The sequence below is a fragment of the Balaenoptera musculus genome, chromosome 7, assembly GCF_009873245.2.
Source record: "Balaenoptera musculus isolate JJ_BM4_2016_0621 chromosome 7, mBalMus1.pri.v3, whole genome shotgun sequence".
NCBI classification, from domain to species: Eukaryota; Metazoa; Chordata; class Mammalia; order Artiodactyla; family Balaenopteridae; genus Balaenoptera; species Balaenoptera musculus.
The window spans coordinates 98,037,281-98,181,459 of record NC_045791.1 but is presented as its reverse complement, the minus strand read 5'-3'; the positions used below and the strand labels follow the sequence as shown (position 1 = coordinate 98,181,459).

Below are 144,179 nucleotides of genomic sequence, written 5' to 3'. Positions count from 1 at the left end.
AGAGAGTATGAAAAGGAAAATAAACAGAATGGAGAGACAGCTGGACTGTGGATGCCCGAGTTCCTTCTGAACTTTGTACAGGGAGACCTCACATGTTCTCTTCTCTTCCTTTGGAAGCACGGACAGATGGACATGGCCCTACCTCATGGCCAGATGGGAACCCCAGCTTGCTTTTTGAAAATCCATGGGCATTTTTCTCTCTGGTCCTGAAACTGATACACTAATATCAAGAAGGATAGCCTTCTTTTCACTTCCTTTCTGTCTTGATTATCACTCTCTATGCTTTAATCTCTTCTAATTTCCTTCTTCTCTCTGTTTTTCATAGCTCTGTTCTTGGCCCTCCATCCCATTCTCACCAAAGTAAATGGGAAAAGAATTCTCAGGAGGGGAAAGAAAGTATAACTTTCTCATCACAAAAATAAAATTTTGGTGTTTATCCTTAGAGATTATGTTAAATAACATATGTGTTTTCACTCATTCAATAACTATCAAACTCAGAGCAACAGTCAGCTCTACCCACCACCAGTCCCTCCCATCAGGAAGCTTACACAGCCCTCTTAGATAGCCTGATCCACCAGAGGGCAGACAACAGAAGCAAGAAGAACTACAATCCTGCAGCCTGTGGAACAAAAACCACATTCACAGAAAGATAAACAAGATGAAAAGGCAGAGGGCTATGTACCAGATGAAGGAACAATATAAAACCCCAGAAAAACAACTAAATGAAGTGGAGATAGGCAACCTTCCAGAAAAAGAATTCAGAGTAATGATAGTGAAGATGATCCAGGACCTCAGAAAAAGAATGGAGGCAAAGATCGAGAAGATGCAAGAAATGTTTAACAAAGACCTCAAAGAATTGAAGAACAAACAAACAGAGATGAACAATGCAATAACTGAAATGAAAACTACACTAGAAGGAATCAATAGCAGAATAACTGACGCAGAAGAACGGATAAGTGACCTGGAAGACAGAATGGTGGAATTCACTGCTGCGGAACAGAATAAAGAAAAAAGAATGAAAAGAAATGAAGACAGCCTAAGAGACCTCTGGGACAACATTAAACACAACAACATTTGCATTATGGGGTCCCAGAAGGAGAAGAGAGAGAGAAAGGACCAGAGAAAATATTTGAAGAGATTATAGTTGAACACTTCCCTAACATGGGAAAAGAAATGGCCACCCAAGTCCAGGAAGCACAGCAAGTCCCATACAGGATAAACCCAAGGAGAAACACGCCAAGACACATAGTAATCAAATTGGCAAAAATTAAAGACAAAGAAAAATTATTGAAAGCAGCAAGGGAAAAACAACAAATAACATACAAGGGAACTCCCACAAGGTTAACAGCTGATTTCTCAGCAGAAACTCTACAAGCCAGAAAGGAGTGGCATGATATACTTAAAGGGATGAAAGGGAAGAACCTACAACCAAGATTACTCTACCCAGCAAGGATCTCATTTAGATTCGATGGAGAAATCAAAAGCTTTACAGACAAGCAAAAGCTAAGAGAATTCAGCACCACCAAACCAGCTCTACAACAAATGCTAAAGAAACTTCTCTAAGTGGGAAACACAGGACAAGAAAAGGACCTACAAAAACAAACTCAAAACAATTAAGAAAATGGTCATAGGAACATACATATTGATAATTACCTTAAACGTGAATGGATTAAATGCTCCAACCAAAAGACAAAGGCTTGCTGAATGGATACAAAAACAAGACCCATATATATGCTGTCTACAAGACACCCACTTCAGACCTAGGGACACATACAGACTGAAAGTGAGGGGATAGAAAAAGATATTCCATGCAAATGGAAATCAAAAGGAAGCTGGAGTAGCAATACTCATATCAGATAAACTAGACTTTAAAATAAAGAATGTTGCAAGAGAAAAGGAAGGACACTACGTAATGATCAAGGGATCAATCCAAGAAGAAGATATAACAATTATAAATATATATGCACCCAACATAGGAGCACCTCAATACATAAAGCAACTGCCAACAGCTATAAAAGAGAAAATCGACAGTAACACAGTAATAGTGGGGGACTTTAACACCTCACTTACACCAATGGACAGATCATCCAAAATGAAAATAAATAAGGAAACAGAAGCTTTAAATGACACAATAGACCAGATAGATTTAATTGATATTTATAGGACATTCCATCCAAAAACAGCAGATTACACTTTCTTCTCAAGTGCGCACGGAACATTCTCCAGGATAGATCACATCTTGGGTCACAAATCAAGCCTCAGTAAATTTAATAAAATTGAAATCATATCAAGCATCTTTTCTGACCACAATGCTATGAGATTAGAAATGAATTACAGGGGAAAAAATCGTAAAAAACACAAACACATGGAGGCTAAACAATACCTTACTAAATAACCAAGAGATCACTGAAGAAATCAAAGAGGAAATCAAAAAATACCTAGAGACAAATGACAATGAAAACACGATGATCCAAAACCTATGGGATGCAGCAAAAGCAGTTCTAAGAGGGAAGTTTATAGCTATAAAAGCCTACCTCAAGAAACAAGAAAAATCTCAAATAAACAATCTAACCTTACACCTAAAGGAACTAGAGAAAGAAGAAGAAACAAAACCCAAAGTTAGCAAAAGGAAAGAAATCATAAAGATCAGAGCAGAAATAAATGAAATAGAAACAAAGAGAACAATAGCAAAGATCAATAAAACTAAAAGCTGGTTCTTTGGGAAGATAAACAAAATTGATAAACCATTAGCCAGACTCATCAAGAAAAAGAGGGAGAGGATTCAAATCAATAAAATTAGAAATGAAAAAGGAGAAGTTACAACAGACACCACAGAAATACAAAGCATCCTAAGACACTATTACAGGCAACTCTATGCCAATAAAATGGACAACCTGGAAGAAATGGACAACTTCTTAGAAAGGTATAACCTTCCAAGACTGAACCAGGAAGAAATAGAAAATATGAACAGACCAATCACAAGTAATGAAATTGAAACTGTGATTAAAACTCTTCCAACAAACAAGTCCAGGACCAGATGGCTTCACAGGTGAATTCTATCAAACATTTAGAGAAGAGCTAACACCCATCCTTCTCAAACTCTTCCAAAAAATTGTGGAGGAAGGAACACTCCCAAACTCATTCTATGAGGCCACCATCACCCTGATACCAAAAGCAGACAAAGATGTTACAAAAAAAGAAAATTACAGACCAATATCACTGATGAATATAGATGCAAAAATCCTCAACAAAATACTAGCAAACAGAATCCAACAACACATTAAAAGAATCATACACCATGATCAAGTGGGATTTATCCCAGGGATGCAAGGATTCTTCAATATACACAAATCAATCAATGTGGTAAACCATATTAACAAGTTGAAGAAGAAAAACCATATGATCATCTCAACAGATGCAGAAAAAGCTTTTGACAAAATTCAACACCCATTTATGATAAAAACTCTCCAGAAAGTGGGCATAGAGGGAACGTACCTCAACATAATAAAGGCCATATATGACAAACCCACAGCAAACATCATTCTCAATGGTGAAAAACTGAAAGCATTTCCTCTAAGATCAGGAACAAGACAAGGTTGTCCACTCTCATCACTATTATTCAACATAGTTTTGGAAGTCCTAGCCATGGCAATCAGAGAAGAAAAAGAAATAAAAGGAATACAAATTGAAAATGAAGAAGTAAAACTGTCACTGTTTGCAGATGACATGATACTATACATAGAGAATGCTAAAGATGCCACCAGAAAACTACTAGAGGTAATCAATGAATTTGGTAAAGTTGCAGGATACAAAATTAATGCACAGAAATCTCTAGCATTCCTATACACTAATGATGAAATGTCTGAAAGAGAAATTAAGGAAACACTTCCATTTACCATTGCAACAAAAAGAATAAAATACCTAGGAATAAACCTACCTAGGGGGACAAAAGACCTGTATGCAGAAAACTATAAGACACTGATGAAAGAATTAAAGATGATACCAACAGATGGAGAGATACACCATGTTCTTGGATTGGAAGAATCAACTTTGTGAAAATGACTATGCTACCCAAAGCAATCTACAGATTCAATGCAATCCCTATCAAATTACCAATGGCATTTTTTACGGAACTAGAAGAAAAAATCTTAAAATTTGTATGGATACACAAAAGACCCCGAATAGTCAAAGCAGTCTTGAGGGAAAAAAATGGAGCTGGAGGAATCAGACTCCCTGACTTCAGACTATACTACAAAGCTACAGTCATCAAGACAATATGGTACTGGCACAAAAACAGAAACATAGATCAATGGAACAAGATAGAAAACCCAGAGATAAATCCACGCACCAATGGTCAACTAATCTACAAAAAAGGAGGCAAGGATATACAATGGAGAAAAGACAGTCTCTTCAATAAGTGGCGCTGGGAAAACTGGACAGCTACATGTAAAAGAATGAAATTAGAACACTCTCTAACACCATACACAAAAATAAACTGAAAATGGATTTGAGACCTAAATGTAAGACCGGACACTAAAAAACTCTTAGAGGAAAACATAGGAAGAACACTCTTTGACATAAATCACAGCAAGATCTTTTTTGATCCACCTCCTAGAGTAATGGAAATAAAAACAAAAATAAACAAATGGGACCTAATGAAACTTAAAAGCTTTTGCACAGCAAAGGAAATCATAAACAAGATGAAAAGACAACCCTCAGAATAGGAGAAAATATTTGCAAACGAATCAACAGACAAAGGATTAATCTCCAAAATATATAAACAGCTCATGCAGCTCAATATTAAAGAAACAAACAACCCAATCCAAAAATGGGCAGAAGACCTAAATAGACATTTCTCCAAAGAAGATATACAGATGGCCTACAGACACATGAAAGAATGCTCAACATCATTAATCATTAGAGAAATGCAAATCAAAACTACAATGAGATATCATCTCACACTGGTCAGAATGGCCATCATCAAAAAATCTAGAAACAATAAATGCTGGAGAGGGTGTGGAGGAAAGGGAACACTCTTGCACTGTTGGTGGGAATGTAAATTGATATAGCCACTATGGAGAACAGTATGGAGGTTCCTTAAAAAACTACAAATAGAACTACCATACGACCCAGCAATCCCACTACTGGGCATATACCCTGAGAAAACCATAGGTCAAAAAGAGTCATGTACCAAAATGTTCATTGCAGCTCTATTTACAATAGCCAGGACATGGAAGCAACCTAAATGTCCATCAATAGATGAATGGATAAAGAAGATGTGGCACATATATACAATGGAATATTACTCAGCCATAAAAAGAAATGAAATGGAGGTATTTGTAATGAGGTGGATGGAGTTAGAGTCTGTCATACAGAGTGAAGTAAGTCAGAAAGAGAAAAACAAATACAGTATGCTAACACATATATATGGAATCTAACGAAAAAAAAAAAAAGGCCATGAAGAACCTAGTGGCAAGACGGGAATAAAGACACAGACCTACTAGAGAATGGACTTGAGGATATGGGGAGGGGGTGGGGTGAGATGTGACAGGGTAAGAGAGTGTCATGGACATATATACACTACCAAATGTAAAATAGATAACTAGTGGGAAGCAGCCACATAGCACAGGGAGATCAGCTCGGTGCTTTGTGACCACCTAGAGGGGTGGGATGGGGAGGGTGGGAGGGAGGGAGATGCAAGAGGGAAGAGAAATGGGAACATATTGTATATGTATAACTGATTCACTTTGTTATAAAGCAGAAGCTAACACACCATTGTAAGGCAATTATACTTCAATAAAGATGTTTAAAAAAAAAAAAAAAAGATTCTAAAGTATATAAACTTCCATTTCTTAAAGCCCCATCAAATTCAAAGATTTAGACAAAGAAAGGGAAAGATACGTACACATCATAAGAGCTTATTGGCTTAGTGGGAGCCGTGAGCTTCTCCCAGTACACAGAAAAATTAAAGTAAAATTATGTTAAAGTAAAATTAAATTAAAGTGCATAACTCACATTCATGAAAGTGGACTAAGTGATCATTCTCCTCATAAAGTCAAGGAATCTTTGACATTATAACATAAATAAACTTAGCACATACCCTTAAGATTACAAACAAGAATCCAGATATATTCCTGGCCTAAATCTCTGTTGGTAATAATATAAATTACAACAAAAGGAGACTTTCAAAGTACCATGGACTCAAAGGGCCTTCTGGGTGGAAACAGTCCTGGACTATGTTTTAACCCCCAAGGATTCATTGTTACCAAAAGTGCGGGTCTGGCTGCTCGCCACTCAAAAGCCCTTAAAGAGGCAAGGTTGGTGGAATGGAAAGTTTGCTTTATTTTGGATGCCAGCAACCCCAGAGTCGGGGTTGGAGGGCGGACTCCTGTCCAAAGGCCAACTGCCCCCCCCCCCCGCCGCAGTGACAACCAGTGGGGAAGAGCTTTTACAGGCAGAGGGAGGGGGCTACGTGCAGAAACAGCATGGTCAGCTCTGACCGTCATCTTGAAATTGGTCATCAGTGGTCTGACCAGCGTCATCTTGATTGTTTTAAGTACAATTCATCTTCACTTCCAGGGTTGGTTTGTCCCATTTTCTTGAGGCCAATTCTTGGAATTGTGGCAGCTTATGTCATGGCTACAGTCTGGTCATCATGTAGTTAACTTCTTCCACCTGATGGGGATTTCAGTATCTACAAGACAGCTCACAGGATACGGCTCAGAATATTATCTATAGGCCTTGAGAAGGAACTAAAGGTCCTTGACTATGCTTCATGACTAAACTATTATTATTTGGTCTCCTTTGTTTCTGCATTTTCTCACTTCTCTGATTAAACTTATTCTTTGGTTAAAGTTTTTCCACAGACAAAAGGCAGGTGGAGGACAAGGTGGGGGGTGGGGCGGGGTTGGGGGAAAGGACCATAGGGTCCTGCTCCGTTTCATCATCACTGCCTCAGATAGTTTTAAAATCCCTCAAATACCGGAATTCCCAAGAACGCAGAAAAGGGGGAGGAAAACAATATAGGAAGAAGCATGGAAGCCAGCTGAGAGTAGTTCTTAATGACTTAAAGAAGGAGGAGACAGGATGATGGGGGGAAAGACACCCCAGCCTCATTACAGGACATAACCTACACAGAAGAGTCGTGTCTTCTTACCAGGTTTAGAAATCAACTGGTGGTTTAAAAACTTGCCAGAGAATCATCAAGTCTCCATTCAAGGTACGTGGGGGTCATATCCGGGCACCACCATCAGAATCCAGGGTGAGCTGGGGACCCATTCTTCTAGACCCTTCGGAAAAAGCCACTCAATAGCTTGTCCCCACCTGCTGAGGGCATGTTGCCACCCTGACCCAGACATGAGGGTGAACTTCAGGGGCACCAGGCCAAATGCAGAGAAGAAAGGAGCTGAATGAAGGGTAAGCAACACTGATAAACACCTATGGTCAAGTGAAACAGCTTTGGTTTTTCAACATATGATCACCGGTAGGAAAGAATTAGATTCAGGCTGAGTTGAGGGTAAGTAGTGTACTTAGCATCGTGCTAGAGAAAGCATGGATTCCTGCAATGCACCTGAAGAACCCAATGCATGGGTCCTTCTTTGAAAGGACCCTTTCCTCCTCTGGATTTCTATAGTACTTTGGTGAAAAGCCTTCTTAAGACATCCATTACATTCTTCCCTGTTTTGTGTTTATTTGTATACTTTTCTTTCCCTTTTCTTATTAGATTGTAAATTCCCTAAGTACAGAAACCAGCTCTCTTCTTCTTGTTTACACCCACTCTCCGGGGGGCTGCCTCCACCAGGACCTCATTGACCGCGGATGCAGCCGGTGTGATGGCGGCCTGAGCACACCTCTGCTGTGAGAATAGACCCCTGCGGAGAGCCCACATTGCAGATGTCCCGTGACACTGAAATGCACCTTCTTGAGCCTGAGGCATTGCTGCTTCTCTGAGAGAAGTGAAAATAAATTGTCTAAATTCAAGAAGACATTTCAGTGACACAGAGAGCAGGTGAAGACAGCCCTTGTGGCAATATAAATAGCAGACAACGAAGGATGGAGATGGCGTTTTGAAGGAGAAAGGCAAAGTCACCGTGCCCTCAGGGCTCATTAGTGGAAATAACACTTCCAGGAAAATAACATCCTTTAAAGATGTTTAGAAGTTTCCTAGGTGATCATGAAATTTCTGGTAGCAGTATGAAGTTTCCAGAATATACAGAGCATGCCATCCGAGAGCAACTTGATTGGCAATTAGGACAACACAGAATCTTGGGGCTGGTCTCCCCTTCTTCAGCCGACAGTTAAAAAAATCAGTGACATGGCGGGGGCTTGATGTTACCTAATGGGCTAAAGCCCTTGATGGCGATAACTAATAATATTGGTGTATGCAGGATTTAATCTTTAACTTGATTTCCTGTGGTGACTAGATGATGAGCAGGGAGACTGATCATTTATTCTCTGATAGATCCTTTCTGCGGGTGTATGAACAATGCAGCAAAGCAGGAGGAGTCACAGATTCTACCCTCCTGTGTTCTCCCTCCACCACCACCCCAACTGCAGCCGTGGTGAGGCCAGCAGCCTTCACGTACAGGTGGTGCTCTTGGTAAGACATGCAGGGAACTGTGTTGGCCAACTGCGTCTTACCTTTACTGTGCAGAGATTATGTCCAAAGCCCACAAAGCATGGCAAAGACATTCAAAACACATGAAGTCAAGAGTCAAGCAGACCCGGTTTGATGCCTAGCTCTTCCCCTTACCAGCCTCGTGCAAGTTTCTTAACCTTTCTGAGCCTCAGTCTTACTTATCTGTAAAATGGCAATAATGCTAATAACTCTCTCATGATTGTTGTGAAAATTAAATGAGATTAGGCTTGGTGGAGTGTCTAGTTGCTGATGAGTACTGACAGAAACAATATTAACATTATGTTTATTAATCTCTGAAAAGGCCTTGTAAGTGAACCATCTTTCTTCACAGAGAATGAGCCATTTTGCAGTCATCACTCCAGCCAGGGAAAGAAGAAGGGGCCCTTACTGATGGTGGAAAACCACAGAACAGCTGGGCACATGTACAGATTTCTACCTTCAAGCTTAGAAGACAATTCTTTGATCAAGGCTAGTTAGCACTTTGCAGGAAGCCTTTAAGATCCTACAGAGGAGACACTCCTTAAGCATTTCACATCATTGTATGTTTATGGTTCCAGAGTAACCAAGATCTTTGAAGACTGGTCTTCCATCAGTCATGTTCTTTCCACTGCTCGTGGAGAAAGATCTCTTGGTTTGGTTCTGGGATGTGACCATAAAAATAGGGATGGCAGACACAAAGCAGTGAAGTAATACCCTGCAAGCTGAGTGGGATTTACAAACTTTGCACCATTATTAATGAAAAAGGGGTGGAGTGACAGTGGCCATTCATTAGGAAACTCTTGGCTTTTCCCATCCCTGATGAATGGAGTTATACAGCCAAGATTGCCAAGGATACTCTGAAGAGGACGACATGAGGGGTGGGCATTTTTTGAGGCTGATAGACCTCAAAAGAGAGAAGGCATGAATTTAGTCACTTCAGGTGATTGACAGGTGCACATCAGCATGTATACACTAGCTTGGCCAGCAGAGTCTCAGTGCCTGGGCCTGACCTAGGCACCAGCCTCATTTGACAGGGCGTCATGGACCAAAGTACAATAGTGCTAGATGATAGGGTTCATGACCAAGAGGAAGTGGAAGAATTTTTTGTAAAAAGAGGAATGAAAAAGTTTGCCAGATGCTCAACAGGAATCTCCCTAAAACAAAAAGTCAAAAAATCATTTTTCTCAGCTATATATCTGCTATGATCTTACCATCTTCATTTAGATACCAATTGGTTGACTTTTAAAAAAATGGAGAAATCAGAGTCACAAAGTTATAGAACACCTTCCTGTGTACGACCTGCCTTCATTTCTCTTAAAATTGGGCAAATAATTGCCAAACGCCAATGGGGAGTCCAGGGCTGGTCAGAATCACCTGGAGAACATTTATAAATTACAGATGCTGTGAGCTTACCCCACACAGACTGACCTAGGACTCCAGTGGGCCCCCACTGTTTTAAGCATCCCTGATGATTGTGATGGGTAACCAACTTTGGCAACCGCTGGAATAGGCCATTTCCTTGCCCAGCTTTACAGAGCCTGCACCGGAACGTCATGTCCTCATTATCGGTTGTCCTTGGAACTCGTCATCAGGAAGTTGTCCAGCAAGTTCCAAGAAGATAACGTGACGCCAGTAGCCCATTCCTTCTACTTATCCAGGGGTTTTCCTGCTCCTCTGCTGCAAAAAGTCCCTCCTGCCAAAGCGCTAACGCTTTCCACTTAAATTGGTCTTTATCTTGAGCTGTATCTGAACCTCCCTGCTCTCAAAGTGGAATCCAACTTACCCCTTCTCACGCTGAAGACTTTACCTGTTGAGAGTCTTGTAAATGCGACATGAGTTTGTCCTTGAAACATAGTGGCTAAAATATGACAGTCCAGCAAAAAAATCATGGAAAAATAATCACTCTGACAGGTGCCCAGTAAAAGTCCTAATGTACCCATGGATTTTTTGCTTAAAAAAATATAAAAAGATTGTTTTATTTCAGTTCAGTGTGCGTGTGTGTGTGTTGTAGGGGCGGAGAGATTTTGAGTCAGATTTAAGCAAAGCAATAAATTAGTCATGTATTCCAAAGGGGAAAAACAATCTGACCCGGTACTTGGAAACTGGGGGAAAGACAAGTTTCTCTTTTATCACTTAGGAAAGATGCCAGGGGTGGGGAGGCAGCAGAGGTGAGGAGGGTGGGAGAGTAGTTTTTCTTTTTTAATCACGGTTTGTAAATGGTATAACATGTATTGCCGTGATTAAACCTCCCTAAATCGTATTTTAGAGAAAAAAAATCCTTTAACCTCCAGTCTTCCTTTGTGAGGAAGAAAGATGTCATGGAAACCATGCTTGTGCCGAAAGCAAGAGATGGTGAAAATGATAGGACTGTTTCCATGACTCCAAAAGGAGATGTTGATCTCCATACAGAGACGGTTATCAAGCCTCAGGAACGGTCCCTTGGCTGAGATGCCCTCGACCACTCTGTCCCAGTTACTCTCTGTCAATATTCTACCCAACCTTTAAAGTCAAATTCAAATTTGCCAGCTTTGGGACTTCCCTGGTGGCGCAGTGGATAAGACTCCACGCTCCCAAGGCAGGGGGCCCGGCTTCAATCCCTGCTCAGGGAACTAGATCCCACATGCATGCAACAACTAAGAGTTCACATGCCACAACTAAGGAGCCCGCCTGCCACAACTAAGACCCAGCACAACCAAATAAATAAAAATAAACATTTTTTTTAAATTGCCAGCTTCCCCAGAAGCGTCCTCCCACTTCGGTTAGAGGAGGTCTTCCTTCCCCTGAACGTTAGTTCTTCAGACCTTGAGTTGGAGCAATGGTTCTCAACGGGGGGGGGGGGGGGGGGGGGGGTGACTTTGTGTCTCAGGGGACTTGTGACAATGTCTGGATTCATTTTTTTAATTCAAGTATAGTTAATTCACAATGTTGTGTTAGTTTCTAGTGTACAGCCAAGTGATTCAGTTATACATATATGTAGTCTTTTTCATATTCTCTCCCATTATAGGTTATTACAAGATGGTGATAATAGTTCCCTGTGCTATACAGTAGGTCCTTGTTGGTTATCTAGTTTATATATAGTAGTGTGTATCTGTTAATCCCAAACTCCTAATTTATCCTTCCCCCCACCTTTCCCCTTTGGTAACCATAAGTTTGTTTTCTATGTCGGTGAGTCTGTTTCTGTTTTGTAAATAAGTTCATTTGTATCATGTTTTAGATTCCACATTAAGTGATATCATACGATATTTGCCTTTCTCTGTCTGATTTACTTCACTTATTATGAAAATGTCTAGGTCCATCCATGTTGCTGCAAATGGCATTATTTCATTCTTCTTATGGCTGAGTAGTATTCCACTCTATATATGTACCACATCTTCTTTATCCATTCATCTGTCGATGGACACTTAGGTTGCTTTCATGTCATGGCTATTGTAAATAGTGCTTCTATGAGAAAACTCTAATTCAAAAAGAAACATGCACCCCAACGGACATATTTTTGATGGTCACGGCCAGGAGGGAGGTGCTACTGGCAACTAGTGGGGAGAGGCCAGGGGGCTGCGAAACATCCTACAATGCACAGGACAGCCCCACAGCAAACGACTTTCAGCCCCAAACATCAGCAGTGCTGAGGCCGAGAAAGCCTCCCTGCTTGAGGGTGACTTGTGTGCTGGCCCAGCAGCGGCATCTGACACAGCTGAGCTCTCCTTCCTCTTGCCCTTTCTCCTACTTGGCTTCGAGGACATCACACTTTTTGTTTTTGGGTTTCCTCCAACCTCGCTGGTCCCTCCTTAACTCCCCAACTTCTAAACACTGGTGTGTGCAAGGCTCGGTCATTGGACTTCATCCCTCCACCATTCTCACTTCAGTCTATGCCTTTAAATATCTTCAGACCTACCGAGACCTGAACTTGCATCTCAGTACAGACTCTGAATTCCAGGTTCGTGGATGTTAAACATCTCCACATGGACGTCTCCAGGGCATCTCAAACTCAGCACATCCAAAAGTGAGCTCCTGATCTTTCCCCAAAAACACCTGTTCCTCCAACTAACCTCAGTTCATGGAAATTTCATCTGCTCAGTTGCTCAGGAAAATAACCTCACAGTCATCTCTGAGTCCTCTCTTTCTCTCAAACACTCCTTCAATCTACCATCAAATCCTACGGACTCAAAATATATCCAAAATCAATTATCACCCTGGCCCAAGCCACCATCATGTCTCGACCTAGAGCATCACACTCGTCTCCTAGCTGGTCTCCCTGCTCCTACGTCTGTCCCCTTCTCAATTCGGGAGCCAGGGTGATCCTTTTAAAATATGAATCAGATCGTGTCACTTCTATATTCAGAATCTTCAATGGCTCCTATCCATGCCAAGATAAAAGCCAAAGTTCGTATAATTCTTACATGTTTTCACATGAACCATCTGCTACAAAATCCCCTCTCTACCCCCAGCAGCATCTCTCTGACTCATATCCTACTGCTCTTCCTCCTTCCCTCTGCAACCACACTGGCCAGCCAAACACATGTCCACTTCAGGACCTTTGCCTTTGCTGTGCCCTCTGCCTAGAATGCTCTTCCCCTAAAATCCCCACGGTTTGCCCCATCAATCTTTCAGGTCTTATCGAAATGTCACCGTCTCAGAGAGGTCACATGATTTAAAATTGTAGCCCTCCACCTCCCCTCGTCAGTTTTAATACTTTTCCCATAGTGCATATCATCATATTTTTCTTATCTAACTTGTCTAATCCTCCCAATAGGAAGCAAGCTCTCCACAGGCTGGGGATTTTTTTCATTGCTGTCTGCACAGCACCCAGAGTAGTGCTGTCTGCAGTAAATGCCCAGTGGGACAAAGGAATGAATCCCCAGTTAAGACTTCAAGATTCTCTGGGAACGTGAGATGCTTTGCATCACCCCACCCAGCATCTTGCCCATGTCTCCTTTTGCTTCTCCCTGACATTGATCCCTCGTATAGACAGGCACTGTACAAGGAGCTCTTGTACACATTCGTAATTTCATTTACTTTATTAGGAACTCGACCCATTTCTAATTGAATATTCAATCTGAATGCTTAAAACGTCGAAAGGTATCTTCGCCACAGTGAAGGCTTCATCGTGCCTTCTAACCATTTTATCAATCTACCAGGAGTCTGGCTGAGACTACAGATCATGCCTCAGAGGAGAGGCTGAGAGCGGAGTTCCTGCACCATCTTGTGGACCGACTCGGAACTGCACCTCCTGAACCGGTCCTCCTGTGTCCCAGCGTGTGTGAAATGCTGCTTCTGTTTACTGCTCTCCTCTCCGCCCCCAAAGCAATAAAACTCCTCCTCTCCTCACCTTCCTGACGTCCCAAACTCCTCCATGACTGGGAGTGTTTTAGAATGGTGATCTCACTCTTTCAGGAAAAAAATCAATTTCCTCCTGGCCCAAAAAGGAGAGAACTGAGGGTGCTTGAGGTTTTGACTTCTCCCAAAGTGTCCTTCTACTTAGAAGCTTCACCCAATTCTAGTCCTTAAGTCAGGAAACACTGCAGGTAATGTCAGTGTGTCATACCCAAAGCTGCTCTCCTACGAGGCATGCTTTCCTTGTCATCGTGGAAGGCCATCTCAGCCCCAGTTTCCAAAATTCAGCACCCACCAGCCTGTTGGGAGTTCTATAATACGCTTTTATTTCACTATCAGAACTCAGGCTTTAGATGTAAATCAACCTGGGAGAAGTGCAGCTTGATTTCCAATCATACCAACTTAAATGTCCAATAGACAACCTACAGGCAGGTATTAAAGAGTGAGGACAGAGAAGGAAGGTCACTTGTCACCCAGAAGACAAAGTCTAAAGGTAGACACCAAGGGGCAGAGCCTGTGACAAAGAAAGGTCAACAGAGCCCCCAAATTCAACTTCACACACCCTACTCTTTGCTTCATGTTCAGTCTACCTACACACAGAGTGATCTCACTACTTCCAACCTTTGTATTTGGGACTAGGCAGGGGAAAAGGGGCAGATCAATCTTCATTTCTGAAAATTTGACATTAAAATAATTTATAAAGCCATTCTAGTACTCTCAAGAGCCACAAACTACAAATTAACTACAGGCACCAAAGTCTGAGAAAAGGTTAGGGACACAGATGGGTGGTTTGTAATTAGCACATGAGTTGCTTGAAAGGAGCTGGCACTTCTGAAACATGAGAAGCTTCTCGAATCACTTTAGCCAAGATGCAGGGGTTTGTTTGTTTCTGTGAGGTCTGTAAAGAAAACGAAAGAGTGTGGAGTCCTAAGTACGTGTAAACTGTAAGGAGAAGGCAAGAGAATATACATTTATGGACAGCCTATTTATGGCAAGGCTCTATACATATTACACACTTATTTATCTAAATTAATAACTCTCTTTAGAGGCCAGCTATGTGACCTTGGGCTAGTAAGGTAACCTCTCCAAGCCTCATTTTCCTCATCTGTAAAATGATGCTGATGCCGTGGAAAACTGTGATGATTCCTTAAAGCCTTAAGCACAGAATTACCCTATGGTCCCACAGTGCTACTTCTGGGGGTACACCCCAAAGAAATGAAAGCAGGAACTCAGATATTTCTACACCAATATTCAAAGCAGCATTAGTCACCATAAACAAAAGGTGGGAACAACCCAAATACCCATAAACAGATGAATGAATAAACAAAATGTGGTCTATACAGACAGTGGATCCAGCTTTTTGAAGGAATGAAATTCTGACACATGTTACAACATGGATGAACCTTGAAAGTTGAACTACACTGAGCAAAAAAAGGCAAACACTAAAGGACAAATATTGTACTATTACAATATTTGTAATTTCCTAATTTGTAAATTAGTCTATTTAAATGAGGTACCTAGAATAGGCAAATTCAACCCATAGAGACAAAAAGTTGAACAGTGTTTACTAGGAGGGGAGGAGGGAGAAATGGGGAATTAGTATTAACGGGCACAGTTTCAGCTTGGGATAATGAAAAACTTCTGTAAATGGAAGGTGGTAATAGTTGCACAACGCTGTGAATGTGTGAATTGCACACTTAAAAATGGTTAAAATGGTAAATTTAATATATATTTTACCACAATAGTAAATAGATAGAAAGATAGAAAGCAAGAAGATGGTTCTGAGTTACTATTCAAAGTCATGTCTTTCTTAGTCCCCAAAAATCAATGTTCTTTCTTATATTGTCTAATTCCAAATGGGTTGGATTATGGATTTGTTAAATTTTATTCTGTGCAAATAAAAGTTTATTCTGTGTTGAATACATGTTGTGAATTAATTGGGGTGGTTTCATTAATTACTGAAGCACAAAAAGAAAAAACATCCCAATGAATTTTTCCAAGTACACAATACACGAATCTTCCAGCTTTCCTCCTGAGCTGGACCAGTCATCTCCCCTGGGAGACCCCAGCAGGGCACCGATTTCTCTTCTATAGTTCGATGAGAAAAGTCTCCATGATGTATATATATATATTTTTTTTATTTGGCTGCGTTGGGTCTTCGTTGCAGTGCACGGGCTCCTCATTGCGGTGGCTTCTCTTGCTGAAGAGCAGGGGCTCTAGGCGCGTGGGCTTCAGTAGTTGCAGCACATGGGCTCAGTAGCTGCGGTGCATAGCTCAGTAGTTGTGGCTCGCGGGTTTAGTTGCTCCACGGCATGTGGGATCTTCCCGGACCAGGGCTCGAACCTGTGTCCCCTGCATTGGCAGGTGGATTCTTAACCACTGAGCCACCAGGGAAGCCCCCATGATGTACTTTTTTTCCATGTACAATGTAGAAGAATGACTTTTTTTCCTCCAATTTTAATTGAGATGGAACATCCAAGACCAAGAAAATGTCATGCATTCGATGATGAGTAAGCTGGACATTATGGGAATGACACTTACAGGACACAGCTATTTGCCAAAAATATGACCTATGGGATTTAAGGACCATGTCATGCTGCTCCGCTTGATGATTTTTACTTGGATAAGACGAAAGTACCAATTTGGTTTTCTTTTGAGGGGAAAAATGTCCAGCATATACTAGGGTATGTGGGGTGGGGGGAATGGAAGTGTGCATGCCCACGTGTTCAGAGCCATGGGGAAGGAGGGAAAGGCGCTCCCCAACTCAGAGAACTCTGGCACTTACAAGAGGAAATAACCTACCTTCCTAGTGAGCCAAAACAAGCAAGAGATAAGGGATAAAATGTCCAGGTTATGCTTTTCCCTGGAAGGAAAGTAAGCCAAGAGGACTATCACTTTGAAGACAAGTTATAGAATATGAATCTCTCCACCTAGGGTACTCACCATATTTTCTCATCTCTTTCAAATCCTGCAGAAGTGCATAGTCAAGACAGAAAATAGAAAAGGCCATAAAATGGAGATGCAAATGGCTCTCCAGATGTGAGCCCATCTTAGGAGAAATTGCACTTGTGAGGACAGATAAAAACGTGAAACAGGAAGTAAAGTGGTGGAGCTTAACTGTTAAAGCTCAATTGAGAAACATCAATTGAGCACCCACATAGAAGAAATTGAGCTAGATTTCATGAAATAAAGAATAAACATGATCCCCAACAATCCAGTCTCATAAGCAGAAAATTATCTTGATTTGAATAGTTAATTAAATAAGTAGTATAGAAAGTTCTAGATGGAAAGTTGAATATGTTTAACTCCTTCCCACGCCTGAGTTCATATTAAAATGGTAGCCAGAAAATTTAAGTGGACATAAACCCAACAACAGTAAAGAAAATTAAAGAGAGGAGGCGGTTAATGAAAATTCAACACATGTCTGGAAGACAGAGGATGGCTGAAGGCATGTTAAAATGAAAATAAGAGGAAATCACAGCCTGGAGTCTGTGTGGAAGGGAATACATTCCAGAAAAAAAGCTTTCTATTCTGCTAAACCCTGGTGAGTTTCAGAACTCAGAAACAACAGGAATGATGAATACAGTGAAATGAAGTTGTGAACAAGAAGCAGCTGCATTGCCCCACTGCACTCACTTTAAACACCTGGAAGTCAGACAGCATCCACACCCACCCAATTCTCCAGTCTAACCATCAGAGAGTTCTCCTCAAAACAAATCAAATGGCCCCACTGGAAACATCTCTGCATTCTGGCATTGAGGATGCTCTCAAACTCCAAAGCCCTCCAGTTGACAGGTCCTGCCCACATACAGGACATTTTTATTGCCTCACACTTTAATTTGAATGAACGCAAGTATGACCAGCCATTCAGCATAGAGACCTTTATTTTTTTTAATGACTCCAACAAATTTAAAGAAAAATGAGTTATAGATGAGAACTCAAAAAAAGAAAATTCTAATCAGTAATTGCACCATAAAATAAAAATAGTATGCTAAGGAAAGTAAGGAAAATTGTGACAAAAATAAGAACTATTGAAAATTTTTAAATGACTACAAACAGAAAAATTCACCACAAGAATTGGAAAATAAAACCAAGATGACTTCCCCAAAATCAGGTCCAAAACACAAGCGATAAAAAAAGATGACAGAAAAGATAACAGACCTCGAAGACCAATCAATGGATCCAATATCAGACTAACAAGACTTCTAGAAAAAGAGAAACAGAACACAGGAGAAGAAGAAATTATCAAAGAAATGATACAAGACAGTGAGAAGTCAGAGGTGGGACTGATCACTAAGGGTTCAGCTAGTAAGGAAAGATGTCACAAAGGAGGGGAGTTTTCAGCTCAACCTGGAAGGATGTGAAGGCTTCTGGCTAATGGGGAGAAGTAGAGATTGCCAGTTACAAAGCCCTGTGAGTAAGTTTAGACCAGGAAAGACCATGGTTTGTGCCCATGGAAAATGCACAGATTCAGATTCAACAACCATTTCTCTAGCATCAGCATCTCCAGGTACTGGTCTAAGCCCATTATACTGTAGCCAGTGGAATCATCACAACCAGTTCACAGCTTTCATTTATGGATCAGGGCACTTAGCCTGGGAGAGAGAAGTGATGTACAGTCAGCCCTTCATATCCATGGGTCCCACATCCACAGATTCAACCAACTACCAACGGAAAATATTCGAAAAAAAATTCCAGAAAGCTCCAAAGGTGAAAACTTGAATCTGCTATGTGCCAGCAACTGTATTAGGTATTATAAGTAATCGAGAGATGACGAAGTATACAGGAGGATGTGTGTAGGTTATATGAAAATTCCACGCCATTTTATACAAGGGACTTGAACATCTGTGGATTTTGATATCTGAAGGGCTCTTGGAACCAATTCCCAAAGATACTGAGGGACAACTGTATCACACAGCTGGTTGGTGTTAGAGTAGAATTCACCCACGATATCCTCAGGCCCCAAGTCCATCATTCCTTCATTCAACTGGGGCTGACACATGCTACAACATGGATGAAACTTGAAAACATTATGCTAAGTAAAAGAAGCCAGTCCCAAAACACCACATACTGTATGATTATATTTATAGAAAATGTCCAGAATAGGGAAATCCATACAGACAGAAAGTACAGTACTAGTGTTTGCCTAGGCCTGGGAATATACGGTAATGGAAGGTCACTGCTAATGGATATGTAGTTTCTTTTTGGGGTGATGGAAATATTCTTAAAATTAGATTGTGGCAATGTTTGCACTACTCTGTGAATATATTAAAAAGCATGAATTTTATACTTGAGATGGGTAAATTGCATGGTATGTGAATTATATCTCAATAAGACTTTCTTTTTAAGGCATGATTAGATTTATGTTTTGGAAAGATCAACCTGGTAGCAGCATGGGAAAAATCAGGAATATAGAAAATGAACACAGAAAGACCAGTGAGTAGGCTATTTTCACAATCAAGGTGGGTGTTGATGACAGACTGCACTACAGTGGTGGTGGTAGAGGTGGAGACACGGACCATTCAAGAGAGATTTAGAAGGCATGATACACAGGAGTTGGTGCCTGGTTAGCTACTGGAAATAAGTGCAAGGAAGGAGTCCAAGATGGCACCCAGGTCGTAGCTAGATGGATTAAATGATTGCATTCACTAAGACAGAGCATGCTGAAAGGACCAAGCTTGCTTTTACAGACAGGATTATTATGCATTTAATTTAGAGGTGCTTTGGGACATCTAAGTAGAGATGTTCGGCAAACAGAGACACTGGATTGGCACTCAGAGAAGACAGAGCTGGAGACAGCAATGTGTGGGTTACCAGCGTGTTTTGGCTATGAAGCTTTGGGCTTGGATGAGATCACCTGGGGAGAGAAGAGGGCTTGGGGCTGAGCCTGATGAACCCTTTCTGTTTAAAGGGCTGGCTAGAGGAGGATACACCCACACAGGAGAAGCCAAAGAAAGACCTAGAAATGTAAGGGGAATGGTGCCAGAGGGGTGTTGTGCTTCACAGAGTCTGTATTTGTCAACAGTACTTTTTTTATTCATTCGTTTTATCCCCATTCTCCTTTTTGTTTGCTTGTGCTCTTATAATGTGCATCGCTTTGTGGAGTGAGCATGTTACACATCTCACGCTGGGCTTTTCACTCTGCATATTCACAAGCTCCATTTTGTCCATAGCTTCTATCTGCCTCTGTTGCTCAATTAAATATTTTTAAATAGAGGAATTTAAATAACTGCATAATAGTCCATCATAGGATTGTTCCTTCATTTTAATCTACGTCCCTGGTGTTGGGTACAAGATTTCTTCCTTGCGCCTTGTTACTCCTCAGTCTGCAGACAAGACCTAGTTTGTGTGCATCTCTGCTGTGTGACCATGTCCAGTTTACTCAATGTCTCTGAGTCTCAATTTTTCTCAACCTAAGGATTGTATATTACATGGAACACTGGTGTGTGAAATACCCAAACAAAAGGTGAAGGGATTGCTGTGGACAAAGCTCCCAGTGGCAGCAAAGATTCTATATTCTACATAGCTCTGCACTTTCTGGTGTGAGGAGCTCAGTCCACAGTTCATATGAGGCACATCTCCTTGGCAACTTTTGCGAACAAATACGTAAAGTGGGACAGAGAGGAGAGGTCTAGGGTTGCATAGGAGCACAGTACCCTGTCACTTGGTGAGGTGCGAGATGCACTTACATCTCACCAGCGCTCTGCTCAACAGCAGGACTGGCAAACCACTCCATTATTGCCGAAACCTGAGGAAGGGCCATGGGAAGATGACGTTGCAGTCACGTGAGTGTCAGGAGAAGCCACGGAAACAAACTCACCCACCGCCACCACCATTTCCCCAAGCAGAGGTGGGTATAGTGGGGAGGTCTGTGCTGACCATGGACCCAGAGAAGGCTGCCCTTAGTACCCAAGGACATGCCAGCTCTCTTTCATCCCACAGAATCTCCCCATCAAGGTGAAAGAGCCCCATGGAAAGTCTGGGTGGAGGTGGGAGGGATCCTGCTGGGGCTACAGTAGGTGTCTGTGTCCCCATATCGAAAAGCTCTGGGTGAAGTCGCCAGGGGAGAGGCTGCAGATGTCTGAGGTCCCCCTGAGGGAGCCAGCATCTGAAGCCACCAGGGTTTAGAGAACCAACTAGACTTTTAGCACTGATGCCAGACACCACAGCTCGTGCTAACAGAGAAGGAAATCCCAGATGGTCCACAGTGCAAGTTCTGACTCCCCTCCTTGAGAAAGTATTTTAAAGTCCAGGATGGGGGCAGGAGGGAGCAAAAGAAGCCCCCAGAGTGGCTGTAAACAGGCATGAGGCATCTTTATGAGGTTAGGGAAATGCTCTATAACTGGATTGTGGTGATGGTTGCCCAACTCTATAAATTGACTAAATATCACTGAATTACACACTTAAAGTGGGTGAATTTTATGGTATATAAAGTATACCTCAATAAAGTTTAAAAAAAAAAAAGAAAAAGGAAACCAATGGATGAAAAATTTAAATGGAAAACGTGGCTATAATTATCAAATTCAAACCAAAATAGAAATTACTAGAATGACTTGTGTCAGGAACAGGATAACTAGGATGTCCGCTCTAAACCGAAGTTAACAAAACTCCATTCTAAGGATATAGCAGTCTTCCTGTTTTCATATAGTCGATGTGTTCATTTATACCTCGTCTACATAAAGCGTCTGGCGCAGTGCAGGGCACACAGTAAGCCATCAGCTGAGTGGTTGTCATTTCACTGACTGCTCAGGAAAGATGTCAGTGCCACTCCTGGACAGCGGGGCAGGCCTGGAGAAGCAAGGGTGGGAGACTACGTGGGCAGAATACGGTTAGCATCTTGGGTCAACAAGGCAGGGATGAGAGGTTTGGAGCTATTACAGCCAGTCAACAGGTCAGGACCAGCAGGAGAGCTCGGAAAGGCCTGGCGGCATTAACCAAGAGAGTCTGGAGTCTAGGAGACTGGGGTCCACCAAACTAGTTTGCAATGTGTGTCAGACTGACCCAGTGCCTACTCAGCTCTGTCACTTACTCATTTAACTGCTGTAAGTCTCAGCTTCCTCATCCGTAAAGCAAGATGAATAAGGACACCCATTTTTTGTGGCTCTGTCATGGGGATTAACACACATCAAATACTTGGCTAATTCTCAGTGTTAACTATAATAATAATAATTATTACATTATTATTATTATTCCAGAACCCACAAGCATGAGAATTGTTAGTGTCTCACAGAGCATGGCTGTTCAAGAGGTTTTTCCAATAAAACTGAAATTATTTTTTCTGTATCTTTAAAGCAAAAAAAAAAAGACAGGACTTGGGGGGAAATAGAGAGACCGATCATAAAACTCAAAAAGCAATTCTTGTTACCAACACTGCAATCCCAGAACCATCCTTTTCTTCACGTATCCATAATCAGTTTCAACATCAAGGGCGTGGAGATGACCAGCGGTCGTGGGTGTCTTGCTATGGTGAGTCTGCATCCATCATCCTCTCTGCCTCTGGAAATAGCCTTTCCTGCTGCCCAGAGTGCCCTGAGTCTGAGAGAGAGAGGCTCTGTGTCTACGCCACTTTGGGAAGACGGGAAGTGGCAGCTGGCGAACATTCAGCATGCGTGTTGGACAGTGTCACAGGGCTCCTGATTCACGGGAGAACAGGTGGTAGACGGTGGCAGACAGCAACATCAGTTATCCCCACACAGCCCCTGCTGCTTCCCGTAAACGCTGCGGAGGAGGAAAGGCAAGATACACGACGGCAAGGCTGCCTAAGTTCTACAGAAAATACCTGCATGAGCCTCTGCTTCATTAATGGAACTGGATTCGGTTTTATGTTACTCATTACTAGTGTGTTCCTGGGAAACGGCAGAACAAAACAATTCCACAAAGGACTCAAAAGGCATATGAAATTATGATTTGTAATCAGGGAAAAAAGAAGGGAGAGAGAGAGGGAGGGAGGGAGGAAATATATGACCAAAAAAAACCTAACCCGACACGGTGTCCATGGCGGCTCACAGGGATGGGCCTGCCAGGGTCACGCTGCTCATCATTTTTCCCCTTGTTCCCTGCATGTTAGCCTGAATTAAAGGCTAACTGATGAAAGCAAAACTGTAGCAAACTTATTCAGGATCTTTTAGGAGAAAGTCATATTACACTAGACTAGGAGGATACAAAGAATCACTAAAGGACTCACATCCTCTGGAATTGAAATTTACCGGAGGAGTTAGGATATAAATTCAAAACAAAATACCAATTGGATAGCTTGCAAAAATTCTAAGGTTTGATCTAGCCAGTCCACTATCAGGGAGCTATCCTATAGATGAGTTTCCACTTAGGCACAAAAATGTTAGTAAGGGCTGTCTGTTGTCACACTGATCCTAGTAGTAAAATTTGCAACAACCTAAATGCCCAGCAATAGAGGAATGATTAAATACATTCTACAATACATCCATGCTATGGAATACTATGAAGCCATTACAAGATCACATTATTAATTAATTAGGTAAACCTATACATACTGACCTAGGAAGATGCCTAGTGTACCCTCAATGAAAAAAAGGCAAGTTCCAGAATATACACCATGGTCCATTTATGTTCTGTACTAGTTTGCTAGGGTTGCTAAAACAAACACCACAGACTGGGGGGGCTTAAACAACTAAAATCTACTTTCTCGCAATTCCAGAGGCTGGACATCTGAGGTCAAGGTGTTGGCAGGGTTGTTTCTTCTAAAGCCTCTCTCCTTGGCTTGTCTCAAGTTCTTCCCTCTGTGTGTGTCTGTGTCCTAATCTCTCCTTATAAGGACACCAACCATATTGGATTAAGGCCCACTCTAAGGGTCTCATTTTAATTTAATTACCTCATTAAAGGCCCAGTCTCCAGTCACATTCTGAGGTACTGGGCGTTAGGGCTTCAACACATGAACTGGGAAGAGAGATATAATTCAGCCTTTAATACGCTCTTTAAAAACTGTGTGTGTAGATGGAGAATTTTTATTTTCAGTTTATATTTCTGAATTGCTAGAAATTTTATAATGAGCATAAATTCATCTATTATGTTAAATCAGCAATTCTTTAAAAACTATTATGATATTTTTGCAATGTTTTATGTCTGGAATTACTTTCAAATGAAACTTTTTTTAAAAAGTGTATCACAGTAGGGATGGAGCCACAGGCCTGGTCTTTAAAGGACTGGCAATAACCATCCCACAGGGGTGGCCACTGGCCTGGGGGCAGAGAGGAAACAAGCCAAGAATACACTAGTGCCATAAAACAGAATCAGAATATCAGCCAAAGACAAAACCAAAGAGCAGAGGAGAACTTTTGCCTTTCAGGAAAAACATAGGAGGAAAGTACCACCTCTCTGATCTTCCATTTCTTGTGGGAGCTGCTTTTAAAGATGAGCAAACTACCTACACTTATTTAAATGGATGATCTGAAAAACAATATACCACCTGAACTGATACTGATAAAGTTCTACATTAGAGGGGAAGGAGAAGAATGTAACAAATCTATTGGATATACATGAAGGGTTTAGAAAAGGTCTGCTTGGAGGACAAAAGTTCCACAGTATTTGGTTATGGCAAAATTCAAAGTAATGAAACAGTAAATAAGAGGAAAAAAATCAAACTAAGTACATGAAAATAAAGGTATTCAGAACGGGGAAGGAACTACCAAAGGAAAAAATGTTTAATGTAAGAGTAGAAGACTGGGGCAGGTACTCACATATCACATTATAAAGACAGAACAAACAGAACAAGACTGATAAGCAAGAGTAAAACTGAAGAAAGTTTTCAAAAAATCTACAAATTCAGCTATGGGCTGAATTGTGTCTCCACCACCGCCCCCCCCCCCAAAAAAAGATATGTTGCAGTCCTAGCTCCTAAATCTCAGAATGGGACCTTATTTGGAGATACTCATTGATGATGGTCCGGTTCAAATGAGGTCATTAGGATGGGCCTTAACCCAATCATGACCAAGTCCTTATAAAAAGGGGAAATTTAGACACAGGGATATTTGCAAAGGGAAGATGAAGACATGGAGAGAATGCCATGTGAAGACAGAGAATTGGAGAGATGCATCTACCCACCAAGGAATACCAAAGATCATGCAAACCTCCAAAAAGCAAAGAGGAGGCAAGGAAGGATTCTCCTATAGGTCTCAGAGGGAGCCCGGCCCAGCCGATACCTCGGTTTCGGGTTTCTAGCCCCCAGAAACGTGAGAGAATAGATTCCTCTTGTTTAAATCACCCAATCTGTGGTACTATTTTATGACAGCCCTAGGAAACTAATATAAATAAGGTTAGAAAATATAAGGGTTTCTGGTTATTTCTTTACCAAAACATGAGACAACATCAAGACTTTTTTTTTCTTAAAAATTATTAATTTTGCCAGAGTAAGAAAAATAAAAAAGCTTTAAACTAGTTGTTCTTATAAGCTTGGATTTTTATGACAGCAGTAAGGAATGCCATTGTAAAAAGCTCTTAATAAAGTATGGAGAGAAAAAGAAGTCAGCCACACTTCCTAAACCAACACCATGTTAGCACATTTTCTTCCAGGTTCTTCTCTATGCTAAATACACACACCACACACACACACACACACACACACACACATATTTATACATGCATACAAACACACAGATTTATGACCGGAAGAGCCTGAATTTTTATTCCCACTTTCTTCCCCCCCAAATGATGCATAATATGAAATAATCTTCATGATAGTTGCAGCGACACTTTTCTTGCCTATATAACCAATCAAATGAATTAAATGAATGTTATATAATATCAGCTGTTTGGGTATTACTGTAAACAACGTCACAATGAAGGTCGTTGTGCAGGAACTCTCAATCCACACCTCGGGTATTTTCTTAGACTCCTAGAAGTGGAATTAATGGACAAAAAACATAACATTTTCAGCCTCTGCTGCATCTTGCTTTCCAAAGATGAGCTACTACTGATCAAGTGAACAGAGTTAAATCAGATTCCGGTGGAGACTTGTGACCGTGGCTGTAGAACAGCTGTCTTTCCTCCATTTGTGGGCACTTTTTTCTTTTTACTCCCTGAGGTTTTGCCACACTCCTCTTGAGGCAGAAGTCACTGGAACCCAGACAGGTAGGTAAGCGATACTGTTGTCAGCACTGCAGCTGAGCAGAGGGCTATTTTTTGCAGCGCAGGCCAAGCACGTAGCAGAGGAGGGGACCGTGCCCCGGGCTCGCCTGGGGTTGGGGGGGGGGGGGAGGAGTCGGGAGGCCCAAGCGGAGGCTGGGCGGCTTGGGACCAAGAGGCCCAGCTCTCAGCACCCACACAGGGGGCTTCCAGGGTACACACTGCTGGGCTGTTAGGGCTGGTATTCTGTACATCAGCACCTTCTCGCCCTTCTTCCTTTCCAGCCCAGCCTGAACCACCACCAAATGGGAGAAGTTGCCCCTGAATGAATCCCACCAAAGCGAACAGTATTCAAAGGCATCAGTAAAGAAGGGCACTAATGCGGAAGGGTTTGCTGAAGAGTGTTTTGAGAAGCCTTAACTGACTAGAAAGATGCACGTAACATTAAATGTGGACACATATCCGTCGTTATAATTTTAACACTTTAATCCGCTCAGAAAAGTTAAGGAACACCTACTCGGTCCCATGTCAAGGCCCTGGGGTGAAAGGTGGTTTCTAAACAGACGTGCCCTTGTAGCCTGCGTGCCTGCACGTGGGCCGATGAGAAGGGAATCTGAGGAGTGCTGGAGGGGAATCAGATAGACGGTAACGTATTTTCATTACTTAAAATCAGGCAATACAGGTACATAGCCTGCTGTTTTTACACGGCTATGTCCGAAGAATCTTTCCATGACAACAGAGACCTACCTACCTCATCCTAAAATTACAGGTGTATTTGATATGGCAGAAATATTAACCTACCTATGTTTAATAATCTGAGCAAAGTTAATGAGAGAAATTAGGCACAATAATCTTTTTAAACTGATTCAAACCAAACACTGAAGCTGCCATATGTTTTGTTACAGTTACAAGACTACATACAAAGACCTACTTTTATAGAAGTTCACGTTAGTATAAAGGTACATACACCCGGTCTTGTCAGAAACCAACATGAACAGCAGCTGAAGGCAGGGAGGGGTCGGTTACGGAGACAGGACGCTTCCTCCCATGACGCCAGGACTCCGCGCGGGCATGAAATTTGGATGTTTCATTGCTGCCACCTTGCCTTTGCCCCACAGATTTTAATGCCAAATTCTGATTTCATCTCTATTCAAGACTTCAAGCTACGTGAATGTTCTACGCGCGGAAAACCTCTTAACACCACTGACTTGGCGGACAGCACCGCTCTTGCCGTCAAAGCCCAAGGGAGCAGAGGGAGGGAGGGACGCAGGGCGCTCGGGGCAAGTGAGGACAGAATGCTAGCAAAGCAGGTACATCAAGAACAGAGCTTCTCCAGTCAAGTCTCCCTTCAAATGGACTGCTAGGCCGAGAAAGACAATTCTCCTAACTCCTTTTCCAATGAGTATTTCAGGAATGTCAAATTAAGTTTGACTTTTATGGAGAGAGCTTTTCTTTCTTTGGAAAAACAAAATATTGAGTTTTAATATCAGAAACTTTAGAGATCATGGATATCAAATCCATTACTTAAAAACAAAGTAGTGGGCTTCCCTGGTGGCGCACTGGTTGAGAATGTGCCTGCCAATGCAGGGGACAGGGGTTCGAGCCCTGGTCTGGGAAGATCCCACATGTCATGGAGCAACTAGGCCCGTGAGCCACAACTACTGAGCCTGCGCGTCTGGAGCCTGTGCTCCGCAACAAGAGAGGCCGCGATAGTGAGGGGCCCGCGCACCGCGATGAAGAGTGGCCCCCGCTCGCCGCAACTGGAGAAAGCCCTCGCACAGAAACGAAGACCCAACACAGCCAAAAATTAAATAAATAAATAAATAAATAATTCCTATTAAAACTGTGAGAAAATTATTAAAAACAAAAAACAAAGTAGTATTAAAAAGTAGCTAACGCTTAGTTTTGTTCTGTTTTAAGAACTTTCTAATGAAGTTTAAGCTAAGAAATACCAGCAGGGGGAGTGGGGATTGGGGGAGGGAGGTGACCACCAATCTACCTGATGTAAACTGCTAGACACTTACAGGAGAGATTCAAGAACTCTTCGTGTAGCTTACTTCTGGAAAACAACAGTTCTCAGAAGACATCCTTTTAGAATCGATAGTCTCTTTTCAGATGTGTGTATTAATTAGATTTAGCCATTTACTGTGAAATTCCTGAAAGTTTCCCTCCAAGTATCTTCTGGTTAAACCAGTATTTTTCTTGTAATCAAATCACAGTTTTTGGGTGTTTTTTTTTTTCCTCCGAATCAACCAACTTTTTCTTTTTTGAAAGGATAACATTAAAACGTACTATTTTTCAAGTCACTGAAGATGGTTTGGATTAAAAAGTAATTGGAAAGGGGATTCTACTTATTTAATTTCATATTCTGCTGTGGCATCTGAAACCTGGCATCTGGTATTTTAGGAATGAAAGGAACTATAAAAAAAAAAAAGAAAAATGGGACTATGTACAGATTAAGCCAGTCTTATTAGATGTTTCTGAAAAGAAACAACTTTTATTCTGAATCAGTGATAAGCTACATATTCATCTGCCACTATTTCAAGTCACAGTTATACTGATAGCTCTCCTTTGAAGTGCTGAATGGTTTTTTCTAAATACTTTCCAAACGTCATTTGAAAGCAAGTAATTATTCTAAAGATAAAGCATCAGAAACAAATTCTGTCCACCCAAGCTGACTTTAATGTTTAGATCACAACATTTTAGAGAGGTTCCATTTAATTTTTCCCTATTTTTACTTCTTCTTGGCAGTTTTTCAAAACTCTGTGAAAATTTAAACTATGACAAGAAAAGCGTTCAAAACATAATACAAATATATACAAGAATACAAGAAAAGTTTAAAACAAAAAACACCATATTACAGTATCTCCAAACACGATGTGTTCATGATATGGCCAAAAACTACAGGGGTTCCAGGTCCTCAACACTCCCACTATCCTACGCAGACCTACATTCATACCTTTTCACATATGTGTATTTTTGTTTTGTTTTGCCTTTTTGGTGCCTAAAGTAACTGAGAATCAAGAAAATAACTAATATGACATGAAAAACATGGTACCTATGATTTTTTTATATCCTAGTCTAAACACATCTTAATTGGTGCAACATTACTCTTAATAATAGCCAAACAACAGACAAGCAATACATATGAAAAGACATACTATATATAATATTTTTAGAATCACAAATAATTTCCACACTGACATTAAAAAACCTGAAAATTATACCTTAACTCACCTCATTATAAAGTTAAATTCTCATGTATCATAGTAAGAATGCCATTACTAGAAGCATTCTAAATTATTTCATTTTCTAGTGTAGAAAGGTTATGGTAGAAAAGATAAGGTGCTTTTTTAATAAGCTGCCAACAGACACTGACAGTGGCTGACACACATACCCAGTGCAAACTATCCAAGAAAATAATCCTAATTTGGAAATGAGACATATCATTAAACGGCTAGACTAAAAGTAGAGTGGGATAGAATAATTTTCCGTGACTAACAGGTCATAAACTCACAGACAACTCAATGTACATGCAGTCCATGAAATAAAGAATAACTTTCCATCCTTTTTTTTTTTTTTTTTATAATTCTACCTTAACTTTTAAAATTGTTCCCAATTCTAAAAGTTTAGTCTCCTAGTTTCCACAGCTAACTAGAAGACTCTGGATATTCTGATGGTAAGCTACTAGAGATTAATGATCCACTGGTGCTACCCTTGCTGTGTTTTCTTCTTTACTATGAAACCATAACCCTCTATTGCTATTTTGTTTCATGCAGGACCAACCAAACTTAATTTTTTTTCTAAGAAAAAATAAATATATAAAGAAGACACTGTCAGGCATATATTCACAAGGTCTCAATTTCTTAAAACATAAGTATGGGTATATTTATTTCTCTCAAATGCATACAAGACAATAATTACACAGCAACAAATCTTTTGTTCAACAATGATTTGATTCATAAGCATTTGAATGAAATTTACATAATTTCACATCCATACCCTTGCATGTTTAAATACTGTAAGTAAAAAAGCCCCCCAAATAACCAATTCTTGTATTTCCTATTTATCCCTCTATACATCCAAACTTTAAAAAGTTACAAACTGAACATTATACAGAACATACAAATCATGTTTAAAAACTTGAGGTTTTAAAATCACTGTTCCCCGAAGATGATTCAAAAACGTCCTCACGCTGACCAGTGCAGTCCTAGGTGGTAAAGTAACTTGGAGGAGGGGAAGAAAGAAGAGACAGACACAAGTTTGCTGTCTTAATATTTTACTAATCCTGTTAGTTAAAAATGGTGATGTCATGAGAAATAACAGTTTAGGTTTAATATGAGGAATGGAGTCTGCCTCACAGCTTGAGACATGCATTTCAAGTATTTTCCTATTTGATCTGAGCTCCCTGCAGCAAACTGATGCTGAAAGAGAATAATTATTTTCTTCCATACATTCGCTCAATGTCCGCCTGGTAATGTGTTTTAAGCTCTTTGCGTTTCAGCTTGAAGGCATCTGTCACCAGACCAGTTTCAGGGGTCCACGGTTCAGGGCTCAAACGAATTTTTACTGGAATTTCAAACTTTTCCAGACTTGCTGAGACGGTGGAAAAAAATGTAAATGCAAGGTCATGAAAAATATACAATTAAAATTCTTGGCAAATAATTTAACTTCCTCAGCCTTTGAGCACTCATCAAAATGCAAAGCCAACAGCTCATAAATCTCACTTCTAAACAATGTATCCCTCAGAAATACGAGAAGTAAGAAACAGATTAGGTATGAGAATTACAACAGCAAAAAACTGCTGAGAAAATCTACATGTCCATCAATAGAAGGAGTTGGATAAATTATGATACAGGCATAAAATGTACACAATTCAGTGACTAAAAATGAGTTAGATCTATCTGGTATAGGTATATAAAGATACCTGCAATATACTGTTAGGTTTAAAAGAAGTTTTGTTTTTTAACACTAGATAAACTTATATGCAACTAGATGTGTGCGACAAGGATACACACCAAAATAAACCGCATACCTCTAGGGGGCTAGGATCCAGGATTAAGGAAAAGGAAATGCCACTTTTTACCTTACACCTATTTGTTTTCTTTGAATTTATTTTAAAAAGTCACTTTAGAAACTAAGAAATAACAAAGTTTCCACAGAATCTTGTCACTGAGCCACGATATTCGCCACGAGCTCTGAGGAAGGACGTCTGCTCACTACCGTGCTCCGCCCGCACTGCCTGATACCAAGCAGGTCCTCCACAGTGGAAAAATGAAGGGGGGCGGGGTGGGGGGAAGACAGGGAAAAGAGATGTAGTTTTGAAGAAACACCTTTCCTTAAAAAGACTGATTTACTTTTCCAGCATTCATTTAACAAATATTTACCAGGAAAAAAATACTGTATAAAGTGCTTTACTAAACATTCTTTTAAAAAACAAAAATGAATAGTTTCTGCTCTCAACTGGTATACTATCGGGAAACAGGTAAACACCTAGCCATAATAATGTATATACCTTAAAAGAACTGAATTAAAAGGTATAAGTGCCTTGGGAACAAAAATGATATATTAACTCTAACCTGTAAAAAGAAACAGAAATAACAAAGTTTTATTCTTCAAAGATGAAAAATATGTCAGGAGTGGTTTCTAAGAGGAAAAACCACTATGAGAAAAAGCAGTAAGGCGGGGACCACAGTTCTTAAGGGACAGGAGTCTGACACGACGGAGATGTGGGGAGACTCACAGGCAAGCACTGGAAGCCCACGTTCAGCTGTTAAGTGCTCGGTCGGCACCGCACTCTACGACCTGACTCAACATGACGTTAGTTTAGGTACAGTGATATCATCTAGACCAGGTTTTAGAAAAATGAACACAGCTACAACCAAACGACCAGGTGAAGAAATGGGGACTCTAGGTATAATTATGAGTATTTCTTCCCTATTTTGTTGTGAATCTGCTTGTATATAAGTTAAGCAAATATTTTTGCTTTCTTCCCTCCTATTCTCTTATCATAATATATTAATAAGTTCACTTTATATCACAGTATTTAAGTTACAGGATATCAAAGGAGAAGAGTAAAAAAAAATCAGTCAAGGGGTCTGCATCCACTTCTGGGGAAAAGGTTAAAGTATCTTCAGTTGCACGCAGAACAGGTGTATAATGTTAGGTGACAGTCTGACTTTGTTACTGTCTTTACTTGGAAATTAACTATGGTGTAAGGAAATGTATCTGGGTGCCAAGCTGACACTGGGTGGGCTGTGATAGTTTTATGCAGCATCTGGGCTAGGCTAGAGTTCCCAGTTACTCAATTAAACACTAATCTAGGTGTTGCTTTGCAAGTGGTTTTGTAGATATGACTAAGTCAGCTGAAAGGCCTTGAGAGCAGAGCCGAGGCACCCCAAACAGGCAGCAGTTCTGCCTGTGGACAGGGGCTTTGGCTCGTGCCCAGGAGTTCCACTCCACCTTTTTTTTTTTTTTAACAGTCTGCCCTACAGATTTCCAAGTTTGTCTAGCCAGCCCCCAATAATCATGTAAACCAATTCCCTACAATAAGTTTCTTAATATATTTAACTTACTGATTCTGTTTCTGGTGTAAACCTAATATAGATTTTGCTTAAAAATGAAGCTGGATCCCTTCTTCACATCATATATAAAAATTAACCCAAAATGGATTAAGGATCCAAATATAAGGGCTAAAACTATAAAACTCTTAGAAGAAAACAAAGGGCTATTTCTTTGTAACTTGGATTAGGCAACGGTTTCTCAGATGTGACACCAAAAGCACAAGCAACAAAAGAAAAAAATAAACTATCTTATAAAAATTAAAACTGTGGTGCTTCAAAGGATACCATCAAGAAAAGTAAAAACACAACCCACAGGATGGGAGAAAATATTTACAAACCACGTATCTGATAATGGATTTACATCTAGAATATATAAAGACTCCTACAACTCAATAATAAAAAGACAACCTCACTTAAAACACGGGCAAAGAATCTGAACAGCGATTTCTCCAGAGAAGACATACAATGGCCATAAGTACATGAAAATATGCTCAACATCATAAACCACCATCTGAAATACAAATCAGAGCCACAGTGAGAGGCCACTTCACACCAACCAGGATGGCTAAAATTGAAAGGATGAACAATAATGAGTGCTGGGAAGGATGTGGGGAAACTGGAACCCTCATACAACATTCGTGGGAATGTAAAATGGTGCCACCATTTTTTAAAATAGTCTGGAAAATATTTAGAAAAATATGCTCTGGAAAATAGCCTGGTAGTTCCTCAAAAGGTTCAACATAAAGTTAGCAGAGGCCCAGCAATTCTCCTCCTAGTTATCTACACAACAGAAATAAATAAGTATATCCACACAAAAGCTTGCGTACAAATGTTCACAACAACATTATTCATTAACAGCCAAAAGTGGAAACAACCCAGGTGTCAACTGATGAATGGATAACCAAATATTACTTGGCAATAAAAGGGAATGAAGTGTTGATACACGCTACAAGAAAACTTGGATGAACACTACATGCTAAGTGAAAGAAACCAGTCACAAAACCCTATATATTATATGGTTCTACTTATACAAAATCTTCAGAACAGGCAAATCTATAGAAACAGAAAGATTAGTGGTTCCCAAGGACTAGGAGGTCTGAGGTATGGTGGGGAGTGACAGCTAATAGACACGTTATTTCTTTCTGAGGTGATGACAATGTGCTAAAGCTGATTACAGTAATTGTACAACTCTGCGAATATACTAAAAAACTATGTAATTGTATATACTAAATGGGCAAGTTGTTTGGTATGTGAATTATAATATATCTCAGAGCTGTTAACATATACATAAAATTTAAAAATAAAGCAAGAAGGCATATAAATTTTAAATTATGCTTAGTTATTGTTTCAGTATTCTACCTTACTTAGAAATTATGTAGGTTTCTAATTTCATATCCATTAATTAACTCAATTTAGCATCAGACCAAGGATTTCAAGTTACCTAGAAAAGTTGGAAACTATTTTCAAGCTGACATACTACAAAACACAATTACTGTTGTGAAGGGTCAAAATGATTTCGTCTGATTAAATGCAATTTACATTTTTCATAATCTTGAATAACATATCTAAGGAGAATAAAAATGCATACTTGTATTACACATGACACTGATGACTCAGAAGGTACAGCTGTTTTTATGAAACCAACAACATTAAACGAAGTCTCTCTGCACTCACCCCTCAACAAACACACACACACACACACACACACACACACGGTGGTAGTTCAACCGACTACCAGCACACTAACAGTGTAGCAAAGAGTCCTGGATGGTTCACTGTGGGCTGGGGTGTCCAGGAAGCTAAGCAGGGCCTTGGAAACAGCTGAGAAGAGTGGAGAAAGGGCCAACCCAGAAAACAGAAGCTGCCGAGAAGAGGACATTCTGGGACATGCCCATCAGTGGTGGGCGTGGATGATTTGTGTGTCCCTAAAGGGGCTTCAGTGGGGGACTGATAAGTGCGTTCTTCTCCCTACTAATGGTGGGAAAATATGACTGGTTTCTGAGCAGGAAATGTAACCTAAGCCCTTGTAGCAAAAACAGGATAAGCAAGCTTAAGTAGCCTCTTCCCACCTCAGTTCTCGGAATCAGCCCAACACTCTCTCACCTGAAACAGCAGCTTCCGAGAGCGCTTTGAGCACCTCATTCTCCATTTCGCAGCTGTTACACAGCTCCTCCCAGGTCCCTCGAAGTCCCCTCTTTCGTGCTAGTTCCGTTAGCTCCTTTTGATTCGGCACAACAAATCCAATGACATAAGAATGATAACTGAAATGAAGGGCAACTTGGTTAAGGCACCACACGGCGTACACCGCGTTAACTGCGGTTAACTGGCTACACTGACATTCAGCGATCAGCTCTTCACCATCCCAAGCAACACACACGAGGGCGTATCTGGTACCGCCACGCTTGCTGTCTGATTCATAACGTGCTGCGGTGCTCTGGCAGAATTCACTGCTAAATAAACCTGAACCTGACATTTCATGATAAATTTCAACTATGTATATGTATAACTGCTATGAATTATGCTTTTAAAAAAGAAAATTACAAAATCAGAAAATTCATCCTCAAAAAATCAGTAATTCACATCAACAGATTAAACAAAACTGAAAGCTAATGTAGATATGAAACTGTTTCTAAAAAAATTTGGCAACAAGTCAAAGTAATGTGATTATACATATTTTTTCTTTTGTTATCATGGGAATTTGTGTTCTAGAGGAACTCTGAGTGTATGCTCGCTGAAGGCAGCAACCTGAAGAAACGGCAGCAGCACCAGGAGAAGGTCAGTTCTGGTTAATATCACATATGAAAATCCAGAACTGTAGCGTCACTAAAGAAAACACTTCATGACTAACAAAGGGCAGGATCATTTATAAATCAATGTAGTAAATCTTTAAAGTGGGCTGTACCTCAAAGTCTATTTCTAAATTGGTTCTCTTAACACCAGATTTTATCTTTTCATAATAAGCATTATGTCAACTGCTGTAGTAAGGGTCCCAGGCTGGCCACAAAATATCCGATCATTAACCCTGGAGAATGATTGCCACATGCAATACTGGTATGAAAAAGTGTAATCAGGGTGCCCATCTGAAATTCCAACACATTTCCCAAGACTGCATTTCTGGGATTTTAACTTTAAACTCTCCTTCCCAGCTGCCTCTATATCATCATGGGCTCGAGATGCTATGTATTAAGCCACAGCTTAACGTGGCTTAAGGGGGAACGGAAGCCCACACCTGGCTAGGGTCCCAAGCAGGCTCAAACTGACAGGGGGCAGTAAGAACTGAGCAGAGCATTGCTCTGACCCCACCCCCGATGTCCTTCTTCACTTGCCTCTCCTCTGGACTGGTTGTGGGACGCCTCCCTGTGCGGAGGGACAGGTGGCTAGGGGTACCAAGGCAGCAGGAAGGAGGGTTTTATTTCCTTCCCCTTCCTATCACACAGAACACTGCACTGAGATGGAAAACAGAAAACAGGGACAGAGGAAGAGAAGGAGAGCAGCATCACAAGGAAAGAATCAGCTAGTGGCTGTAATGAGAACAGGCCGCTCCCAGAGACAGTGGATAAGAAGGAAGAGTTCTTGGTATAATTTTACAAAGAAGGCCGGCATAGAAAGGAAATGCCAACAGCACACCAAACGTTTTAAGTAAAAGTAGCATAAATTCTACTTTCTTACCTGTTTGCATATGCACAAATGTTATCTATTAGTGAGAGATTCTTCAAAGCTGCCTCTACTTTCCCGAGAGAAACATATTCTCCTGCCTGTAGTTTTACAAGGTCCTTTTTACGATCTGCGCAAAAACAAGGCCGGGAGGGGGGCACATTGGAGGACAATATTATTATACCTTTAATACATAGAAATATTGGCCATTCCCTAAGTAATCTGCTATCAATTAAGTTCACTATAGTAGTTATGCTAAAATTAAAAACACATATAAAATTAGGCCCTTATTTTTGTACTACTAAATATATTCTTTTAAAGAATTAGCTTCTGATTAAGGGACCCCATCATCAGGGCTTCAGGCATGTTCTGCTGAACAGATTATGTTCCTGGTATACATTAATACCAGAAAGGTCAAAAATATACTCAATGCCATCTGAAAGCTCACATTCTATCTGAAGAGAAGCAGGACGAAAAAACATCACTTTAATACGATACGGTAGTACTAGGTGTTAGGACTCTCCAACCTGCTGATTTTCAAAGAATTCCCGCAAGTGAGGCCTGAGCTGAGTCTTGAGGGAAGACTGAGCAGTAGCCAAGGGAAGAGAACACTGGCAAAGAAGAGAGACGTGCCAGCTTGAATTACTGCAGCATACAGGAGGAGGAAAGGTTTTCAGCAGGAAAGCAGCCAGTGACATGGGGGTTTAGTTATCACGTGGTGGCAGCGAGGGGGTGCATTCAGCAGGGGCGAGCACAGCAACAGAAAGGAATTTCTCGCAATAGGGTGACAGAAGGTGCAGGCCTGACCTACGATCACAGAAAGAGGGACAGACAGAAAAGAATGATCTTGAGGCATATTTTTATAAGGTAAAGCAGTGGGATATGGATTAGATGTGGGGAGCTGACTGAAGAGGTTCTCATCTCCTGCCAGTGTCTAGATGGCACGACTGGGATAGAAGTGCCATTAACTGAGAGAAAGCACCTAAGAGGAGAAGCAAGGAAGGTATTTTCACCCACAGGTCCTAGTACTGAGCTGCCAGGCCTTTCTTAGCTCTCACAGGCAAGTGAAGGACATGGTTCTGACAGGAAAAGAGCCCTAATAACCTCTAGATAGCAAAGAATTCACAAAAATGAATATTCCCTATTAAGAACGGGACTCTTTAAGGATTATCTAGTAGTAATTAAAAATACCACTGCTGCTGAACAGACCTTGAGACCTCATAATATGTCAAGCCTTATAAATTCCACAGAGTCCCTATTGTACATTTTTATATTCCAGGGATAATGCAGAGACCATACCAACACTACATAAAGATGAATTCTTACACTATTAAACAGCTTCTCTAAATATATAGTCTCTCTTTTGAAAAGCTATTTTGGAAACATCCACTTAAAGAAGAAGAGCATTAGTTCGCTTACCAATAATCTTCAAACAGCCATCAGGGTCAAACTCTCCAATATCTCCAGTACACAGCCACCTCTGTCCATTTTCATCTTCAAAAAAATCAGCTTTTGTTTTCGCTTCATTTTTGTAGTATCCCATTGTCACATTTTGGCCACCAATAATAATTTCACCCCTAGGATGTGGTTTATCAGTATTAAAGTATCCACCTAACAAACACAGAATAATTTAGAGTTAATTCAACATCGTTGAATGCATGCGTGCATGCCTGCGTGCATCGTGTGAATATTTGAAACTATTAGTTTCTAAATAGGGACATCTGATTTTGATCCAATCAGGGTTTCCCAAAGGAAACACGGCAGGCACTACGAACAAAATTCATCAACATAAAACTAGTTGCAAATTTTCAGCTGCTTAACCCTAAGCACTTCTGCTTTCAAACTACTATTCCAAGAAAAAAATTAAACTCGAAAATCCAACATCTATTGTATAAAATAATTACATATGGACAACACAGGTCAATTCCTTTAAGGATTCTGTAGAGATTCTTAAATATCATACTAATAACTGATAAAAGTGTTAAATCGTGCATTTTGAGAATAAATCTCTGTATAAAATCAAATTACTATACATTTAGAAGATTTATTCCTTACAGATAATTTCAGAATGGTTCCAAGTTTAAGCTTATTAAACATTTTCACTAGTTCTGCTAAAAGATAGCTGAAAAATGACACCCAAGCCTTAGAATCTCTTTGCATAAAAGGTGCACCCAAACAAATCATAGATAATATGTACATGTTAATAGGGTCATATAAAATTTTTTAAAAGTAACTAGTATTTAAATGGCATGAGCAATAGATTTTCATGTAATTATAGTAAAAATTTCCTTCTGATAATTTTGGGTTGAAGCCCTCGGAGAAGAGAAAGAAAAAAGAAAAAACAGGTAAAAATCTTCAGTTTCACAGAATGAATGATATGATTTTGTTCCTACAAAAATATGATCATTTGTAATTTATGGGCATTATTTATTTAGCACATTTCTCAAGTTTTTCCCATAATTCTTATTTGCATTTATGTAATAAAATAAGCAAATAAAAACAATTATAATTCTTCGAAATCATCTTTGAAATAAGCAAAATAAATGCATTCATATAGCTCTAGATAAAATATTTCTATTATAAAGGACAAAAGTGAGCACTTGTGGGTGATTTTACACTCTAAAGTAAGGAAGGAAATGAAGCACAATTCTAAAGTTTAATATTATACAAATTAATGCTCTGTGGTTAAAAGAGGTTATTACCTTCCTCCCAGTTCTTTAATTTGATTTCACAGCAAACTAACGGTGCTCCCACTCTGCCAGTATTGTAGTCCCACACTAAAATGCAAATAAAAAAAAGTATTTGATTACAGTAGTTAATAAATTGCTTCATTTTTTTAAACTACAAAAAACTAGTGATTTATCCCAAACCTTAGATATCCCCAGAGAACCCTTAAATGCAGAAGTAGCATGCTGGTGAAGCAAGCTGTGTAGCCCATACTGAAGTGTTTTGGTTTTTTTTTTTTTATCCGAACTGGTTATAGACATTTAAAAATCAAGACATTTTACAAAAGAGTATGGAATCTCCAAGAACAGTGGGCCCACATTTCCAGCACAGCAACAACTGTAGCCCCTATCAGACGGTGCAGGCCTGCTCCAGTTTCCCCAGATCCCTTACCATCACATTTTCTTACACCAGGGCCCACTTCACTCATTTAAGTAGCTGCCTGGCTGATGAGTTTGTCTTCTCTATCTTAAAGGATAAAGGAACACAATGGTTTACACCTATTCCACTTTCTTACTAGACTTAACAGCTCTGCAGTACAAACAACCTCTCCCATCTTCTCCCATGTACCACTATTTCAAACTGAGATCTCTGAAGCTTCCCTCACATCAGCTTATACTATCACACCCTATTTTTTCATAAACTCATATAATAAGAGTTCAGAGATCACGCTGGAGATTAAGATTGTTAACTTTCAAGGATCTGGGAAAGAACCCACCACTATTACGAACTACTACTGCATTATGTTTCCTCTTCAAAAAGCATTCAAATATCAGAAATGAAAGGTTGATATTTAATAATTTACAGACTTATTTCCAACATAAACCGTAACTGATTAATCACCCATCCAATGGAAACCTTAAAAATGGAAGAAATTAAGGCTCTTCAGGAACCGTATATGCATGTTTTTAAGATTGCTTGTCTATTTTGTGCAAAACAAGACTTAGAAGCAGCTTCCAAAAATACATAAAATACAGAGAACGTAACTGAAAACTGGAAAATACAGAAGTAATGCAGGATAAACCTGGCATAATAATGGTGCACAAAAGAGCTCAAGGTAAATAAGGGAAAATGAAAAGTGAAGAGGTTTAGTGTCTATCAGTATCTAGAAAACACAAAGGAGAAGCATAGTTTTATCTAGGACTGGAGAACAAAGTAACTTTCTTCCACAAAAGGGCATATGAGGCACTAGGGGAGTCATCTGGGCACCGCTCAGGTAATGGACTGCCCCCTCAACCTCGTCACCATGATAAACTCCGGAAATCAGATTCTCTAGACCGGAATCTAGTTCCTCGTTGCACTTAACACAGACCACCCACCCCAATAAATATTTCTCAATTTGAGCCTTAATAAACATACCTAAACAACCAGAAAATACACATTAATTTTTCTACATAAAAAGAAATTTAAAAACTGATATAAGATGATAAATGTACACAATACAGCCAATGCTTGTGACGAAAACTTCTTTTCTAGAAAGCTAAGGAGTTTTTAATACTACATATCATAGTTTTAACGCGAAAACTCCTCTAGATGAATTATTGACAATTAGATACACCTAATACATTCTAAAAACTGATATCAATAATCACACTACTTAGGATTTACACAAATATTTTAACTGCTCTTCTATATATCTGCAAAAAACAATCCATACTAAAAAGTGCCTGGAGTTGCACCCCAGCCTCTGTTGGACACACCACTTTGTAGATAACACTAACCTTCTGTAATTGTTCCAGCCCCACAAGATTCAGTGAGTCCATATCCCTGACCGACAGGACAGCAAAAACAGATGTTCATGAATCTCTGTGTGGTTGCAGAAAGTGGAGCACCTCCACACAAGAGAAGCCGAATATTTCCACCTAGCAAGCTTCGAACTTTCCGGAAAATAAACCTTAAAAAAAAAAAAAAAAAAAATCAATCAGATAATCACAGAATTTTAAAGCTGAATGGGATTTTCCAAATCATTTAGACTAATCTTCCAATTCTGATACACAGGCACACCATGAAGATATTTAGAGTTCAGTTCCAGAGCACCACAATAGAGTGAATATTGCAATAAAGTAAGTCACATGACTTTTTTGGTCTCCAGGCGCATACAAAAATTATGTTTATACTATACTATAGTCTATTAAGTTTACAATAGCATTACGTCTAAAAAGCAATGTACGTACCTTAATTAAAAAATACTTTATGTTAACAAATGCTAACCATCTGACAATACAGGGTTGCCACAAACCTTCCACTTGTAAAAACACAGTAACTGTGAAACGCAATAAAGCAAAGTGCAATAAAACGAGGTACACCTATATGAGATGTTGAGATTAAGTATCCTATCCAAGGCCACAAAGTCAATTTAAGAGACTCTCTTGACCCACTACTTAAATCTAAATGTTTATTCAACCAAGAACATGTGATTTTCTCTTGAGAACTTCAAGTAATATTTGAATTCAAAATTGTCATGTTTAATTTTATATAGTAATGGAAAACCCTTGCTTATGGCCAGAGCAATTAGTTTTATATCATTATATAATACATATTATATTAATACTGAATAATCCTATTGTATCTTCATAAAATTGAGTATGAAAAGTAAATTATTATTTTGCTTTCGCTTACTTCATTAGAAATGTATACGTATTTGTATACAGCAATTTAAGTCTTTAAAATTTCACTAATTCAAGTTGAAGTATCTGGTAAACTAAAAAAAGAAACAATTCAAACATCTAATTGAAATGTTTCTGAAAATACACTAACTAAAAAGATTGCTTACCACCTAGATGAAAAAGGGGGAAGGGTTTTGTTTTGTATTTTAATAACTTTGAAAAAAGACCAAGAGGCAATCATTAAAAAAAAAAAAAAAAAAATATATATATATATATATATATATGTAAATAGGCTTTACAAAGCAATTCTGTATCTCACTGGAGATATAAGTAAAAAGCAGGAAAAAAAATTATAAAGTTTTAAATAATGTGAAATACATCTGAAAACTATATTAACATTCCCATAAAAAATAATTTGAATGTCATACTTTTATTTTCTAATTTCTAAACTATTTTATAGTTAAATCTACTTATTCTATTAGTGCCATGGCGGGGAGGGGGGGACAAGTGTGTGGTAAAACTCATTTAACACTTTAAACACAAAACATTTAATCATATTTGGTTGCCATTTTATATTCATACTGAAATAAATATAAAAGCAAAGAGAAACTACTTCTCAAAATAATTAAAATCATATAAGTGTCCACAGAAGACATAAGCACACATTTAACACAGTAAAATTTTTAGTGAAAATTTTTTTCAAATAACATTGCAATCTTTTTTAATTGCTCATATTCTTATGCAAGATGGATTTTTTTTAGAGTCCCTTTGACTTTTTAAGATAATTTTTTCTTATAACTATCTCAATTAATTGGACTATTAATGTGAATAAAATGATCAAATTATCAAGGAGAGGGAGAGCCTTTACTTACCTATCACACAGCGGAGTACCATGCCCTTTTGAAATCTGTTCCATTTTGTAATTATAGGCGAGAATAAACAGAGTGCGTTGAAAATTACTCATTTCATTCACTTTATTCATGACATTTTTGTAGATCCGATCCATGATTTCCTAGATGTATAAAAATGGGTTAAAACAGTCAATAATGCTATCAGCTACCTTATTTAAAATCTTAACATCAGATTACTATTTCCATCAATAGAGGCATTTTAAAAGATACATTCTGTCAAGAATAAACTTTTAAAATAGAGTCATAATTTGTTTAAAAATGAGATTTCTGTAATTTTTAATAGATGCTCATGAGTAGTAAAAAAAAAGAAAAGGGGGGGGCAGGGAGATATTAAAAACCTTAGGGCAGTAATATGCCATTATTGATTCTTTATACTGCTTTGCTCTTATTTATTCTGAACTACAAACTAAACTCACTAAATAAAAGAACAACTATATAAAATTAAGAGAATTTTAAAAACCATTCTATCTTATAAAGATATAAAGTACTACATTCTTTGCTCACAAAAAGACCGTGGGGTTATTTTGGTTGTTTGTTTGATTTTTAATGCTGCACCCATGAAAAATTTCCTTGTCTGCACTGTGTTTTGCTTGCTATGCCTATTCCTATGACATATACTTTAATGACTTGAAATAGTTTCTCTCTACAATTTTAAATTATATTTAATATTTATGTGAACCAAAAATTTAAAGAAATATAGTACTAAGGAAACTACATACCTAATGAAACTCCAAAATTACTGGTCATTTATATTTGACTTTGGAATAACTACGTAATTATGCTTGAATGTGAACACTCAGTATCCAATTATAATTCCCAACACTTTCAAACAAAATCAGAAAGCCTCGTAAAATTTACATTAAGGGAGCAGAAAATCATTGCTATCCCATTTCTACTGCTCTTATTCCCAGGCCCCTCCCTATGCCTGGTATTAAATTAAGATGCACAGTGCTGCTAGGGTAATTCAAAGTTGCACCAACTTCTCTGTCCCTTTTTTTTGGTGTCTAGGCCAGACTTTCCCCAAGGACTCGGGAGATATGATTTGCTTAGAAGGAGGTGCTATCAAACTTTTTCTCCTATCTCCTGCTGGGCTTCAGGTTTCTACCAATAGCAAACAGATATCACAAAAATGATTTGAGCAAGAAGCTATTTAGGGAAAGGCACTGATAATATCATATCGAAGCTGAAACTAAGTTGATTGTTTAATAAGTAAGAAAAAAAAAGATAAACAAGATCAAATAAATACTGTAGAGCTCAAGGTAACATAGATAATGAATAAGGAATAAATCCTACATAAACTACCTTGTCAACAATATCTTTTCCACTAGCATTTACTTTCTGTAGATGCTTTTTTAGCAGGCAATATTGATTAATGGTCAATTCTTACCGGGACAGCTGCCATCAGTGTTGGTTTCAATATGGATGTATCTCCTTTGCTTCCTTTTTTTATTTTTGAAGACTACAGAGAGAAAAAGTTATCTATATAAAGTGATCCTTATTTTAAAAATTCAATGAAACTCTTAAAAAAACACATTACAAATTCATCATTTTAATTCACTTATATTCTAAATAGCACTTAAAAGGCAAGTTCCTTTAGAATGATTAACTGTCAGCCTTACAATATACTGTCATACTGAATGAAAATTGTGTTAAAGATAATTATGATTTTTTAGTATCTCAAATCACAGAATTTAATTTACCTGATCTGCTAAAGTCTGTGGTGAAGAGTAGCCAATGCAGCATCCATGAGAAAGACAAACAAGCTCGGCACTTAATTCTAACACATGGGCCAGAGGCAGATATCCGATGTAAACATCTTTCTCCCTAAAAGCAAAGGGAGATACAGGAAGCAACAGTCAGGTGCTGTTTCTGTGAAAATGGGAGCGAGCTTTACCCTCAGGGCTCATCTGGGTTCTCTGTGTGTGCACACGCGCATGCGTGTGTGTGTGTGTGTGTGTGTGTGTGTGTGTGTGTGTGTGAAGAGAGAGAGACAGAGAGACAGAGACAGACACTGGGGGTGTCAGGGAAAAGAACTATAGTACAGCTCAACCTAAAGCTGAGGAGGCAGACACTCCAAGGAAGTGGCTCCTGTTTCCGGGTCCTCCTGGAAGGCACTCACTAACTGTGAGTGCTGCAGAAGCAAAGCGCCAGGACAGAAGAAATATGGGCTTGGAGGGGGGAAAAAGAAAATGAGGGTTCTTTTGAAGGACAGAAGAAATTCCCCCAAGGAGGAAATGGTCTTTAAAGCTAATGGGCTATCAAACAGGAGAGTTCAAATAGGATCCACAACCGTCTGCCAGGAATCTCAGGATGAGATTCTTGTTCTGAGAGTTAAATTATACCTTACGTAATAAAATGTATATGTATACATATCCATATATTTCAAGAACTGCTCCCATTCCCAGAAGGAATTAGTTGCTCTTAGTTTTTTTTCTGAAAGTTATGCACACACAAGAAAAATTTCTCTCTCCATTCCTAAATTCAATTCCACAGTAACATGTGTGTGTATAATTTCTGTGCATAAAGGCAACAAAAATATCCAACCACTGCACTAGATCAGTCATCACAATATTGATTCCATCTCTGGGAATGCTAGCTTACCACCCCTAAAATTCGCTCCCGTCTGGTTTCCTCCATTGGTCTCTTTCCCATCCCAGTATACCCACTCTCCCCCAATACTATTGGAATGTGCCTTAAAAAGAAAAATCAGAGACTGAATACAGAAGCTCAATAAGCATTTATTGGATATATTATTTGTTCACTTGAATTATAATATTTAGGTATAAAAATGACTATGAAGGTAACAACAGCAACTGATTAAAATAATTTAAGACATTTAAGTCAGTTAAAGTTTGCACTTTTAAAGTAACAAGTAAATATTAACAATGATGTCTATCAACTATACTTTAAAACCCCCAACTATAACTATTTTGTAATTTTAATGTCCTTTTCTTGAAGAAATACCTACTGTAAACACTCTGAAGGACTAATTTAACCGTATACTAATAAATGACACAAACATTAATGTAACAACAGACAGAAATACTGGACTACCCCAAATTTATTTACTATGACATACCCCAGTTCCGGAATCCTTTCCGCCATCCCAGTTATACCAGCAATAAGGTTACTATGGGAGATCATGACCCCCTTTGGAAGTCCTGTGGATCCACTTGTGTACATGATTACTGCAATATCTGAGGGCACTGGTTTGCTATGAGGTTTGTTTTCTGTATTGGAGAAGAAAAAACACACATACTTCTAAGAAATTTAGCTGTATCACCAACTTTTTCATAATCATCTATTTGTCTAACTGAGTTAACAACTATTAACTGGGTTCATACAAGCGCAACAAAACAGATCAAGTCCCCGCACATAAGAGACATATGCTATTGGGACAGACATAAACAAATCTATGTTAGAAGAGCTATGAAGAAAAATAAAGCAGGGCAAGGGGAGAAGATGTTAGCAAAAGTGGCAGGAAATGAAGATGAAGTAGCCGCCAGCACCATATCATGCAGCCTCAGAGGCCATGCGAAGGACTTTGGATTTCACTCTGGGTGGAAAGCAATGTTACTTTGAACAGAGGCTTGTCATCACCTGTGACAAGGACCACCTTAGCTACTGTGTGGCTACCTAACTTAAAAAGGAAAGGAAGGAGGTATAGGGAGACAAAAGGCTATTCCAGCAACTCAACTAAGAAATAAGGGTGGTTAGACTAGGGTACCTAGACATTTGCTAAAAAATGTTCTCTGCTTCAGAGCGGTGAAGTTAACATGGCGATACTCGGAATCCTGGATTAAAAGACAATGTCCCTCATTTGCACAAGCCTAAGAACAGCAGCCAACATCCTACAGAGGTGACACAGTAAGAAAGACTAAGAGAAGTAGGTCACGGATAGCACTGGTGATCTGCCGGAATTAATCTTGGAACTACCCTCAATGTGGTCTTCTTGAATAAATGAGGAAAACATTTTAAACATGTTCCCAAGTGAACTCTTTCTCTCCTACGTGTCAAGATATATTTCTTGACAATTGTTATTATTCAAGTTCTTGCTTCCTGATCCGCCATTCACTCCTTCATCCCATGGCACCGTTCTCCTCTGCCACCAGCACTTAGAAGCTGCTCTCTCTGAAGCGACACTGGCTAAGAAGTCCAGTGGTGCTTCTGCAATCCCTGCATCGTCGGCCTCCTGCAGTGCACCTGGTCCTGCTGAAGACTCCTGCCTCACTGAGGGGCTCCTTTCACTCGGCTCCCACGAACCACACGCTGCGTGTCTTCTTCCTCCTTCTCTGACCAATTCTTGGTGGCCTTTGGAGGTACCATTCTCTGGGGGTGACCTCACCTACTCCCACAGCTTTAATTAAAATCTGTTTCTAGCTTCTAAATCCTTTAACTCCAAATTAAACTCCAGCGTACTAGACTTATATAGGCCACTCCCCACTACAAAGCTACATTTGAATGTCTCACCAGCACGTAAATTCAACATGTCCAAAATTAACCTCAGCATAACCCCATTCCCAAGCTGAGTGAATGTTTACATCTAATTCATCACTATGTTTCCAACTATAAAGGAAGTACAGTCCCACCATCCTAACAGCTTTTGTGATATCCTTAAACATCAATATATTCTCTAACATTTTCTGACACTTATTTGAGAGTGGGAATTTCCAGTTTCCATGCCTGGGTGTGCTAGTTGGAGGACAGAAAGATGTCCCCTTCTGGAAACAACACAGCTGGAGCAGAAAGTAAAAGGAGGGATGCAGGTTTAGACACTTTACGTATCTGTTAATACTTACAGATAATTCACATAGAGCAAGTTTAATGGCATTATTTGTTTAGACAAATAATGGCATTATTTGTTATTTGGTTTAAAGACTAACTTTAAACCAAAGAGAAAAAGGGAAACGGGAAAACTGTATAATGTAAAAAGTATTTTAAATTAACTTCAAATAGATACTACTTTTAGAACATTTTAATAAATAAATGTTCATGTTTCTCCTTAAGCTTTTTTTTCTAAAGGGTAGATGAGAGTATACCTAGGGTGACCTTTCTTCCCAAAGTGATGGCCTAGGAAACTAGTTTGTCACCTGATCTAACTTTAGAATCAAATATCTGGAGCACTTCTGGAGAACACGGTCACTGCAGAACATACATGAGGAACTGGGAAACTGCCACATACCCGCGCTGGCCTTGGCTCCCAGCGCCTGCACTGCTGCCATGGTGTGCACGATGACGCCCTTGGGGAACTCAGACCAGGCCGGCGGCTTACCGTCCACGGTGATGATGTGCCGCAGGCATGGGACTAGAGAAACTATATCCTGGGAAAACACAAGCATTCGTTGTAGTCTTCATTACTCTTCATTGAATAGCTTGGCAAATAGTCCAGGACACAAGAAAAGCCGCTTACCACATTCAGCAAATTGTTAATTTCTTGCCTCAAAAAAGCAAGGGTGGGGTGTACTGGTATGAATACCCCTTTTTTCAGATGGAGAACTACTGGTCTGAAATATAAGTTACTGTTTTATTACATTATATTTACTGTGTGTACCCTTGTTCTTTGGTAAAATCTTAATCAATAAAGTCAGTTCCTGACAAAAATGGGCATGTAAACACACACTGCCTGAACTACAGGGTAGCCGAACATTCCTCATGCTTTTAAGAGGCAAATAAAGATACAGGGGGAGAGGAAGGGAATTCTCTTATAAACTTGGATTAAAAAAAAAAAAACAGATATTATTGTTTTCACAGAGTTGTCTAGAGACGAAAGAAACCCTTCTCCTGTAGTTTTGTAAAGTCTTTTTCTTCCCTTTAAAAAATTCTGAAACTTGTAATGACTCAAATGCTTCAGAACCAAGTGAATTACTAGTTTAAAAATAACCCTTACAAATTACAAATTTATTGAAAACAGACTAGAAAATAGATGAGCACAATAAAGTTGTAATCCCTTCACCTTTGACATGGACACATTAACAATTAATTTGTAGCTCTCTATGCTACTTATACACAAATATATATGAAATCCACTTTTTCTTTTCTAAAGGAGAAGAATAAAGTATGATAGTCCCACAAAGTTTACAGAGATATTTTAAAGATCATAAAAGAACTAAGTATCAATAATGAGCTCATGACACTGACAATTCTAAAGTATGGAACAGTTATTAGAAAACTAGTTCTCACCTTCAACTTTGTTTGTAAGAGTTCTTTACTAGTAATGATGTTTGTCACCTCTGTTTCATTTAATCCATGAACAATCGCTGGACCCCCTAGAGTAGCATACAACGTAACAACTACAGGGAAAAGAAGGGCAAGTCAAACATTTCGACATTACATGGAAATACTAAAAGGAATTAAATAAAGCCTCTGACCGTGGATGGAGCATACTAAACCCTAAATTGTTAGATCCACAGTCTGTGATCTAATCATGCTGTTTTTCTAAATTATTTTAATATATTAACTAACATTATGCCTACTCACCCTTCTGTAACTTCCTTCCAAAATTGCAATATTTTAAAATTTAAAAATTTTTAATTTTATTTTGTTTTACCTATAGATGCTATTCTGAGACTGTCATGTTGAAAGGAATTACATTTGACTTCTAAAATGTCACAGTCTTAGTTGTTAACTACTTGATACTAAAATAAGAAAAATATACCAATAAGATAACACACTGAATGTCATATTTAAGATATTACTTGTTAAGAATATAGCATGAACAAGTGGTAATACTGCTTATGCTAAAGTAGAAAAATCTAAAGAAAGACATTCTTAGAAATGTCAAAATTAAATAATGATGAGGAGGAAGAGAATTTTTATTTGCTTTCTCCTTAATTCAAAAAAGTTAGACTTAAAATCACTTTAAGAGATAATTAAAGCTTCTTAAAAGAAACATACTGCAAACCCAAACCTGTGACAACAAAAAGGTATGCCAGTTTAAAAACAAACAAACAAAAAAAAAACAGCGGAGGCATTTACAGCAAGAAATCTGATAAAAGTATCTTTTCTGTTTCATCTGAAGGATAAGCAATGTCCGTATTTTGCATCATATTTGGCACCAAGACCTCTGAACTAAGCCTCCAGGACTACCTCACAGACTGAAGCATCACAACTTCCACAGGTTGTGTTATAGTTACAACATAAAAATTATCATTTAACAGAGCAGCTAGCTTTGAGTATTGGAAGTGTTTCAGAGGCCAGCTGTTACTGACAGAAGTGGCATTAACAAGATGACACTAACGTCAAAAGAAAATTCTGAGAGGGGGTAGCAGAGCAATGACCCACAGGTATAGATCCAGCTCCCCAGACCCAGAAAGTCCCCTCTGAACAGGTTCAAGTCCCCTTACTACACTGTGTAATTTGTTCCACGGCTGGTTCCTTTTCCAAAAGAGACCAATAATTCTAAGTGGTAACAAAGAGTTATCCACTGATTGGATACAAGGTAAAAATTAACATCAGAATTTTAATCTCTTGGGAGTAAATATTTATAATAAAAAGTGAGTATCATCTCTCCCACAACATTAGGTCCACGCTTTGAGCAGATAAGAAAGTCCACGTACGCTGAAAATTATACATGAAGCAGGCCTGTGCAGCAATCATCCATTCAGCCCTGGTTTCACAGAAGATGGCAATGTTGGTCTTTGGTTTCTGACCCAATATCTGTAAGCCATTTCCGAAATTAAACGCTCTAACGAAGACATCTTCAAAGGACAGCCAATTATAGTTCCCAAGAATAACCTGATAAAACAGAAAGCATACAAATAGTTTTCAAATTAACCAAGATATTAATTTCTAGAAAGAAGCCAGGATGTATTCCAAATTTTGACAAACCAGAAAGTTGTGTTTGTATATAAACTACTTTGTTCTAATGAAAAGCTGGAAAGTGAGTTTCAAGTGAAAAGTCTATTTTGAAATTAGCTATTTTGTGACATCTTCTATGACAACTCAAATCTTTTGCTAAATCTTTAACTGTAATTTGGGGGTGGGGGGTTGTTTTTCTTTTAAAAAATTATTCAAAGTTTGAGAGGATCTTAAATGTCAACTTTCTGGCCAAAAGCACATATATTAATAATTCATTTATAGACTTCATTTACTTAAACAAGGTAGATGTTAGTTTATAATTTAGCCTAGTGTCAAGTACTACTGATACCAACATTTTACTTTCCCTCTACTTATGAATTCCTGGATTTCAATATCAGACAGTATAACATGATTCACAAACAGAAACTGGCAGACCCAAGCTAACAGAAATGCTTATGGCCATTCAGTTGGAACTGCTGTAACTAACTTTGGATAAGCAAAGTAAACAAGTTTCTATTTATACGACCAGGTGGGGAGTTGTTATACTATTTTCCAGAGTCCCTCTGTTGAATGCCCGCTGGCGTGGCAGGGCTTTCGACTTTTATTTGTGCAGGTGACATCAAGGCTCACATCAGTAACAACCCCCTCTTAACTACCTTTAGGAATTTTCTCCAACTTATATCAGACCGTAAATCCCCAATTATATACAGATTAGACAGAAAGCTGTTCTTGCTGCAAAAATATACAGACAGTTCCAAACATGGCTGTGTCACTAACATACATCTCTCATGCCTTAAAACCATCTAAACATATTCATTTTCAAAAATGCTTATAATATTTAAGAGATTTCTAGAAACAGAGGTTGGATGAAGATACAAGTGGAAAAAGTTAAATACTGCCCTCTAGTGCCCTATTCCAAACTGGACTTGAGAAGTAAATTTTCATTTTGTTGGATAAAGCAGCTGAAATTAAAATGTTCATTTAACTTTAGTGGGTCCCAAACCCTCACCCTGCTCTGCACCCCCATGAAATGCTCAGCACGCGGAGCTCCAACGGCTTCAAAAGGAGCTCTGTGGCGGTGAGAAGGCAGATGAGAATTTGGCCGAAACATGTAGGAACTGGATTAACCATTATTAAGAATTTCACACTCCAAAGATAGGCGTGAGCTACCTCCTAGATTCTAGAATCTGAATGAGTTTTGTAAATTTCAGAGAATATATGTGTTCTGAAAAAGCATTAGCTATATAACCCAAATACGTAAACCCAAATAAATGATGGTGCAAAGAAATCAAGTCACGAGTTTAATTCAAGTGTAAACAAAATCTGAATTTAATTCTTTAAACCACTGAATTTTCTAGGAGTGATCTTTCCCATAAAGATTACATTTAAGGGACCCTACCTACCGCATAATTTTATCTGACTTGTGCTAGAAAAGGTTTCAAATACTAACTTTGTCCCTATGGTTAGCCCAACCTGAGACTAAGCTCATGCATCTATCCCCTGCCTATACTGTAGAGCACTGCTGGAAAACACCAACCAGGTGTTTTAAATCCAGGATCACAGATCTCACCACCCAGCCATCCTATTATGCTTCCCTGCTACATTCATCTTCTCACCCTCTGAAATGGCTGTCTGAAACCTTCTCTCTACTCAAATATCCTCTACCCTTTCTCTCCCTTCTCCACTTCCATCTCACGATACTATCTCACACTCCACTGAGAAACCAGAAATTACACAGAAACTCCCTTAGCTTCCTACCACCAAGTTTAATAACCTACATACACCTGTACCCATACCCTTTGCAGTCCCTCACGGTATCACAGTGGCTGGAGTGTCCCTGACAAAAGCTCGACTCACTAGGACTTTGCTTTGAAGAGCTTCCCAAGTTTCCACCTCTAGTCCTGACCACCCATACTTGGACATCCAACCTACTTTTTCACCTGATTGTGCAACTAAGATGTCTACAGATATTCCCCCAATGCAACCACTTCCCTCCACCTGCACCTGTCATGTAGTCCATCTCTCCCCTGAACTAACGAATGCTGACTGGCCAACTTCCATTCTTATCCCCCTTTAGCCCCTTCTCCTTACCGTAGTGAGTTTTTGAAAAACATAAATCAGCTTACTCCTCTGCAAGTGTTCTCCCTTTCCAGTAGGAATGGAGTTGGAAAACCTTACCTTGCCCTACAAAGCCTTAAGGGTCCTAGACTTTGCCAGTGTCTCTGTGCCCATCTCAAAACCTCTGTCCTGACTCACTTCCTATAAATACAACTTTGTCTTTTCTGTCCTTAAAACAGGCAGCGCAGGACCCAAGATGAGGCAAAACAGGTGCTCAGGGCACGAAATTTAAGGAGGCACTCAGTCTCAGGGTCTGAATGCCGTCATGAACTTTGCTCCCTAAGTGCCTCACCCAGCTGGGCTCATTCCTGTTTTAGAGCCACTGCACAATCCTGTACCACTGCAAAGAAGGTTCGTTACCCAGATCTTCACAAAGCTGGCTCCTCTGTGTCCTTCAGGCCTCCACTTAGCCATAACTTACTCAGAGAGGCTATCACTGATCTCCAATCAGCTTTCTTTCTTCACAATAGTTATTAAATCTGTTACCTTTTTATTGTCTCTCTTCCTCCCATACAAATACAAGATCCAGAAAAGAGTAATCTGTGTGTCTTGTTCATTATTGTCTCCTAGTGCCTAGGATGGTACTAGCATATAGTAGGCACTCAGCGATTATTCGCTAAATGTGTGGAACGGACTGGTGTAACGAAACAACTTCAATTCACTCTGGGCCTCGGAGTCTTCAACCTCTCCTCCAGCAGCCTCATTTGTTTAAAAGATGCCTTTTTTTTAAAGGTCCATATCCACGTGATCATTTAACTCCCTTGGCTTCTTTTGTTGTCATCACCATTCAATCGCATACATCCTTTGCCACCGCCTCTTAAATATTCCTACCTGTGGCCCATGAGACATAGATATGTTTGACTGTCCTAAGAGTGAGGAAAACGCATGACTAGGGTGGCTACGTGAACGACGACCGTGGAGTCTGAGCCGTTTCCTCATCTGTAAACCTGGCTGGGGGCTAAACGATCCCTACAGTCACTTTCCTCTCTCACGTTCAATTGCCTGGATTTTCATTCTGTGACAGGTGTGACATACACATATGTAAATATCAATGCTGTCACTCAGACTATCACTGCCTGGGACACAGGAACTTAATAATTTACCTTTGTTCAGGAACCTATGAAATTAGATACCTTGATTACGCTGATGAGGAAGGCCTCTTATCTCAAAAGAAAACTATAAAAATAAAATGGAGATAAGATACAGAACATTCTGTAAAACAAAATCACACAATACTTAACCAGTCAGGGCCCTGAAGAATGAGATATTCTATAAAGGTTAAGTTTTCAGGTAGCTGAGTTTAACCTCTATCAACACTAGAACTTTCACTTTAACCATTCAGAACAGAGATATCTCAAAAGTATATACTTTCCTACTGTCGACAAAGTACATCTGGCTTCATTTAACCTTTCCCTCTGCAAATGAAGATCTTTACAAACAAATTATTGTGAGGGAGCCAGAGAGAGTGAAAATATTCAAGAGATCTGGACAGTTGGTAATAACCATGACGACGATGAGGGAAGCTAACCTTTACTAGTGTTTACTACGTGCTAGGTATGCTGTAAGTAACTCTCACAATAACTCTAAGACAATTACTATTATTATCCCTATTTTACAGATGAGAATACTGAGGCACAGACAGAATAAACATAACTTGCTCAAATCCCACAGCTATTAAGTGACAGACTAGGATATGAACCCAGGCAGATTCATTCCAGAATCTAAGTACTAAATCACAACACTCCAACTGCACTATAGAAAGGAGTTGAGATGTCGCTGGGCAAGTGAGTAAGGTGGCCTGATTAACAGCTGTAAAATATCATTTCAACTGCTGTGTTTGAGTGGATTATAGTAGAAGCAAGAGTGGAAGCAGAAGACCTGATTTAAAAAAAAAAAAAAAAAAAGGGAGGGGGGTGGAGGGAGCTGTAAGGGGGAAATAAAAAAAATCAGACTCCTGGTTTTTGACTTGAGCCATCTGGTACACAGCGGTGCCTTTAACAAACAGGGATGACAGGGAGAGGAGCAAGTATGGAAAGGAAAACCAAGCGTTCTGGCTGGGGAGAGTATTAATATAATAACCAACCACAAATTCTGGCCAAGAGATGGGCCATTATTTTTTATATAAATTATGTAAATATCCTAGTAAGTCAAAAAATAAATGTCATACACATATGCAAATAGGATAAAAACATGACTCAAGAGAGAAATAACACAAAAGTAGGCAATGAGGAAGAGGAAAAGAAAGCTAAGTCAACTCCTAAGAACAGAAATGAGTATTTCTAGTATCTTTTTCCATCAATTTAGAAGGAATGTCAGTCACAGTGAAACTTCTCTTTCTAAGCACTATGACTGCATAATTCCTTCTAGTTTCTTCTCTCTAAGGTGTGTAAAATATGTAAGAAAAAAACCTAAAGTATCTCTGGAAGTTAGATCACTAAATGTTTGAGCTGGTCTTGTGTCTTCTGTTTCACTGCAGTTATTTTTATTCTTTGCAACTTTGTTCTATTTCAGGTACATGTATTTTTAAAACGTTCTGGAAACTGATCATTTCATTGTTAATTCATTTCAAAAGACATCAGCACAAGCACTTGCTGCTGGGAAGGCTGGAATCAGGAGCTACTGACACACGTTCCACACGCTTCACTCTGCCACAGTTTTATAAAACCATATGAGACTTAAAATGACAGCAGGATACAGTCCTGGAAAAGCTGGCCAAGCCTCGAGAACACAGCCGCCTCTGTTTCTTCGCCATTTGTTCTTCTGTTTGTGCCCCTCGGGAAACTTGTCTTGGTGAAGCTGATGGCCGCACTATCCTGGGCATAATTACAGCGGAACCATCACATCTTCCACTTACCTTCCCTTGGAAGCTCAAACCAGACTTTTAGGATAAGATGGAAACAAAGCTTCAGAGTTCATTCATTTGAAATAAGGCTTTGAGTATCTTTGTTTCAACCATGCCAGATACACTCTAGGGTTAATCCCCAAAGCTCAGTCCCCCAAAACAGGGAGAAAATTTTTAGATATTGCTAATCACTAGCTTTATTTTCCAAGAGAAGATTATCTTCATTTATGGAAACTATTAAATGAAGATACACTCCATCAAGATTACGTATGTGTTCCACTCTTAGTAAGCACTCTGAGCAGAGGCCACACTGCCTAAGCAACTCCACTTCTACATCTAAGGGCAGGTTGTGAAAGGTCCCCTTTTCACCATCCTTCCATAGCAGCAGCTGCTGCTGCAATACAGTGGGCGTTAAATAAGAAACCAAGGGCGGGGCAGCCTAGTTTAATACACAGTGGAGATACCCCCTATTCAGTCTACAGACCACTGCTACAGTTGCAATGCAGACCAACAGAAACTGAAGTCTTAGCTAACCAGTGGTATAGCACACTTTCTCCAGTAAGGCTAACAGAAAATATTTGCTTTGTTTGTGATACACAAAACGTACTTTCCCAATGAGTCTAATTTCAAACAGGAAAAAATATGTGTTTTCTACATCAGAGTTTATATTAAAGACTTCTGAAAAAAGTTTGATGAATCACAAATGCGAAGTTAATGGCAAATGTCAATGGTAGGCAAACCCCCTGACAGTGATGTAGTATAGACAGAAAAGGGTGCTAACTGAAAACGGTTTCTCTCACCTTCTAACTTTTCTACTAGAGTTCAAATATTTCTTTGTTGAATAAACAATGAATACAAAGGCACCATGGTCAAGACAGGGAGGAAAGAGCCACATACATTCTCTCTCTCTCTCTCTCTCTCTCTCTCTCTCGCTCACTCACTCACACACACACACACACACACACACACACCCCCCATGCACGGGGCATAAGAACTTTGTGTTGGGATTTCCCTGGTCGTGCAGTGGTTAAGACTCTGTGCTCCCAATGCAGGGGGCCCACGTTTGATCCCTGGTCGGGGAACTAGATCCCACAGGCATGGCACAACTAAGAGTTCACATGCCACAACTAAGGAGCCAGTGAGCCAGAACTATGGAGCCCATGTGCCGCAACTAAGACCCAGCACAACCTAATTAATTAATTTAAAAAAAAAAGAAGAAGAAGAAGAACTTTGCTTGTGTCCACTGCATTATCTGGCCACATTTAAGGAACAACTATGATAGCTCTAGGATTTTATTTTGTCCTAATTATACTGATACCTGAATTAAGAAAGAATTTCATATTCACCATATTTTTCTCCTTTTTATATACTTGGGAACCAGTCTGCTGCTGTGAGTACTGGATGAGTGAAGTGCTAGCTCCATAAAATACATGTGGTGTGTGTATCCTGCACTCACTACCCTGCAGTGTGTGCAGGATACTAGAGAAAAAACAAGCTTCCTGCTAAAACAGGATTTCTGTTATATATGCTTACATTAAAAGTAAGAGAACCCAATCTTTGAATTCAAATAGCAGTAGGAATTGTCAAAGGACAAAAATGAATGTTTATTTTAGATACAAAAAGCACAGAAAAGAAGGCAGAGGAGTGGAAAGCTTTAGCACTTAAAAAATGTAGTGTTTTCAGTACCTTTTATAACTACCAGATCTCGCAAAGACAGAATCAAGGATGGTACACCATAAAAAATAGCAACTAAATATGACAAAAATCAGACACCATTATGATAAAGTGTTTTGCCTATGATAATCTATAGGCTAGAGAAGAGTAATCAAACATGCTTAACTACATGACTTCAATTTCTCAAAATAGAGTGACCATAGGATTTATCCAAATCACTCTGGCGACTGTAGGGGGCACTATTAATGCCAGAACAACAAGTATAAGTCAGGATGGTTCCAGGCACAACAAGATAAAACATCACTCCATTTGAAGGTTAGGAACACATAACAGATTCTGTTGTCTAGAGTTAAAGTAATGTTTTTTTAATTTCTAGGCGTTACTGATACTAACTTGCGTGCCATCTCCTTTACGTTTAGAAGATGAGGACTGGAATTTGTGTGGTAAGTGGCAAAATCAATGGACCATTAAGTTAAACAACATCATTCTCACTCTCCTCCCCACATTCTGCAGTAACAGGAGGAAATCTGAGCCTTTCATTCCATAGCTGTGCTTATCTGGACTCTCCTCCAAGATCTGAGAGCTCCTTCATGATTAACAGAAAAAAGACAGCTGGAGTCAGGATGTAGTTGGAAAAAGAGGGTAAGGGAAAAACAACTTTGCCTACACAGGTATTAAACCTATAACTTAACCAAATTATCAACTAACTACAGATCATCTTACTGCCTCTAAAAAAACTTTATCTTCCATTTTCACCTACCAGAGCTTCAAGAACCGTTTATAAGAAACTCACATACCCAAGTTCATAAACAGCATTTTCATGACATTTCTATACTTACTACCCTTCACAGGGCTGCACTACTCCACGATGTAAGTCTTCAGATTCATTCATACACTTTTGCCCAGTGAATTCCCAAGATGATAACAAAAGCTGGAGCATTTACACTAGATACCACAAACTGTTCCACACACACACTTGTAGAACGTACACACACACACACACACACACATACACTCTCATTCTCTCTCACTCCCTTTCTCTATTAATCGTCTCAACAGCTCTGAGCTGGGGTTAGTTTAAGGAGTATGGAGCTAGACAGCCTAGGTGCCGGTCCCAGCCTCACCACCTGCTAGCTGTAATGCCCCTGGGTAAGTTCCCTAACCTATCTGTGCCTCCGCGCCGCCATCTGTAAAGGAGGATATCCCGATCACACTAACCCGTAGGGCTACTGTAAGTCTTAAATAAGCTGATATGTGTGAAGCTCTTAAAACAGCCTGGCTCATAAGAAATGCTAATAAACGTCAGCAATGATCATTACCTCCATGTTAAAGAAACTGAGGCAAATTTGTTACGTAGCTTTTCCGAAGTCACACACAGCTAGTAAGTGGCAAAGCCGAGATTCGAACCCATAGTCTGTATCTGGAGTCCAGGCTCTTAACCACTGTTACACTGCCTCTAAGGAGGTCTTATCCTCTGTTTCAAATCAATAATGGCAAGTTCTATATCTGTGAAAAGAAATTCTTAGAAAACCAAAGCACTTGCCACAAACCAAAGTACCAAATCATTAAGTATCCAATGGAACCTACGTTGTAATCAGAAAAAGCAGGTCACACCCCAAAACCCAGAGCAATCTCGAGCTCACAGGTGCTTCTGGAAGTACCAGGGAATATAGTTTCAAACCCCAAACTGCCCTAGACATTCTATTCCAAGTCCTGGTAGCCATTCAGGCTCAGAAGTGCCCCACACCAGTGAGTGATCTCAATGTCTTTGTGAAAATGCGGAACAAATCCATGCCGGGGGTGCAGAAGGAGAAAAAAGCGCAGTCTAGTCCCCTTCTACCTCGTTTCTCCCGCCACATGAGCAAATTCCAATAGAAGCAGGCCATGCTTGTCCCCTGCCACCATTTCTAAGCGTACATTTTATTCAGAGCGAAGTCAAAGGCAATAGAAAACCACATTACCTTTTTAAAAATTTTTCCGTTTGGTTGCACTTCATCTTCCTCATTTAAAATTTCACGTGTTCCCAAGAGTCTTTTGTCCTTGAATTTGTTTTTTGCGTGCATAAAAACTTTATCTAGTGTGTCACATCCCGGGTATAATACTGAGGCCAAACCATCCAAGCTGTTAACAGATCTGTACGCAGACTCAGGTTTTGAATTTACAGGCTTTGCTTTAATTTGGTTTGATTTTTCTTGTCTTGACTCAGACAAAAAATAATATGGAATGTATGTTAAAATAGTATAAAGTGATATTACAAAATGTATGAAATATAAAAGAATGGGGTTGATGGTATGTTTTAGCTTCATAGTAGATGGCTTTGAAGATACGTGGTTATTCATAGTGCTCAAAAAGTAGAATTAACAGATTTCCGTAAGAATCTAGAAGGAAAGGAAAGAAAGTAATTAGTCAAAGATCATTCTTAAATAACTTTAAAGAAAAAGTCTTCATATCAGATAGGCACACGATTTTTTTTCCAATAAGCAGCAGCTAGTATACTGGCCGCCAGCAATGTCCTGTCCACTCCTGATATTTACAGGATACACATTTATGCCATATCTATTAACAATGGGATTTCTACAGAAAAGTTTCCACATCATTCTGTAAACAGGTGGCTTTTCCAACCTAACCCCAAGTAACCACAAATACTTCCCAGTGGCGAAGAGGAAGCAAGCCAGAAGACCTACAAGAGAATGGAGACCAACAATGCACCCATTTCCGTTCTTCAGTGTCTCATTACATTAGAGATGGCAAACACTTAGCACATATGCCACATTCTCCTCTCTCCTGACCCCTGCAACCACTGCTAAATCATCACTGCTTTCTTTCCCAGGGAGCCCCCTTCTCCCACTCTAGGCAGCAACAAGCAATTGGAGTTAGCAAGCAATATGAAATTCACTTCCCACAGTGATTCTAGATATTTTTCAATGTAGGCAGGTTAAATTGTGAAGCAAGAAGACAACAGACTTTGGACATTTTATATGTTGCATTTATCAGATTTATTGAGACTCTCCTATGTGTCAGACAGTGTTCTAAGTACAGAGACTATAATAGTGAAGGAAACAATCTAAGTCTCTCCTCCCATGGAACCTATACATTCCTTGGGAGAGGTAGACAAATATCATCAGATGGTGAGAAACCCTAAGAGGGAAAAATGAACCCAGTAAGGGAAATACTAGGTGACCAGGCAAGGCTAAAGAGGCGCTCTAGTATGTGGGTGGTCCACGAGAGCCTCCCTGGCCAGTGATATTTGAGCTGAGACTTAAAGGAAGAGGGAGAGTGGGGAGGAAGAACACGAGGCAGAGGACACGGGCTTTGTTCGCTAGGTAGGTGATAATATCATTTTTGAAGAAACAAAACTGAAGCTAACTACTAACTGATTACTCCACCCAGCTCTAAATCCAGGATTACGATTTCTAGCATTCTTCATCTCCATGTTGTAGAAATTCTGTTCTGGCCAAGAGATCTGACGAATCCCTTCTTTCACCCAGTCTCCACTCAGGGCAGAAGATCTACGGCAGACGCAGCAGACCAAGACTACTGGGCACCGTGATTCGTAAGGTGGATGCAGGGAGAGACACTCCAGAGACCGGTGGCTACAGCCAAGCCCAGGACCCCACTCACAGAGCAGAGGACAAGCTGCTGCCCCTGGCCCTGGCCCTGGAGCAATGGCACAGAGGTTCTCCCCAGGCCAGAGAAGCAGGCTGTAAGAACACAGAACCACTCAGCAATCCCTAAGAGGACTGACCTTAGCTGGAACAGAGAACAGAGAAGTTCAAGCCTAATGGCACTATGGAAAACAATGGAGACTTCAGTGGTGAGCAACTAAGATGAGGCTGGTAGTTCCACAACAGAAACAAGCAGAAGAACAGATCCAGAGAAGTTCAATGGAATCATGGAAAGAGACAGCTAGGAAGAGCCCTCCTAGAGTCAGTGCAGCTCAAAGACTGGCCTCAAACACAACCCCTACAAAAACCATCTAATTTAACTGTATCACACTGTGGGGCAACTTACAGCCCAGGGCACTGTGCAAAACAATAAAGCAATCGACTAGCTATCAGTGGAGAATATTTGCTGGGTGCGGTGCCAACACAGAGGCGGATGAGGGAGAGAGACCGTTAAAGGGAGCCCTACAAGAACCGTGCTGTCACCCCCTGAAGAAGGTACTTCAAAGTAACTGTGCGTGTTCCCAAGGCTGTGCCCTTGAAGGAGCTCCATCAGAGGAGGCACACTGCAGAAAAAGTAAACTTCACCAAAACCGGTCAGCCAAGCCAGCAAACAAGCAAGCAAACAACACAACAAGAAAGTGCGGAAACGGGGAAGGCGGCATCAGTATTCATAACTGCTACAAAAATATCTAAAATGTCCAGTCTACAACAAAAAATTATGAGGCATGCAAACAAACAGGAAAGTATGACCCACACACAGGGAGAAAAGCAGGCAACAGAAATCCTCCTTGAGAGGACCCAAACGTCAGACTTAGCAGACAACGCATCAAAGCAGATATTGTAAGTATGTTCAGAGAACTAAAGGAAACCATTCTTAAAAAATTAAAAGTCAAACTCTGCAACTTTACAAGAAAAGGGACACCTGCGAATTTGCTCATGCACAGCTGGTGAGAAGCCAGGACTCCCAACTGATCTCTGGGCTCTGTTCACCATTCCAAGCTCTTTTCTTCAACAACGTATTGTGTAGTACCCTGAAGAAGGAGTCCAAAGAATCTAGATTTCTGCCAGAAAGGGCATGGGGAGCCACTGAAGGTTTCTGTACAGAGAAGTGGCACAACGAAAACAATGGCCCTAATACTTTCAGGACATCAGAACTGCAAAGAATAGAGATGTACCTTAATAACCCAGGAGAATGATGTTATCTCACTAAGTACTCTGAAATTTAATTCTGCATGTTTGTATTTTGAATTTAAAAATAACTGTGATTTAAAAAACTATCTGTATCCACCAATGATATGACTGCAGTATAGAAAATCCAAAGGAATCCACTGAAAAACTAATGGAACAAACAAAGAGTTCAGCAAAGGTTGCAGGATATAAGATGAATATACAAAAATAAATTGTATTTCTATACACTAGCAATGAATAATGGGAAAATGAAGAAAACAATTATATTTACAACACTTTCAAAAATACTGAGGATTAGATATAACAAGAAGTGCAAACTTTGTACTATGAAAACCACAAAACATTGTTTAAAGATATTAAAGACCTAAATAGAAAACATCCTGTTTATGGATTTTAAAACTTAATATTGTTAAAATAGCAACATTCCCCAAACTGATGTACAGATTCAACACGATGCTTATCAAAATCTCTGCTGACTTTTATAGAGAGTTTTGTTAAGCTGATCCTAAAATTCACACGGAAATTCGAAGTAGCCAGAACAGCCAAAACTTTTGAAAAGGAACAAAGTTGAAGTGCTCACACATCTCAATTTCAAAGCTTAATACAAAGCAATATTAATCAAGACAGTGTGGTACTAGAAAAAGTACATATGTATAGATTAACAGAATAAAATTGAGAGTCCAGAAATAAACTTTTCTATTATGGACAACTGATTTTCAACAAGATGGCAAAAAAACTCAATAGGGAAAGAACAGTCTTTTCAACAAATGGTGCTGGAACATCTGGACATCTACACATAAAACAACGAAGATGAACCCCTTTCTTATACCATACAAAAAAATTAACTTAAAATGGATCACAGGCCTAAATATAAGAACTAAAACTATGAAACTTTAATAAGTACTAATCATTGAGTATAAAGTGTTTCAAGAAGAGTACAGTAAAAGGTAGAGGTTAGTTCTGGCTTCTTCTGAGACATCCTCTTGAACCAAACAGCTATTTATTATGATCTTAAAAGTCTGGGGATAGGGAGGGCAGAGGAATGGAGATTTTGAATAGATGATACCACATAGCTTGAACAAGCACCAAAATCAGCAGGTGTTCAGGAAATAATCAGCCACCCAGTAGAGCAGGGTAGGGATGAGGAGATGAGAGATGAGGGCAGGGTATTAAAGGTCCCAAATTTTAAAGGTCAAATTGTTGTGGGCTTTGATGCTGAGGAAGAAATTTAGTTTGCATTCCAATGTACATGAACACACAGCATTAGAAAATAACTTTATGCAGAGGCTAACCTGAAGGCAGCAGAAACTGGAGGGAAGGAAATCACATAAGAGGTAACAAGTAATCATTTACTCCTAGGTCACAAGCTATGGTGGGTGTGACAAGGAGCGAGCAGCTAGGATTCCTGGCTCCTAACTGCCCAGAGGCAGGATTGGGTGGCAAGGGTAGCAGCTGTTCCTCCAGCCTTTCCAACAACTGAAATCTTTCTGCTTAACATAGTGAGGGTGGTACTGTACCTGAATCGTGAACAGAATAAAGTTGCAAATTAGAGCAGAAGCAGTGAAAGGAGGGAAAACAGCTGGGGTGCCTTCAACTGAGACAGAAACGCACACAGTGAAGAGGTTGCTCAGTGGCTGGATGATTGGTGGAAAGAAGATGAATACAAGTCTTGAAAATAATGGGTTTAAGATGTCTGTGTGTCATCCAAACACACAAACTGTGAAAGTTAAGAAGGGTCAGAGCTGCCCAAAAAGAACACACAGGAAACCTCCAAGATAAGTTCAAGGACAGAAAACTTTGGAGGGAAACTAATGCCAAGACTGAGAGGAGGAAAATCCCACGGAAAAGGCCAATAAAGTAGGAGAACTTGGAAAGGGCAGTGTCATGAAAGTCAAGGGAGGGGAGAGTCAATGGTGTCAAGAGTAGCCTAGATGTACCAGTCACATGCAATTAAGACATTTAACTTTTCTAAAATGTTTTAGATAAACTAGGTAAAGTAACAAAACTTTGGTCAATTGCATCTTATTTGCTCAATGGCTACAGAAAATGTAGACTAGTGTCAACTGAAAGAAAGCACATCCAAAAAGTCGAGTGTTATGTTTTATTCCACAGACATACTGAGAGCTTAAGCCCAGGAGACAGGCTCTCAGCTAGCTCTGAAAGACTATTCCAAAGAGGTAAGGAAGGAGCCAGGATATATAGGAGTTCTGCAAAAACAAACCAGGTAGTTGAATATCAAAAGATTTCTGCTAATTAAAGAAAACAAACAAACATCAAGTTAATGAATTTAGTGCTTTTCTATGTATAGGAAGATGCAAGAGTCTGGGCTCACTGAAATCATTCCTTTGATATGCACCTTAACTGTGTAGGGCCAGTATTCTGTTTTTCTCTATCCTGAATGGGCTCGTGGCTTGACCGCCACAACATCCTTTGTTTACTGATGCGGCAGGCAACATTCTTCATCCACACTAGGAAACCAGTCACAGCTACTTTATTATGTTGCCACAGCTTAGAATATGAGTATCACCTTTCAGAAAGTAAACTTGAACCATTAAATCTATTAACCTTTTCCTTCACAGCTTCTAGGTTTCCAATTTAGTTTAAGAAGGCATCATCCAACCCCAGGGTTAAACTAATGGTATCCTATATTTTTTTCTAGTATTTGCAAAATCTTTATATTTTGATCTTTAATCAACATGGAATTTATTTTTCTCCATTGTGTAAGGGAAAAAGCTAACTTTTCCTTTCAGGTGAACTGTCTGAACCATTTATGAAATAAACCATCCTTTTCTCAATTAACCAGAATGTCATCTTCCATAATAAGTTATCATTCACACTTGGATTCGTTTCTGGACGCTGTTCTGTTTCTCGGATCCATCTGTCTACTGCTTTGCTAATACCACACTACACCAAAGACAGATCTACAACAATGCTTCTTCAGCTGTGATCCATGGACCAATCAGATCAGAGTTACCTTAGAGTATATTTTAAATAAAGATTCCTCAGACATACCTTTCCCTTCCTTTCCTTCCCGATACCTATAAGCTGAAAACTACTAGCAGACTCAGTTTTAAACAGCAACCATGTGATGTTAATGTGCACTTACGTTTGAGAACTACTGCTTTAAATAGCTGGTAAGACCCTCACTAGCCATATTTTTCAAAATTTTCTCATCAATTCTTAGAAATTAATTCCACATAAATTTTAAAGATTTAACATTTCTTTACGGTGAAACACAATTTAAAAAATCAGAGACTTCCCTGGTGGCGCAGTGGTTAAGAATCCACCTGCCAATGCAGGGGACATGGGTTCGATCCCTAGTCTGGGAAGATCCCACATGCCGAGGAGCAACTAAGCCCGTGCGCCACAACTCCTGAGCCCATGTGCTGCAACTACCGAAGCCCGCGCGCCTAGAGCCCATACTCTGCAACGAGAGGCCACCGCAATGAGAAGCCCACGCACAACAACAAAGCGCAGCCCTCGCTCGCCGCAACTAGAGAAAGCTCGCGTGCAGCAACGAAGATGCAACACAGCCAAAAAATAATAAAAATTAAATTAAAAAATCAAAATAAAAAAATCAAAGAGGAACAAATATCATATACATCACTTATATGTGGAATCTAAAAAAATGATACAAATGAACTTATTTACTAAACAAAAATAGACTCACAGACATAGAAAACAAACTATGGTTACCAAAGGGGAAAGGGCGGGAGAGGATAAATTAGGAATCTGGGACTAACAGATACATACTACTATTGATACGTATAAAATAGATAAACAACAAGGACCTACTGTATTGCACAAGGAACTATATTCAATATCTTGTAATAACCTATAATGGGAAAGAATCTGAAAAAGAATATATATGAATGAATCATTATGCTCTTCACCTGAAACATTGTAAATCAACTATATTTCAATTAAAAAAAGGAAAACAAGATTTAGGGAAAAAAAAAAATACCATGACAAAATATACAATGAACTCCTATAAATTAAAAAAAAAAAAAATTCAAGCAACAAAAAGGAAAACTGGGCAAAGAATATGTACAGAGAAGCCAAAAAAGAGGAAATGCAGATGGCTAATACATACAGATAATATATTCTCCGGAACTTGTAATCAAGATTAAAATGAAGCCATACTAATTTGCAACCAATAGTTTCACAAATATGTAAAAGACTACCATATCCAGAGTGCACTGAAGTATTCCAGCAGTACAGTATCAATATTTAAAACACACACACACACAAAACACACCCTTTGCAATCCCACATTCAGACTGTAGTCTACAGAAAAGCAAATGCTTATTAAACATATAAACAAAGATTCAATCATTCACTTGCCAAATAAATATTGAACACAGACTCCATACCCAGACCTCTTCCAGAGGATGAAGCCACAGTCATGAACAAAACATGGGAAGCAAGCAGACCACGCACAAGTAACTAAATATCGAGAGGTAACAGGAGCTACCGAGACAAATGAAGCAGGTTAAAGGGAATGAACTTGGGGGAGGAGAGGGCCGCTGCATTAGAAAGCAGTAAGAAAAGGCATCTCAGATGTTACGAGCGGACATCTGGGAGAAGCGCACCCTAGCTGAACCCAGGGAGGGAGGGGGACAGTGAAAGGAGACAAGGTCGGAGAGGATACTGTGAGAAAGGGGCCGGATCCTGAAGGGCCGGTCACTGTGAGAACAGTACTGACGCGGGAGACCGCAGCTGCTGCAGGAGCTCTGACAGGGATCAGATGGTGAGATGACACTGGCTTAGACCAGAGGAGGACGAAGGCGGCAGTGAGAAATGAACTGGCTCTGTTTTGAAGGTACAGCCTTGTATACAGTGAGAGAGAAAGAGCAGTCAAAAGTGACTCTAAGGTTTTTGGCCTGAGACATTGAGAAATATTGAGCTGTCATTTACTGAGACAGGGAAGACCGCAGGGGGAGCAGATTTTGAAAAAATATAGTTCCGTTTTGTGGAAGGTTAACTTTGGGAATTCTCAGCCTAGTTACGGTATTTCAGGCATGAGACTGGCTGAGATGGCCTAGGGAGTGAGAAGAGGTACCAACAGCAGACCCTGGGGCATGTCAATGTTTAGAGGACTCGGGGACGAGAGGCGCCAGCAAACAGAGCATGAGAGGAGGGGTCAGTGCTGACAGAGGAAAAGCAGGAGGGTGGAGTCAAGGAGCACCGATGCGCTTTACACATGTTGTCAACAAAGGTAAATGTAAGCCAAGCCACCAATGAGATGAGACTTCACGCCCATTAGGATGGCCATTACCAAAACAGAAAAAAACAAAACAGAAAATAAAAAGCATTGGCTGGGGGATGGAGGTGGTGGAGAAACTGCGACCCTTATTCACTGCTGGTGGGAATGTAAAATGGTACAGCTGCTACTGAAAACAGACTGGCAGTCCCTTAAAAAAATTAAACACAGAATTACCATATGATCCAGCAATTCCACTTCTGGGTATATTTCCAAAAGAACTGAAAGCATGGACTCAAACAGATATCTGCACACCAAAGTTCACAGCAGCGTTACTCATAACAGCCAAAAGACAGAAACAACCCAAATATCCATGACGCATACATGTATAAACAACATGTGGCAGCCACACAATGGAGTGTTATTCAACCTTGAAAAACGAATGAAGTTCTGAGACATGCTACATGTATGAACCCTGAAAACATTACACTGTGAAATAAGGCAGACACAAAAAGACAAATATTTGATTCCACTTTCATGAGATACTTAAAATATGCAAATCCATAAGAGACAAAGTAGAATGGTGGTTGCCAGGTGCTGAGGGGGCAGGGGAATGGAAAATTATGTTTAATGGGTACAGAGTTTGGAACGATGGGAAAGTTCTGGGGAACGGCTGATAGTGATGGGTGCAGAACAATGTGAATATACTTAATGCCCACTATACACTCAAAGATGATTACAATGAATAATAGTATATTTTGTTAGGTATATTTTACTACAATTTTTTAAAAATAAAAAATAAAAAAAAAAGATGAGGACTGGGAATCAGACACTGGATTTAACAACATGAAGGTCACTACTGACCTTGAAAAGAACTGTGGTTAAAGATCAAAGCCCAACTGGAGAGAGTTCGAGAAAGAATAGGAAGACAGCTCCTAGGATAGGATTCTTATCCTATTTCTATAGGATGGGATTTTATCAGGCAAGTTCCAGAACAAAACAGGGGTAAAGAAAGGAAAGATAAGTAAACTAAGTCTGTTTCCAAGGGAGTGAGTATAATGACTGATAAGGCAATTTTAACTTGAGAAAGGAAGGCCACGAGGAGGGAAAGCATTTATGAGGAGACAGATCAGTGGAATTAGTCACAGAATTGCTGGAGGTGAGGTGCTAAAAGGGTGTAAATTGGAACCACAGGAGGTAATGGTCTGTGCAGAATGTTTTAAGTTGAGATTGCTGAGGGCGTATGGTTATCCATCACAGGGAGGTCTAGATTATAGTAACGGAGAAAGGGGAAGCAGAGGCAGACTGGACTATGAGATCATTTAAGGACAGGAGGTTAAGGAAATGAAAGGCTGTGGTATTGGAAAGATTGAAAACGCTAAGAATCGTGATAGGACAGCAGTAGAGTCATAGGAAGCCTGAGGTTCTAATATTTAAGGAATAAGGGGATAGATGACTATAACAAAAAAGGAATCATGTATGGTAAGTAGTACAGTCTGTAGGCAAAGCTTGGAGGATGTGGTAGTACTGTTTCAAAGGCAAAAAAACTGTTAATCAGATTAGGCCCAAGATGGAGTCGCTCATGCTAAGCCCCACGTCAGCAAAGCAAAACTTAGCTAAGTTTCTAAGCTCAGCTCTCCCAGAAAAGGCAGGCATAGGTCAACCAATAAGTCTTGCCTGCTCAGCACAAGTTACCTGACCCAGCTCCAATACCACCCTTTGCACCATATAAAGGAAAATAAGCCTGCTTTAACCAATCAGCAAATGCCCAGTATAACTTCCTTTTTCCTGCTCATTGTGATCTACAAAAACTTCTTGCTTTGTACAGCTCTTTGGAGCTCCTTTCTGTCTGCTAGATTGGATGCTGCCTAATTCTTGAACTGCTGAATAAATCCTACTAGATCAGAAAATTGTGGAAAATTTTAACAACTAAAAACAGAAAACAATCTAAAATCAAAGAACGGCTAAAGAACTTACACATCCATTACAGCCGTTACAAACGATTATGGACGATTATGTGTGGACAATTATGCAGCCATTACAAACAAGTTATATGTACCTGCAATTAACCTAGAGGGACTTCCACATATCTTGTTAATTGTAAAAAAATTTAAATGCAGCTATAATTGGTCAAAGTACATTTAATCTTTGAAGACCATAATAACTTCCACCTTTACAATGCTCTCAGAACTGCTAATTAAAATAACAAGATGAGTCAAGTTTAACATTAAAAGAAAATGACCCATCATTATTTACACAATGATAGATTAGCCAACACTAAATCTTAAAATGTGAAACTGTGTGATTACAACTAGCTAGGTTCAAACACCTGAAATATGTTTTTATGATGTTTTATGTAAATGGTCAATTGTATTACATCAAAATAAGTTATTCAGATCTTATATAATTTTATTTAGCTTTTGTTTAAAATCATAATGATGAAGTTTAAGAAAAATCTCTCCAAGTGTGGCCTCTATTATTTGAGAAGAAGAACACAGGAGACTTGGAGAGAGTGGAGGAGGAGGAAGGAGGGCAGACAGGATTACGCCTAACTGTCAGAACACTGAAGACAGAAGCTGAGGTTATGAAAATGACTGTGCATAAAGCAATGGAGATTAATGCCCACCTACAAAACCACCTTCAAATAATATGCTTCAGGAGCATATGAAATTCTGATGTTAAGATAAAATTTTACGTTTTAAATTGTTACCAAGGGGTATTAGTAATATCATAGTCATACAACCTATATTAAGTCCCCACTTTTCTTTAAATGCCAGCCCCTCCCCAAAAAAAAAGCTACAAATTCTCATATGAACAGCTTCCAGAGACAACATGTTTTAGTAACAGGGAAAAAAATGTAAATGCCTGAATTTATGGGGTGGGGTGTCGGGGCATAGGCTGCCAAAGGGATCAAGTTCATACTATCGTATTCCATGGTTCTACCTGCTTAGATCTGGTTCATCTACAAGAAGGTCATAGGCTCAGGAGAGATGCAACATAGCAGTATCTCAATCCATCAACCTCCACAAGTTGGAGGACTGAACAACGGAAATGGGAGTCACTCTGAATCTAAGACATCTGCAATATCTACAGGAGGGAAGAGGTCAATTAACACCATTATATTCCCTCTGCCAACAGAGACTTTTACGCTTCCACACTCACCCCGACCAAGAAAAGGCACCTGAAGGTTCAACTTCCAGAGCAGGGGAAGAACCCCTAAACTTGTAAATTCTCCTACAAATTCACTGGGGGCAGAGGGAGTGACCCAAAAAGAGAGAGGAGGTGACAAAAAAATGCTCCAGAGGGGGCATCCTGATGCCCACAATTTATTTCTTGCTTAACCTTGCCCACCACCCAGTCCTATTTCCTCCTATTTTCCTTGTAGCCTACACACCTAAACATGCATCAATACTATATAACTACTCATATCTGGAAAAAAATACAGCTTAGCATTTTATCTCTAATGAGGTATAAGTGGATTGCACAGCAATGAATATCAAGAAATCTGTATTTGCTGGCATAAAGCGTAACTAGAATTTTTCACCAAGCTTGCAATAAATGGGAAGCAATTCTGAGTACCAAGAAAGCAAGTAATATGTAGGGAGCTTCATATAATCTCATTTAATTGTCACAAAAACCCAATTTCAAACAGATCGTGCCCAAAGACACATCTAACAGATGAGGTGAAATTTTAACCAACATGTTTGACTCCAAAGCTAACCCAAACTTTTTAATTCCCCATACCTCCTAAACTCTTTTTTAAAAAAGGGGTGGAAAAAAAAGATAAAAAGCCCTTCACTACTTATAGATTCTCCCTTCCACAACAGTTACAGTCACATACATTCTACAGAAACCAAGAGTCCTGATAAATTATCCAAATTACTTATTTTGAAATAAGAAACTGGGGTCAAGAAGGGCAGAAAGAAAGATTTCCTTTCCAAAACTAGGCTTTACTGAATTGTCATAGAAAATGCAGCCAGCAATTATGATTTGCTATCAGGAAAGAATTTTAGAGGCGGGACCCTGGCTCTGATGAACATGTTTGCTTCTCTGCCTCCCAATGCTAAGATCCTAATATGAAAAATACACATCTGCTTCAGGAGAATGATTTTAAAACATTCACTGACTCTATGCACTGCTGCAAAAAACACACAAAAAAACACCCAGACCCTAACTGTAGGAAAGTTTTTTTTAATTCTTACAAATATCAACATATAAGCTAATTTACTATGTTGACTCAGTACTGCATTGGTTCTCACCTCTTCCTTTACTGAAAGAGATTTTTCCTTTATAAAACTTCAAATACTAATGCAACCTTTCACAAGTTTAAAAATGCGAACTCTGACCTCACAGCTATTACTATTCTATGAATGAAATTAGACTGTACAGCAAGTACTTCCTTAATACAACAAATTAAAAAGCTCAAGAAATTCTGGACCAGAAAGTCTATTAAAGACATTTTTAGAGGGATGAGTCATATTACCATCTGGATTAAGTGAACTTTCAATTCACAACTAGGAAATGTGATGAGGAAATAATAGTTTGGTCTTTTCAAGAAAACTATGAGGCTTATATTTATTCTAACCTCAGAAAATAAGATTTTGACCCTAAAGACATATATTGGAAGGGAAAAAGGAAGAAAAGGAAGGAAAGAAAGAGAAAAGGGGAGAAAGGGAGGAAAATTAAAGTCTTTGCCATAAATATAAATTAAAAACTGAAAAGCAGTAAAAAAAAAAAAAAAAAAAAAATTCCTATTTAAAATTGTGTCAAAAAAAAAAAATACCTAGAAATAAATTAACCAGTCTCCCAAGGCAAATGAAATAAAAGCAAAAATAAACAAATGGAATCTAGTTAAATGCTTTCACACAACAAAGGAAACCATAAATAAAAAGATAACCTACAGAATGGGAGAAGATATTTGCAACGATGAGACTGACAAGGCGTTAATATCCGAAATATACAAACAGCTCATAAAGCTCAGTATCAAAAAACCCCAAACAACCCAATCAAAAACTGGGCAGAAGACATTTCTCCAGAGAAGACATACAGCTGGCCAACAGGCACATGAAAAGATGCTCAACACCACCAATTAGTAGAGAAATGCAAATCAAAACTGCAATGAGTCTCACACCTGTCAGAATGGCTACCATCAAAGAGTCCACAAATAACAAATGCTGGAGAGGGTGTGATATATTCTTACACTGTCAGTGGGAATATATCAATAATTTGGTGCAGCCACTATGGAAAACAGTATGGAGGTTCCTTAAAAAACTAAAAATAGAGCTGCCATATGATCCAGCAATTCCACTCCTGGGCATGTATCTGGAAAAGATGAAAACTCTAATTCAAAAAGATACATGCACCCCAACGTTCACAGCAGCACTATTTACAATAGCCAAAACACAGAAGCAACCTAAATGTCCACTGACAGAAAAATGGGTAAAGAATATGTCATATATATATACAATGGAATACTACTCAGCCATAAAAAAGAATGAAGGGCTTCCCTGGTGGCGCAGTGGTTGGGAATCTGCCTGCTAATGCAGGGGACACGGGTTCGAGCCCTGGTCTGGGAGGATCCCACATGCCGTGGAGCAACTGGGCCCGTGAGCCACAACTACTGAGCCTGCGCGTCTGGAGCCTGTGCGCTGCAACAAGAGAGGCCACGATAGTGAGAGGCCTGCGCACCGCAATGAAGAGCGGCCCCCGCTTGCCGCAACTGGGGGAAGCCCTCGTGCAGAAACAAAGACCCAACACAGCCAAAAAATAAATAATAATTAAAGGTGCTAATAATTTAAAAAAAATAAAAGAATGAAATATTGCCATTTGCAGAAACATGGATGGATCTAGAGAATATCATACTAAGTGGAGTAAGTCAAACAGAGAAAGACAAATATCATAGGTGTCACTTACATGTGGAATCTTAAAAAAAAAAGACACAAATGAGCTTATTTACGAAACAGAAATAGACCTGCAGACACAGAAAACAAATTTATGGTTACCAAAGGGGAAAGGGGAGAAGGGATAAATTAGGCATTTGGGATTAACATATACACATTATCATATATAAAATAGATAAGCAACAAGGACCTACTGTATAGTACAGGAAACTATACTCAATATTTTGTAATAACCTATAAAGGGAAAGAATCTGGAAAAGTATATGTATATTCTCTACATGTATAACTGAGTATATATATTCTTTATACATACATAACTGAATTCTTATTTATATTCTTTATATATACATAAAAACTGAATCACTGTGCTGTACACCTGAAACTAACACAACACTGTAAACCAACTATACTTCAAAAAAAAAATGTTCAGCTTTCTCAAAGGGTAAAAATAATAATAATACAAATGGATCTATACAAAACAGAAACAGATTCACAGGTGTAGAAAACAAACTTATGGTTACCAAAGGGGAAGTGGGGGGAGAAAAAATTAGGAGTATGGGATTAAAAGCTACAAAGTACTATACATAAAATAGATAACCAACAAGGATTTACTGTATAGCACAAAGAACTACATTCAATATATTATAATAACCCATAACGGAAAGTAATCTGAAAATACAGATATATGTCTGAAAACGTTTATTCCATTTTCCTTTTCTAAATAAAGTCCAAGCCAGATGTTCTTTCAAAAAATAAAAAATGCTGGGTACCGGCATAAAATTAAACAAGAAACAAAGAAATTAGGCAAGGAAATTTATACCTTTTTCTGCTTGTTATAGAACAAGGATTTTAAACAAATTCATGCACAAGAATACACGAATACACACCTACACCAGTCTCAGCTCTGCAACCAATTACTATGAGTCTTTGTCCCAGTCACTAAATCCTAATTTGCTTACCATTAATGTTGATGGAATTCAACTACATCTATTTCAAGACTATATTCTATTGATGTAAAGGACTCCCAGACTGATTTAGAAGTACTGACAACCGTCAAACACTGGAGATTTAAATGCCCTGAGGAACCCATTTCTGTCTTCTTTATAAGGTACATCCCCTCTCCTTTTGGGGGTGAAGGGAAAAGGGGTAGGGAAAGAGTTCCCTGCTTAAAAACACACACACACAAACACACATACACACACAAAGAAAAAACACTCAACGAGAAGACTTCTAAAAATCCATTTCAAAAATTCTAACATTTTCGGGACTTCCCTGGTGGTCCAGTGGTTGAGACTTTGTCTTCCAATGCAAAGGGTGCAGGTTCGGTCCCTGGTCGGGGAGCTAGGATCGCACATGCCTCCCGGCCAAAAAACCAAAACATAAAAACAGAAGCAATATTATAACAAATTCAATGAAGACTTTAAAAATGGTTCACTTCAAAAAAAAATTCTAACATTTTCTAATCAGATTGCCTCCATGGTGAGAAAAAGAAGAGTTGCAAGAAAGGCGTAGGGAAAGTCTTTACTTCCTTTTCATTTTGAATCACGTGAACGTACTATCTTAACAACAACAAAAGTACTTTTTAACGTATCTATAGTCTAAAGATGATATGGGTGATCTGTGAGATTGTGCTGGTGTTGGACAGACTGATCCAACAAAGAGGAGAGGGGTTCAGATCTGGGTTAAGTTTCCCACCACGTAAAGGAGAACTGCTCAAACACACACACACACACACACACACACACACACGTTTTAATGCATCAGATCTGGGTTAAGTTTCCCACCATGTAAAGGAGAACTGCTCAAACACACACACACACACACACACACACACACACACACACGTTTTAATGCATCAGATCTGGGTTAAGTTTCCCACCATGTAAAGGAGAACTGCTCAAACACACACACACACACACACACGTTTTAATGCATTGGCAAAATGTGGTTTCATATATTCATCCTGACCTCTCACATCTATGTCCACTTGGCTAAAAGAACGAGTCAAGTACCCCAGAAAAGGAAACGGCCAGATGATGCTCCCTTACATAGATAAATGTACAAACCTGAGGTCCACACAGAAAAAGCAGTCAAGTGGCCTTTTTACCCGTTAGAATGTCCCTTCACTCTTCCTTAGGGTTGCCAGATTTAACGAATAAAAATACAAGATGCCCAGTTAAAGCTGAATTTCAGTTAAACAACAAATTTCAGTGTACATATGTCCGTGCAATATCTGGGACATCCAGTAAACCATTATTCAACATTTATCTGAAATTCAGCTTTAACTAAGTGCCTGGTATTTTATATGGCAACCCTACTCCCATCCCCAATCCACCACAAAGTGGGAAAATTAGGATGACCAACCACTCTGGTTTGCCTGGGACTTCAGGGTTTCCTGGGACACAGGACTTTTCAGTACTAAAACCAGGGAAGTTCCAGGCAAACCAGAATGAGCTAGTCACCCTAAAATTAATCATTTCACCAAGTAAGCAAACCAATTATAGCCTGGGCTCCACCACTAGTTAAGTCTGATCTTTTACTAATGAAATAACTTTTCTGTACCTTATTTCCCCATATGTACAAAATGTAAAGTGCAGTAGATATAAGGGACTCTGGAAAAATGCAAAGGCATGATAAATGCTAGTTATTAGCATAGCTGGTTTGGGTACAAAGTTCTTTTTCATGTGGAGCTTCAAAGCAGACAGGTACTTGTTTTACTTAAATACTTTTTACATGACCTACTGAAGGTCCTATTCCTTGCAACACTGGTTTGATTGCACACAGAAACTGTTCAACAGACCTGCTCCTTTCAGAACTAAGGCTACGCTCTGGGTTTGATGCTGGCCCCCCACGTTCTCACTGTTTAACATGGGACAAGTCAATTAACACCCCCAAGCTTCAGGTTCACTGTAAAACTGGGGTGATAACAAATACCTCACAAAACTCCCTTGAGGAAAAAACAAGAAAAGTAGGTGAAAGCATTCTACATAAATTACAAAATACAACGTACGTTTTAGTAGCAATTTAAATTTGTTTATACAAAACTATGGATACCAATATCAATATTTTTATCTTAGTAATTTCTTTTACCCCTCTGATTCTGAAGGTACTGAAGTCAATTCAACTGTACTCTGGTTCCACAGCCTAAGCTCTCAGTAAAGCAGACTGGGTTGTTTTTTTTTTTTTTTTTTTTTTTTTGGCTGCGTTGGGTCTTCGTTGCTGCACGTGGGCTTTCTCTAGTTGCGGCGAGCAGGGGCTACTCTTTGTCGCGGTGCGCGGGCTTCTCATTGCGGTGGCTTCTCTTCGTTGTGGAGCACGGGCTCTAGGCACACAGGCTTCAGTAGTCGTGGCACACAGGCTCAGTAGTTGTGGCTCATGGGCTCTAGAGTGCAGGCTCAGTAGTTGTGGCGCACGGGCTTAGTTGCTTCGCGTCATGTGGGATCTTCCCGGACCAGGGCTCGAACCCGCGTCCCCTGCATTGGCAGGCGGATTCTTAACCACTGCGCCACCAGGAAAGTCCCAACACACTGGGTTTGACACTTTGCTCTACTACTTACCAAATGTCACCTTAGGTAAATTACCTTTCTAAGCTTTAGCTCCCTCATCTGTAAAATGTGGAGAATAATATCTGTATCACATAAACAGTTAATACATGTAAAGAATATAACAATTGCCTCATAATAAGCACTGAAATCTCAGCTGCTGCTATTATTATTGATTAAATAAAGATTCAAAGATAAGAAGAAGCTGAAACCATATATACATCCATGAAGTCCCTTATAAAATAGTAAGCAAAAATAATGACGCTTAACACATCTTGTATTTGGAATTGGTACTAGTCCATTGAGCCTCCTTAGCTAGCCAGTCAGTTTTGGGAATTTCTCTCCATGAGCTTTAGTTAGATGATTACAAATTTATGTTTAAGAAAATACATATACTAATATTTTTTTCTCATGTCTAGTACTCCATGCAAAAATTTAAATGTCCTTGGATTTTACAACACAGAACTATTGAATCCCACTCCCTGGATCCCACTCCAGTCCCAAAGGTAGAGAATACATGTGGAACACAACTCAGGACCAACTCTGTTTAACCAATTCAACTTACACAGCCCCCATACACCTAAAGAATATGATCCTCAACAAGCTTCCCTAACTCTCAGGGGTTTAGGTCCACCCTTAACAACCTCATACCTGGACCCAGCAACACACAGGGAAGTACTAAGAGGTGGCTCTGGAGTCCATTCATCTATCTCATTATCGTGTGGTCGATCACCAAACAGTTCCCGCCCAGACAACCACACATACACAAGCCCCAGGTTCAGGGTTCTGAATCATTTTGCCTCAACTTCCTCATCTATGGGAAAGCCTACCCCTACTCTGCTTTCTACTTACCTTCCCAAGACATACACCCTCCTCTTATTATATCCAAAAGAAGTGATAATGAAATTCTCTATACAAAAGTACAGCTTTTCACATTAGAATTTTGTTCAAGGTTGATTCTTTGAAGGGGAATGGGGAGAATGGCATGTTAGTCACTATTACATTACCCAAATGGTAGGGCAGAGAAACCAAACCTAGGAGCCCTACTTAGTAGCACTGTTTTGACATAACAGTATTTACCAGTAAGTACTAACCAGCCAAGAATTGAATTCCTTGACTATATTAAAACATATATTAAATAGGACTATTTTCCCCTTTAGGACTATTCCTTATTTATTCCAGTGATCTCACACAAAATGGCTAATGAGGACCAACTATATAAACATTTCAGGAGAACATGAACTATTAAATTATATAATGACATCAGCTTGGCTGGTTGGTACTTGAGGGTCTTTATAATTCCAACTCAATCCAGCTAAGTGCTATATATAGTATTACATGAACCCATACCTAGAACAGTAAACAGATGGCCTAATTTTTTTGTGGGGGGGGCCCACAACGTGCGGCTTGTGGGATCTTAGTTCCCCAACCAGGGATCGACCCTGGGCCCTCCGCAGTGAAAGCGAAGAGTCCTAACCACTGGACCACCAAGGAATTCCCCAGATGGTCTAATTTTTAAGTGAAGGCTGATTTAGCTGTATTAACAATTTCTCTTTTGAACTTACCTATTTTCTTCCCTAGAGTAAAATTTAAAATAAAACTAAAGAAAATTCAAAGGTTTAATAGTTCCAAACATATGAAATACGTCAGCAAACTAAATGTGCTTATAATGAGCAAAGTATGCACATTTGAGAAAAGAAAGCGCTTCAGGTAAGTTTAGCCTTTAGGAATATGAAGAGATTCAAGTGTCTAAATTAAGATTTTCAGGATAATTTAATCTAAGATAATTTTTAAATGCTTCTAGTAAAAAAGAAAAAAATAATAAAATGCTAGAATAATTTTGCAATCTAAAGTCTACTGAAAATTATCCAGTCTGACTCTATAACCTGTTCTTTCAATTTCAAGGATTTACAAATTGTTCAGTAAGATTCTTTAGATATTTCCTTTTTCACCTCCTCACCCCAAAAGCCCTTCTTATCTAAATCTTGGCATACCAGTTAAAAACAAACTTAAGAAAAAGCAAATAACATATATAATTAGACGTTATAAGTACACTGTGGAAATACACAGAACTGGATGAATGACCTGTATCACAACATTACATCAACTTCATTATTTATACTATCTGAAGAATAAGGTTTAAACATTCAACTACTTCCTTTAGTCAGTAGTCTTTTATTGTATTTTATTCATGATTTTTTCCTTGTTTAATTTACATAAAATATTTTCTTCTTTCCATAAATTCTCAATTATTTTACCACTAATAAAGCTTTATCTAAACAGGTTTCAAAATCAAAGCTACTAAGATAAAGCGTTGTCTTCCCACTCCTCTCCTCCACTCTCTGATGTGCTCAGTCTTCTGGCCTCTGCAGCTTTTCCATCAATGTTCAAAAACTAGATTGTGTTTTAAAAACAGAAGGTGTTAAAAAAAGGAATCCACCTTCAATAGCTATGAGCAGTATTTGGCCTGACTCTAAGAAACCTTTTCGTGTTATGCCAAGAGAGTGGCAAAACCGCTGCTGTCCCCATCTCCTTGCAAACTTATAATCTGTATCATTTTCACTGAAATACAAACGAAAATACTCTGAATAATTTCTCTCTACTGCACGACTATACGCACAAGTAACCCTTTCTGCTACCAGCTGGACGTGGACTACTGGATCAAGTGAGTGATGAAATCCTGAAGGCCATCAAAACTTGTCTACTCTATAAAATATGTAAGTATGAATCACTAGAATCATAGATAGAATTTCCCTTTTTTTAATCAGTATAACTGAACATCAAGAAAAAGAGTAATCAACTTGCTGTGAATCTGTAACATAGATTTAAAACACTACTGAATAGCAATGATAATGAATCTAAATTTATTCACATACAATTCTACTTTTTAATGTTCTTTTTTAAATTCTACATGTCATTTTTTGGGGGGACTACTAATAAATAGCATTAAAATAAAACCCAAATCAAAATCTGCTTCTCCAAATTTCTTACGGAGTTTTAAATGCTTCAATCTAACAACTACACAAAGGATATGCACACATGTGAATCAGGTCAATTTTTACATCATATCTTAAGTCACAAAACTTCTGAATATGAGTAGTTCCCAAATGTGAAGAGGTGGAGTTCTAAGTTTTATAATTCAAGACACTGGGTTTCTCAAATAGTCCATGAAATTCTATTTACTTCATAATATAGCTAACCTACATAAAATAACGAATTTCCTTTCCTCTTTTTGGATACCTGATCAAGTCTAGGCAAAATTATGAGAGACAAAGTTACCTTTGTCACTTTGCCACAGCACTTTTTTCTCCATGCACTGTTTCCCTCCCCCACCCTAAACAGACAGACTAAAATTCCAAAACCACTTCTTTCTCTACCCCAGTATAGGTGACCCTCAATAAAGGCAACACTAATTGCAGTCATTTATATAAATGCTTTACTCTTTAATACCTGTTGTTCAGTACACAGTAAATTAACTTCGCGATTTTAACTTCAATGTAAATCTAAACTATGTTGATCTATTCTTAGCTAGAAATTTAAAGTTTGGGGTTTCCAAAGAATTTCCCTTTTATGTTTGCTAAAAGAAATTTGTAGAGAAAATACAGTGTTCCAATATATTTAGTCACTTCAAAGCATTCTTCATTTAGCCAAGTATATCGCTCAAGAAGATGTAGGCAAAGAAATGTCTAACGTAAAATGAAGGCACACCAATGGGCAAGGTATTTGCCTTTCTCCATCATACCTGCTTCATTAAAAGATGATAATCTTGGATATGCACGTAAAAAATCTAGAAGGACACACTCCAAATTGGTAAGAGGTAACCTCTAGCAAAAGAGACAGGAGACAGGGAAGTTTCCCTTTTACTTACACATTCTTATACTGTTTACAGTTTTTAGTAATAAACATTATTCATGTAATTTCTTAAAATCAGTAGAAAATGTAAAATCAGTAAACTCAACAGTTGTGGGCAAAGATTCTGAAATGATCTTCTGAAATAGATAAATGTCAACAATCATGATTCTAATAGATAAAACGCTTATTGCTCATATTTTCAAAGCACTTGACCAACATGGACTCTTCCTTATAACGGTTCTAACCAATTTTACTTTCACTTCTCAGAATGCTAAAAACTTTCTGGACACCTGATCCTTAAATTCTTGCCCCAAAATTTCACAAATTCTAATTCACTTCAGAAGTCATAGTAAGTAAAGAACAAAACTATGCTGTATTTTACCCCATGACAACTAATTAACAGGAAGATCTTGCTACAGTTTAACAAAAACTCCACTGCTGGACACGTGCGGGTGCAGTGCGCGCAGGCACAGGCATACGACGTCTATAGTCCACGTAAAGCCAGGTCTTCCGGCACTTAAGGATCCACAGAAAGCCATTTTTTGAATGCCTACAATGCAACGGCATTCACTTCACTTTCTAAACCTGATAACCAGGTGGTAGAAGATATGCTTGCTCTTCAGGGCACAGTTCAGCCGGGTGGCTGACAGACTCTTGGTGCTCCAGCCGGGTGCCAAGCCTGAGCTTCTAAGGTGGGAGAGCAGAGTTCAGGACACTGGTCCACCAGAGACCTCCTGGCCCCACATAATATCAAATGGCGAAAGCTCTCCCAGAGATCTCCGTCTCAACACTAAGACCCAGCTCCACTCAATGACCAGCAAGCTACACTGCTGGACACCCCAATGCCAAACAACTAGCAAGACAGAAACACAACACCACCCATTAGCGGAGAGGCTGCCTAAAATCATAATAAGTTCACAGACACCGCAAAACACACCACTGAACATAGTCCTGCCCACCAGAAAGACAAGATCCAGTCTCATCCACGAGAACACAGGCACCAGTCCCCTCTACCAGGAAACCTACACAACCCACTGAACCAACCTTACCCAATGGGGACAGACACCAAAAACAACGGGAACTACAAACTTGCAGCCTGCAAAAAGGAGACCCCAAGCAAGGTAAGTTAAGCAAAATGAGAAGACAGAAAAATACAGCAGATGAAGGAGCAAGGTAAAAACCCACCAGACCAAACAAATGAAGAGGAAATAGGCAGTCAACCTGAAAAAGAATTCAGAGTAATGAGAGTAAAGATGATCCAAAATCTTGGAAATAGAAAGGAGAAAATACAAGAAACGTTTAACAAGGACATAGAAGAACTAAAGAGCAAACAAACAATGATGAACAACACAATAAATGAAATTAAAAATTCTCCAGAAGGAATCAATGGCAGAAGAATGGATAAGTGACCTGGAAGATAAAATACTGGAAATAACTACTGCAGAGCAGAATAAAGAAAAAAGAATGAAAAGAATTGAGGACAGTCTCAGAGACCTCTGGGACAACATTAAACACACCAATATTCGAATTACACGGGTCCCAGAAGAAGAAGAGAAAAAGAAAGGGACTGAGAAAATATTTGAAGAAATTACAGTTGAAACCTTCCCTAATATGGGAAAGGAAATAGTCAATCAAGTACAGGAAGCACAGAGAGTCCCATATACGATAAATCCAAGGAGAAATATGCCAAGACACATATTAATCAAACTATCAAAAATTAAATACCAAGGAAGAATATTAAAAGCAGTAAGAAAAAAGCAACAAATAACATACAAGGGAATCCCCATAAGGTTAACAGCTGATCTTTCAGCAGAAACTCTGCAAGCCAGAAGGGAATGACAGGACATATGTAAACTGATGAAAGAGAAAAACCTACAACCAAGATCACTCTACCATGCAAGAATCTCATTCAGATTCGAAGGACAAATTAAAACCTTTACAGACAAGCAAAAGCTAAGAGAATTCAGCACCACCAAACCAGCTTTACAACAAATCCTAAAGGAACTTCTCTAGGCAGGAAACACAACAGAAGGAAAAGACCTACAATAACAAACCCAAAACAATTAAGAAAAAGATAATAAAGGAACACACATATCGATAACTACTTTAAATGTAAATGGATTAAATGCTCCAACCAAACGACACAGACTGGCTGAATGGATACAAAAACAAAACCCATTCATGTGCTGTCTACAAGAAACCCACTTCAGACCTAGGGACACATACAGACTGAAAGTGAGGGGATGGAAAAAGATATTCCATGCAAATCAAAATCAAAAGAAATCTGGAGTAGCAATTCTCGTATCAGACAAAATAGACTTTAAAATAAAGACTATTACAAGAGACAAAGGACACTACATAATGATCCAGGGATCAATCCAAGAAGATGATGTAACAACTGTAAATATTTATACACCCAACATAGGAGCACCTCAATACTTATGGCAAATGCTAACAGCCATAAAAGGGGAAATCGACAGTAATACAATCACAGTAGGGGACTTTAACACCCCACTTTCACCAATGGACAGATTACCCAAAATGAAAATAAATAAGGAAACACAAGCTTTAAATGATACATTAAACATGATGGACTTAATTGATATTTACAGGACATCCCATCTAAAAACAACAGAATACACTTTCTTCTCAAGTGCTCATAGAACAATCTCCAGGACAGATTATATCTTAGGTCACAAATCAAGCACTGGTAAATTTAAGAAAACTGAAATCGTATCAAGTATCTTTTTCAACCACAACGCTATGAAACTAGACATCAATTACAGGAAAAAATCTGTAAAAAAAAAAAACAACACATGGACACTAAACAATACACTAAATAACCAAGAGATCACTGAAGAAATCAAAGAGGAAATCAAAAAATACCTAGAAACAAATGACAATGAAAACATGATGACCCAAAACCTATGGGATGCAGCAAAAGCAGTTCTAAGAAGGAAGTTTATAGCAATACAATCCTACCTCAAGAAACAAGAAACATCCCAAATAAATAACCTAAACTTACACCTAAAGCAATTAGAGAAAGAAGAACAAAAAAAACCCAAAGTTAGCAGAAGGAAAGAAATCATAAAGATCAGATCAGAAATAAATGAAAAAGAAATGAAGGAAACGATAGCACAGATCAATAAAACTAAAAGCTGGTTCTTTGAGAAGATAAACAAAATTAATAAACCATTAGCCAGACTCATCAAGAAAAAAAGGGAGAAGACTCAAATCAACAGAATTAGAAATGAAAAAGGGGAAGTAACAACTGACACTGCAGAAATACAAAGGATCGTGAGAGATTACTACAAGCAACTATATGCCAATAAAATGGACAACCTGGCAGAAATGGACAAATTCTTAGAAAAGCACAAACTTCTGAGACTGAACCAGGAAGAAATAGAAAATATAAACAGACCAATCACAAGCACTGAAATTGAGACTGTGATTTAAAATCTTCCAACAAACAAAAGCCCAGGACCAGACGACTTCATAGGCGAATTCTATCAAACATTTAGAGAAGAGCTAACACCTATTTTTCTCAAACTCTTCCAAAATAGAGCAGAGGGAAGAACACTCCCAAACTCATTCTACGAGGCCACCATCACCCTGATACCGAAACCAGACAAAGATGTCACAAAAAAAGAAAACTACACACCAATATCACTGATGAACATAGATGCAAAAATCCTCAACAAAATACTAGCAAACAGAATCAAACAGCACAATAAAAGGATCATACACCATGAGCAAATGGGGTTTATCCCAGGAATGCAAGGATTCTTCAATATACTCAAATCAATCAGTGTGATAAACCATATTAAGAAATTGAAAGAGAAAACCCATATGATCATCTCAATAGATGCAGAAAAAGCTTTCGACAAAATTCAACACCCATTTATGATAAAAACTCTCCAGAGAGTAGGCAAAGAGGGAACTTACCTCAACATAATAAAGCCCATATATGACAAACCGACAGCCAACATCGCTCTCAATGGTGAAAAACTGAAACCATTTCCACTAAGATCAGGAATAAGACAAGGTTGCCCACTCTCACCACTAGTATTCAACATAGTTTTAGAAGTTTTAGCCACAGCAATCAGAGAAGAAAAAGAAGAGGAATCCAAATCAGAAAAAAAGAAGTAAAGCTATCACTGTTTGCAGATGACATGATACTATACATAGAGAATCCCAAAGATGCTACCAGAAAACTACTAGAGCTAATCAATGAATTTGGTAAAGTAGCAGGATACAAAATTAATGCACAGAAATCTCTTGCATTCCTATACACTAATGATCAAAAATCTGAAACAGAAATTAAGGAAACACTCCCATTTACCACTGCAACAAAAAGAATAAAACACCTAGGAATAAACCTACCTAAGGAGACAAAAGCTGTGTATGCAGAACACTATGTAAGACACTGATGAAAGAAATTTAAGATGATACAAACAGGTGGAGAGATACACCATGTTCTTGGAATGGAAGAATCAACATTGTGAAAATAACTATACTCCCCAAAGCGATCTACAGATTCAATGCAATCCTTATCAAACTACCAATGGCATTTTTCACAGAACTAGAACAAAAAATTTCACAATTTGTATGGAAACACAAAAGACCCCGAATAGCCAAAGCAATCTTGAGAGAGAAAAACGGAACTGGAAGAATCAGACTCCCTGACTTCAGACTATACTGCAAAGCTACAGTAATCAAGACAGTATGGTACTGGCACAAAAACAGAAATATAGATCAATGGAACAGGATAGAAAGCCCAGAGATAAACCCATGCACATGTGTCACATTATCTTTGATAAAGGAGGCAAGAATACACAATGGAGAAAAGACAGTCACTTCAATAAGTACTGCTGGGAAAACTGGACAGCTACATGTAAAAGAATAAAATTAGAACACTCCCTAACACCATACATAAAAATAAACTCAAAATGATTAAAGACCTAAATGTAAGGCCAGACACTATAAAAGTCTTAGAGGAAAACACAGGCAGAACACTCTATGACATAAATCACAGCAAGATCCTTTCTGACCCACCTCCTAGAGAAATGGAAAGAAAAACAAAAATAAACAAATGGGACCTAATGAAACTTAAAAGCTTTTGCACAGCAAAGGAAACCAGAAACCAGATGAAAAGACAACCCTCAGAATGGCAGAAAGTATTTGCAAATGAAACAGCTGACAAAGGATTAATCTCCAAAATTTACAAGCAGCTCATGCAGCTCAATAGCAAAACAACAAACAACCCAATCCAAAAATGGGCAGATCTAAACAGACATTTCTCCAAAGAAGATATAGAGATTGCCGACAAACACATGAAAGAATGTTCAACATCACTAATCATTAGAGAAATGCAAATCAAAACTACAATGAGGTATCACCTCACACCAGTCAGAATGGCCATCATCAAAAAATCTACAAACAATAAATGCTGGAGAGGGTGTGGAGAAAAGGGAACCCTCTTGCACTGTTGATGGGAATGTAAATTGATACAGCCGCTATGGAGAACAGTATGGAGGTTCCTTAAAAAACTAAAAATAGAACTACCATACGACCCAGCAATCCCACTACTGGGCATATACCATGTAAAAACCATAATTCAAAAAGAGTCATGCACCACAATGTTCACTGCAGCTCTATTTACAATAGCCAGGACATGGAAGCAACCTAAGTGTCCATCGACAGATGAATGGATAAAGAAGATGCGGCACATATATACAATGGAATATTACTCAGCCATGAAAAGAAACGAAATTGAGTTATTTATAGTGAGGTGAATGGACCTAGAGACTAGAGTGGCATGGACATATATACACCACCAAATGTAGAATAGATAGCTAGTGGGAAGCAGCCACATAGCACAGGGAGATCAGCTCGGTGCTTTGTGACCACCTAGAGGGGTGGGATAGGGAGGGTGGGAGGGAGATGCAAGAGGGAGAAGATACAGGGATATTGTTTATGTACAGCTGATTCACTTTGTTATACAGCAAAAACTAACACACCATTGTAAAGCAGTTATACTCCAATAAAGATGTTAAAAAACAAACAAACAAACAAAAAACAACAAAAAATCCACTGCTGTTTTTCTGGCCTTCAACCTACAATTTGTTAAAATGGCCAGTTAGAAATTTTAAATAAAACACAAATTTCAAAGGACCATCATGTGTTGAAATGCCACCAGCCTAATTAGTGCTAAACTTTGCAAAATAAAGAGGATACTGAGTTCAAACTTTTGCAGAGACGCTTAATGAAATTCAAATTGACGAAAGGAAGGTTAAATATCAATAATATTGCTGAATAACATGGGCTCAATATTCCAATGGGCTTATATGGAATTAAAATTAGTATAAAAGCTACTTTCTCATAACTTTCATAATTCTACAATCACAAAATGGAGAGAAAATAATTTTTTCTTTGACAGTTAATAGAAACTTTGTAGTTAAATAAAATTAAACATTTTACCAGTTGACAATGGTAGGAGGTACTAGTGCCTTCAAATATGTGCCTTTGTTTCAATACCTATCAAAACAAACACATGAAGGCAAGCATTACTACTCCTCATCTGGTTAATCACAGAGCCAAATATCAACCTTTTCCTGGAGATATCTCTATCTCCAAACCTCACAGGAAAATTTCTGTTGAGTTTTTCTGGAAATATCATCTATTATACTAGCAAATGACATTTTATCATGTAAACTTTTACCAAAAAAGCATGTTATATATACCACTCTACACACCTATTAGTATAACCAAAATCCAAAATACTAACATCACTAAATGCTACAAGAATGCAGAGCAACAGGAACTCTCATTCACTGCTGGTGGGAATGCAGAATGGTACAGTCACTTTGGATGACAGTTTGGCAGTTTCTTACAAAACTAAACATACTCTTTACCATATGATCCGGCAATTGATCTCCTTGATATTTACTCAAATGAGTTGAAAATGTATGTCTAGACAAAAAAGCTGCACACAACTGTTTATAGCAGTTTTATTTGTAAATGCCAAAATTTGGAAGTAAACAAGACGTCCTTCAGCACGTGAATGTGTAACTGCTACATCCAGGCAATGGAATGTTATTCAGCACTAAAAAGAAATGAGCCATTAAGCCATGAAAAGATGGAGGCAACTCAAATGCAGATTACTAAGTGAAAGAAGTCAATCTGAAAGGTTACACACTATGATTCCAACTATATGACATTCTGGATAAGGCAAAGCTACGGAGACAGGATTGGGACTACTGAGACAGCAAAACGTTGCCTAGGGTTAAGGAGAAAGAAGGGATGAACAGGCAGAGCAGAGAGGATTTTCAGAGCAGTGCAACTACTCTGTAGGATACTATAATGGTAGATATACAACATTACATATTTGTCAAAATCCACGGAACGTGCAACACCAAGAGTGACCTCTAATGTAAACTGAGGACTGTGTGTGATAACGATGCATCAATGTAGGCTCATCGATGGTAATAGAAGTACCACTCTGGCGCAGGACGCTGCAACCGGGGGAGGCTGTGCATACGGGAGGACAGGGGACACATGGGAAATCTCACTACCTTCTGCTCAATTTTGTTGTGAACTTGAAACTGCTCTTAAAAAATAAAGTCTATCTTTTTAAAAAAAGGTATATCCAAAACTTTTATAAAGTATGTTGAGTTTTTTCACTCACTGTTATGATGGTCAAGGATAATTAGTAAGCTTTGTAATAGTATTTCACTGTATATACCATACTTTTGTATATCATCTCAATGATTTTCTCAATCACTTTCAAAGCAGATAGGTTAGGAATCATTAGTTACTTAAAAAAATATATTAACATCAGCCCAAACTCACAGAGCTAGTAAGTATTGGTTAAGTATTTTGAGTCAAAATTCAGCACAGCACTGCCTCACTATTAATTTCCTCATTCCCTACAAGGCAGCCAGATGTACTTTAAAAGGGACAGGCCTTAAAACCAGATATATCTGGGTCCAAAATCCCTGCTCTGTTTTTTAATAGCTATGATTCTAGACACATTCATTCATTTCTTCATTCGTCTATCCATCTGTCCATGGGGAGTGAGGGGGGCATCTTATCAATTTACTTATTTCTTGTGCCAGTTTACTCATTACGTAAATGAGGACAGCAACAATATATATGAACAATACATATCCATATTTGTAGAATTTCTATAAATAGAAGGCAACACATTAGAAAAAATGGGCTATGTAAGTTCAGAGAAAAAATCCAAACGTCTATTAACTTTGAAAAAAATGGTCAACATCACTAGTTATCAAGGAAATGCAAGTTAAAACGATATAATTTTCCCCTATCAGATTTCTTTTAATGAAAAAAAATCACAAGTATTGGCAAGGATATAGGAAACAAGATCGCGCTTGGCATTATTAGGGGAAGTGCAGCCACTTTGGAGAGCAATTTGGCAGCAAAAGCTAAAAATGTACATTCCTATGACTTAGTGAATCCCTTCTGAGAAATTTGCCCTGGAGAAGGCTTGACACAGGTGCATGTTTACTTTACCTTGTTTTGTTGTCTAATATGACAAGTCCTAGTATTCAATTGACCCTCAATAAATGTTGAATCTCCTCAACAAAGATTTAATGATCCATTCATTTTTGGCCAAGGAGGCAAGAAGAGAAGAAACTGCAGGCAGTAACAGTATTTGGAAAAGCAGAGGTATTCAAGAAAAGGGCACTTCAAGAAAACTAAGTATGTTGTAGGCTGATTAACGACCTCAAAGGTATCAGGTCCTAATCCCTGGAATCTGTAAATGTTACCTTATTTGGAAAATGGGTCTTTGCAGGTGTTATTAAACTAAGGCTTTTGAGATGGGGAGACAATCGTCGATTATCCAGTGGGCCCTAAATGCCATCACAAGTGTCCCTGTAAGAGAGAAGCAGTAGATTTGACATACACAGTGAAGATGAAGCAAAGAGATTTGAAGACGCTGGCCTAGAAGCCTCGAGTGGAGCAACGGACTGCAGCAGTCCCAGAAGCTGAAGCAGTCCCAGAAGCTGAAGAGGCTAGAAGAGCTAGAAGAGCTAGAAGAGGCGGGAACAGCTTCTTCTCTAGAAGGAAGGAGCTAGCCCTGGCAACACCCTGATTTCAGCCCAGTAATGCTGATTCAAACTTTTGGCTTCTATTAACTATGAGAATAAATTCCTGTTGTTTTAAGCCACCAAATTTGTGGCATGACAGCAGCTCTAGAAAACACTGTACCTCACTGCCACTGCCCTGTGTGCCACGCTAAGTGGTTTAGACATTAGCCAGATCTCTGAAGAGCCATTCAGATTTTTATGCAAGAGAATGGGATAATCAGATCTGTTTCATAATGTTAAATCTAGTGCCAATTTGAGAATTTATTGATGGAAAAAAACTAGAAACAGGAAGATATATCAGAACCAAAAATCCAGACAGAAGATAAAGCTCTAGATCACCAGATATCTGAGGGTAAAAAATCACAATGAGAGATGAAAACAAAAAGTGTGTGTGAGCGGGGTATGAAATGGAGATAGACAATGTAGGAAACACTTTAAATATGCATATGTAATTAATATTCTCAAAGGGATAAGAGAGACCATCTTGTTGATGAAACAAGAATAGGATGGTACACAGAAGGACTGAAAATAAGAAAAAGCTCTTGGAAGTTAATAACACCTGAAATTAAAAAGTCAATAGATGTATTAGAAAATGAGGTTGGGAATATTTTCCCAGAAGGGAAAGCAAGAGCAATGAAGTAGAGAACAGGAGCTTAAAAAGTTTTTGTTCTTCTAATTGGGTGTCAAATTAATCCCAAAGACCAAGTTCCACTAAAAGGAGTTTTAGAAAGAAAGAACAAAGAGAATGAAGAGGTAGAAATTACTGAAGCATTCTACAATAAGATATCCCAGAGCTGATGAACACTAGACTTCAAACTGAAAGGGCCTGCTGAGTACTGAGCGGATGAATGGGGGAAAAAAGTTAACTGAACTCTAGACACAGCCTTGTGAATTCTCAGAGCACCAGATATAAGAATACCCTAAAAGCTTCCAAAAAACAAAAACCAGGTCACAAATAAGGTGATTCTATAATTAATCAACAAAGAAGGATATTTTTGAGAGTAAAAGCATGTACTATTATAAGGTAAATTTGAAGGTGTTCCAGACAAACCAGTATGTATAGCCACCCTTCCTATAAAGGAATAAGACTCATACTGGCAGCAGATGTCTCCGCAGTACTGGACGCTAGAAGGCTATGAACAATGCCTTCAGACTTTTGAGGGAAATTTTAATCCAGAACTCCCATCTACATTCCTGTTCAACTGCAGGTAGAATAAAGACATTTTCAGACATGCACGGACTCAGAAAATTTAATTCCACAAACACACTCTGCCAAGAAATTACTTTAAAAAGTCTTCCACCGTGTGCGTACACTCTTTTGATAAAAGTTAGAGATAATTTTTAAGCCAGAATTGGTCTAAGTTTTGTAATCTATTTCATAAGAGCTATATCCCACAGCTTAAGTAAGGGGTCAGTCCCACAAGACTGTTCCCCATTTGGTAGTTACAAGTCTCTGGCCGGCTATAAATAGGGATTCCCACAAACCCCTCCTCAGGCTCAATAATTTACCAGGATGGCTCAAAGAACTCAGGAACACTCTTTACTTATATTTTCCAGTTTATTAAAAAGCATACAACTCAGAAACAGACAAACGGAAGACACGCACAGGGCAAGGGATGGGGAGGAAGGTATGCAGCAGAGCTTCCAAACCCTCTCCAGGTGTGCCGCCTCCCCAGCACCTGGACAGAAATGCTCACCGTCCCGGACGCTTACTGAATATCCTCCTGTTCAAGAGTTTTTATAGAGCTCAGTCTCCAGCCCCCTCACTCCTTGCAGGAGGTCGGTGAGTAGGGCTGAAAGTTCAAACCTCTAATCACTTGGTCCTTCTGGTGACCAGTTCCATCCTGAGATGCTCTAGGGACCCCATCCTAAGTCACTTCATTAGCATAAACTAGGGTGTGATCCAAAGGAGCTTTTATGAATAAAAGGTACTCCTAACAATCAGGAAATTCCAAGGGTCTCAGGAGCTCTGTGCCAAGAGTGGGGACGAAAACCTTATATACCTCTTGTATTATACCACAGAACTCTATTATTATCATTATTTATATTAACAGTTTAAGTGGCACAGAAAGGTGTAATCATGTCAGTATATTTTTTTTAAGTATTTAAGAAAAATAAATATTATTAACTTTTGCCAAAACAGCTCACTAATTTCTCCCTCCCCCAACCCCTACCTCTGGCCAGCTACCAACCTGTTCTCTGTATCTATGAGCTTAGCTTTTGTTTGTTTGTTTATCTGAAGATTCCACATAAAAGAGAGATCACATGGTGTCTCTCTTTCTCCGAGTTATTTGACTTGGTATAATGCCCTCAAGGTCCATCCATGTTGTCAAAAATGGCAGGATTTCATTCTTTTTAATGCCTAATATTCCACTGTGTATATATACATCTTCTTTATCCATTCATCCACTGATGGACACCCTAAGTTGTTTCCATATCTTGGCTATTATAAATAGTGCTGCAAGGAACATGGGGATGCATATATCTTTTTGAATTAGTGTTTTCACTTTCTTCAGATAAATATCCAGGAGTGGAACTGCTGAATTATATGCTAGTTCTATTCTCAATGTTTTGAGGAACTTCCATACTGTTTTCCATACTGGATGCACTGATTTACGTCCCCACCAATAGCGCACAAGGGTTCCCTTTTCTCCACATCCTTGTCAACACGGTTATTTCTTGTCTATTTGATAATAGTCATTCTAGCAGGTATGAGGAGATCTCTCATTGTGGTTTTGATTTGCAATTCCCTGATGAATGATGATGTAGAGCATTTTTTCACGCATCTGTTGGCCATCTGTATGTCTTTGGAAAAATATCTACTTGGATCTTCTGTCCATTTTTCAATCGGTTTTTGTGGTTGTGTTGTTTTTTGTTTTGTTTTGTTTTTGCTGTTCAGTTGTATCAGTTCTTTATATATTCTGGATATAAGCCCCGTATCAGATAGATGATTTGCAAATATTTTCTCCCAATTAAGTAGGCTGCCTTTTTTGTTGATGTTTCCCTTGCTGTGCAGAAGTTTTTTAGTTTAATGTAGTCCCATCTGTTTATTTTTGCTTTTGTTGCTTTTGCTTTTGGTGGCAGATTCAAAAAATTATCACCAAGACCTGTCAAGGAGTTTACCACCTATGTTTTCTTCTAGGAGCTTTATGGCTTCAGGTCTTACACTCAAGTCTTTAATCCATTTTGAGTTAATTTTTGTTTACGGTATAAGATAGTGGGTCCAGTTTTATTCTTTTGCATGTGGCTGCCCAATTTCCCTATCACTGTCAATTATTAAAAGAACTTCTTACTCAGAAACAAAAGAAAACTTCAACTTAATAAAAGCATATCAGAAACCAATAGCAAACATCATACTCAAATTTCCATTAAAGTCAGGAATTAAGACAAGGAGGCCAGTTATGACTATAATTATTTAACACTGTTAAAAAGGCTCTAGCCCTGTAGTCATTAGCTACATGGAGCTACTAAACACTTGAAGTGTGGCTTGTCCAAATTGAGATGTGCTCTAAATGTAAAATACACATGGACTTGCTAAGACTTAGTATGAAGAAAATGTAAAACGTCTCATTAATAATTTTTATATTGACTATATGTTGAATATACTGGATTAAATAAAATATATTACAGTTACCTGTTTCTTCTTTACTTAAGATACCTACTAGAAATTTAAACTACTACAGATATGGTTCACATTTGTGGCTCTAATTGCATTTCTTATGGACAGCACTGCAGTCTAGACAACGCAATGATGAAAAAAATGAGGAGTAGGAATACTAGAAAAGGAGAGACAGGATAATCACTGTTTGCAGATAATTAATGTCTGACAAGAAAATCCAAAAGAATCATATGAAAATTATCCAACCAGAGAGAAAGTTCACTAAGATATTTGGATACTAGGTAGACAACAAAAACCAATCATTTTCCTATACAGTAGTAATAACCAGTTAGAAAATAAAAAGGGAAAAGATTTTATATATGCGTGTGTGTGTGTGTGTGTGTGTATATATATATATATATATATATATATATATTAATAATACTACTGATAGACACTAAAAGACTTGCATACATGGAAAGACAGACTAGGTCCTGGGTAGAAAGGATAACTATAACTCCACCAAAATTAACCTATAAACCAAATACAATCCCAATCAAAATCCTACTAGGACTTTGTCAATTTTGGATGGTTAGTTGATATACTAGTTCCAAAGTTTATCCAGAAGAAAACATTTTAAGATTAGCTAAGAAAATTTGAGAAAAAGAATACTTAGTGCATACCAGCCTATTAGATGCCAAAACTAACACTAACTGTTCTGGTACAGAATTGTAAAAACCAGAAATAGTTATGGGACATTTACACTTAATGATGGTGGCGTTTCAGATCAATGAGCGAAGGATAGATTATTCAATAAATTAAACAGCATCAAAGTAAAACCAGAATTGAGCCAATGGCTGAATGTGAGTCCTAGAAAGATGAGGAACACATCCCTGAAACAATCAGCCTAGCAATACCTCTCTTCCACAGCTCCCATGTCCCAAAAAGGATTTGTTCCTAAGTCTTTTTTCTCATCATAAAACCATCTCCAGTGCTACCACGGTAGCCTACACAGCCCACACTGCCTGGCCTACAACTCTGTTGGGAGAGAAGCACTGGTTTCGTTTGAACTATGCCACTTCACGCCCATCTCTACCCCCGGTGACTACGGCAAACACAGGCATCCACAGGGATCCAGGAGCCTATGACCAGTGAGGCATGTAACAAAAGTACTGATGTGTTCGTTCAATAATATTCTCTCTAGAACCTGGAACTGGGATTGAATTAAAAGAATTTGATAGAATTAAAAGAAGCTAAAAGGACTGCCAAAGTAAACTCATTCTTTAAGATTCAGTTGAAGCCTCTATGTGAAGTCCTCCTTGGTCCCACAGACAAGAGCTAAATCAATCCCTCTGTGCTCCAATTTCTCCCTCCACTCCTGCCTAACACACAGAGGCATGAAGGGGCAGAGAATAAGGAATCACAAGTAGCTTGAGATAGTTGGAACATAAGAAATTGAGAGAAGTTAGAAATGAAAATGGAATAGAGAAATATGTTGCAGAGACAGGTTTTAATAAGCAAGGCACTTGACCAGATTTGTTTTTTCAGAATGACTACTTGGGTCAACAAAGAAAACAAACCACAAAAGATTCCTGGTATATAGTTATTACAATAGCCCAAGCAAAGGATGATGAGGTCCAGGGTTTAGGGCAGCAGATAGAGAAGTAGGAGGACCAACTGGAGAGACTTTCTGAGGTAAAACCAATAGGATGTGGTGAGATGTGAAGATTAATCTTTGAAGATTAAAGTCAACACTTCTAGAATATTGGATGACTTGCAATAGATATGAAGAATACAGGAAGAAGAACAGATACATATGAGTACATGAGCATAGGGTAGGATATTAAGTCTGTGGAAATGGCCAGAAAAGATATTCACAATATTGTCAGAAATACAAGACTGGGGCTCCAGACAGAACTGAAGATGCAGATTTTAGAATCATCACTGACTCTAACCATATTAGAGTTGAAACCATGGAATCCCTCAAAAATAGTATACTCAGTTATAAGATAAAAGGATTAAAGACAGTTATTATAAAAGCCAGCTAGAAGGGTAAGGAAACCAAGAGCATGTCCTAGAAGCCAAAGGCAGACATAAGGGTCAATGAGGGCATTGTCAGGAGTGCCAAAGGCTACAAGTGGTTATGATATTGAAGTACAACAAGCAGCTGGCCTGGCCCGAAGACCATCCAACACACTTTCTTGCTTTCTTTATCACATAACTTTTAAATTATATCTATACCTATTACTCAACCAGTGAGCTATTTAAATGCATTTCAAAAGCAAGTCTACTCTTTCAGAATTCCTGAGCTCCCACTAATAAACGTATATGGTCATTTTGATGGCAGGTTTTTGGCCTTCCAAAACGTTTCTGGTATTATGTTCAAATCTTTCAACTCAATTTAATAAACATTTACTGAGTATCTCATGTTCATTGTTGTGCGAGGTGACAGGGATGCAAAGATTGATTCTATCAACAAATATGAGTATCTTCTATATGCTGGGCACTGGATGTGCATCAGTGAATAACAAGTATCCCCATCCTCAGAGATGCTTACTTTCTACGTTAAACAGCTACTCTCCCTTAAAGGAGCCCAAAAGAAACACATTATGTTTTAGACTTATCTAAAAAGAAAAGATAGCAAATACATTTATTTCATAAAACAATTTGAAATTAATAACATGAAACACAAAACTGGAATTAATCACCTATAGTTAACAAGCCTGTCCTCTGGCATCATACAATATAAACAAACATTGAATTAGACATACATACAGCCAGCTCTCAGTTATCTGTGGGTAAACTACCCATGCATATCAAGAGCAATTCCCTAACACTGACTCACTTTTCTGGGTTATGTCCCATCCAAATTTCTACCATGTAATCTTCTAACACTGAGATAATGTAAGAATATACAGTTTAAAACTTTCACAAAGCAACTCAAATCGTTACCCATGCCAGATTTACTATGTCTACCATTTTTCAAATGAACTTGCAGAGACATGCTCCCTAAATCTGATACCCTTCATTTCCCAGAACCAAATAATCCATGTTCTTCAAGCCCATCCCCAATTCATCTATATATAATGCTGCCCCCAAACTAATAAGCCTCCAAGCATGGGCCTAGCTTTTATCTACTAGCTCATGGTCTCTAAACTTTAAGGATCACAACAAGCGCCTTTTGGTAAAACTGCTGGCATTCCAAACATGTGTACCTTTAACATTGTGCGTATGTGTTATTGTTCTAGCATACTATAAACACCACAAATCATGCAGAAAATATGGACTTTTTTTAAAAATTCGAACGTTTTCTTCCAGCACTGCAGAGATGACTTGCATGGACACCCCGGAGCACACATACACTGCAAGACAGAGACCTTCCTTATCTTAAAGAAACTGACGCGTGGAGGTAATCTGCTGTGGTTGCAAAACTAGAATGAGGTGGAGTCAGATTTGGGAATTCAAGTGCCAATGTGGTCATAAAGCTCAAGCCCTGCATCACTCCCCTCTACCACGCCAATCTCACTCCTTATACTTGGGGTTCCATGAGCTCCCCTCTCTGACCTCACACCTCACTCCCAACCAGCTACTACCTCTCACAACCCCCCCACCTCAAGATGTTGGAGAAAACAGGTATTCTTTTTATGCCTCAGAAAGCGACTTACAAATAAACATTTTGAATTTCTAAGGAGAATACTATGCAGGAGAGTCTAAACAGGCATCAGGCTAGAAGTCAGGCCTAGTTTCAGAGTCAATGATGAATACAAATTCCTAGACTCTAACACACTAGCAATATGGAAAGTTTCAGTACAAAAGGAAAATGACTTACGTAAGTATTCACTGTGAATATGTAAAAAATAATAATTCTGTGTATTATGGTCCATGTGGTATAATTGCAATTAATGTCAAGTACAGTTCTAAGATTAATTCATTCTGGTTCATTCTGGTTTTCCATGGAACTAAAATAAACTCCTTACTTCATTTTAGAAAGAACTCGACTACCCCAAGCTTCCCCCAAACAGGAGGTAATAAGTTCAGAGATCAAGTCAGTTTCCAAAGAGAAGAGAAAGATTTCTGATTGTTTTAATGTTACAGTAAAAAAAAGCCAAATTCAGGGTCCAGAATGAGGATCACTTCAATCCTGATGAAAGTAAAGTAAGTAAAAATAAGAAACTTCTGTGGTTGAAGTAGGAAATTTTCATAATTCTGGCCAAAGTGATAACTGAGTATTTTATAACCCAGAAACAGCAATGCAGAAAAATGAACTGTTTTATGCCTACAATACCAATTTAGAAAATAATATTCAAAAGGTTACGTCTATGCAGCAGTCAGTGTAGTTAGTATCTAATAAAACCCATGCAAATACCCCAGTGAATTACAAGTAGTAAACACATAAATAAACACAGAGGGGGAAACACACAAAGCTAACTGATAAAGTTTCAAAGAAGCCTAAGAAAGAAACGTGGCAGGAACAGAAAAAGTTCTAAACCAAGAAAAAGGAAGAGGTGGAAAGGGAGGTAAAAGAAGAAGAGCACCGACGGAGAAGCAGCTCACAACAGTGCTGAGCAAGAAAGGTTTACAGACAAGGACACTGAGCGCCACGAAGGCTAAATGGCATGGGCAGTGCCACGCTGACAGTCAAGCAGCAGGGTTAGAAACAACTCGGGCCAGACCCTAAATGCTCCTCCTGTAACAACTCAGAGCCCACATGGTTCCCTTCACTTGCTGGCTGCCCAGTGTCCCTTCCTATTCCTACTACCTTCCGTTCATTCAACAATTACAGCTGACCCTTGAACACGGGGTTTAGGGGCGCCAACCTTCCACACAGTCAAAAATCCGGATATAATTTTATAGTCAGTCCTCTATACCCACAGTTCCACATCCAGGGATTCAACAAACTTTGGATTGTGTAGTGCTGTAGTACACATTTAGTGGGGAAAAAAAAAAAAAAAAAATTCACAAGTAAGTGGACCCGCACAGTTCAAACCCATGTTGTTCAGGGGTCAACTGTACTTCCTGAGTTGAAGGAATCAATAAATAAATGAGTCTTAGGCAAGGTCTTTAATTGTCTTTGTCCTCTAAGTCTCTGGTGTTTTTGCTTCTCCACAGGGATGTGACTTATCCTCACAGCTTCTCTAGTCCCCCAGAACAGGTGATGCCTCAATTTTATTTGTCAATCTTGCTCTTCCCCAACTGCCCTGGACATCCCCATTTGAGTTCGTCTACCTCAAACTCAACTATTTTTTTCAAATCCAATCTATGTCTCGCTTGCTCAGCTGACCTTTCCCTTGGCTACCCTGGCCAGTATGACCTCTCTGCCCTCTGTACGGCTCACTCAACATTAACCACATCCTTTATGTATCTTCAGACAGTTTGCACACTCTCTTCCTTCAGGAATTAGTATTCCTTAGTCCCCTTTAAGTGATGTATGCTTTTTACTTATATGATGGGTTTGCTCACATGCTAGACTCAGAATACCTTGTTACTTCTTACCAGAAAACTGCTTCTGAAGGACAGAAAAAATCAAAATGCAACAAAAACAAGAAACAAAGAGGCACAAGGAAACTTTTGGAGGTGATCGATATGTCTATTACCTTGATTGTGGTGATGGCTACACAGGTGTATGCATGTCCAAACTCAAACTGTACACATTAAATATGTGCAGATTTTTATATATCAATGAAAGGACAGAGAAAGGAGGGAAGAGGAAAAAAGGAAGAACAGAGAAGAAAGAAAACAGGAAAAAAAGAGAAGACAGAGAGAGGCAGAGAAATAAATAACAACTAACATACGGGTCAACCGTGTACCCTAAACTATCTGTCATCTCCCTCAATCCTCGTGATAACCCTGCAAAGTAAGAACATCTTTACGTTACAGAAATTGAAATGGAAGGCTGAGAAAGGTTAAGGAATCAGGTCAAATTTACACAGCAAGTTTTACACACATATATGGCAATGATTCCTTCGCCACTCAACACAAAGTTGATGACCTAAGACAGTATTTTTAGAAATGCTACCTGAACCATTATCAAGGTCATATTCAAAAGATGTTTAAAACTAATAAGGAGATTCTTAAGTTATCTGACTGAGAAGTACACCATGTCAACCTACTTTCAAGGTGCTTTATATACACTTCCAGAAAACTAAAGCACAAGGTAAATCCTAAATTACTGACATTAAAATATAACAAAATTGGGCTTCCCTGGTGGCGCAGTGGTTGAGAATCTGCCTGCCAGTGCAGGGGACACGGGTTCGAGCCCTGGTCTGGAAAGATCCCACATGCCGCAGAGCAACTAGGCCCGTGAGCCACAATTACTGACCCTGCGCGTCTGGAGCCTGTGCTCTGCAACACGAGAGGCCGCGATAGTGAGAGGCCCGTGCACCGCGATGAAGAGTGGCCCCCACTTGCCACAACTAGAGAAAGCCCTCGCACAGAAACGAAGACCCAACACAGCCATAAATAAATAAATAAAAATTTTAAAAAAAAAATATATATATATAACAAAATCTACTTAATGTCCCTCAGTTTACAGTTTACTACTTACAATATCTCTTCCCAATCTCCATTAACCAGAGGTTACAATACATTAGACATTTCCTTGAAGTGTATTTGTCTACGTAAGGATGGTAACGCTGCTTCAAAAGGTAAGGCAATAACAAAGAGTGAGTGGACGAACTTAGAAAATACTGTATATTCTAAAAATAAATAAACTTAAAATAGTTAATATTTACTGAGTGCTGACTATGTGCCAGGAACTTATCTCATATAAATCCTAACAACAATATATAGCAGATTTTCTTATTATTTGTTTTTTATAGAAGAAATTGAGGCACAGAGAGGTTAAATAAGCTGCCCAAGATCACACAACTAATAAGCCAGAATTCAATTCCAAGAAAACTTAACTCCAAGTCCATGTCCCTACCCACCAAAATTACAATGGAAAAAGGCACATTTTAGGGGAAAATTCTTAAACAAGCACTCAAATACAGAATTGGCTAAATCAAAAGTAGATTTATAAAAATTTCCCAAAAGGAAGGACACATGTGAATTATCCCTACAGTCATTTATGGAATTTAAAATGAAACAATATTAGATATATATCTGCAAAATTATCTACTAAGAACAAAAAAAGAAATAAAAATGAAAGTAAAACAAGTTTAAAGTAAATTAGCTAAACTGAGATGTACCCACAGTGATGAAACTCAACTGATGAAACCACATAGATCAAGTGATATTGACTGAAAAAAAAGGATGCTGCATAAGAATACATACAATGCCATCTATATCAAGTTTAAAAATACATAAAACAATACCGTACACTGTTTAGGGATACATCCATGTGTAGTGAAATTGCAGAGCAATGGATATGAATAATGAACACCAAATTCAGATTCAGTGGTTAACTGGAGGATTTGGGGGAAGGAAGTGGGTTTCTTTAAATGGATCAAATATTACGAAATATTTCTCAGACATACAGAAAGCAAGTCTCCTTTCTTTTTTTTTTAAAGAAAGAAAAGGAAAAAAATGGAATTAGCAGATTACAGAAGCCAAAATTGCTTTATATTCCTGATCCGAAAAATGCTACAAGGTCAATGTTAATGATTCCTGTGTAAGAATGTTAAAGGAGAATGTATCCTGATGTATTTACGTTCAAGTACAAGAAGAAAATTTTAGTTAAATTCTCTCAATTTAGTTTGTTACTCCTCACATTCTCCTCTGTAAAAACAGGGCTTTTTTTTGGGGGGGGGGGTGGGGAGAGGTAAGTTATGTGTAATAAAAATAAACTGTCATCACAGCTCCCTTCCAGGTATAATCATGCCTTCAGAGGTATATATGAACTTCAAACCAAGCTGTCACCCCACAGAGGAGGTGCAGCGCCTGGGCCTTGGATTCTGGAACCTAACTACCTGGGATGAGGTACAGCACACACTTGGGTAAGTCATTTAAGCTCCCTGTGCCTCAATTTCCTCATGTGTGAAATAAGAATGATAAAAAACCTATCTCATAAAATTGAGAAGAAAATCATAACAGCACCTGGCCAGAGGAAATATTGTAAAGGTATTGGCTATCATCTTTATTCCAAAGACCATTAGTACAGAGAAAAACCAGGCTTTGTATCAGAAAAATATTATCTAAGTGTGATTACTTTCCAAATTAAATAAGGGATAGAAAAGCTGACCGTGACATGACGGACAAATGGGAAGCTTTTTATAGCAAGATAAGGTTTTTATTTTCTAACAACATTCTTTAGTATTGTTATACCATCTCCAATGTGTACATATCTGTGTACACACACACCTGGTACAGATTCAAGGTGCAACATTCTATTCCATGTCCCTTGCTCACTTGGCAAAAAGTCCAGTTTGTCGTAGAAAACTGGGCTACCACCTCCACCGTAAAGTCTCCCCTTTTTCCTGCCCTGTTCTGTCTGAGCTATACCAGACAGGAGCTATGGTATAGCTCCTGCCCTGAGCTATACCACACAGTAATGCATCTATTCTTATACCTTCTTCCTTTACACCATATAATGTTCATACTTTCCTTTCATGAATCCTGAGTTCTTCGAGAGCAGGGACAATCTCTTTTTTTTTTTTCTTTTTTAAATTATTTATTTATTTATAAATAAATTTTTTAATTTATTCTTCATTGCTGCACGCGGGCTTTCTCTAGTTGCAGCGAGCGGGGGCTACTCTTCGTTGCGGTGCGTGGACTTCTCATTGCGGTGGCTCTCTTTGCTGTGGAGCACGCGTTCTAGGTGCACGGGCTCAGTTGTTGTGGCTCGTGGGCTCTACAGCACAGGCTCAGTAGTTGTGGTGCACGGGCTTAGTTGCTCCGCGGCATGTGGGATCTTCCCGGACCAGGGCTCGAACCCGTGTCCCCTGCACTGGCAGGCGGATTCTTAACCACTGCACCGCCAGAGAAGCCCAGGGACGATCTCTTAATCATTTTCAAATTCCCAGTGTCTTGCAAGATACATACTAAAGAAATATTTAAGTGAAGAAATCATTGCCCCTATAAATCCTCGTAATACCTTCATAAACAAATAGGGAACTATAGTTGGAGGCAATTTATCCAAAACATTGGTTACTCTTAGGTATCTTCAGTTCAAAATAAAAATTAGCAGATCCATTAAGCTCACTGAATCATCCAATAATTCTTTATTCCTCCAAATGGGAAACATGAGAAGTAAACATATTTCAGTAAAAACAGAAGTTAAAATTTTAAATAGAAAGAATTTAGGCATTTAAAATGTCAGGAAAACAGAAGCAGTGTGAAAACTATTATGAAACTAAAAATAGCACGTAGGGAAGAAATCACAAGATTTAATGTTTATATTGTCCCCTTCTTCAGAAAAGAAATAAACTATAATCAAAAGTCAGATGAAAGTATATACCATATTAAGGTGGATAAAAAAAATCAAGATTAAGTCACACGTCAAATCAATTTCACACAATGCTTTGTAGTGAGGTTTTCTAAAAAGACTATGTCATGAGTCAGCAAAAATTGGGCTGATTTTTAGGAATTCAACAGTTCTTGGCAGTTTTCTGGAAATTGCTCAGGGCTCCATAATATGGTACTGACTCCTGTCGGGTGGTTACAGGCCCATCTTCTGTTACCATAGAAGAGGTGTCCCTCCTCCCAGCTAAGGCACAGGGCTCACTTGCTTTGGATCCCACGCCCTCCCATCTTCTCACGAACTTTGCACAAACAAGTAACACTTTTCTCATCTATATTCGACCTCCCCCTCTCAACAGACACCCTCCCATCAGCATTTAAATATGCTAAAAATCAAAACTCGTGGAAGCAGTTTCCTATTCTTGCTGTCTCCATTTTCCCCACCTTCTACTTATTTCTGCTCCCCATCCCATCCCTACCACCACATCAGTATCTCCTGCCAAGGTCACCCATGACCTCCGAGTTGCTAAATACAACAGATGGTGCTCAATTTTCCTCACAGGGGCATTCCACAGTATTGACAGCTTTCCGCTTGGCAGCAGGGACACATGCTTCTGGCTGTCCTCTCACCTCCCTGGGCACTACTCCTGTGTCCTTTGCAAGCTCAGCCTCCTATACCCAGCTCCATCCCTGGCCTCTTCCTGTTCTCTTTCTAGTCTCTCCACTGGCAATCTCTACACTGGTAGCGTCAAAATGGTAAATGAGTAATCACTCAACATCTCCTTCTCCCAACCCATATACTACTATTAATCACCAGGTCTGGCAATTTTGCTTCTAAATCTCCATTTTCTCAATATTTCTGCTAATGATATAAGGCTCTTAAGAGGATCAAATAAGCTAAAATGATAGTACTTCAAAAAGGAAAAAAACTTTAATCTGAGTATTAGTATTCATTAAATTGAAATCTCCTTGAAAGCAAGGACTTTACAAGTTCATCTTTTTATTTATTCCACATTGTACACCTAGCATAGTACTTTGCATGCACACGGCATTCAGTAAATGTACTGCAATGAGCTATTTGTATTGGCTTAATACATGTTCAACTGAAATAGTCACACATTTAATGGCTTATATTTCCCAAATCATGTCATCATTTGTCTCCTAAGAGGTGAGAATTTTAAGTTAAATCACTCTGTAAAGTGTAAGCTACACCGGATACTTTTGATAATTATAATACTACTTATCTATAGTTAGAAAAAACTGTCAACTTTTTTTGGCCTAGTTTTCCTGAAAACATCCAAATCCTATCCTCAAGTCCAAATCTCACATAAGTTTCTTGCTTCCCTACTGTTCATCTGAAAGGGGAAAGTATTACAGGAATATTTAAGCTTTAAGTACCCTAAAGGCAGGGAGAATGACTTCCTGAAAAAATGCCCTCTCTCATTTTCATATCTTGCAATGTGAGCTGGAGTGACATTCTGGGTAGAAACAGACATTGAAATTAAAAGAATATTGTTGCTCAAAAGTTCTCAAACTCTTGCTTTATGTACATTTAATTACAGCCTCAGAATGCAAGATCGTCATCTAGTAGTATCTCACCATATCAATTCAAAAATCTCCCCAGAAGAAAATACAGTCTCTTCAAAAAGTGGTGTTGGGAAAGCTAGACAGCTACATGTAAAACAACAAAATCTGAACATTCCCTCAAACCATATACAAAAACAAACTCCAAATGGTTTAAAGACCTGAATATAAAACATGACACCATAAAACTCCTAGAAAAGAACATAGGCAAAACATTCTTTGACGTAAATCATAGCAATATTTTCTTAAATCAGTCTCCCAAGGGAAATGAAATAAAAGCAAAAATAAACAAATGAGACCTAATCAAACTTAAAAGTTTTACACAGCAAAAGAAACCATAAACAAAATGAAAAGACAACCTATGAAATATTTGCAAATGATGCAATTGACAAAGGGTTAATATTCAAACTATACAAACAGCTCATACAACTCAATATCAAAAAAACCTCAAACCACCCAATCAGAAAGTGGGCAGAAGACCTAAACAGACATTTCTCCAAAGAAGACATACAGATGGCTAACAGGCACATGAAAAGATCCTCAACATCACTAATTATTGGAGAAATACAAATCCAAACAAACCACAGTGAGGATCACCTCACACCTGTCAGAATGGCTACCATCAAAAGTCTACATATAATAAATGCTGAAGGAGAAAAGGGAACCCTCCTACACTGTTGGTGGGAATGTAATTTGGTGTAGCCACTATGGGAAACAGTATTCAGGTACTTTAAAAGACTAAAAATAGAATCACCATATGATCCAGCAATTCCACTCCAGAAAGCATGAAAAGTCTAATTCAAAATGAACATTTGGGTACATGTATATTAGCAGCATATTTACAATGGCCAAGACATGGAAGCAACACAAGTGCCCATCAACAGACGATTGGCTTAAGAAGATGTGATGTGTATATGCGTGTGTATGTTTATAATATTACTCAGCCATAAAAAAGAATGAAATATTGCCATTTGCAGCAACATGGATGGACCTAGAGAATATTAAGCTTAGTGAAACAAGTCAGACAGAAAAAGATAAATACTATATGATATCACTTGTATGTGGAATCTAAAAAATAATACAAATGAGTATGTATACAAAACAGAAACAGACTCACAGACACAGAAAACAAACATGGTCACCAAAGGGGAGAGGGAGGAGGGGAGGGACAAATTAGTAGTACGGGATTAACAGATACAAACTACTATACGTAAAATAGATAAGCAACAAGGATGTACTGTATAACACAGGGAATTATACCCAATATCTTGTAATAACCTACAATGGAATATAATCTGTCAAAAAAAAAGAAAGAGGAATAAGTAAAATTAAATAAAAGGAATTTCAGAGATAAAGAGATGCCAGTGAAAATGTTCCCTTTCCAGATCCTGAATTTTAAGTCTGATCAATTTTCTTTCTACCGTATTGATACTGGGCAATCTTAATTTAAACAAAACTGGAATCGCTGGAAAATGACATATAATATATTTACTTTACATATTCGTATATTTATTTTCTTAGTGTTCCATACCACTCTTACAAATTATTAGAAGTAAACTCATAAAAGGTAAATTTTAAAATTAGTATTTAATATTAGAGAAGACTAAAATAACATGAATCCAAAATGCCAGCTGGTATCATGGACTCAATCCTGGAACAGAAAAAAGGGCATTAGTGGAAAAATTGGTGATATCTGAATAAAGTCTACAGTTTAGTTAAGAAGATAATATCAATTTCTTGTTTTGACAAATGCACCAAGGTTATGTGACGTGTTAATATAAGAGCAGGGGAGCTGCGTTATGGTATACAGGAATATTCCATATTTGCAACTTTTCTGTAAATCTCAAATCGTCCCAAAATAAAAAGTTTAAAAATATATATATAGTACCCAGTCTAGTCAACAAGCACTACTGGTCACCCACCATCTAAAGGGAAAAACAAAAAAACCTCCCTAGACCAGATTTCCATCTAAATCACAATCCTCTATATAATATTCGTTCACACACTACCTGTCCTTCATTACACATTACACATATCATAATTTGTAATTATATATTATTTGTATGAGATTTGCTTCATGTTTGTTTCTTCCGTAAAGGCAAAGCTCACACCAATTCTGTTCACTGCTGCATTCCCAGCACTTTACATGGTGCCTGACATAGAATAGGAATTAAAGGCTCTAAGTGAGCAATTAATTGAAAGAGGAGTGGTTAATTTAAGCAGAACCACACAGCAGAGGAGCACATAAGCAATGAGAAAAATGTTGGCGCTTTAAGATCTGACTTCCCAAACCAGACAGGGATTGATTCTCCCCATCCCTCCTTCCTTCCTTCTTTCCTTCAAGGACATGACTCAGAATATTTCAGCTTTAAATCAACCAGCGCAAACATCTTACAAACCCAGTAACTGAGACCCAAAGACACTAGGTGACCCATACATCCAGTGGATCTCTGCTCTACACCCAACACTGCCATCCTACAGAACCAACTCTTTCTATAGAAAAAGAGAGAAACCAGGAAAAGTCTAAAGGGAAAATGCCAGAGTGACTAAAGAAGCCTTACTCATCCCCAAGAATGAGAAGTGCATGGGAAGACGCCAGAACACAAAAGAATAAAGTCTGTGCGGCACACTCCCGGGTGACACCTCCTCCTCCCTGTAATAACCTACTAATACACTTTCAGGAGCAACTCAGCAGCACCCTTCAACTCTCGGAACTAATCTGGGGAAACAAAAAAGGTTATCATCAAACTACAGCTCTCCTGGCCACTCAAACAAAAATCCACGGTGACAACTATTCAGCCAGCCACCAAGGAGTGGCAGCATACTATAGCGCTTAGACGTGAAAGCTCTGTATTTTCAGACAGGCGGATCTGAATCCCAGCTTCTCCTCTTACTTGCTGTGATCTGGGGGCAAGTTAATATATCCAAACAGCAGTTTCTCCAGCTGTAAAATGGGAATAACCGCCCCCCTAGCGGGTTGTTAACAGTTTCAGAAATACTATACAGAAAGCTCTTAGCACAACGCCTGCAATGTTATAAAGACTCAATAAGTGTCAGCTGTTCGTCATCTTATTCGACTATAATCACTTTCACGAGGCCTATTCTCTCTCTAACGTCCATATAATTTCAAAGACATTGTTCTACCCTTTTTTTGAAGAGCCATATACACAATAGCTTCGAGCACATTTTCTAAATCCAGCCTGGACAAACCAGTTCTATGTCTCTGGGCCTCGGGTTCCTCACCTGTGAAACGGGCCAGATCATCCCTACCCCACTGGGCTGCTGGTAGTGAGTACTCTCTCGGTATCACACGTTCCACTGCTGCTGTATAATTAAAACGCACCTAGGGAAAATAAACCTTCAACTCCCAACCCCAAGACAACAGTATTCATCCCCGCCCCATCACCACCGATCGTGGCCAGAACAAATACCAAGGTCGACCCATCTCACACCCCCAATTTCTCCTCACACACCGCAGCAACCCACCCCCCCCACCCCAGTGTGGGTTTCCGAAACCGCAGGGCTCAGTTTCCTCCCAGCGACGGCGTCAGAGCCGGGCTAGTGAAAGTGGCCAATCCCCCAGCCCACCCCGCCCCCAAAGCGCCGGGAGAGACCCCGCGCATCCTTCCTCCCCCGGACAGCGCGGCCGCTCTGGCTGCGGTTCCCCCAGCTCACGTGGGCCCTTTCGGCCCGGGCCCCACCTCACCCGCTTCCCGGACCCCACGGCCGCGCCTCCCACACACGCCGCGGGCCGGCCCCAGAGCCCGCACCGCCAGCGCGCACACCCTCGGCGCCGGGCTCGGCGGCCACGTCGAGGAGCCGGGGCCTCCAGGCCGGCCGCGTCCCTCCCCCAGGCCCGGGCCGCCCTCGGGCCCAGCCCGGCCGCACGCGGAGGCCCCGCCGCCAACACGGCCCCGCCGCTCCCACCACGGGCGCCGCACTCACCGCGACGCCGGAGCTCCGGTTCCTCCGGCCCATGCAGGCCTGGCTGCGCCGCCAGAGCATTCACGCCCCGGTCCGCCTCCTGGGGACCCTGACGCAGCCGCCGCGGTCTCACTGCGAGAGGGCGGCGGTCGGCTGCCCGGTCAGCTGCCGCGCCGCCTGGTCTCAGCCCCAGCACTCGCAACAAGCGCAGCGTAGCGGCCCAGCGCCGGCAGACCAGCGTCTGTTGAGCCGAACCGCCCGGGACGCGCGCCCCCGGCCGGCGCTCGTTGCATATGCAGAGAGGCAGCCGCCCATTGGCCCGCGGGCGGTGGCGCGTGCGGGGCTGGGCCTATCGAATTCCGGCCGGGAGCGCGGCGCGGGCGGCCGGGGGCGGGGCGGGGTTACTATGGGTCATTCGCCCGAGCCGGGGCGGACGCGACCCAGCCGCAGCCGGCGCGGGGCGGGGACAGGTCGGCGGGGAGGGACTGGACCACTGCGGCCGGGGGAGGAGAGCCAGTCTGTGCGGCCGCAACATGGGCGGAGATGGGGCGGGGCCGGCCGGGTCTGCAGGAGGGCAGTTCCGGAGAAAAAAGACCCCCGCCTTGTTCCCCGAAAAAAGAACTACAAAACGCAGATACTGCTGTAATGCATAAATCTTAATATAGATCAGGGAAAAAAATGCGCGTTATTATTTTCATTCTTAACTGGATTACTTGTTTCGTTCTTGCACAAATTTGTCAAATTTTGTAAAATAAAATGATTTTTGGAAATGTCTGAAGCGAGAGGGTCTCAAAAATTCAAAGCATGTTTCTTTATTGTCTCTTGTTTTGGCCTCACCGAACCCAGCAAATAACCCATCTCCCCTCAGTGCACTCACTAATTATACCAGATTGATATTTGTTTTCAAATGATAAAGTTGACCCCAAATTATTGTCTTTGGACGTTCTTTTTGTGAAGCTAAAAGTGTTTCTGTATTTTAAAGTTTGCCATTATATTTCACTTTAGACACTACAAAAAGGGAAAAAAACATAGAGTGCAGGTAGACTGCCTTACTGCAAGCAAACGAACCAAAACACAAATGACTAAAACAGCAAGTACAATACACTGTAAGAAAGATGGCTTTCATTACCCAAGCAGCAGTGGGGTTGAGCTTTTTTTTTTTTTCTTTAATCCAACATATTATTTAGTTGGTCTGTGGACAAAGTTACATTAAGTCAGATTTGATACCACAGGAAATAAAACATTTGGAGGGTTTTATTTTGTTTTGAAGTAATGAAGGAGCTAGAAATAGCTACTTGAATAGTAAACCTCAATGCTATGCAAAACTTGTCTTTAAGTAGGTGAAAGGTGACGTTCATGAGCCAGCCTCAGGCTAAAGCAGGGGCTCGCTTCCCAAGAGAATCTCAAAATCCGTGAAGCCGCCTGAACTTGAGCTGGGTGTAGTGATGAGGCTGAGAGCAAAGAAATCTCACTCACCTTGGGCCCCAGGCCAGTTTAACTACCTAAAGGAAAGGATACCTGATTCAGGCAACCTGCTCTTCTGCTAGAAAAATAGGTTCATTTGCTCGCTAGTCTGTCAAAGCTCTGTCAAAGGTTAACACCCTGAAGATAAATGGAATGCAGAATTTCTTACCTGAAAAGACCGCCACCATTCTGCATGCTGAGGGAAGTATACCTTAAAAGTGGTAGTTCCAGAACCAGGAAAAGCCTCTAGCAAAATAAGTAATTTACAAGGGAGGAATCTTTTTTTCCATCAATAAGCATAAAGCAGACTAGTAGAATTCCAGCAACATCTTAACATCTTCATTATCTCTTTCTGTATTACTAGTGTGTGTGTGTGTGTGTGTGTGTGTGTGTGCATGATATATATTTTTAAAGGAAAATACTCCTTGGACTCAAAACTCTAAATTCCCATCTTGTTTGCTTAGGGTAAACAGAAATGTAATATTTCCAGTCTCTAAGATGTTCTGTTTTTAAAATAAAATAATATATGCACAGTTGCTTTTCTTTTATTCAGGATTTCAGTATATTTTTACTTAGAGCTTTTGAGGGAATTATGGAATTTGGCTGCATTTTCCTTCTTTTTAGAAAAACTCAATTCAGAAACTATAATGGCCAACTGAATGAAAACATCCAACACTTCCTTTTACAATTTTGTTATTTCTCCCAATTACAGGGCTATTGAGAGGAGATATCTTTGTAATTTTCATGAATACCTAATGATCTGTCTCATGTGAAGGGTCATAGAAATAGTTTGTGCTTCTATAGCAAACTATGTACTACTAGCATTTTCCATAATCATTATAAGGTAAAACCAGGACCAGCTGATGTTTAAAAGTTTAACAGAAACTTTTTATTCTTTCATTTCTGGTGGATTGGGAAGGGAAGACCGTGATTGAAGTAGCATACTATACTATATTTTTGAGTTAAGATGGCTCTGGCCTCAAGGAGCAGAACATCCAACAAAAACCAACTTAAATTATGACATTTATTTACCTCACTTAAGGATAACTCAAGAGGCAGGACAAGTCCAAGATTGGTCCAGGGACTCTGCTAGGTCACTGAGGACCTCAGCTTTTACATCTTTCACTCTGGCTTTATCCTTAGACCATCATATTCACAGATGGCCGCCACAGTTTCAAGTGTCACATGAAGACACAACAGAATCTGGCCAAAGAATAGGGGCATGTTTCCTAAATGCCACTTCTTATCAAGGAGGAAACCCTTTCTCAGAAAGCTAACAACTGACTGCTCCTCAAGTCCTGTTGGCCAGAATTGGGTCACGTCATTTCCTAGCTGCAAGAGAAACCAGGAAATGTCAGCATTTTTGGCCTTTCTAGTGGAAGGTGGACACCATCAACACAGAAGCAGCCATGGGAAGGAATAAATGTGGGAAGCCCAATTCAGAAGTGTCCACCGTGGGTATCACTGGAAATTACCCACCTCTGACTAGAAGTGGCTTAAACAATAAAACCATCTGTTATCTCATGTAAAATGTCCAGAGGAAGGCAATTCTAGGGTTTCTTCAAAGGGCTCACTGGTGTCATCAGAACCCAGCTCCTTCTATCTCTTTACCCTGCCATTCTCAGTCTTCATGTTCTCTCTCTTCCTGGTTACAGAGTGGCTGCAACTGCTCCAAACGTTGTCTTTACACAATACTACATCAAAAGCCAGAAGGGAAAATTGGCTTCTCCGACATGTCAGTATGTGTTTACTATGGAACTGCATCTTCCCAAGATGTATTCAGCCCACTTCCCCTAAACCAATCACTAGCAAATGAAAATACCCTGATAAGCTTAGCTCAACCATAGATCATCCACTATGGCTGGGAGAGGATGTTCTAGCAACTGGGGACAGAGCATCATTTGACCTTTGGTTCAAAGCCTATGCCATATTTTGAAGTACAGGGCCCCACCCCAAAAGAGCATCATCTACAAGCTGACTCCTTAGCTGGGCCTTTAAGAGACCTTTAAGAGTTCTATCAGGCGGCATGTATATGGTAATACCCATGGATCCTATAGTCACATGCTCATTGCTGCTACTCTGCAGGAAAATGAGTTTCTAGGTTGCAGATCAGTGTTACGCAAGATTCCATGAAGGCAAAGCCGATACTCTGTGGGGCCTCAGGTTGTAGTGCTAGCAAGACTTAGTAGGCAGGATTGGCAGAACTGTGCCTGGGTTATGTATCAGCCCCAATAGGGACAAATTACTGCCTTACCCTCTGGTAGGGGAAAGCCCTGAGATGGAGATTCACAGGTGCCATCAGCAAATCCTGGACGTGTGAATGCCGAGGGGATATGTTCAGGGCATCAACAGAATCTGCTACAAATGGACACTCAACAGTGTTTGCCATTATCCTTTTGTTTAAAAAAAAAAGAAACTGGAATGTATTTTAAGAAATTTTCCAATTACTGAATTTCAAGGAAAGAATCAGGAGAATTCTAAGAGATCTTGTATATCCAAATCCTGCGGTCCTTCTAGGAAGTTCTTTGCAACACAGGTATCAACTTCAGGAGGGATGCACATGTTGATCATGGGGTGAGACATCACAGTGGGATACCCTCACATCCACTAAAGATCTCTAGGGATTGAGATTCTCAAACTCAATGTCTTTCAATGACACTGGATTCCATAAACACTCTAGCAATGTGTTCTTTCTTCAATTTAAGGTAATTTAATTTTGTTCCACTTTGGTGATTAAGAACCGACCCGCCTCCTTTTAGTAACCCTTCATATTAATGAAATACTTTAAATTCCACTTTTACTTTTTCTTTTCCAGGCTAGACTATCTTTTTTTTTTTTTTAACTCTTTTCCAAATGACCTATCTTCTATCCCTTTAGTCATTTTTATTATTCTTCTCCTTTCTTCGTCATTTGGAGGACAAAATAGAATACCTAAACTTTAACAAGGGCCTGACAATTGTAAAATATATTGAAAGAATCCATTCCAAGTCCTTACCTGTCAGAATTCCATTAAAATAGCCTAAAATTAATTGGCTTTTTAAAGTAACCACACGTACTTTTTCATTCCTGGTTCATTTTTATTAATGATAACTTCCAGTTAAGGCAGTGAACATTAATTAGCTACACATACTTATGTGTCTAAAAGTCTCTTCAAATCCATTGCTGGGCTTGTTTGCTGTTTTATGTATTAGTCTCTGAATACTTAGCTTTTTATATTATTTTTATTAAACCTTCTCTGTAATTTATCAATTCATATAACTCTCCTATCCATTTTATATCTGTAAAAAAACTCTGAATTCAGGCAGTTGTATTAAACTCTCCAGAATAGTTGGTTTTCTATTATTTTTCAAAGATGTACTGGAACAGAGACTCAATATATTTGATTAAAAAGAGATAACCTAGAGTGTCAGCTAGAATTAATTTTGGCTGCATGTACCTGAGAATGCAAAATAATAGCAGCTAGACCATGCAAAGGTGTTTATTCCACATAAAAGGAGTATGGAACGAGGTAGTCCAAGGCTAGAACAACAACTCCATGAAATCATCAGGGACCCAAGATGCTTCTCTCTTTCTGCTCTGCTATTCTCAGTGCGTGACTTCTTCATATGTGACCATATTCAAGGACCATATTCAAGGACCATATTCAAGGTCATAAAATAGCTGCTAGAGCTCCAGCCATTACAACCACACGCTGGCATCAAGAAGGAAGAAAGGGGACTTCCCTGGTGGTGCAGTGGTTAAGAATCCGCCTGCCAATGCAGGGGACATAGGTTCAAGCCCTGGTCTGGGAAGATCTCACATGCCACGGAGCAACTAAGCCCATGTGCCACAACTACTGAGCCTGAGCTCTAGAGCCCGCGTGCCACAACTACTGAAGCCCACGCACCTAGAGACCGTGCTCCGCAACAAGGGAAGCCACCACAATGAGAAGCCCGCGCACCACAGTGAAGAGTAGCCCCCACACACCGCAACTAGAGAAAGCCCACGCACAGCAACGAAGACCCAACACAGCCAAAAATAAATAAACTAATTAATTAAATTTAAAAAAAAAACCTTAAGAACGTCATAAGCTTTAAAAAAAAAAAAAAGAAAGAAAGAAGAACGTAAAAGGCAATATAGAGTTTTTGGCAATACAAACTGTTCTATATTTTTCTGATAAAGAGCCTTCCTATAATTGTGAAATAAGTAAATAACCCCTAAGACTTCTCTTCTCGGGAACTATCTGTCTTAATTCCTTTTAGCATTCCTTACTGAACTTACTTCTCACTCCCTGCATCCTTTTTGTTTCTTTTCTCTGGACCTGCTATAATTTCTCTCCATCATTATAAAATATTTGGAAACCAAACCTGGATTCGGTGCTCTAATTAACTGAACATTAATTCAACAGATATTTAAGTGCCACCAGAAGACAGGCACTGTGCTAGTTGTCGCAAATACAGCACTTACTGAGCCAGAAATGGTCCTGACCTTCAAGAAGCTTGTGCTCTAAGATCATTATAATAAACAAATAAAAAGATAGTTCCAGAGTTGGAGGTGCTCTTCAGACATTTAAACAGGATAACTAGGAGAAAAGAGGAACAAAGACAATTTTGCATAGGGAGGTCAAGGGAGACAACTCTGAGAGGTGACATTTAAGCCCTAGTGAGGAACTGGCTGATATTTTTGGCAGGAAAATAATTTTGCGACTCCAGAGAGCCTCTCCCAGAAACTAGGAATATATTCTTGTATCACATGGACTTGACCTGGCATTTTTAGAAATCCTGCCCAATTTGCAGAATCCATAAATATTATAACAAGGAACACAGTCCTATCACCCAAACGTCCATTATATCTTGCTTTGTTATTTAAGGCATTTAACTCAATGTCAAGTGCTCTGGGAAGATCCCAAGCAAAATTACTTGTCCCATTCTCTCTGCGTTGTTCATGCTATTGGTTTATCAGTTAGGTCTCCTTGGGTTACAAGCAATAGAAAATGCAAATTAAACTTGCTTAAGCAATTGGAGTTTAATGGCTTACAAATTAAAGGGTGTACATCGGCCTTCAGGGACAGCTTGACACAGAGCTCAAAAGGATCAGAAAGAGTAGTTTTGACTTTCTCCATTCCTCAGATCTACTTCCTTGGTGACAGTGTTTGCTTCATCCTGGCTTCCCCACCCCCAGGGCAGCAAGATGGCTAGAGGTTATGGCGGACTCCTCTCCCACTGGAAATTCCAACTTTCCTCCCAGAAATCTCATTTCCTCTTGAGGCATTATATGTCCCTCCTTGCTCAATTTATGTCCACAACAGTATACTCTGTCTGTCCAGACCTGACTCACCTGCTCCAGCCTGGGATCCAAGGATGGAGATCAGCAATCCACATCTCAGAAGCATGAGGGAAAGTGTTGGGCGGTGGGTGTAGATGTCCCACAGGGAAATCAGAGTGTGTTACTGGTAGAAAGGTGAAAGGAAACAAAAACACCATATTGCACTACCGTGAGCTTAGTGCTTCTCATGCTGTATTAGGTCAGTTGTGTTTATCTCTTCTCAAACCCCATGATGAGCTAGCTGTTTGAGAAGAAGAACCACATCTTCTTCTTTTTATTCCGTAAGGTCTACCCAATGTGCTGATAGATATAATACCTGCACCAAGTGAGCTTAATACACATTTACTGAATTTGACTATTGAATACGGTACACTCATGCGTAAGTGTAGAGGAGTACATACACCACTGATGGTATTTGCAGTGCATTTAAATCTCTCACAAGACATCAAACTATTTTTTAAAAGTTTGACTGAGAAACTCTCCTCACACTACATTTATTTCAGTTCTTGCTTCTGTGATATTTAGTTTATCTTAATAGTCATTCTTTCTGCAACCAGTTCATTCCTATATATTTTTTCCTCAATCATATATTTCGATCCACATTTAACTTACCATTTTGTAAGTCTTCAAATCTAGTCTACTCAGAGTGTTCTCTATGGAAGGCAGCATCAGTGTCACCTGGTTGCTTGTAAAAAATGCAGAATCTCAGGCCCCACCCCAGAACTACTTGAACCACATCTGCATTTTAACAAGATTTTCCAAGGATTCATAGAAAACCATAAAATTTGAGAATCACGAGTCTCCTGCTCTAGACAAGCACCATCCATTGAAGATGTAATAGGAACCACATATGTAATTTAAAATTTTCTGGTAACCACATGAAAAAGTACAAAGAAAACAAGCCAAATTAATTTCAGTAGTATATTTTATGTAACTCAATCTATCTCAAATATTATCATTTCAACTTGTAATCAATATAAAAAATAATTAATCAGATATTCTTTGGGGTTACTCTTTCTAACCTGGTGTTTATTTTGTACTTACAGCACATCTCAATTTGGACTAACCACCTTTCAGGTGCTCGATAGCCACCTATGGTTGGCAGCTACTGCAGTTGGTGAAACCGCATAACTCAGATTGGGACTTGAACCCATAGTCTTTTAACTGACATCACACACCTGGTCTCAAGACTTAAGGAAGCTCAGGTTCTTAATGTCTCATGGCAGAAAGAATTCAGTGAGAGACAAAGTGATAGGTAAGAAGTAGATTTAGAGAGAAAGACACTTCACAGACAGAGTGTGGGCCATCTCAGAAGGTGAGAGGCCCCGAAATATGGCATGGTTAGTATTTATGGGCTGGGTAATTTCATAGGCTAATGAGTGGGAGGATTACTCCAACTCTTCCAGGGGAAGGGGTGGGGATTTCCAGGAATCGGGCTACCTCCCACTTTTTGGCCTTTTATGGTTAGCCTCAGAACTGTCATGGTGCTGGTGGGTGTGTCATTTAGATGCTAATATGTTACAGTGAGCGTATAATGAGGCTCAAGGTCTAGTGGAAGTCGAATCTTCTGCCATCTTGGACCTAGTTGGTTCTAACCAGTTTTTGTCATGTCCTATGGCTACGTCATTCTTTTAAAGGTTGTGCCCTGCCTCTTCCTTCCTGTTTCATTGGCACAGCACTGGACTGTAAGAAAGATGCATGAAAACAACAGACCATGTCATTTCACTCTCCACTGTAACCCAGTGCCCAATACAGTGCCTGACGGGTAGCAGACACTCAATAAATGTTTGTTGACTTAATATGTTTGAGTGGAGAGAGATTTAAAATATTTAACCAGCACAGCAAAAGTACTGACCAAACAAAATCAAGACAGACCCAGGATGTAAACTATCAGTAATGCATGCCACATTAGAAAGAAGTAGCATAATATCAGCCTAGAATACAGTCATCCCTCAATATCTGTGGGGGATTGGTTCCAGCAGCCCCTGTGGACACCAAAATCCAAGGATACTCAAGGGCCTTATATAAAATGACGTAGTATAATGAATACAGTCAGCCCTCAGTGTCCGAGATTGGTTGAATCCACAGTAGTGAAACCCACAGATACTGAGGGCCAACTGTATGGGAACTGGTCCAATCCCTTCACATCTCAAATGGAACATGGGATACAAATAGGTGGGTGATGTATGCTTAGTCACACATTTTTTTTATTACATACAGTAGGATTAGACGATCAGGTCTTAACTTCCAACCCAGAGAGGCTTCCACTGCATTCATTCATTCATTCAGTGAGCACCTACTGTATGCAAAAGCATCATGCTGGACCCAGTGGGGGAAGAGACATAAAGAAGAATGATATTCATGCACTTCCAAGAAAACCAATTAAGATCATTTTCATTCTCAATGGAACTGAAACCCAACTCAAACTAATTTACACAAAGAACAGCATTTATTCAGTCATATAATTGAAGTTCTACAGGTAGAGCTGGCTTCTGGTGCAGCTTCCTCCAGACACATGTGTCGGCAGGCTCCTCAGTTTTTCTGCCTCTCTGGAACTGTCTTCCTTCATGGGTTGACTTCATCCTCCATGGCTACCCCAGGCCTAAGCAGCTCTTCCTCAAATCACCAAATCAAGCCCAGAAAGAATGACTATCCTTTTCAGAAATCCTGGGAACATCATCTTGCATCGTGTTGGCCATGATTGGATTAATTGCCATCACCACCTCTAAAACAGCCCTTACGTGTTGGGAGATAAAACATTCTGGCTCAAGTTAGTCATGACCCATCCCCAGAGCTGAGAGTGGGGTCAGCAATGTTAGGCAGCATGTAGGCTTAGAGTGAGGAAGGGCTTTGAGTAAACGTGCCTCAGACGAGGGGTGAGCAAGCTGGTGTGCAAAACACAATAACATCTGCCCCAGGACCTGTGTTTTTTCATTTCACTATCCCACTTTTGAGAAGGTAAAAATTAATCTGGAATACCCTCCTCTCCACTCTCTTCCTTCTCTCCCCTCCAGTTTTCCATCCTTTCTTTTCCTCTTTTCACCTTCTTAAAGGTAGAAGCATCAGGTGGACAGAATTTAGAATTATGGTCAAAGTCAAAACAGAGAAGTCATTTTGGTTTTTCTCTGTTGCTCCTCAGCTCTTGAAAACCTTTATCATTTATATTTATCTTAGTAAACACAGTTTTTAGTCTAGAAATTTTTAATGAAGTAAGGCCATGCCATAACAGCCAATTAAAAAAAAAAATACTGGAGAAGATTGTTTACTTGCATCTTGCTAGTTTATTTTTATTTACGCTGAATTTCTAATGATCTTGTGAACACTTCTAGGATTCATACACAAATAAAAAACCTTTTATATGTTTTACATGTTATCTGTTTTATATACTTTCTATGTAGTTTCTGCATAGAAACTACACCACTCTAGTATTCATTATATGGTCATACCTTGCTTAAGAGCATATTTCTCAAACTAGTATAAATTGTGGAAGTATCAAAGCATTAACTAAAGGTCAAGTGAGTACCTGATTTATCACACCTGGGTACAAACCGCTTTAATTAGAACTGGGGAAAACCAAACTGTGACTTTGCGAAAGGGCCCCTCTCCATTCTGTGTGTTCCTGGCCGAACTACTGGTCACCAAACCTTATCCACTCTGGCCACAGAAGTACAGGACCCAACCTGCCAATTAGAACATCCTATGCCCCCACCCAGTCACTGGGTACTGGGTCAAGGGCAGTCACATGATCCAGGAAGACACAATAGGAGTCTATCCCTGGCATTTTATATCTGTATCCTAAGAAGGAAGCTGACTTAGGATGATCTAAGCCTAAAGTTTGCTGAGTCCAGATCAACTCTCTCTTAGAAGCCAGCAAGCAGACCAATACAGCTCAGGAAAGAGCCGGTGGGGAGAAACCCCAAATCTAATAGTGCTTGAGCCCACCCCTATTCTTTCCAGGAAAATAAGTCAATACGAGTGTGTGTGTGTGTGTGTGTGTGTGTGTGTGTGTGTGTGTTAGCTTAAGCTAGTTTGGGCTTATTCACAACACACACTTCCTGGTATACAAACAGGAAAATGAAAGAAGGATTTCAAAATGAAATTCACTGAAGCTCAGGAAGGTAGCTTGTTACTATTATGAAATTGTGGTTATGTCTTTAGTAAACAAACAGAATCATTTACCATATATTCTATCATCCCTTGTCTGTGAAGCAGGAATCGTATTTCTAGTGCTTCCTTTTCTCCCTGCACTAGGTCAGGCAAGCTCAGGTTTCTGAGTGAATAAAAGAGAAATATAATACAGTGTTTCCTTTTAGACAGACCTTCTACTTGTATCACTCTCTCCTCCTCTGTCCTGGTAAACTAAATGGATGGTGTGAAATTTCTGTTGGACTCTTCTAAGTCAAAATGTTAGGATGGAAAAATAGCACTTGTGTATTGAATCAGTGGTTTGCACATATTATTTTATTTAATAAAGGAAATACCCCAGTGAAGCATTTTCCTGTTTCATGGAAGAAAACACTGAGACTTTGTCAGGTACCTCCTGGAGATCCTGAAACAAGCATGGGCAGCACCTGGACACACACCCAGGCCTGTCTGACTCCCAGCCCATGATTTTCTCCACGGCATTACATTGTTTCCCAGGGAAGAGGGCAGTAGTGTCAGTCATCCTGGGGGTATGTTTATATCACACCAAATGTCTATATGCTCAAATATTTTGGAAGTGTGATCAGCATTCTCTAAGCCTCAGTGTAAAATAGTTAGCATGTTAGATAAGGCTGAGCCTGGATTGAATGAGAGTCCGAAATGGAAATAAAGAAAATTCATCCCCTACCCCCTAAAAAAAAATACATGTTGAATACTGGAAGGGAAGGAAGACTAATGAAGAAAGAGGAAGGAGAGGATGAGGAAGAGGAAATTTCTACCAGTTAAAAAACAAAACTCAAAACAAGAATCATTCATCAAAGACCATCCATCTCAAGCTAGCCATACTTGAAATTGGTACATAAAAAAGAAAAAAAAAGATAATCAGCTTGATTCACCTGAAAAAGGAAAGGATAGATATTATGCTTTTAAAAAAATACTGAGCTTTAAGTAGCAATTAAGAATAGAAAAAATTGGACTTCCCTGGTGGCGCAGTGGTTAAGAATCTGCCTGCCAGTGCAGGGGACAGGGGTTCGAGCCCTGGTCCAGGAAGATCCCACATGCCACAGAGCAACTAAGCCCTTGTGCCGCAACTACTGAGCCCACGTGCCACAACTACTGAAGTCCACACACCTAGAGCCCATGCTCCACAACAAGAAAAGCCACCACAATGAGAAGCCCGTGCACTGCAAGGAACGGTAGCCCCTGCTCGCCACAACTAGAGAAAGCCTGCGTGCAGCAACGAAGACCCAACACAACCAAAAATAAATAAATAAAATAAACAAATTAAAAAAAAAAAAAAGAATAGATTAAAGTCCGATTATTGCCAGAAATACAACCAACCTCCCAGCCCCAAGATTTGAGAAGCAAGGATGGAAAAATTGGGCAGTCAGTCAGGTTTACTTTTGAAACGGCCTCACTAAGTGCTTCGTCCCATACAAACTCTCAACACCCCAGCAGCCCAACCTCCCTATAGGGGCTTATTGTACTAGATTTCCTGCCTCCCCCGCCCCCATCAAACTTGTCCATTCTGTGTCTCATCACCTAAAGGCATATTCTCTGTTTTTTATAACTTAACCTTTTAATCTTAAAACACTGACACAGAAAAGTTTTCTAAAATACATTGCTGCTCTATGTGTATAAAATGAAAATGCAGAGAAGAAGGACCAGAAAAATACACAATATAATGAGGGGGGAGGGGAATGGTGAGGTGAGATCGTGAGATAAGGGCAGATTTTCCCTTTTATTCCACTTTCCATTTATTTTATATTTTTAATCTTTTACATTAAGCATGTGTTCGTGTGTAATTTTTACAAAATGAGTGAGAAAAAAATGACAAAAAATATAGTTTAACTCATTCTCTTCTTTCCAGAAAAATTTTTAATAGCAGATTAAAAAGAATCTTTTAGAAAAGCTTCTTAAATACATAAAAGGGATTTACAGGAGGGGGCATTTTCAGATATTCCTGGGGTTGGATGACAATTAGAGGGAGGTGTTTTCTGTAGGTGGGATTATTATTTTTTTTGTAAGATAATTTCTGTGTTTTTTTTTTTTTTTTTAAGATTTACTGATTGATTGATTGATTGATTGCTATGTTGGGTCTTCGTTTCTGTGCGAGGGCCTTCTCCAGTTGCGGCAAGTGGGGGCCACTCCTCATCACGGTGCGCAGGCCTCTCATTATCGCAGACTCTCTTGTTGCGGAGCACAGGCTCCAGACGCGCAGGCTCAGCAGTTGTGGCTCAGGGGCCTAGTCGCTCCACGGCATGCGGGATCCTCCCAGACCAGGGCGCGAACCCGTGTCCTCTGCATTAGCAGGCAGATTCTCAACCACTGCGCCACCAGGGAAGCCCATAGGTGGGATTTTATAATGCAACTTCACTCTTAGGGCATTTGTGAGCAGAACCTACACAATCACAGCCACCATCCCCACATAGCCACCGTGCAAAAGAAACCTCTATGTTCTTATGTGTGTCTATACTGAGTTATACGGTTTAAAGGATATAAGCCGAATACAGGGTAGCCTCTGGAGGGCAGTGGTCAAGTAAAAGTCAGAAGACATTCTGCATTTTCTAAAATATTTTAATTTCTATAAGAAAAAATGTATTCATGTTTGCTTAGTATTTAAAAATAAATATAAAACAAAAGAAATTTTGAAAAACATTTTTTTTTGACAAGTACAAATGAAAGAGGGAAAAGATGTATCCCGTCTAGTTGGGCCATAGTTTGAGACCCACCACTCCCTCCAGGGTACTCTTTCCTCCGCTACATGCCTAGAGGGTCACTGGGTAAAATGACTTGGATGAAAGGAAACACGTCCTTTTCCTATGACCACAGAGCCAGAGTCCTGTGTATTCACATTTTCTCTCTAGATTTGCTGACTACCCTGATTTCAGTGCTAATAAACATCTTTTGGTTGCAAGCAACAGAGACCAAAATTGAATCACCTTACTCAAAAAGGGGAAATTATTTTATCACGTAACCAGAAGAACAAAACAAAACAGGTCTGGCTTAATGCAAAGTTGGATTGGGCACTCAAACATCAGCAGCAGCAATCTGGTTTTCTGCCTCTCAACTCTTCATTCTCAAGTCTTTTCCCATATGAAGCCCAAGCTGGCAACCAGTCACTGCAGGCTTATACATCTACCTTATATTTCCACCAAACAACAAAAAAAAATCTGTCTCTATTTAGCTCCAGAGAAAGTCCTGTGTTTAGCGTCATTGGTCTGGCTCGGGTCATGCACCCATCTCTGAACCAATTGCTCAGGGAAAGGGAATGGAATGTTCTGACTGGACAGGCCCAAGTCACGTGCCGACCAATGGCGTGGGAGCCTGGGATCAGCCCCACCTATAACACAGGGATTGGGTTGGTGGAGGAGGTAGTACCAAGGTACTCATTAAAAGAAAGGGAGGAGATCTTGGCAAGGCGGCAGAGACGCTTAGCGGAGGTGAAAGCTTTGGGGGAAAGGAAAGTCCAGCGGCAAGATGCAGAGCTGGAGTCGTGTGTACTGTTCCTTGGCTAAGAGAGGCCATTTCAATCGAACATCTCATGGTCTGCAAGGAGTTTCTGCGGTGCCACTGAGAACTTATGCAGATCAACCAATTGATGCTGATGTAACAGTGATATAGGTTCTGGTCCTGGAGGATATGTTGCTGCTATTAAAGCTGCCCAGTTAAGCGTCAAGGCAGCCTGTGTTGAGAAAAATGAAACACTCGGTGGAACATGCTTGAACGTTGGTTGTATTCCTTCTAAGGCTTTATTGAATAACTCTCATTATTACCATATGGCCCATGGAAAAGATTTTGCATCTAGAGGAATTGAAATGTCTGAAGTTCGCTTGAATTTACAGAAGATGATGGAGCAGAAGAGTAATGCAGTAAAAGCTTTAACAGATGGAATTGCCCACTTGTTCAAACAGAATAAGGTTGCTCATGTAAACGGATATGGAAAGATAACTGGGAAAAACCAGGTCACCGCTACGAAAGCCGATGGCAGCACTCAAGTTATTGATACAAAGAACATTCTTATAGCCACAGGTTCAGAAGTCACTCCTTTTCCTGGAATTACAATTGATGAAGATACAGTAGTGTCATCTGCAGGTGCTTTGTCTTTAAAAAAAAGTTCCAGAAAAGATGGTTGTCATTGGTGCAGGGGTAATAGGTGTAGAATTGGGCTCAGTTTGGCAAAGACTTGGTGCAGACGTGACAGCAGTTGAGTTTTTGGGTCATGTTGGTGGAATTGGAATTGACATGGAGATATCTAAAAACTTTCAACGCATCCTTCAAAAACAAGGATTTCAATTTAAATTGAATACCAAAGTTACTGGTACTACTGAGAAGTCAGATGGAAAAATTGATGTTTCTATTGAAGCTGCTTCTGGTGGTAAAGCTGAAGTTATCACTTGTGATGTACTCCTGGTTTGCATTGGCCAACGATACTTTACTAAGAATTTGGGACTAGAGGAGCTTGGAATTGAGCTGGATCCTAGAGGTAGAATTCCAGTAAATACCAGATTCCAAACTAAAATTCCAAATATCTCTGCAATCGGCGATGTGGTTGCTGGTCCAATGCTGGCTCCCAAAGCAGAGGATGAAGGCATTATCTGTGCTGAAGGGATGGCTGGTGGCGCTGTGCACATTGACTACAACTGTGTACCATCGGTGATTTACACACACCCTGAAGTTGCTTGGGTTGGCAAATCAGAAGAGCAGTTGAAAGAAGTGGGTATTGAGTACAAAGTTGGGAAATTCTCATTTGCTGCTAACAGCAGAGCTAAGACAAACGCTAACACAGATGGCATGGTGAAGATACTTGGGCAGAAATCAATGGACAGAGTATTTGGAGCACATATTCTAGGACCAGGTGCTGGTGAAATGATAAATGAAGCTGCTCTTGCACTGGAATATGGAGCATCCTGTGAAGATATAGCTAGAGTTTGTCATGCACATCCGACCTTATCAGAAGCTTTTAGAGAAGCAAACGTGGCTGCATCATTTGGCAAATCGATCAACTTTTAAATTAGAAGATTATATTTTTCTGAAATTTCCTGGGAGCTTATATAGAGGTAACATTTCTGAACAGGAAATGCTCACAGCTCCAAGAATTTCTAGGACTGAATTACAAAACTTTTGCAAGGTATTTAATAGGTTTGGACAGAATGGAATAATCTCATATCTATATTTTAAATAAATTTAATATTTTATTTCACTGTGTTAATACTGCAGAAAAAAAGCTACTTATAGTAGCATCCTGGAAAGTTTTCTTCAACCCATATTTTCATGCTGTTTGTGAAAGGCTCAACTTCACTGAATTTATGCTAAGTAGCTTTCATCTCTGACACAGGATTGACTTACATGGGTGGAGCTGGAGTATGGTATGTAAACAGCTGTGTTTGAAACAAGGTGATCAAGTTATTTTAAACTTGGTTTTCACATTGGAAACAGTCATTAGAATAAGTTAAACATGTATAAACTGAACTGATGTAAATAAAAAATGATGGTCTATCAGTTATTTTAATCCCCAAAGTCTTGGCGGTTAGAGGTAGAATTTGTGTTTAGATTTTTAAGGTTCTATTGAGGTCTACAGTCTGAAGTATAGTTATATAGTTGACCAAAGTAAGGCAGTATATATACAAAATTGATATATTAAGTGGAGAAGCAATGTATTACAGTGGGAAATGAAGATATGGAAATAAACATGTCTTAAATATTCAAAAAAAAAAAAAAAAAAGAAAGGGAAAGCATTACCAGAAGTCACCAACAAGAGATGTCTACCAGTTTCCCTGACAAGTAGCCACACCGAATAATCCAGTTTCATTATCATTACTGTTCTTTTTATGTCTCTAATGTCTGTCTAACAGGCTCTGACTTTCAGGTCTCAAACACCTGGTCTTTTCTCTCCAACCCTGGAGTCTCAGGGAGCCCTCAGAGCATTACTGTCAATGCTGGGAGGAGTTATCTATCAACCCCCTATGACTTGGGCTGAGAAGGAATAATTTTCCAGGCAGGGAGCATTCATTCAACATACCTTTTATCCCTCCTATGTATCACACACGTGCTGGACCCAGATCCTGCCTACGATAATTAGCCTGGTAAGGGTAACATAAGAGAAAATCAATATTGAGACAGGCTGATAAGGGGAGACTATAAAAAAGAAGCCTCTAAGTCAGCTCAGGGCAGCCAGGACATGCTTCTAAGAGAAGATGACAGTCTAGCTAAGTCCCTAAGAACACGTAAGGGTTATGCAGAGAGGTGGAGGACGAGGGAGTGGATGAATGCTCTAGGTGGAGGAAACAGTATATACCTGAGCACAAAGGCAAGGTAAACCATGGCACATTTTTGGAATTACAAGTAGGCCTAGTGAACTACATCTGGGGGTGTGTGTAGGAAAGTGGCCTGAGACAAGGCTGTAAGGAATACGAATGAATTTGTCGGCCATGCCAAGTCTGAATGTTTGAAATTTATTTTGCAAGCAAACATTAGCCATTGAAAGCTTCGAGGCAGAAGAAAAATATGACCAACTATGGTTTTGTTTGTTTGTTTAATCACTCCCTGGAGGGCAGATTGCAAAGGAATGAGACGGGAGGTAGGGAGTCAAATAAAGGATGGTCCTGGCAGGTGTTGATAAGGAGGAATTAAGCAAAACACTGTGGGGTGGAGGGGACCTTCAAGATGGCAGAGGAGTAAGACGTGGAGATCACCTTCCTCCCCACAAATACATCAAAAATACATCTACATGTGGAACAGCTCGTACAGAACACCTACTGAATGCTAGCAGAAGAGCTCAGACTTCCCAAAAGGCAAGAAAATCCCAACATACCTGGCCGTGTGGCTGACAGGGTCTTGGTGCTCCAGCCTGGTGTCAGGCCTGAGCCCCTGAGGTGGAAGAGCCGAGTTCAGGACATTGGACCACCAGAGACCTCCCAGCTCCATGTAATATCAATCAGCGAGAGCTCTCCTAGAGACCTCTGTCTCAACGCTAAGACGCAGCTCCACCCAACAGCCAGCAAGCTCCAAGGGCTGGACGCCCCATGCCAAACAACTAGGAAGACAGGAACACAACCCCACCTATTAGCAGAGAGGCTGCCTAAAACCATACTAAGTTCACAGACAACATAAAGCACACCACTGGACACAGCTCTGCCCGCCAGAAAGACGAGATCCAGCCCCACCCACCAGAACACAGTCACCAGTCCCCTCCACCAGGAAGCCTACACAACCCACTGAACCAAACTTACCCAATGGGGGCAGACACAAAAAAACAATGGGAACTACAAACCTGCAGCCTGCGAAAAGGAGACCCCAAACACAGTAAGTTAAGCAAAATGAGAAGACAGAGAAATACACAACAGATGAAGGAGCAAGGTAAAAACCCTCCAGACCAAACAAATGAAGAGGAAACAGGCAGTCAACCTGAAAAAGAATTCAGAGTAATGAGAGTAAAGATGATCCAAAATCTTGGAACTAGAATGGAGAAAATACAAGAAATATTTAACAAGGACATAGAAGAACTAAAGAGCAAACAAACAATGATGAACAACCCAATAAATGAAATTAAAAATTCTCTAGAAGGAATCAATAGCAGAATAACTGAGGCAGAAGAACAGATAAGTGAGCTGGAAGATAAAATAGTGGAAATAACTACCACAGAGCAGAATAAAAAAATAGAATGAAAAGAATTGAGGACAGTCACAGAGACCTCTGGGACAACATTAAATGCAACAACATTCGAATTATAGGGATCCCAGAAGAAGAAGAGAAAAAGAAAGGGACTGAGAAAATACTTGAAGAGATTATAGTTGAAAACTTCCCTAACATGAGAAAGGAAATAGTCAGGCAAGTCTGGGAAGCACAGAGAGTCCCATACAGGATAAATCCAAGGAGAAACATGCCAAGACACATATTAATCAAACTATCAAAAATTAAATACCAAGAAAAAATATTAAAAGCAGCAAGGGAAAAGCAACAAATAACATACAAGGGAATACCCATAAGGTTAACAGCCGATCTTTCAGCAGAAACTCTGAAAGCCAGAAGGGAGTGGCAGGATATATTCAAAGTGATGAAAGGGAAACAACTACAACCAAGATTACTCTACCCAGCACGGATCTCATTCAGATTCGGTAGAGAAATTAAAATCTTTACAGACAAGCAAAAGCTAAGAGAATTCAGCACCACAAAACCAGCTTTACAACAAATGCTAAAGGAACTTCTCTAAGTGGGAGACACAAGACAAGGAAAAGACCTACAAAAACAAACCCAAAACAATTAAGAAATGGTAATAGGAATATACATGTCAATAATTACCTTAAATGTAAATGGATTAAATGCTCCAACCAAAAGACATAGACTGGCTGAATGGATACAAAAACAAGACCTGTATATATGCTGTCAACAAGAAACCCATAGCAGACCTAGGGACACATACAGACTGAAAGTGAAGGGATGGAAAAAGGTATTCCATGCAAATGGAAATCAAAAGAAAGCTGGAGTAGCAATTCTCGTATCAGATAAAATAGACTTTAAAATAAAGACTATTACAAGAGACAAAGAAGGACACTACATAACGATCAAGGGATCAATCCAAGAAGAAGATATAACAATTGTAAATATTTATGCACCCAACATAGGAGCACCACAGTACATAAGGCAAATGCTAACAACCGTAAAAGGGGAAATCAACAGTAACACAATCATAGTAGGGGACGTTAACACCCCACTTTCACCAATGGACAGGTGATCCAAAATGAAAATAAATAAGGAAACACCAGCTTTAATGACACATTAAACAAGACGGACTTAATTGATATTTATAGGACATTCTATCCAAAAACAACAGAATACACTTTCTTCTCAAGTGCTCATGGAACATTCTCCAGGATAGATCAAATCTTAGGTCACAAATCAAGCCTTGGTAAATTTAAGAAAATTGAAATCGTATCAAGTATCTTTTCCAACCACAATGCTATGAGACTAGATATCAATTACAGGAAAAAAACTGTAAAAAATACAAACACATGGAGGCTAAACAATACACTACTAAATAACCAAGAGGTCACTGAAGAAATCAAAGAGGAAATCAAAAAATACCTACAAACGAATAACAATGAAAACATGATGACCTAAAACCTATGGGATGCAGCAAAAGCAGTTCTAAGAAGGAAGTTTATAGCAATACAATCCTACCTCAAGAAACAAGAAACATCTCAAATAAATAACCTAACCTTAAACCTAAAGCAATTAGAGAAAGAAGAACAAAAAAAACCCAAAGTTAGCAGAAGGAAAGAAATCATAAAGATCAGATCAGAAATAAATGAAAAAGAAACGAAGGAAACAATAGCAAAGATTAATAAAACTAAAAGCTGGTTCTTTGAGAAGACAAACAAAATTGATAAACCAATAGCCAGACTCATCAAGAAAAAAGGGAGAAGACTCAAATCAACAGAATCAGAAACGAAAAAGGAGAAGTAACAACTGACACTGCAGAAATACAAAGGATCGTGAGAGATTACTACAAGCAACTATATGCCAATAAAATGGACAATCTGGGGCTTCCCTGGTGGCGCAGTGGTTGGGAGTCCGCCTGCCAGTGCAGGGGACACGGGTTCGAGCCCTGATCCGGGAAGATCCCACATGCCGCGGAGCAGCTATGCCCGTGAGCCACAACTACTGAGCCTGCGCGTCTGGAGCCTGTGCTCCGCAACAAGAGAGGCCGCAACAGTGAGAGGCCCGCGCACCGCGATGAAGAGTGGCCCCCGTTCGCCGCAACTGGAGAAAGCCCTTGCACAGAAACGAAGACCCAACACAGCCAAAAAAAATAAATGAATAAAAATAAAAAATAAAAAGTCTGAAAAAAAAAAAAAAAAAATGGACAATCTGGCAGAAATGGACAAATTCTTAGAAAAGCACAAACTTCCAAGACTGAACCAGGAAGAAATAGAAAATATAAACAGACCCATCAAAAACACTGAAATTGACACTGTGATTAAAAATCTTCCAACAGACAAAAGCCCAGGACCAGATGGCTTCACAGGAGAATTCTATCAAACATTTAGAGAAGAGCTAACACCTATCCTTCTCAAACTCTTCCAAAATAGAGCAGAGGGTGGAACACTCCCAAACTCATTCTACGAGGCCACCATCACCCTGATACCAAAACCAGACAAAGATGTCACAAAAAAAGAAAACTACACACCAATATCACTGATGAACATAGATGCAAAAATCCTCAACAAAATACTAGCAAACAGAATCCAACAGCACATTCAAAGGATCATACACCATGAGCAAATGGGGTTTATCCCAGGAATGCAAGGATTCTTCAGTATATGCAAATCAATCAATGTGATACACCATATTAACAAACTGAAGGAGAAAAACCACATGATCATCTCAATAGATGCAGAAAAAGCTTTCAACAAAATTCAGCACCCATTTATGATAAAAACTCTCCAGAAAGTAGGCATAGAGAGAAGTTACCTCAACATAATAAGGCCATATATGACAAACCCACAACTAACATCATTCTCGATGATGAAAAACTGAAACCATTTCCTCTAAAATCAGGAAGAAGACAGGGATGCCCACTCTCACCACTATTATTCAACATAGTTTTGGAAGTTTTAGCCACAGCAATCAGAGAAGAAAAAGAAATAAAAGGAATCCAAATCGGAAAAGAAGAAGTAAAGCTGTCATTGTTTTGCAGATGACATATACTATACATAGAGAATCCTAAAGATGCTACCAGAAAACTGCTAGAGCTAATCAATGAATTTGGTAAAGTTGCAGGATACAAAATTAATGCACAGAAATCTCTTGCATTCCTATACACTAATGAAGAAAAATCTGAAAGGGAGATTAAGGAAACACTCCCATTTACCATTGCAACAAAAAGGATAAAATATCTAGGAATAAACCTACCTAAGGAGACAAAAGACCTGTATGCAGAAAACTATAAGACACTGATGAAAGAAATTAAAGATGATACAAACAGATGGAGAGATATACCATGTTCTTGGATTGGAAGAATCAACATTGTGAAAATGACTATACTACCCAAAGCAGTCTACAGATTCAATGCAATCCTTATCAAACTACCAATGGCATTTTTCACAGAACTACAACAAAAAAAACTGTGCAATTGGTATGGAAACACAAAAAACCCCGAATCCCCAAAGCAATCTTGAGAACGAAAAATGGAGCTGGAGGAATCAGGCTCCCTGACTTCAGACTATACTACAAAGCTACAGTAATCAAGACTGCATGGTATGGGCACAAAAACAGAAATATAGATCCATGGAACAGGATAGAAAGCCCAGAGATAAACCCACGCACATATGGTCACCTTATCTTTGATAAAGGAGGCAAGAATATACAATAGAGAAAAGACAGCCACTTCAGTAAGTGGTGCTGGGAAAAGTGGACAGCCACATGTAAAAGAATGAAATTAGAACACTCCCTAGCACCATACACAAAAATAAACTCAAAATGAATTAAAGACCTAAATGTAAGACCAGACACTATAAAACTCTTAGAGGAAAACATAGGCAGAACACTCCATGACATAAATCACAGCAAGATCCTTTTTGACCCACCTCCTAGAGAAATGGAAATAAAAACAAAAGTAAACAAATGGGACCTAATGAAACTTAAAATCTTTTGCACAGCAAAGGAAACCATACACAAGATGAAAAGACAACCCTCAGAATGGGAGAAAATATTTGCAAATGAAGCAACTGACAAAGGATTAATCTCCAAAATATACAAGCAGCTCATACAGCTCAATATCAAAAAAACAAACAACCCAATCCAAAAATGGGCAGAAGACCTAAATAGACATTTCTCCAAAGAAGACATACAGATGGCCAACAAACACATGAAAGGATGCTCAGCATCACTAATTATTAGAGAAATGCAAATCAAAATTACAATGAGGCATCACCTCACAGCAGTCAGAATGGCCATCATCAAAAAATCTACAAACAATAAATGCTGGAGAGGGTGTGGAGAAAAGGGAACCCTCTTGCACTATTGGTGGGAATGTAAATTGATACAGCCACTATGGAGAACAGTATGGAGGTTCCTTAAAAAACTGAAAATATATGGGAACATATGTATATGCATAACTGATTCACTTTGTTATAAAGCAGAAACTAACACACCATTGTAAAGCAATTATACTCCAATAAAGATGTTAAAAAAAAAAACCTGAAAATAGAACTACCATACAACCCAGCAATCCCACTACTCGGCATATACCCTGAGAAAATGATAATTCAAAAAGAGTCACGTACCACAGTGTTCATTGCAGCACTATTTACAATAGCCAGGACGTGGAAGCAACCTAAGTGTCCATTGACAGGTAAATGGATAAAGAAGATGTGGCACATATATACAATGGAATATTACTCAGCCATAAAAGGTAACGAAAATGAGTTATTTGTAGTGAAGTGGATGGACCTAGAGTCTGTCATACAGAGTGAAGTAAGTCAGAAAGAGAAAAACAAATACCATATGCTAACACACATATATGGAATCTTAAAAAAAAAACAAAAACGGTGGTTCTGATGAACCTAGGGGCAGGACAGGAATAAAGATGCAGAAGTAGAGAATGGACTTGAGGACACAGGGACAGGGAAGGGGAAACTGGGACGAAGTGAGAGAGTGGCATAGACTTATATATACTACCTAATGTAAAATAGCTAGTGGGAAGCAGCCGCATAGCACAGGGAGATCAGCTTGGTGCTTTGTGACTACCTAGAGGAGTGGGATAGGGAGGGTGGGAGGGAGACGTAAGAGGGAGGGGATATGGGGATATATGTATACGTATAGCTGATTCACTTTGTTATACAGCAGAAACTAAGACAACATTATAAAGCAATTATACTCCAATAAAGACGTTAAACAAACAAAAAAAACCCACTGTGGGGTGGAAAAGAGGGAGTAGATTAACTACCTACAGGAGATAGAGTTGATAAGACAGAAAAACTAAGGAGCATGAAGGAAAAGAAGAGAGAGGAGAAGAGAGTCTGGAAGGGTTCCCAGGTTTCTGGTTTGGGTGACGGGTTGTTTCGTGCTGTCATTCCAACAGAAACTGAGGTTTCAGAGGAAGTGTATAAATACAGTTAGGGACATCCAGTTGGAGATGTGTAATGGATACAAGGCTCCCAATTTCAGGAGAGCCAACAGGGCTGAAGCAGATGTCATCAGGGACCAGGCGTAGCTGAAGCCATGTGTGTGTATGGGTCGTTCAGGGCAAGGGTATAATATGGAAAGAGAAGTTGGAAGGACAGAATCATGAGCATCACCAACACCTAAAATTCCAATAGATAAAGAGGAGTCAAGAAGGAGACAAAGATGAAAGGACCAGACATGGGAGGGAGCAGTGAGGATGTCCACCTCACCAGGAAGGGGAGATTCTCTTCTTCAGAGTCATTTGCAATCCTCTTTTTTTTTTTTTTTTTTTTTAATGTTTATTTACTTATTTGCCTGCACCGGGTCTTAGTTGGGGCACGTGGGATCTTCGTTGCAGCGCACGGGATTTTTAGTTGCGGCAGGCGGGATCTAGTTCCCTGACCAGGGATCGAACCCAGGCCTCCTGCACTGGGAGCGCAGAGTCTTAACTGCTGGCCCACCAGGAAAGCCCCTTCAACTCTCTTTGGAAACACTGTCTCCTTCCCCTCCCCACGCCAGCTCCTCTCTGCTAAAGCTACAGATTGGATGCTGGGGTAAGAGAAGGCTTTGCAAAAATATGCAAAAAGGCTGCAGCCTCAGCATAATAGCCAGCTGAACATAATTTCCTTCATTTCTGCTCTCCTATAGGTTGTTAGCAGGTGATTTTTCCTCACTTCTGGATCCTTGGCTGTCTTCCAGACAACTGAGATCACAAATACATAAAAGATTCCAGTGACACTTTCAAGGCAAACCTTATCTTTACAAATAATCAACCGGATTTGAGAAAACTGCTCAATTTACCTTCAGAGGCAGGAAGTGCTTCTTTATGGGGCCCAAAGGGACTGTCTCCACTACTAACCTGGATCTGATACTGTGAAGAAGGAATGTATGTTTATGTTTGGGCCTCTTGATAGATCATAGGTAGAAAACTTTATGTCTCATCTACTTAGCGCCGAGGAAGCCCTCAGACTTCAGTGCAGTCCCAGCCCTTCAGGTAGTAGCTATTTGGCCACAAGCCCCTCTCTGAGCCTTAGTTTTCTTAGTTGTCAGATGGAGACAGTGATCCTTGCCTCATAACGTTGTGTGAGGATGAAATAGGATCATCGATGTGTATAGAGCCCCTGGTTTCACATGAAAAGAGTAGAATGGTTATGTAATTGACCTTTCTTTCTTTTTATTTTATTGTAGTAAAGTATAACGTATACAACATAAGATTTGCTATTTTTAAGTGTGTAATTCAGTGACATTAATTACATGTACAGTGTTGTGCAACCATCACCACTATCTATTAACACTGTCACTCCAGATAGAAACTCTGGTACCCATTAAGCAATTAACTCCCTTTATCTCCCACCCCCTGCCCCTGGTAACCTCTAATCTACTTTTTGAGCCTACGAATTTGCCTATTCTCAATATTTCATGTAAATGGAGTCACATATTTGTCCTTTTGTGTCTGGCTTATTTCACTTACTATAACCTTTTCAAGGTTTATCCATGTTGTAACATGTATCAGAACTTCATTTCATTTTTTTTTTTTGAATTTTTGAATTTTATTTTATTTTTTTATACAGCAGGTTCTTATTAGTTATCCATTTTATACATATTAGTGTATATATGTCAATCCCAATCTCCCAATTCATCACACCACCACCTTCCTCCCCCATGCCACTTTCCCCCCTTGGTGTCCATACGTTTGTTCTCTACATCTGTGTCTCAATTTCTACCCTGAAAACTGTTTCATCTGTACCATTTTTCTAGGTTCCACATATACACTTCAATACATGATATTTGTTTTTCTCTTTCTGACTTACTTCACTCTGAATGACAGTCTCTAGATCCATCCACATCTCTACAAATGACCCAGTTTTGTTCCTTTTTATGGCTGAGTAATATTCCATTGTATATATGAACCACATCTTCTTTATCCATTTGCCTGTCGATGGGCATTTAGGTTGCTTCCATGTCCTGGCTATTGTAAATAGTGCTGCAATGAACATTGGGGTGCATGTGTCTTTTTGAATTATGGTTTTCTCTGGGTATATGCCCAGTAGTGGGATTGCTGGGTCATATGGTAATTCTATTTTTAGTTTTTTAAGGAACCTCCATACTGTTCTCCATAGTGGCTGTATCAATTTACATTCCCATCAACAGTGCAAGAGGGTTGCACTTTTCTCCACAGCCTCTCCAGCAATTATTGTTTGCAGATTTTTTTGATGATGGCCATTCTGACTGGTGGGAGGTGATACCTCATTGTAGTTTTGATCTGCATTTCTCTAATAATTAAGAACTTCATTTCTTTTTACAAATATCCATTGTATGCCTATATGGCATTTTGTTACCCACTCATCTGTTGATGTACACTTGGGTTGTTTCCATCCGTTTGGCTGTTGTGAATGATGCTGCAGTGAAGATTCGTGCACATGTATCTGTCTGAGTCCCTGCTTTCAATTCTTTTGGGAAAATACCTAGGAGTGGAATTGTTGGGTCATACAGCAATTCTATGTTAAACTCTTTTGAGAAACTACCAAACTGCTTTCCACAGCACTGCACCTGTACATTTCTACCAGCAATGCACAAGGGTTCCAATATCTCCATATCCTCACCAACCCTTGGTATTTCCCATATTTTTTTTTTATTATAGCCATCCTAATAGGTGTGAAATGGTATCTTGTGATTTAATCAACATTTACTTATCTCTATCAATGCAAGAAAATAATTCAGATAGTTAAATCTAAACAATAGTCCAAAGATCATCTATATGTAGTTTTGTAAGACTGCGATATTATTTGAAAGAGTCTGTGCCATACAAACCAAGGGTGATTATCTGGTTAAAAAATGCATGGAGGGACTTTCCTGGTGGTCCAGTGGTTAAAACTCTGCACTCCTACTGCAGGGGCTGCGGGTTCAATCCCTGGTTGGGGAGAACTAAGACCCAGCCCCGCGTACATTTCTGCCTAAAATGAGACTGGAAGCTGCTCTCTGGCTGGGTGACTCCTTGACCATGACTCATAATGCTAATTAGTCTATGGTGTCCCCAGACTGATTCACAGTGGCATGTCAAGAAAGGCTGGGTGCTTGCTCTAAGGTTGTCTTTCTGGTTTATGACTTCCTCAGTACATACAGATAATTCATTGTTCTGTTCCAGGAGACTTTATAGCTTTGATCATTGAAAATTAATAAGAAGAAGTAACAGCAATATTAACAATGGGCACTAACGGACAGAAGACGTGATGCTGAGCTTGAATTTCTAAGGGGCGTAAAAATTACAAGAGTCAGACTACCCACCACTAGACTTATAAACATTTGTTGGAAGATGGTCAATAGGCTGTATGTGGTGCTCTTGAATTTATATGCACCTAGAAAAGAAGGGTCTTATCTATTTTAGCTTGCTTAATTCTCAAAAGAATATAGTCGGTATTATTAACGTTCTTATTTTACGTATGAGAAAATAAGCTCAGAAAATTAAGTAACTTGCCCGAATGATTGAACAGAGATCAAGTCCACCTAACTTCTGCTGCCTTCATGGACAATAGCGTGAGCTGAATGAAGAAGGTGCCGTCAGAGTGGCTTCCTGGGGCTACAGTAATCAAGTACCACCATTGAGAGGCTTAAACAATAGAAATTCATTGTCTCAGTTCTGGCGGCTTGAAGTCTGAGATCACGGTGTCTGCTGGGTTGGTTCCCTCTGAAGGCTGTGAGGGAGAATCTGTTCCGTGTCCTCCCTCCTGGCTTCTGGGTGCCTCAGGCGTTCCTTGGCTGCAGATGGCTTTCTTCCCGTGTCTTCACATTGTCTTCCCTCTACATGTGTCTTGTCTCTGTGTCCAAAGATCCACATTTCATGAGGACACCAAGAGTGTGGGATTAGGGACCACCCTAATTACCTCGTTTTAACTTGATTAGCTCCGTAAAGATCCTATCTCCAAATAAAGTTGCATTCTAAGGTACTGGGGATTAGCATTTCAATATATCTTATTTTGGGGGGTTGGGGGAGTATACAACTCAGGTCGTAACAGTGACTTAATACTGAGTTGTTCGAACCTCCAAATGGGCTTGCACGTGATTTTATAATGTCTGAAGGACCTTAGAATGTATTTTAAATTCAGGAAAAAAACGTGTAAATTTCTAACCAGTCGTCTGCTCGGTATTCCCTAAACTACTGAAGAATCCTGCCACATACTCTAGGACATCTGTTATTGCAATCTTTTCAAATGTTAAACTCTTAGGAAGTTTGGTTCATAGTGCCCCTGGGCTTGCTTAACTTTTAGCATCATTTCAAAAGGAAGGTCTTCTTTATTTTTAAATTGCTTCAACGTTTATTTTTAAAACAAAGTTTCCATTTCCTACAGAATTCACAAAGTTTAGTGTACCTGGAAAAGAAGGTCTTAGGTTTCAGAAATATATTTTGAAACATAAACCTTCATTTACAAAAAAAAAAAAAAAGATTTGATGTTTCAATTTTTCCTTTTTAAGAAATTGGACCACTTTGTGCCACAATTTTTATAGGGCTTTTTGTTGTTGTTTTTTAAGACATTGTTTAGATCTTTGATTTTCACCCAGAAGGTTTCTAGACAGAGCTGAGTGCCAGGGACTTAGAGGATGAGGGATGACTCGTGAAGGAATAAGGAGAGAAGGGTTGAGGAAGCGTGGATGTTGCACTGTGCTTCCCAGATCCCTACCCCATTCCTTTGGTGCTGAAGGATCTATTTCTTCAGCTGCTGGGAATGTTGGCAGCCAACAGCCCTCAGCTGTCAGTTCTCTTTAGGAATTGCCTGGCCTGAGTCACCCTTCCACGCCCAAGGTCACTATCTCTTCCCAGAGCAGCCAGCATCCAAGGACTGGTCCCCAAGGAGGTAATCAAGGCCAGCTTTTTTTTTTTTTAATTGAGATATAGTTGATTTACAATATTATATTAGTTTCAGGTGAACAGCATAGTGAATCACAATTTTAAAGGTTATACTCCATTTAAAGTTATAAAATAATGGCTATATTTCCTGTGCTGTACAATATATCCTAGTTTATTTACTTTATACATAGTACTTTGTATCTCTTAATCCTCTACCCCTATCTTGCCCCTCCCTGCTTCCTTCTCCCCACCAGTAACCACTAGTTTGTTCTCTGTATCTGTGTCTGTTTCTTTTTTGTTATATTCACTAGTTTGTTTTATTTTTTAGATTCTACAAATAAGTGATAACACACAGTAGTTGTCTTTCTTTGTTTGACTTATTTCACTAAGCATGATACCCTCCAAATCCATCCATGTTGCTGCAAATGGCAAAATTTCATTCTATTGTGGGGCTGAGTAGTATTCCACTGTGTATATATATATGCCACATCTTCTTTATCCGTTCATCTCTTGATGAACCCTTAGGTTGCTTCCATATCTTGAAGGCCAGCTTTTCGCGGCAACTCAGAAGGACCCCAAAGAGGCTTCCTAGTTTCAGGACTCTTTGTGGGGTAAGGCCTTGTTGCACCTGTGCTGCACCCCATCTTCTCCCTCTGTCCAATTTTGCTCCCGTTCCTTACTCCTACCCCAGCTGTTGATGTTGGGAACATTCCCTTCAAAATGTATTGTATGGTAATTTCAGTGTATGCTTCTGGGGACCCCAACCTGTCACAGGACCCCAAATACGGAGACTCTAAGAGAAAAAACCATCTATGGGGATACAAAAGGAATAGGATTCTAGGCTGCGGCTACAGTGAGACAGCAGGAAAGACTGTGTGGGAAGCTGCTTCCAAAGTAATTGTTTTATCCTGCACCTCAAGGAATAGTCCTGGAACCCAAGTAGAAAGAAAACTGTATTCCTCCAAAAACCCCAAGGGGAACTCAATAGCAATAACCCAAACAAAAGAACGAAGGTGGTCTAGGAAAAACTTAGCAGTCAGGATCAAAAGAAAAGGCCTATTGGCTAAAATGGGCAAACGATAGCAAATACATATAAACTTATATATATATATATATATATATATATATACGTATATATATATATATATATGTGTATATATATACGTATATATATATGTATGTATATATAGTTTAACTGTTCCAAGTAAGGATAAGCCGTCACAGGAACTTGAAACTGTATTGTAATTCAGCTCAAATAAGACCTTGACATTTTCTCAGTGTTATAAGATGTTGTCTTGCACTCAAACAAGTTGCTTGGTTGTAGTGAACAAGACAAATCAAGAAGATAGCTAGATAAGCCCAGGCTGTGAAGGAAGGCCAGCATTCAGAGGCATGGTTTTGATGGTGAGATGATCTCTCTTTTTACCCTTAGGTAGTGACCCAAAACCTGACCTGAGACAATGACCGGGGCCTGCTCTGTGTGTGTGTCTGTGTGTGTGTCTGTCTCTGTGTGTATATGTGTCTGTGTATGTGTTTGTGTCACAGTGTGTGTCTGTGTATGTGTGTCTCTGTGTATGTCTCTGTGAGTGTGTGTGCACACCTATCCCTGAGTGTGTATGTACACACATGGGGTGATGTGTGTTGGTGTGTGTTTTGTGTAGCGGGTAGGCTGGGGGGATTGTCTACCGCAAGTGGAGAGAAGTCTGCTCCTCCTGGACAGATTATGTCCTCTTTTCTCATTGCTTCATGTTGGGTCTCCCCAGAGGCACAGCCAGAATTTGACTGCAGGTGGTTTAATTGACAGGTAATCCCTGGAAGCAGGAGTGAGACAGCAGAGAGAGGAAAGAGGAAATGCTAATGAAAGGGTGTATAATCCATCACTTCTGTGGGAAAAAGGCGTTCAGTTCCACTGGGACCTCCTGAGAAGTGTTCCCAATGCCTCCCAGAATTGTCCATGCAAACGACAGGCATCTGGAGCATTTATTCACTCACGGACTCCTCTCCTTCATTGCCTGAGGGTTGCCCCTGCAAACACTGACTCTCCACAATTCCAGACTCTGCTTGCAGGTTGCGTGAGGAGCCTCCTAGCTTGGGAGAGGGCTCTGAGGTTGAAAAAGGAGCGATACAGGGCATCTGCCTGAGGTGGGATGGTCTGAGCTCACAAGGAACCCTCCACCTCTGCTGTGGCTGAAATCAGAGGGGTGGGGGGCTGTGATATAGGCCACCACAGACCCCTACTACAGTCAAATAAACAGCCACGAGCCCGAGGAAAAGCAGCCACATGTTTTTAAAAGGTAGATCTTGGCAAATCATTGCTGAGCATTTATAATGCAAACTAAAATAGTATTAATAAAGAAGGTTTATGTTGAGTTCCTTTGACTCAGGAATAAGCCATGATTGTTGCTGAGTTTTAAATGAAGAAGAAAGTGGATGCTTTATATTTAGGGAGTTTTAAGAGATCAGTAAATAATAACAACTCTTTCTTCCCCTGTGGAATTCTGGAGCAACTGAAAAATAAGACACAAGGGAAAGATAGAGATGAAAGTGGCAGCAGATTGGAAAACATGGATTTAAGCCTGTGGCCAAAAGGGCAGGGCTGGTGAATCATCTGTGCCCACGCCATCACCTGAAGTATGGCACCAGCCACCTGAGCAGATGAACTTATCTGGCGTCACTGCCTGGCACTGGTCTGGCAGAGAGGGAAGAGGATGAATCGCCAGTGGTTGTAGCCTTACAGATTTTAAATAGATTAATTTTACCCAATCAAGGAACTTGCACCATTATCTGTAGGATCCTGGCTATCCACCAGTCAGATAGCTCTATTCTAATGCAGACATGTCATTCTGATGGGATTTCCTCCATGTGGAGCAATGAGGCAAGGCGAAAGATGATTTCTCCCAATAATTGTGAAAAGTAAAAGAGATCACAGAAACAGAGCGCACTCGGGGTTCCTCCTGTAGTTCTTACTGTTGATGGCATTCCATTTGATGTTCTACTGTATTTGTACAATTTGCCTTGACAACCAAGGTAAAGTTGTCTTCTGTAAGTCTTGTTCTCCGACTAGAGTGTAAGCTTAAGAGGGGTCTGTGTCATCTCCTTTGTGGGATCCAGAAAAGAACTCTGGGTTGGGGGTCTGGAAACCTGAGTTCTGGAAAATGCAATTCTATTGTATGTTCTCGTAGGTCCATTCCAGGTCCAGATATCAGTTTCAGAATGACTTACTGAATTGAACTGAATAGACACTGATACGATAGATGAGGTTGAGGGTGACCTAATAATGAAAATAAGACTTGATGTTTACTAACAGGGTACTGTGTACCTATGTGGGAGAGAAACCCATGGAAGAAATACTGGCTTTGGCCTTGGACAGATCCAGTTTTACATCCTGGTTCTGTCACTCTCCATCTTGAGAAATTTACCTGGCCTCTCTATGCCTTCATTTTTTTGTGGGTAAAATTATAATTCCTACCTTGGAGGTTTGTTGTAAAGATTTAATAAAATAATGTAAGTAAAATGAATAAGTACTGCCTCAAAGGCGTTCAATAAATGGCAGTGATTGCCTTTGTTATCTAAGAAAAGAATTTTAAAATACCATTAAAAGATACTTGGTTTGAAAATAGGAGTTTTCCAAGGATTATCTTTGAGTAGTTAATTAACAATCCTTGAAATCTCCAGGCGTTTTTAGGTAAGAGTGGGAGTGGGGTTATAAACTCATGAAGCAAAGCTCTTGGAGGCCTGCGTATTAGGAAAGAATATGACTCAAACATTGTCCCCTCTGCTCTAATCACCTCTGAGTACGCTGGCTTTACCTGGGTTTAACTCCTTCAACCAGGCCCAGCACCTTCACTCAGTCCTAAAAGAAGAGATGGAAAGAAAAACACAACACCTGACACATAAATAGATATTGAGTAAGCAAATGAATGAAGAAAATAATGAACTGATGGCTGAATAAATTACATCAACAAGAAGGAGTACGAACATTTTTTTTTGCCTTGTGGAAAGAGATGACAGGTTACCCTGGAGGACACCCATCTGAAAGCAGTCAGATAAGCTGCCGACACCTTGGGTAGCTTTTCCTACATTCATGTGTCTCCTACTAAAAGGCAATGGGAAAGAAAAGAGCATGGAGAGGAAGAGTGTCATGGGTACCTGATGGTTGCCTCTTCTATATCCATGATCCCAATTTCCTGCCAGCACGGTACAGCAGGAATTTCACCCCTGCCCAACGGATCCATCTCATCTCTGGGAAGGGGGTGGTGGCTGATTAATTTAAGATTATGGATGTCTTCCATTCTCTTGGCCACAGAGATTGGTTCAGGGATGGGCAAGTTAAACAATTTCAGTCAAAGAGATGGTAAATCCCAAAGCTTGTGAAGCTATGCCATACGGTATGATATGAAAATGTGAGGTCTTAGAATGCTGCCATCATTTTGCCATCGGAGATGCTGGGCACAATGAAGGATGGTAAGATACCCTGGAGAACCAGAGATGTTATCCTTCTTGAAGAGATTGAAGTGGGTGTTCAAACCTTGTCTGAAGGCTATCTATTTTGAGACTTTTAATTACATGAGCCAATAAACCCCCTTCATTGTCTAAGTTAGTTAGAGGTATTTTTCTGTCACTTGCAAAAAAGTCCTAATTAATGCAGAGGATCTTCTTTCCTCCACGCTAGATGGAGTGTTGCAAATGGGCTAACTGTGACATAAAATCCAACAGAAGTCAATGTCTGAGAGTACCGTATACGTGGGGTTCTGACCTTGAAAATGAACTTCTAAATATTTCAAAAGAACTTGGTCAGGATAAACTTAGTTATCAGTGTCAGAGGTTTTACCCTGAGTGGTTTTTTATGAACTCCTACAAAACTTTTCAATTTATTAATTCTACTTAACAGATCACTGGAAACTGAATATAAAGTAATCAAAATTACACATGTGGTATTTCAATCTTTTATATTACATCAAAATCTGGAGACATCTAGATTTGACTGAGAAAAAAAAATTTTAAGTGAATTTCAAACAATGTTTAACTCTTGAAATTCAAAAGGAGACCCCACAAATGACCAGAAATAGAAAGTCTTTGTTCCCAAAAATAAGACTTTAAGTTGAAAGGTATAGAAGAAAATAAATTCCAGCTCTGATATTAAATAGTACAAGCATGAGTATTAAGAGAAGAATAAAAACCACACATGTGTTTTTAAGAAAGTACATCTAAATGCCTCTACCATAAAGACACAGAATCTAAAAACATCATATTCAAAAACTGATTGAAAGATAACTAAACTAAAGAGGTTTTTTTTGTTGTTTGGTTTCATTTGATTCAGATAGAAAGTCTATATCTGATTATGGTCAAACTGCCAAGGTTTGCTGAACATGAGGGAAATAATCAAATTGTAACCCATCTGTAACAAATTCAAATTATTTCTTGCTGTATTTTAGTCAGATAACTTAGATTTGGTTCATAATTTTCTTCCAAGGAGAGAACATTTGAAGTTGGGTAAGGATTTCAAAAATACAGGAAGTTAAATTTGGAGAAATAGAAAATTAAGAGTTATTTCTTGGCTGTATATACCATGAAATATATATATTTTCAAGCTGTAAGTGTGGCCCCATTCTTTGTCAATGTGTTATGGAGTGGCAACATGGATGGACCTAGAGATGATCATACTAAGTGAAGTAAGCCAGACAGAGAAAGATAAATATCATATGATATCACTTATATGTGGAATCTAAAAAAGTGATACAAATGAACTTATTTACAAAACAGAAATAGACTCACAGACATAGAACACAAACTTATGGTTACTAAAGGGGAAAGGGGGGGAGGGATAAATTAGGAGTTTGGGATTAAAATATACACACTACTGTATATAAAATAGATAACCAACAAAGACCTACTGTATAGCACAGGGAACTATACTCAACATCTTGTAATAACCTATAATGGAAGAGAACGTAAAAAAAGAATATATACTTTTATATGCATATGTAAAAACAAACAAATGGATAAATAAAAATAACATTGAGAAAAAGCTGTAAGGGTGGTCTCATTCTTTGTCAACGTGTTATGGAGTGGTCATTAAAAAGTTCTTTCATCCAAAAATAGAGATAATTTACTCACAAGCGTGGAAGAAAGTAAGGTTAGTACAAGAAGGAGTAGAGTGATAAACTGGAATATGTTTTTACTGATTGGAGTTGAAAAATTTACCTAGAGATATTGCCATTTAAATAATGTCGGTCACCTCTCACCCAGCAAAAATATCTGAAGCATATTTTCCTGGTTTAAGGAAGAACTGCTCCTTCATTTTAATTTTTATTTTTGGTTGGAATTGTTTTGTTTTTGACCTATCAAAGTAGGCTCCTTCCATTACTCCCTGATAAGCTGGAGTGGTAGGTTTTGAGGAGAAGTTGGGCAAATTTGCAAAGGGAACCGGGAGCTTGGGGGAACACAGAGAGACTTACAATTCCTATCCTTTGGGGCTTCTGATTCTCTTGAAGGGGTTGAGATTGTCTGCAAGGGGAATCTTGCCAAGAAGGAAAGAACAAACTGGCCTGGACTCCAAGGCCCAAAATCAGGATCTCCATTACTGAAAGCTGGTTCCAGCAGAGTGCATGGCTTATCCTGGCAAGGAATGTGTGCTTTGGGGAGCTGCGGCTGAACATGTAAGCATAAACCAGGGGCATTCAAAGAAACAACAACCTCAGAAAATAAGATCCATCAGTAGACTAAACAGATTCTCCAGATTCTGTTGGCAAGACGTTTGGAAGCAGGACTGGCCCGGCTGGACTGTGTAATAACCCTTTGGTGTTCTTGGTAGAGGCACCCAAGAGAGAAAACAGACTTCCTGAACATCTGGGCAAGTAAGCACCAAGTGATTAACATGGTTATTAAAGGAGATTTGACCTTATTTGAACCTTGAACATGATAGAGCAAGTCACACTAATTAAAATAATATAAAGCTCTGATCTCAGCAGGTACTAGATACTCTACAGCTGTCATTATGCTAAACTCATAATTGGCCAAGTGGGGTATGTTTGCTTCACTACAACTGTTCCCTCTGTATTTGTGGCCAGGCTACAATGGTAGACATATAACCTTTAACTACATGTAGACTTGGTCTAAGTTAATACATCTTACATTTGGGTTTTTTCATCTCCGATAAAAACGATATAAACTATCTTTCTATTGTTACTTATACCTTAATGTTTCTGCCTCCTAATGTTTTAATATTTTAACTAAATAAGTTATAAGTTTAACATTTCTGATCAGATAAAACAACCTTTAAAATAAAACCATTTCATGTACTACTTGTTTAAATTGACTTATTTAACATCTCTTATCCATTTATATGGGAACTCACCTT

The 144,179-nt window shown here is 39.4% G+C and overlaps 2 protein-coding genes across 3 annotated transcripts; one reads left to right on the top strand and one right to left on the bottom strand.

The window, feature by feature from the left end:
- Positions 1–28,519: 28,519 nt before the first annotated feature.
- ACSL3 (acyl-CoA synthetase long chain family member 3) lies at positions 28,520–108,169 on the bottom strand. Of its 2 annotated transcripts, XM_036857143.1 has the most exons (16): positions 107,920–108,166; positions 107,218–107,317; positions 58,895–59,311; positions 50,059–50,236; positions 48,683–48,792; positions 47,685–47,823; positions 45,582–45,732; positions 44,203–44,326; positions 43,890–43,961; positions 42,464–42,603; positions 40,707–40,879; positions 38,964–39,038; positions 37,681–37,872; positions 36,277–36,391; positions 34,711–34,868; positions 30,307–30,640 (listed from the first exon to the last, which is right to left on the bottom strand). In XM_036857143.1, exons 3-16 carry the CDS (start codon positions 59,270–59,272, stop codon positions 30,483–30,485), a joined length of 2,163 nt encoding a protein of 720 aa, XP_036713038.1. In that variant the 5' UTR covers positions 59,273–59,311; positions 107,218–107,317; positions 107,920–108,166; the 3' UTR covers positions 30,307–30,482. The 2 variants fall into 2 exon arrangements, with proteins under 2 accessions (XP_036713037.1, XP_036713038.1); XM_036857142.1 differs by lacking the exon at positions 107,218–107,317 and having other exon boundaries at positions 28,520–30,640; positions 107,920–108,169.
- A 14,068-nt stretch (positions 108,170–122,237) lies between these two features.
- LOC118898130 (dihydrolipoyl dehydrogenase, mitochondrial-like) lies at positions 122,238–123,920 on the top strand. Its single transcript, XM_036858104.1, is given in 3 exon segments — positions 122,238–122,427; positions 122,430–122,918; positions 122,920–123,920. Coding segments are annotated over 3 exon segments (1,530 nt in total). The 5' UTR covers positions 122,238–122,289; the 3' UTR covers positions 123,823–123,920.
- The last annotated feature ends 20,259 nt before the right edge of the window (positions 123,921–144,179 follow it).

Excerpts from the sequence above, each read along its gene's own strand:
- ACSL3 (XM_036857142.1), bottom strand. The coding sequence starts at position 59,272 with ATGAATAACCACGTATCTTCAAAGCCATCTACTATGAAGCTAAAACAT. Across the intron at positions 39,039-40,706 it reads GGCTGGAACAATTACAGAAG|TGTGGGACTACAATACTGGC; the intron begins GTTAGTGTTATC and ends TTTGCATTTTAG. Across the intron at positions 36,392-37,680 it reads TGGCTGTTTGAAGATTATTG|ATCGTAAAAAGGACCTTGTA; the intron begins GTAAGCGAACTA and ends GTTTTTGCGCAG.